This window comes from Oncorhynchus tshawytscha, linkage group LG06 (assembly GCF_018296145.1).
Source record: "Oncorhynchus tshawytscha isolate Ot180627B linkage group LG06, Otsh_v2.0, whole genome shotgun sequence".
NCBI lineage: Eukaryota > Metazoa > Chordata > Actinopteri > Salmoniformes > Salmonidae > Oncorhynchus > Oncorhynchus tshawytscha.
The window spans coordinates 650078-794256 of NC_056434.1; the positions used below are offsets into that span (position 1 = coordinate 650078).

General features: G+C 44.6%; 3 protein-coding genes across 3 annotated transcripts; all 3 read right to left on the reverse strand.

Moving 5' to 3' along the window:
- Positions 1-1524: 1524 nt before the first annotated feature.
- sft2d2a (SFT2 domain containing 2a) lies at positions 1525-10943 on the reverse strand. Its single transcript, XM_024416622.2, has 8 exons — positions 9577-10943; positions 9255-9344; positions 7660-7745; positions 7335-7416; positions 7144-7179; positions 2320-2378; positions 2174-2203; positions 1525-2029 (listed from the first exon to the last, which is right to left on the reverse strand). The coding sequence occupies exons 1-8, from the start codon at positions 9640-9642 to the stop codon at positions 1990-1992; spliced, it is 489 nt and encodes a 162-aa protein (XP_024272390.1). The 5' UTR covers positions 9643-10943; the 3' UTR covers positions 1525-1989.
- A 15015-nt stretch (positions 10944-25958) lies between these two features.
- tmem45a (transmembrane protein 45a) lies at positions 25959-70830 on the reverse strand. The gene is made up of 6 exons (XM_024416621.2): positions 70576-70830; positions 47870-48089; positions 41221-41433; positions 40834-41018; positions 35082-35224; positions 25959-26183 (listed from the first exon to the last, which is right to left on the reverse strand). The coding sequence occupies exons 2-6, from the start codon at positions 48069-48071 to the stop codon at positions 26087-26089; spliced, it is 840 nt and encodes a 279-aa protein (XP_024272389.1). The 5' UTR covers positions 48072-48089; positions 70576-70830; the 3' UTR covers positions 25959-26086.
- A 28130-nt stretch (positions 70831-98960) lies between these two features.
- Positions 98961-104164, reverse strand: lnp1 (leukemia NUP98 fusion partner 1). Its single transcript, XM_042323693.1, has 2 exons — positions 104086-104164; positions 98961-99448 (listed from the first exon to the last, which is right to left on the reverse strand). The coding sequence occupies exons 1-2, from the start codon at positions 104143-104145 to the stop codon at positions 99269-99271; spliced, it is 240 nt and encodes a 79-aa protein (XP_042179627.1). The 5' UTR covers positions 104146-104164; the 3' UTR covers positions 98961-99268.
- Positions 104165-144179: the final 40015 nt, after the last annotated feature.

Here is a 144179-nt window from a genome sequence, read left to right on the forward strand (position 1 = left end):
GAGCAGGTAGGGGTAAAGTGACTAGGCAACAGGATAGATAAACAGTAGCAGCAGCGTATGTGGTGAATGTTAAAGTGTGGCATCAGTAGGAATGTATGTGCACGTTGTGTGTGTGTGTAAGACGACAGTGGGGAAGGTTATCATTGCTCCTTAACACGGATCCAAGTTCAGTTTTGAGAACCACCAGTGTCATTGGCGTCATGGACATTCGTGACTGGTCTTGGAACTGTGCCAACGGGCAGCCTCTCCCAGCTTGGCTCCATGGGATAGTAGTGATTTTACAGACACAGCCAATGGGCATCCTCTCCCAGCTTGGCTCCATGGGATATGTAGTGATTTTACCAACACAGCCAGATATGTGTACAACAGGTTATGGGTGTCACCTTCCTTGGGGAGAATGGGCTCTTGGTAAAGGAAAGGCAGGAGCAGAATAGGTAGAATGGTATCAAATAGTGTACATCCAACACATGGTTCCCATGTGTTTGAAGCCATTCCATTAGCAAAGTTCTGGTCATTATTATGAGCCGTCCTCCCCTCAGCAGCCTCCTGTGATGTAGTCTTGTACACTTAACCTTTTTTTTATACTGACTATCATATTTGTTGGTTAAATTAGACTTGACTAATATCATGAGGAATCCAGAAACGAGTTAAATGACAACAAATGAGAAAATAGCAACTCTACAAAGCGCCATGACTACAATGAATTACTAAATTACTTTCGGACACGAAGGGTCCAGAGCTCCTTCTCCTCATTATTCCATCCGATAAGAGACTTCTTTGTTCTCTGGCCGTGTGCGAGAGGATCAAACCCGCAAAGTATCATGGGCAAAGTGATCTACACATAATAATGAGTCGTTATTTATGATGCAAGGTGATTTGTAGATCTGTCCGTTGGCAGCCGCCTGCAGTCGTGTTGATGCTCTCGAACACGGCCATAGATGGTTGTTTAGCAACAAAACCGACGCATGTGCAACGACGTGACAAAGCAGACGGGCTTGGCTTAGATTGTTGACATGTAAACTAGATTTTGTCTACAATGGTTATTGAAAACATACATTTGCACAATGAGCACTTGTCTTTCAAAAACATTGTTACCGTTGTTGGTTAGCTAGCTAGCGAATTATTGCCATATTAGCAATGACAGTCAAAACAACACAGTATCAAGAACAATATGAAACTATCTGGCCATCCAAAACCACAGCACACAACTTCCTTGTCATTGAAGCATGCGCATCGTTTGTGACATTCTCAGCTAGCCAGCCTATTCAAACAGAAACATTTGGGAGTGGGATGTCTCGCTTCCTCTTCCATCCCTAACGTGGTTTCCTCGCAGGTTTCATTCCATTAGGAAAACATCTTTCCTAGGTGTGGTGAATGTGTTTCTAACATCTTTCCTTGTAGACTTCCCTCTACTGTTTTTGGCTTGATATGGGAAAGCATTATGCTAAAGTATACCCACCTCTGGAGATACTAAGAATAAATCAAAACATCAAGGTTTCTGAATCACAACCATTTAGCAATGAATAAAGTCCTTCATTTATAAACCTTTATAATACATTCACATATTTACAGCATATGCAGAGACCTTATGAAAAACAATTCAACAATTGGATCAAATAATTACATGTTCTTACTTCTCATCACCAACAATTTCCCCCACAGTAGCAAACAGATATACATAGTAAAAAAGACAAATGTTTCCACTAGAAATGGTCAAAACATCTAAATAAACCCAAAGCACAATACTTCCCTAATAGTGGAAATACAAAGGATAAAAAAATACCATTAACATTTTTTAAATGGAAGGGTATAGAGGTAGTACAATTTTACTGTAAGGAGTTGGTTGGTCCGTTCTCAAGCAGCGTGTCAAAGTTATGGACAATACAACATTCAGTTTCAAACATATATCCATGAAGCTCAGACCAGAAATATATCCTTTGAAACCGAGGCACAGTTGTTCCTTCAAGCTGACAGGCCAGTCTGGGGTCTTCACTTTACACACATCGTAATAATCTTCAGGATGGCATCTCTGGGGTAAAAACAATAAGGGAACAACCAGGTGTACTGTATAATGTTAAAATACATATCTGTTCAGTTCTGATAAATTCCAACATAGACCCAACTGTAGTCTTTAAAACAGAAAATTATCTTCATGAATGAGAAGATAACAAACCTGATAAAAGGGATATATGACAAGCCATACCTGCAGAGAAGAGAAGACAGATCATTCCATTAAACACAATCCACATCCATCAAAGCCTGAAACTGTTATCATAGATATAAAACACATATTATAATAGGAACAAAAAACTAACTCACCAGGCAAATGCTAGGACTTGCAAAATGCAAAACAACAAAGCGAGACCAAAGTTCACCCACTAGAAAAAAACACAGTTAATAATCACTGAATATAAAACACAGTTAATAAATCAAATTTATCATCAAATTTATCATATGGGGTATTGTGTGTAGATTGAGGGGATTTTATTTTATTAATTTTAGAATAAGGCTGTAACACAAAATGTGGAAAAGGGGGTCTGAATACTTTCCAAATGCACTGCATGTTCAGTTTGCTCCTATCAGAACATACACTATATATACACACAAGTATGTGGACATCCCTTCAAATTAGTGGATGTGTCAATTTGTCAATAACAGCTGGTGATCTAATATAACAAATATAATATAACAAATATAATATAACAAATCTAATATTAAAGACTCAAGGTTTTGCTCGCCTGAGGTAGAGTATCTCATATGAAGCTGTAGACCACACTATTTACCAAGATAGTTTATCTTGGGGTGGCAGGGTAGCCTAGTGGTTAGAGCGTTGCACTAGTAACCGGAAGGTTGCAAGTTCAAATCCCTGAGCTGACAAGGTACAAATCTGTCATTCTGCCCCTGAACAGGCACTGTTCCTAGGCCATCATTGAAAATTTGAATTTGTTCTTAACTGATCTGCCTAGTTAAATAAAGGTAAAATCTATATTTTTCGTAGCTGTCTATTTTACCACCACAAACAGATGCTGGCACTAAGACTTCACTCAACGAGCTGCATAGTCCCTGTGCCCAAGAACACCAAGGCAACCTGCCTAAATGACTACCAACCCATAGCATTTACGCCAGTAGCCATGAAGTGCTTTGAAAGGCTGGTCATGGCTCACAAACACCATAATCCCAGAAACCCTAGACCCACTCAAACTCCAATTTGCATACTGCACCAACAGATCCACAGATGACGCAATCTATTGCACTCCACACTGCCCTTTCCCACCCCATAGTGCCCTCAAAGCTCATCACTAAGCTAAGGGCCCGGGGACTAAACACCTCCTTCTGCAACTGGATCCTGGACGTCCAGACGGGACGACCTCAGTTGGTATGGGGTAGGCAACAACATATCTGGCACACTGATCCTCAACACGGGGGCCCGTCAGGGGTGCTTCGTCTCCTGCTTTACTCTGTTCACCCGACTGCATGGCCAAACTACTCCAAAATTAAGTTTCCGACAACAACGGTGGTAGGCCTGATCACCAACAACGATGAGACAGCCTATAGGGAAGAGGTCAGAGACCTGACAGTGTGGTGCCAGAACAACAACCTCTCCCTCAACATGATCAAGACAAAGGAGCTGATCTTTGACTGCAGGTGCAACACTCACTACCGAGTTCCAAACTGCCTCTGGAAGTGTAACGGATGTGAAACGGCTAGCTTAGTTAGCGGTGCGCGCTAAATAGCGTTTCAATCGGTGACGTCACTTGCTCTGAGAACTTGAAGTAGTAGTTCCCCTTGCTCTGCAAGGGCCGCGATTTTGTGGAGCGATGGGTAACGATGCTTCGTGGGTGACTGTTGTTGATGTGTGCAGAGGGTCCCTGGTTCGCGCCCGGGTATGGGCAGGGGACGGTCTAAAGTTATACTGTTACAGAAGCAATGTCAGAACAATAACTGTTCCTCGGGAGCTTCATGAAATGGGTTTCCATGGCAGAGCAGCCGCACACAAGCCTAAGATCACCATGCGCAATGCTAAGCGTTGGCTGGAGTGGTGCAAAGCTCCCCACCATTGGACTCTGGAGCATTGGAAACATGTTCTCTGGAGTGATGAATCACATTTCACCATCAGGCAGTCCGACAGACAAATCTCGGTTTGGCGAATGCCAGGAGAACGCCACCTGCCCTAATGCATAGTGACAACTGTAAAGTTTGGTGTAGGAGGAATAATGGTCTGGGGCTATTTTTCATGGTTCGGGCTAGGCCCCTTAGTTCCAGTGAAGGGAAATCTTAACACTACAGCATACAATGACATTCTAGATGATTCTGTGTTTCCAACTTTATAGCAACCCCGCATGTTAGCTAGTGGGAAAACCCCCTTTTGGATTTTTACATGTTTAATTTTTGGGTTTAGTATAGTTCGAGTTCCACTCATTTTCAAATGACCAACTCCCTCAAACGCTGAGAGAAGCCAACATTTCACTTATTCCCAAAAAGGGAAAATGTCCAGAGTCTTGTTCCTCATACAGACCAATTTCCCTTCTGAATGTGGATAGAAAATTGCTTTCTAAAATTCTAGCAACAAGATTAGAGGACTCACTGCCACTAAATTGTGAAAGGAGACCAAACTGGCTTCATTAGGGGCCGTAAGTCATGCAACAACGAGAATATCCCTCTTGAAAATGAACGTTTTACCTAGACTACTTTACCCAATCCAAATTATCCCAGTATTACTCTCCAATAAGGTAATAAAGGATGTAAATGGATGGCTAAGTTCCTTTATATGGAGTAAACGCAAGCCAAGACTTAAGATGGCAATATTGCAGCTGCCAAGTTCTATGGGCGGCTTGGACCTGCCCAATATCAGGTTCTATCAATGGTGTGCCCACCTTTGTTATATTTCTGACTGGATCACAAATGATGACTCCTCTATTTGGTTAGACATTGAGACTTCTCTTTCAAAATACCCCTTACAGGATCTTTTATTTTTCAGAAGTTTCAAGTCTGTAGAAGATCACTGCAATAATCCCGTTACACTTAACACACTCAAAGTATGGAGGTCAGTTCAACGCTTCCTGGGAAGGTCCAAACTAACCTCTGCTCTTACCCCAATTCTTAACAACCCAGATTTCAGTCCAGGATTGCTGGATGCTGGCTTTAACTTATGGCTTAATAAGGGCATACGCAGGCTAAATGACTTATTTGCTGATAAGATTTTGTTGTCATTTGAGCAGATGTTCGAGAAATATCGACTCCCAAAGCAGGACTTTTTCCGCTTCCTACAAGTAAGACATTATATTCTGAAGAGCACCACCTTAATTGGTAACCCTGATGTGTCTGTCATTGAAAGAATGCTTTTTTCCCACAAAGGAAAATGTCTGTAAGTCTGTTTTATGATACTTTAAGGTCCTTTTCTGCTGTCAACACACAGAGGGTGAAACAAGTGGGGGAGAAAGAATTGTCTGTTACTATTGACAAAGAGATGTGGGAGGACATTTGGAGATATGCAAAAACAATATCTATATGTAACCGTACTAGAGCAATCCAATTAAGAATAATACACAGATTGCATATATCCCCAAATCGCAGACATGCTTTTAGCCCCACTTCCTCTTCCCCTCAGTGTCTTAAATGCAAAACTGATACAGGCACCCTAACACATTGTTTATGGTCATGTACCAAAATACAAAGATACTGGTCTGGTGTTCTGCAAGAAATTGAAAAGATCCCGGTGGTTGATCTAGAATTGGACCCAGTTTCTTTACTGTTAGGTCTCCCTAGTAGGCATGTTACTTCTGTCGGTAAAAGGAGGCTTTACAACATCCTTACCTTCGCAGCGAGGAAAAACATCCTTTTACAGTGGATTAGTGATAAGGTTCCTTCTATTAAAGATTGGCATAAGATACTATTTGAATGGGTGCCTCTGGAATATCTGACATGTACATTGCATTCTAAAACAGACCAGTTCTACAAAGTATGGGAACCTTATCTAAATTACCTAGAACCTGAGGTATCAGCTATTATGCTGCAAGGATTCTCTTAGAATGGCGGGGATCTATGTATTTCAGAACTACACTGTACGTTCCATGTGTGGAACCTAACCTCTTGGTTTAAACTGAGCTTTTTTGTTTAATTTCTGTTTGTAAGTTTGTTTAAAATGTATGTATTGAGAGACGCAATGATGGTGATGGGGTGAGAGAAGCACCGAGCGGGAAGAGGAAAATGGTGTACGTATGTATGGGTGTGTATATGTGTGTGTGTGCGTGCGTGTATGTATGCGTATGTGTGTGTATATGCATGTGTGTGTATGTATGTGTATATATATGCACGTAGATATGTGTAAGTGGGTGCTGTTTTTCTTGTTTTTGTTCTGTGTGCTTTGTCTCTGTTGTTGTATCTCTTAATATGGGTGAAAATTGTGAAATTCCAATAAAAATACTGTTACAAAAAAACTGACTTGCCTAGTTAAATAAAGGTCAAATAAATAAATAAATAACTTCACTAATGCTCTTGTGCCTGAATGGAAGCAAGTCCCTGCAGCAGAGTTTCAACGTCTATTGGAAAGCCTTCCCAGAAGAGTGGAGGCTGTTATAGCAGCAAAGGGGGGGGGGGAAATCAACACCATATTAATGCCCATGTTTTTTGGAATGAGATGTTCGACGAGCAGGTACTTTTGGCCATGTAGTGTATATGTTCAATTTGCTCCTAGCAGCACACGTTCAATTTGCTCTTAGCACAACTCAGCTAGGCGAAGCGAAGGTCTATGCTCACATACTCCCTAAAGACCTGGCAATATTACTGTTGTTTGTCCCTCGTGATCCACCGTAGCAACATAGCCATAACACTTCCTCAAAATAAATCAGAATTAATCTAAGATAAATCAAGAAATCATTCATTTAGACGTCTTGCTAAGATGTTTTGCGCAGTATTTCTGAAGTAAAAAAAAAGTGCATTAAAACTAGTCATCTCTCATTGAATGACAAACACTTAATTGAAGAAATCCTGTCCATAGTTCCTGCTCCTACTAGGAGTAGTACTGTTGACCAATCACTAACTAGCGGGTGTAGGCTTCAGCTACCGAATATTTTTTTGTATGCACGAACAGCCAAATAAAAACTTGCTGAAGACATCACAAAATTCATCAAAATATAGGCTTACCCAGAAGGCTGCACAGAGAGTCAACACAAGACATGTCTAGAAAAGAGAACAGAAAATAAGTTAATTCAAACTTGATGTACCTTTGATTTCTTTCTAGGATTCTCATTCTTTTCATATTCACATAGTGCTACAAAATGACATCAATTGGAATGCAGTCCTTTCTAAACCTAACATCAGTAGCTGGTACTCACCAACATGATAGTAGTGGCCAGAGCTCTGGTCTTGTCACACATCCTCTTCAGCTGTTTGACTGGTCCCATCAGGAACATGGTGCTGATAGGACAGAACTGTTATTATCTACGGTGCTGAGGACAGGTTAGGTTTAGTTAGAGACGGCTAAGGAAACACTCACATAGGACACAATCAACCTCTGTTATAAATTGTTGACATGTTTCTAAGGACAGAATCACATATCAGGGCATTGACAGTTAACTGAATCATATTTGTCATGAAGGAAATGCCATACTGAAAAGGTCCTGAGTCGTCAGGTGTTGAGGGCATTCTGCTGAATCTCACCTGCAGAGTGAACAGATGTTTCCAAAGGTATAAAATATGATGAAGAGGAGGATTCCTACTTTGGGGATGAAGAGCATACAGACTCCCTGTAGAGGCAAGACAGATCATTTATCAGTTTCAACCTCAAAACTGAAGATGTCATTAATATAACAATTTTTAAAGGGTCAGTGCAGTCAAAAATGTGATCTCCTGCTGTTTTTATGATATTTCCACACTATGATGTCGAAATAACACTCTGAAATTGTGAAAATTATGAGAATGCCCTTTTAAAATGTAAGAGCATTTTGAAAACAGTGCAAGGAATTTCAGCTTGTTCATGTGGAATGGAGTTTTTGTCCCAGAGCATGACATCACAATCTGATCAGATTATTCTGACCAATGACCAGTCATGTTTAATTTGCACATGCATCCTCCTACTATGAAGGGATAAGCAGAGTAAGCTCTAGAGAGTCTAGACCCTTCAAACTCAACGCTGGACCTCGAAGCCAGTTCCACTGCATTTTTCATTGTTCCCCTCTAATCAGGGACTGATTTAGACCTGGGACACCAGGTGTGTAGAACAGAAAACCAGCAGGCACCGGACCTCGTAGGGTAAGGGTTGAATACCTCTGGTCTAGATAATTCTGCCAAGCAGGGCTGTGTATGTAAATATATTTTAATTTGTATCAACACGCCCAGATTGAGAATTTCAATGGCAAAAGGAAGCTCAGGGAAATAAATGATAAAAAATATGTTTGGAGTTATTTTTATGAAATAAACTGTGATTTATTAGACGTACAGTGATGATGCATGGGGGCTGTAAGGTATCTAGACGTACAGTGATGATGCATGGGGGCTGTAAGGTATCTAGACGTACAGTGATGATGCATGGGGGCTGTAAGGTATCTACATGACAAGTTCCTACAGGACTCCTATAGAACCGTGCCAGATTTCATGCCAGACCATAAATTAGTGACTAATGCCAGTTTGTCAGGTGTACCCAGTAAAACAAGCTGCAAGTGAACCATTTCCTTTAAAGGGATTTTGGCAACGAAGCCCTTTACCTCCTTCCCTAGAGTCAGATGAACTTGTGGATACCATTTGTATGTCGCTGTGTCCAGTATGAAGAAAGTTAACTTTGGCTCAGGAAGCTACCTCTAACTGAAAGCACAATGACTGGAAGTTTACAGGAACAACTAGCATGCTAGCTGTTCCCATAGACTGCCAGTAATTGTGCTAACACTAGTTAGCAATTGCGCTAACATTAGTTAACAACTTCCTTCAAACTGCATGCAGAGACATACAAATGATATCCACGAGTTCATCTGACCCTGGGGGTGGGGGGGGGGGAGTAGAAAAAGGGCAAAAGTTTTGTCATGTGGGGCAGACACACGTAGGAGACCAGTTTCACCTGGAAAAAAAGAGCACACAATGCCTCTCAATTAAACAAAAGAGATGTTGCACATTCCTGAGCTCAGGATAAACCTGTAGCACCACATCTCTCTGGATCAGGTGTCTCCTGATCAGAAATGGGTGGTGCGCAAATAAGCACAAACACACATTGTAATACTGTAAATAATTGTATATAGGAAAGCAACATATTCAAATCCACTTACCAAGATTGAGCAGGTGACCCCAATCACAAAACAGATAATAAATCCCTTCACTCGTGTACCCCAACCCAAAGTAGATGCTTCATTCGCTGCCTGAACCAAGTAAAGTCATTCCGTGAGGATCCACAGGTTCACATGATGAGAGAGAAGATGCATTGATTTAGGAATATACCTTACATTAAATTAGATTTGTTTACTTTCACATATTTTACACTGGGTAAATCAAATTATTATTATGTTTATATAATAATGACAGTGGATTAAATGTTTAAGTATGAGTCTATAATATCAATTTATACTACATTTGATCAATTCGTTTTTTTACCTGCAAGATATTGCCGTTTTCATTGGGTCCATCCGTTCCGCTCAAAACTGATTTAAGTTTGTCCATGACTTTTAACGCGTTGGCTGAGCGCAGTCAGGAGTGACAGTCAGGAGTGATGATCGGATGTTTGATTTATGTTGCTTCCCGGTGTGATGATTATAATCACGAAGCAGAAACAATAAGTTTCGATAGCATATTTCAAAGAGCGAAAGCCACGCAAACAGTGAGTTGTCTTGGGGGTGTGGTTTGATGCGGGTGTTTATTTGGGTGTGTCTTTACCGTTCAATCACAGCAAACGAGGCCAGTAGTGAGTACAGCATAGAAACTAATCTAGTTTTGCTATGGAGAGAACAACGTTTTGAAGTTGAGGAATTCTTTCAAGGGTCCAGGGTTCCGGTTTTCACGCCATCCCATGTACAGAGAGGAGACTTGCAGTACTGCAGTTTAACTGATGCCGAGCCCAGAAAGACAATTCCAATAGTGTCTTTGTAGCACATTTGGAAAGTTGACTTCTCTATCGGGGTTAAGGCACAAATGCATTATTATAAGTGGAACAACAACAATAATAGTCATACAGTATTAACAATTATAATACACCTTTACTTTTTTGCTTTCAATTCAGACATGGACAGCTCTGACCTTCAATAGGTCCTGTGTGGGTGTTAGTATATATACCATGGAACAATTTAATGGGTTTGGAGCGTACTAAATATGGTGTCCTGACACTTCTGAATGGGCAAGATCTGGCTCTGTAGAGTTGTCCATATTCTTTGCTAAAAATACACCCTCGTTATCACCTTTGTGCCAAAACCATAGATTTTTTCCATGAATTGTCTTCGAGGCTGATTTTTTTCCCCCCAGCACTCACAGCCTAAGTGCTTAACGTTTTATATTCATGCTGTTACATGGACGAGCTTGTGTCACATGCACACGCAGAAGTAAAAACAATGGAAATCACTCACGCGCTCTCATCTGGGACCTGCGCATTTTTGCAAACCACTAAGCTTCTAGTCTGTCGGAACGCTGCAAGAAGATGTTTAGCTACTAGGGGAAGCTAAGGATCAACTGCTATTTTGTTAGGGTTCGTTGAAACAGGACAACTTGCATGGATCACTGCTATGAAGGTCTGGCTACATTTCACTTCAGGCAATGTGAATGTGTTGTCCAGCTAATCTGATAACTAGTTTGCTATCTGTTTTCCACAGTGTCTGAAGGCCTAGCTAAATTTAAAAGCTGTCTATTCTGTTAAAAGCTGTTTATGTCATCCAAAAAGCAGATTTTGTGCAACAGGAAAATAAATCTGATTGTGTAACATCTCTAGTTAGCTAGCCAGTATCTAACTAGCTAGCTATCGACTCTTAACTAGCTAATGTTAGCTAGCTAACTTGAATAGCTAATTCTGTGAGATTCCAAGAACACAGGATGATATGTTACTATCCTTTGTGCATATCCTTTGTGCAAGCACTTCCAAGAGTTCATGAACAGTGAGCCTGGTGAAATTTGGGGAGCGCATCGTCAGTAGTGTACCTTTGGTTCCTAGGGTGTTTCGGCCTTTCACACTATACACCCTCCCCAAAGGCAGCCGGCGACAGGGTGATCAATCCTACGCTTGCGTCCCATTCCCAATTAGTCATAGGAGTTGCCTTGTTGTTGATAGCCAACATCCCATGGGACTATGCATGGCAGGGGCGTCCTCCTCCCTGAGTCAAGCATTGTTGACCGCATACCTCCTGGCCCTCTAACTTCAGGGCCCAGCTGGGGTCTTTCCTCTTCATCCAGAGCCATTGACTGCTGCCTTCTGCCGCCTCCGATACAGCTTTGATTGCCGAACGCTGGCTCTGGCCCTTAATTCCCAGGTCTCTAAGCAGTCTGGTTGTAGATGTTGCCACAAAACCTCTGCAGCCCACCTCCACTGGTCGGACTTCTGTGTTCCAGCCATGATGCCGTGCTTCGGCAGCTAGATCGACATAGCGCAGATGTTTTAGCTCATAAGCCTCATCTACTGAGTCCTCCCAGGGTACTGTGAGCTCAATGATGAAGACCTTCTTGAGCGAACGGGACCAGAGCACCATGTTAGGTCTTAGGGTGGTGGTTGTGATCTCCGGAGGAAACACAAGTTGCCGGCCAATGTCAGCTAGCATTTTCCAGTCGCTGGTCTCGCTCTAATGGTGTAGAGCCGCTCTTCTATGGTTTAGCCCCTTCGCGGACAAAGGTCGTCCGTAAGGGGTGTGATGCTGCTGGGGGTGGTAGAGAGTTGGTGGCAGCTCGCTTGTCCTCCAGGGCGGACGCAAGGTTTTTAAGGACTTGGTTGTGACGCCAACTGTAGCGTCCTTGGGTGAGGCTTGTTTTACACCCTGTGAGAATGTGCCTGAGGTTGGCTGGCATTGAACAGAGGGCACAGTCCGGATCTTCACCATACCATTGGTGAAGATTAACTGGTGTTGGAAGGACGCCATATGTTGCTCTGATGGAAAAGCTCAACCGCCTCGCTTCCATGGCCCACAGATCCTTCCAGCTGATCTTCCTCTTCTCCACACTGTCCCATCGAGTCCACTTTCCCTGTTTGGCAAGAGAGACTGCCTTGGCCCACCTTGCAGCCTCCTCCTTATGGCGTACCTCCTGCACTACCATCTTCCGCCGCTCTGATGCAGTGGCCTTACTCCAAGCAGCACGGCTAGTTAGCCCAAGGCCTCCTCTCCCTTGCTGAACATGACCCACAATGTCAGCATGTCTGAGGGCTGCTGTTGCCTCCTGGACTGCTTTTCCTGGCCTCCATTTGCGCCCAGTTGCCAAGGTCGGCGCATTGTTGCTCACCACTGGGTCTCGAGATTCATTCAGTGTCATCTGGAGCCTGGTTTTTGCACACTTGAATTCCTCTGTTAGACTGGTGAGGGACAGCTTGAGGACACCATCTCCATAGAGGCCTATGGTGGTAAGGCATCGTGGAACTCCGAGCCACTTTTTTAAGTAGCCTGTGACTCCTCTTTCCATCTTCTCCACTGTTGAGATTGGAACCTCATGCACTGCTAGGGGCCACAACACCTGGGGTAGGAGACCAAACTGCAGACACCAGGCCTTTAACTTTCCAGGTAGCTGGGTGTTGTCGATGGACTGTAGGCTACTACTGATGTCTTTACGCAGCTGTTGCACCTGGTCTTTGTCCTTCAGGCTTGCATCATACCACCTTCCAAGGCTTTTACCGGCTGCTCAGATACTGTTGGGATTTGGTCATCTCCGATGAAGAACTTCAGCTCAGAGAGTACTCCCTTCACAATCGAGATGCTGCGTGACTTGGATGGTTTAATCTTCATACGGGCCCAGCTGATGTTCTCCTCGAGTTTTCTGAGCAGTCTCCTGGTGCATGGGACAGTGGTGGTCAATGTTGTAATATCATCCATTTAGGCTCTGAGTGGAGGGAGGCGGAAACCAGAGTCGACTCGCTGTCCACCAGCAACCCATTTTGAGGATCTGATGATAACCTCCATTGCCATTATGAATGCCAACGGAGAAATGGTACATCCCGCCATTATACCTGCAGTCAGCCTACTGCCATGAGGTGGTGAACTCTGAGGTGGTGAAGCAGAACTGCAGATCCTGGAAGTACGACTTCACCAGGGTTGTGATGGTGTCCGGTATGTGGAAAAATCTGAAGGCAGACCACAGGACTTCATGGGGCACAGATCCAAATGCATTGGCGAGGTCGAGGAAGACTACATGGAGGTCCCTTTTCTCCACCTTGGCCATTTGGATCTGATACCAGATCATGCTGGAATGTTCAAAGCAGCCAGAGAACCCTGATATTCCTGCCTTCTGTACAGATGTATCGACGTACGCATTCCTTTGCAGGTACTCGGCCATCCTCTGGGCAATGACCCTAAAGAAGATTTTACCCTCGACATTCAGTAAGGAGATTGGGCGGAATTGGCTGATGTTCACTGCATCCTTCTTAGGGATCAGGACCCCGCCTGCCCTACGCCACACTTTGGGTATTATCTTCTTTTGCCAAGCTGTTCTCATAAGCCTCCAGAGGAACCTCAGGATGTCTGGTGCGTTCTTATACACTTTGTACGGGACTCCATTTGGCCCCGGGGCTGATGCTGTTCTTGCCCGTCGAACTGTGTTTTCCACCTCTTTCCATGTCGGAGGGCTGGTCTCAATATGATGTTCCAGATGTTCATGTCGCTTTGAGTCAAAGTTTGTTGTTCTCAGGTGCTCCTCTAGGTCTTTCTTTGTTGTTTTTAGAGCTCCACTTTTAAGGAACTTGAAGGGATCTTTATAGAATCGAGTTTAGGTTGTTCTTTCTTCCTTCTGCGTTTCCGTAGGTTCTCTGCTCTACGGAGGGATGCCATCCGGGTTTTGATGTCAGCCTGAAGTGCCTCATTGCCCTCCTTTTCCACTTCCGAGGCCTTCTTCCACTGTTTCTTAAGCTGTCTCCTTTCTTGAACGAGGCGCTTGATTTCTTGTTGCCTCCTGGAAACTGGTGGGGTAGGAACCTTTCTCCCACCTTTTGCCTCTTGCACTCCAAAACTTTCTGCCGCGTACTCATAGATGATGTCCCCCATCCTCTCCAACTTCTTCTCCACTGTGCCTCAAAGTTTCTCAAGGGTCAAGGTAAGGTCAGTATTCACTGTTTCCCACAACTTCTTGTCACTGGCGCCAGGCCACTTCACATACGGTCTGTGCCCTGGTAGTCTCCTCTCGACTGCAGGTCTGGGAGGCTGGGTGAGTTCCACTCCTGTTGTTGGTTCCACCTCAGTTGTTACTTCGGTGCTTGAGTTTACGTCCTCCATGACAGTGGTACTGATGCACTGCAAACTATGGTTTGCGTCCAGTTGCTGTGCTTCATTCGACTGATTTGATCGCTTTCGCAAGTGTTTCAGCCTAGCTCAGTGCTTTCTCTGGTGGTGGGGCAGCCAGCGGAAAATATGGAGCGTAGGGGTTGGTATTGTTCTGTAGTTGCGCTGTGATTGGGTAATGTTCTCTTGTTGCGCCGTGATTGGGTCAGTGTTCTGTCACCAAATAAAATTTGTATTTGTCACATGCGCCGAATACTACGGGGTAGACCTTACCGTGGAATGCTTACATAAAAGTGGTGGGAAAAGTACTACATTTTCATACTCAAATTAAAGATAGTGTAATGACCCTGGGTTTATTAGCGCGGAAATCGGCTCTGCTGCACGAGCATTCTTTTGCCGATAGCGCGCCGGACCTCGGGCTCGAAAGTCGAGGGTTCGAGACCTGCTCCCTGCTATTACATACATCGACTGTGCCGCAAAAGCATGCTCGTGCGGCAGAGTTGATTTCCGCGCTTATAAACCCAGGGTCGTTACACAACCTTAAGTTAATAGAAAATGACTCAAGTAAAAGTGAAGTCACCTAGTAAAATACTACTTGAGTAAAAATCCCAAACTATTTTTCCTTTACAATATACTTAAGTATCAAAAGTCAATGGAATTGCTAAAATGTACTTAAGTATCAAAAGTATAAGCCATTTCAAATTCCTTATATTAAGCAAACTAGATGGGACAATTACATGTATTTTTTATGGATAGCCAGGGGCACACTCAGACAAAATTTAAAAACTAAGCATTTGTGTTTAGTGAGTCCGCCAGATCAGAGGCAGTAGGGATGACCAGGGAAGTTCTCCTGATAAGTGAATTGGACTATTTTCCTGTCAAAATGTAACGAGTACTTTTGGGTGTCAGGGAAAATGTATGGAGTAAAAAGTACATTATATTCTTTAGGAATGTAGTGAAGTGAAAGTAAAAGTTGGACAAATTATAAATTGTAAAGTAAAGTACAGACACCCACAGAAACTACTTAAGTAGTACTTTAAAGTATTTTTACTTTGGTACTTTACACCACTGTCTGTCACTCATGGGGAAACAACTTCACCACCAAATCTAAGCTTGAAAATTCAAGCTCCTTGGGTGCTGCCATAGAGTTACAGTGCTCATCTAAGAAGGTTCAAGGTCATTGGCCACAGATACAATTATGTCAAATCACATTATATCTACAGTAGCTTTGATTGGACTTACCATGTCAACATCATACTTTCAAAATCTTAGCTAGCAAGCTAGCAGTCATCATGAATCAAGTCGACAATCTACTGGGAAATGCTTTTTAATCCTTGTCATATGAAGAGAAATTGTAGATTAAATATATCGGCCATTGGATAGAAAAAAATCCAAATTCAACAATGAGTGGTTTGGAAGGAAATAGTGGCTAACTGCAAGCATTGCAAAGCAATCACTAGCCTGTTATTCAGTGGTGTGGCTGTGTGGTCCCAAGTCTGGGGTTAAGGGTCTCTTTCCAAGCTTAAAATGATAAACATTCAACAATCCATCATGCTTTCTGCCGCGCTCAAAACAACTGTTAACTCCGAACCGGGAAATCTGACTTCTGTGAGTTTTTAAAATGTTAAAATGTATTTTTTATTTCACCTTTTATTTAACCAGGTAGGCTAGTTGAGAACAAGTTCTCATTTACAACTGCGACCTGGCCAAGATAAAGCAAAGCAGTGCGACACAAACAACACAGAGTTGCACATGGAACAAACAAAACATACAGTCAATAATACAGTAGAACAAAAGAAAACAAAAAGTCTTCATACAGTGAGTGCAAATGAGGTAAGTTAAGGAAATAAATAGGCCATGGTGGCGAAGTAATTACAATATAGCAATTAAACACTGGAATGGTAGATCGGCAGAAGATGAATGTGCGAGAAGAGATACTGTGGTGCAAAGGAGCAAAATAAATAAATAAATACCAGTATGGGGATGAGGTAGGTAGGTAGATGGGCTATGTAAACCCGTACCAGTAAACCCGTGATAGAGCGTCAGCAACCACATTCGCCGAGCCCTTCACATAAGCTATCTGTACATTATATCTTTGCACAATCAGAGCCCACCGCATAAGGCGGCGGTTCTGGTTGTACATTTGTTTCAAGAACACCAACGGATTATGGTCTGTGAAGACCACTACAGGCAAGGCACTGGAGCCCACATATACCTCAAAGAACTGTAAGGCAAGCAATAAAGCCAGCGTCTCTTGTTCGATTGTAGAGTACCTTGACTGACACGAGTTGAACTTACGGTAGAAGAAACTGACGGGCCGATCCACTCCGTCTTCATCTTCCTGTAAGAGAACCGCACCCACCCCCATAATACTAGCATCTACCTCCAACTTAAAAGGTTTGTCAAAGTTGGGGGCGGCAAGCACTGGGGCACTACAAAGTAATGCTTTAGCGGACTCAAAAGCGTAGTTACAGTCCTTGGACCACTTGAATGGTACCTTGGGACTAAGCAGAGATGAAAGGGGAGCAACTACCGTCGAGAAATTCTTACAGAATGTACGATAGTACCCTACCATCTCTAGGAATCTGCGCAACTGGCTGTGAGTAGTGGGAGCAGGAAAAGCAACAATTGCTTCCACTTTGCCAGTTACTGGGCGCACAAAAATTAAAGCAGGAAGCACCAGTGACTCTGTCTTTAAAAAAGTGGTCAGACAAAGCAGATGCTAAACTACAGGGCTGTTTTGCCTATTGCATTGAGGAGTGCACCACATCAGTCACTGGCTTCATCAATAAGTGCATCGATGATGTCGATGATGTCATCCCCTCAGTGACCGTATGTACATACCCCAACCTGAAGCCATGGATTACAAGCCGCTTTCAAGGAGTGGGACTCTAACCCAGAAGCTTATAAGAAATCCCTCTATGCCCTCTGACGAACCATCAAACAGGCAAAGCATCAATAAAGGACTAAGATCGAATCGTTATACTCCGGCTCTGACGCTCGTCGGATGTGGCAGGGCTTGCAAACCATTAGACTGCAAAGGGAAGCACAGCCGAGAGCTGCCTAGTGACACGAGCCTACCAGACAAGCTAAATTACTTCTATGCTCGCTTCGAGGCAAGTAAAACTGAAACATGCATGAGAGCATCAGCTGTTCTGGACGACTGTTTGATGACGCTCTCCGTAGCCGATGTGAGTAAGACCTTTAAACAGGTAAACATTCACAAGGCCGCAGGGCCAGACGGATAAACAGGACGTGTACTGCAAGCATGCCCTGAAAAACTGGCAAGTGTCTTCAATGACATTTTGAAACTCTCCCTGTTTGAAAGTCTGTAATAGAGTCTGTAATACCAACATGTTTCAAGCAGACTACCATAGTCCCTCTTTCCAAGAACACTAAGGTATCCTGCCTCAATGACTACCGACCCATAGCACTCACGTCTGTAGCCATGAAGTGCTTTGAAAGGCTGGTCATGGCTCACATCAACACCATTATCCCAGAAACCCTAGACCCACTCCAATTTGCATACCACCCCAACAGATCCACAGATGATGCAATCTCCATTGCACTCCACGCTGCCCTTTCTCACCTGGACAAAATGAACACCTATGTGAGAATGCTATTCATTGACTACAGCTCAGCGTTCAACACCATACTGCCCTCAAAGCTCATCATAAGCTAAGGACCCTGTGACTAAACACCTCCCTCTGCAACTGGATCCTGGACTTCCTGACAGGCCACCCCCAGGTGGTCAGGGTAGGTAGCAACACATCTGCCACGCTGATCCTCAACACAGGGTCCCCTCATGGCTGCGTGCTCAGTCTCCTCCTGTACTCCATGTTCACTCATGACTGCACGCCCAGGCACGACTCCAACACCATCATTAAGTTTGCCGATGACACAACAGTGGTAGGCCTGATCACCGACAACGTTGAGACAGGCTATAGGGAGGAGGTCAGAGACCTGGCTGTGTGGTGCCAGGACAACAACCTCTTCCTCAACGTGATCAAGACAAAGGAGATGATTGTGGACTACAGGAAAAGGAGGACCAAGCACGTCCTCATTCTCATCGATGGGGCTGTAGTAGAACAGGTTGAGAGCTTCAAGTTCCTTGGTGTCCACATCACTAATTTTTTTTCCATCTACGTAACATTGCAAAAATCAGAAACTTTCTGTCCAAAAATGATGCAGAAAAATTAATCCATGCTTTTGTCACTTCTAGGTTAGACTACTGCAATGCTCTATTTTCCGGCTACCCGGATAAAGCACTAAATAAACTTCAGTTAGTGCTAAATACGGCTGCTAGAATCCTGACTAGAACCAAAAAATTTGATCATATTACTCCAGTGCTAGCCTCTCTACACTGGCTTCCTGTCAAAGCAAGGGCTGATTTCAAGGTTTTACTGCTAACCTACAAAGCATTACATGGGCTTGCTCCTACCTATCTCTCTGATTTGGTCCTGCCGTACATACCTACACGTACGCTACGGTCACAAGACGCAGGCCTCCTAATTGTCCCTAGAATTTCTAAGCAAACAGCTGGAGGCAGGGCTTTCTCCTACAGAGCTCCATTTTTATGGAACGGTCTGCCTACCCATGTCAGAGACGCAAACTCGGTCTCAACCTTTAAGTCTTTACTGAAGACTCATCTCTTCAGTGGGTCATATGATTGAGTGTAGTCTGGCCCAGGAGTGGGAGGGTGAACGGAAAGGCTCTGGAGCAACGAACCGCCCTTGCTGTCTCTGCCTGGCCGGTTCCCCTCTTTCCACTGGGATTCTCTGCCTCTAACCCTATTACAGGGGCTGAGTCACTGGCTTTCTGGGGCTCTCTCATGCCGTCCCTGGAGGGGGTGCGTCACCTGAGTGGGTTGATTCACTGTTGTGGTCATCCTGTCTGGGTTGGCGCCCCCCACCCCCTTGGGTTGTGCCGTGGCAGAGATCTTTGTGGGCTATACTCGGCCTTGTCTCAGGATGGTAAATTGGTGGTTGAAGATATCCCTCTAGTGGTGTGGGGGCTGTGCTTTGGCAAAGTGGGTGGGGTTATATCCTTCCTGTTTGGCCCTGTCCGGGGGTGTCCTCGGATGGGGCCACAGTGTCTCCTGACCCCTCCTGTCTCAGCCTCCAGTATTTATGCTGCAGTAGTTTGTGTCGGGGAGCTGGGGTCAGTTTGTTATATCTGGAGTACTTCTCCTGTCCTATTCGGTGTCCTGTGTGCGTTCTCTAATTCTCTCCTTCTCTCTTTCATTCTCTCTCTCGGAGGACCTGAGCCCTAGGACCATGCCCCAGGACTACCTGACATGATGACTCCTTGCTGTCCCCAGTCCACCTGGCCATGCTGCTGTTCCAGTTTCAACTGACCTGAGCCCTAGGACCATGCCCCAGGACTACCTGACATGATGACTCCTTGCTGTCCCCAGTCCACCTGGCCATGCTGCTGCTCCAGTTTCAACTTCCATCTGACTGTGCTGCTGCTCCAGTTTCAACTGTTCTGCCTTATTATTATTCGACCATGCTGGTCATTTATGAACATTTGAACATCTTGGCCATGTTCTGTTATAATCTCCACCCGGCACAGCCAGAAGAGGACTGGCCACCCCACATAGCCTGGTTCCTCTCTAGGTTTCTTCCTAGGTTTTGGCCTTTCTAGGGAGTTTTTCCTAGCCACCGTGCTTCTACACCTGCATTGCTTGCTGTTTGGGGTTTTAGGCTGGGTTTCTGTACAGCACTTTGAGATATCAGCTGATGTACGAAGGGCTATATATATAAATAAATTTGATTTGATTTGATTTAACAATCTAACATGGTCCAAGCACACCAAGACAGTCGTGAAGAGTTCACAACAAAACCCATTCCCCCTCAGGAGACTGAAAAGATTTGGCATGGGTCCTCAGATCCTCAAAAGGTTCTACAGTTGTCAAAGACTCCAGCCACCCTACTCACAGACTGTTCTCTCTGCTACCGCAAGGCAAGCGGCACTGGAGCACCAAGTCTAGGTCCAAGAGGCTTCTAAACAGCTTCTACCCCCAAGCCATAAGACTCCTGAATATCTAAATGGCTACCCAGACTATTTGAATTCCCCCCTTTAACACTGCTGCTACTCTGTTATTATCTACGCACAGTCACTCTAATAACTCAACCTAAATGTACATATTACCTCAACTAACCGGTGCCCTGCACAATGACTCTTTACCGTTACCCAAGGTATTTTATTGTAATTATATATATGTTTTTATACTGCATTGTTGGTTATGCCTTGTAAGTAAGCATTTCACTTTAAGGCACATGTGACAAATAACATTTGATTTGATGTTGTGTAGTAAGCTGTTATCAGCCCATGTGCCTCACCCTAATAATTTGGTATATTTTCCCCTCTTAATTTCACCTACTGTTCTGACTTGGTGGTGCACATGTAGCCTATAACCTGTTTTAGAGAAATGTAATCATTGAATATTGCTTTCATTTTCTGCTTACTGTATATGCCCCCTTTATTCATCCTACGGTTCTGACCTGGTTTACAGGGAGAACACTGTAAGAACAGCCCATGTTCTGAATTCTTTCGCTGTACATTTCAAAAGTGCTGAACAAATAGGTATATTGACCACGTCCGTCCTAGCTCGCTTATTCATGTCTTAATCGAAATTACAGATTGCCTCTTATCCTCTTGTCATCCCCTTACGCCATAGTTTGTACATCTCAATTGTCAGTGGAAACCACATTTGTTTAAGCAAGTCAGCCATATAAGCTATGTTTTTTCAAAGGAAGTAAACGAGGCTGAATGAACTGTTTCTCTGCCAGACAAGGCTCTGATGATAGCCAGGTGTAGCAGTGGTCAGGTGTTGGAACTACTGTTGGGCCTCTGCTGTTGGGACAGCTTTATGTAGGCTTTAACAGTTTGTGGGCACCGTTTGAGTGCAATTAATGTATTGTTCAGTGAATGCCACTGCTCTTGGCATTCTCTCAACCAGCTTCCTGAGGTCGTCACCTGGAATGCATTTCAATTAACAGGTGTGCCTTCTTCAAAGTTAATTTGTGGAATTTCTTTCCTTAATGCGTTTGTGCCAATCAGTTGTGTTGTGAAAAGGTAGGGGTGGTATACAGAAGATAGCCCTATTTGGTAAAAGACCATGTCCATATTATTGCAAGAACAGCTCAAATAAGAAAAGAGAAATGACAGTCCATCATTACTTTAAGACATGAAGGTCAGTCAATCCAGAACATTTCAAGAACTTTGAAAGTTTCTTCAAGTGCAGTCGCAAAAACAATCAAACGCTATAATGAAACTGGCTCTCATGAGGACCGCCACAGGAAAGGAAGACCTAGAGTTACCTGCACCAGATGGCAGCCCAAATAAATGCTTCCCAGAGTTAAAGTAACAGACACATCTCAACATCAACTGTTCAGAGGAGACTGCGTGAATCAGGCCTTCATGGTCGAATTGCTACAAAGAAAACACTACTGAAGGACATAAATAAGAAGAGACTTGCTTGAGCCAAGAAACACACAACACTATCTCACATTCAATTCGTGCATATAAAGTACCAGTCAAAAATTTGGACACACCTATTCAGTCAAGGATTTTGCTTTATTTTTCTTTATTTTCTACACTGTAGAATAATAGTAAAGGCATCACAAATATGAAATAACACATGGAATCATGTAGTAACCAAAAAAGGGTTAAACAAATTAAAATATATATTATTCAAAGTAGCTACCGTTTGCCTTGACAGCTTTGCACACTCTTGGCATTGCCTCAACCCGCTTCATTAGGAATGTTTTTCTAATGGTCTTGAAGGAGGTCCCACGAATGCTGAGCACTTGTTGGCTGATTTTCCTTCACTCTGCGGTCTAACTCATCCCAAACCATCTCAATTGGGTTGAGGTCGGGTGATTTTGGAGGCCATGTCATCTGATGCAGCACTCCATCATTCTCCTTCTTGGTCAAATAGCCCTTACACAGCCTGGGGGTGTGTTGGGTCATTGTCCTGTTGAAAAACAAATGATAGTCCCACTAAGCGCAAATCAGATGGGATGGCGTATCGCTGCAGAATGCTGTGGTACCCATGCTGGTTAAGTGTGCCTTGAATTCTAAATAAATCACTGACAGTGTCACCAGCAAAGCATTCCCACACCATCAGACCTCCTCCTCCATGCTTCACGGTGGGAACCACACATGCAGAGATCATCCGTTCACCTACTCTGCGTCTCACAAAGAGACAGTGGTTGGAACCAAACATCTCAAATTTGGACTCATCAGACAGATTTGCACCGGTCTAATGTCCATTGCTTGTGTTTCTTGTCCCAAGCAAGTCTCAAATCAAATTGTTCTGGTCACATACACATGGTTAGCAGATGTCATTGCGAGTGTTGCGAAATGCTTGTGCTTCTAGTTCCGACAGTGCAGCATTATTTTACAAGTAATCTAACAATCCCACAACAACTACCTAATATTCACAAATCTAAGAAAAGGAATGGAATAAGAATATATAAATATATGGATGAGCAATGACAGAGCGGCATAGGCAAGATGCAATAGATGGTATATAATACAGTATATACATATGAGATGAATAATGCAAGATATGTAAACATTATTAAAGTGGCATTATTAAAGTGAAGTCTCATCTTATTATGGGTGTCCTTTAGTAGTGGTTTCTTTGCAGCAATTCGACCATGAAGGAAAAACAGCCAACAAGTGCTCAGCATATGTGGGAACTCCTTCAAGACTGTTGGAAAAGCATTCCTGGTGAAGCTGTTTGAGAGAATGTCAAGAGTGTGCAAAGCTGTCATCAAAGCAAAGGGTGGCTGCTTTGAAGAATCTCAAATATAAAATATATTTTGTTTTATTTAACTTTTTTCGGTTACTACATGATTCCATGTGTGTTATTTCATATTTTTGACGTCTTCACTATGATTCTACAATGTCAAAAATAGTAAAAATAAAGAACAACCCTGGAATGAGGAGGTGTCCAAACTTTTGACTGGTACTGTATGTATATTAAGTATTTTATTTGTTGTGTTGTGTCCTGTTTGGACCACAGGAAGAGTAGCCTCGGCAGCAGCTAATTGGGGATCCTAAAAAATACTACTACTACCTAACGAATTTGGCAATTTCCGTCAATCTGTGAGGACGCGTATACACGTCACCAGGATTCCTATAGACGCACATGATCATTTGATTTAACTCACTCCGCATGCCAGGAGGGCAGAGGTGTATGTATGACCAATGGAGTGACACCTAAAGAGAAATCTCAGCCTAGCCCAAAGAGACAGGCAACCAAAACCGAGCACAATTAGGCTGATATGAAATGGGGTACACCTGTCAATTGGCTGTGGACAGGTATAGCCACGACGCTCACCATAGTGACGCCTACTGGAATCAAGTGTGTGACCATTGGAAATGAGACAGGCAATAAGACAGGTGTTTTAAAAATGCTTCTTTAATGTAAATTTTAATTTAAAAACATGCATATGCAACATTCTGTTTCACAAAACAGTATTCGATTCAACTGCAAACGGAAATCAAAAACTCTCAAAGTAATATACAGTATATTTCATAAATATATTGAATTTAATACTGCTAAAAATTCTAATTAAATCCCACAGAGCAGATGACAGACGATGATTCCACATTTGCTCCAGATTTCCTTTTCCTATTTTCTCAGTGACAATTTGGTTTATCGTGTTCACAATCCAGCCTAACTCTAGACTGAAGGTGAAGGTACAGAACGATCAGAGGAAACACTAAGGCAGTGGGATCATCTGATGGGATGTTGGCTTGTGCTGTCTGAGATTCATTACTATTAATATATTTAGGTCCTGACAGCTGAGGCTATGATCATCACCATGAAGTGTTATCAAGAGTACAAATTCTATTACACCTGATTCAAGGCAAAATATTGCCAAAACATTCCTTAACCTGAACTTTTGTTTCAGGTATGTTTCATAAACTAATCTATGTGAATTATGTATTCATGATTGCACAACAACATGCATTGTCCTGAATAATCTGACCACAGGATGGCGCTGCTACACAGAGATTTACAGACTGTTTGGCAAAAGCTCCTTGTTTGTCTGGTCCATATGGGTTGGTCATATAATTTAACTCTTCAGATAACATGGCATATTACACCCAAACCCTGTTCTTCTTATGTTATCATTCTTCATTTGATGTGTGTGCATTTGTCTGTTCCATTAAACAAATACAATATTTGAATGTTAAGATGTTCAGAGTTGATCCGTTAGGTGTAATGAATAGCGACATAAACAAAGCTAGCTACATCAAATCAAACTTTATTTGCCACATGTGCCGAATACAACAAGTGTAGACTTTACCGTGAAATGCTGACTGACAAGCCCTTAAACAACAGTGCAGTTCAAGAAGAAGAAAATATTTACCAAGTAGACTAAAATAAAAAGTAACACATTAAGAATAACGAGGCTATATACAGGGGGCACCGGTACCGAGTCAGTGTGTGGGGGTACAGGCTAGTTGAGGTAATCTGTACATGTCGGTGGGGGTGAAGTGACTCTGCACAGGTAACAAACAAACAGTGAGTAGCAGCAGTGTACAAGATAAAGATGGTAATAATGTCTTCATGCGGATATTGAGTTTTATTTTATCTTTATTTAACTAGGCAAGTCAGTTAAGAACAAATTGTTATTTTCAATGACGGCCTAGGAACAGTGGGTTAACTGCCTGTTCGGGGGCAGAATGACAGATTTGTACCTTGTCAGCTCAGGGATTTGAACATACAACCTTCCGGTTCCTAGTCCAACACTCTAACCACCAGGCTACCCTGCCGCCCCGTGATGACATCTTATAAAGTAAGGAGAGAAACTGTCCTATAGCTACTGCTGTGTGACTTCTTTATTATTAGAACAATGTCAGTATCTCTTCCTCTGCAGTGTCTGGGGAGGAGAGGCAGCTACTGTGGATAAGGAGAGAGACTGGGACCTTGCAGAACTGGGTTGATGGGCTTCCTGAAGTCAAACCCTGATCAGATAACCAATTGGTCTAGGGTCAGCATGGGACGTTAATAGGTGACGTAAGGATTGGGTGGGTTGCCTCAGTAGCCATGTTGCTATGGTTACTACCAGTAAAACGGTTGAAACTAGCTAGTAAGCTAACTGACAAATTTCAATTTCATAAATACTGGAGGCTCCTGTCTCAGCCTCCAGTATTTATGCTGAAATAGTTTGTGTCGAGGGGTTAGGGTCAGTCTTATATCTGGAGTACTTCTCCTGTCTTATCTGGTGTCCGTATGCTCCCTCTAATTCTCTCTTCTCTCGGAGGACCTGAGCCCTAGGACCATGCCTCAGGACTACCTGGCCTGATGACTCCTTGCTGTCCCCAGTCCACCTGGTCGTGCTGCTGCTCGAGTTTCAACTGTTCTGCCTGTGGCTATGGAAACCTGACCTGTACACTGGATGTGCTACCTGTCCCAGACCTGCTGTTTCGACTCTCTCTGCTGCACCTGCTGTCTCTTAACTCTGAATGATCGGCTATGAAAATCCAACTGACATTTATTCCTGAGGTGCCTGACCTGTTGCACCAGTTTTTCCTTGCCACCGTGCTTCTACATCTGCATTGCTTGCTGTTTGGGGTTTTAGGCTGGGTTTCTGTATTGCACTTTGTGACATCTGCTGATGTAAAAAGGGCTTTATAAATACATTTGATTGATTGATTGACTGCTAAACAGGAAGTTGTTGTTGTCCTTATAGGATCTCGTCCTCTGACTCCTGCTGTCTCTCTCTGGGTTTCAGCAGTCCCATCTCCATTGGGGGGGTTCTCTTCAATCTGGATCGTACCACACTGCAGAGTGGATAGGGGGTGAGGCATGATGAGCGTACTGTAGAATTAGATTTACCAGATTACAAACTCAATGGAGAATCTCTTTATTGAACGTGCTTTTTAGTCCATAACTAGGCTTAAAGGTCCTGAACAGTCTGATTCCCATGTAAAATAGCCTTTTGACTAAAATATCACCCATATCAAAATGCTCAAAAGCACTTTCTCTCTTACGGCTAACTTACTAGGAAATTTGAAAAGACAGAATGAGTGGGCAGTGAGCTTACTGTATATTCATGAGCTCACATTGACGGACAGCTTTTTGAAATTTGGATGCAGGGAGCAGTGTTGCAGTCAAATCATCTCAAGAAAATGTGGTGAAACACAAAGGAACTCAAACAACATTCAAATTGCATCAATTATATACAGTTGAAGTTGGATGTTTACACACACCTTAGCCAAATACATTTGAACTAATTTTTTCATAATTTCTGACATTTAATCCTAGTAAAAAATCCCTGTCTTAGGTCAGTTAGGATCACCACTTTATTGTAACAATGTGAAGCGTCAGAATAATAGTAGAGAGAATGATATATTTCAGCTTTTATTTATTTCATCACATTCCCAGTGGGTCAGAAGTTCACCTACACTTAATTAGTATTTGATAGCATTGCCTTTAAATGGTTTAACTTGGGTCAAACGTGTTGGGTAGCCTTCCACAAGCTTCCCACAATAAGTTGAGTGAATTTTGGCCCATTCCTCCTGACAGAGCTGGTGTAACTGAGTCAGGTTTGTAGGCCTCCTTGCTCGTACATGCTTTTTCAGCTCTGCCCTTGACTTTGTTGTCCTTAAGCCATTTTGCTACAACTTTGGAAGACCCATTTGCGACCTAGCTTTAACTTCCTGACTGACGTCTTGTGATTTTGTTTCAATATATCCACCTAATTTTCCTGCCTAATGATGCCATCTATTTTGTGAAGTGCACCAGTCCCTCCTGCAGCAAAGCACCCCCACAACATGATGCTGCCAGTCCCGTGCTTCACGGTTGGGATGGTGTTCTTCGGCTTGCAAGCCTCCCCCTTTTTCCTCAAAACATAACGATGGTCATTATGGCCAAACAGTTCTATATTTGTTTCATTAGACGAGAGGACATTTCTCCAAAAATTACAATTTTTGTCCCCATGTGCAGTTGCAAACCTTAGTCTGGCTCTTATGGTGGTTTTGGAGCAGTGGCTTCTTCCTTGCTGAGTGGCCGTTCAAGTACTCGTTTTACTGTGGATATACAGTGGGGAGAACAAGTATTTGATAACCTGCCGATTTTGCAGGTTTCCTACTTACAAAGCACGTAACGTTTAATCATAGGTACACTAACTGTGAGAGACGCAATCTAAAACAAAAATCCAGAAAATCACATAGTATGATTTTTAAGTAATTAATTTGCATTTTATTGCATGACATAAGTATTTGATCACCTACCAACCAGTAAGAATTCCGGCTCTCACAGACCTGTTAGAATTTATTTAAGAAGCCCTCCTGTTCTCCACTCATTACCTGTATTAACTGCACCTGTTTGAACTCGTTACCTGTATAAAAGACACCTGTCCACACACTCAATCAAACAGACTCCAACCTATCCACAATGGCCAAGACCAGAGAGCTGTGTAAGGACATCAGGGATACAATTGTAGACCTGCACAAGGTTGGGATGGGCTACAGGACAATAGGCAAGCAGCTTGGTGAGAAGGCAACAACTGTTGGCGCAATTATTAGAAATTGGAAGAAGTTCAAGATGACGGTCAATCACCCTCGGTCTGGGGCTCCATGCAAGATCTCACCTTGTGGGGCATCAATGATCATGAGGAAGGTAAGGGATCAGCCCAGAACTACACGGCAGGACCTGGTCAATGACCTGAAGAGAGCTGGGACCACAGTCTCAAAGAAAACCATTAGTAACTCACTACTCCGTCATGGATTAAAATCCTGCAGCGCACGCAAGGTCCCCCTGCTCAAGCCAGCGCATGTCCAGGCCCGTCTGAAGTTTGCCAATGACCATCTGGATGATCCAGAGGAGGAATGGGAGAAGGTCATGTGGTCTGATGAGACAAAAATAGAGCTTTTTGGTCTAAACTCCACTCGCCGTGTTTGGAGGAAGAAGAAGGATGAGTACAACCCCAAGAACACCATCCCAACCGTGAAGCATGGAGGTGGAAACATCATTCTTTGGGGATGCTTTTCTGCAAAGGGGACAGGACGACTGCACCGTATTGAGGGGAGGATGGATGGGGCCATGTATCGCGAGATCTTGGCCAAAAACCTCCTTCTCTCAGTAAGAGCATTGAAGATGGGTCGTGGCTGGGTCTTCCAGCATGACAATGACTCGAAACACACAGCCAGGGCAACTAAGCAGTGGCTCCGTAAGAAGCATCTCAAGGTCCTGGAGTGGCCTAGCCAGTCTCCAGACCTGAACCCAGTAGAAAATCTTTGGAGGGAGCTGAAAGTCCGTATTGCCCAGCGACAGCCCCGAAACCTGAAGGATCTGGAGAAGGTCTGTATGGAGGAGTGAGCCAAAATCAATGCTGCAGTGTGTGCAACCTGGTCAAGAACTACAGGAAACTTATGATCTCTGTAATTGCAAACAAAGGTTTCTGTACCAAATATTAAGTTCTGCTTTTCTGATGTATCAAATACTTATGTCATGCAACAAAATGCAAATTAATTACTTAAAAATCATACAATGTGATTTTCTGGATTTTTTTATTTTTAGATTCTGTCTCTCACAGTTGAAGTGTACCTATGATAAAAATTACAGACCTCTACATGCTTTGTAAGTAGGAAAACCTGCAAAATCGGCAGTGTATCAAATACTTGTTCTCCCCACTGTAGATAATTTTGTACCTGTTTCCTCCAGCATCTTCACAAGGTCCTTTGCTGTTGTTCTGGGATTGATTTGCACTTTTCGCACCAAAGTATGTTCATTTCTAGGAGACAGAAAGCATCTCCTTCCTGAGTGGCATGACGGCTGCGTGGTCCCATGGTGTTTATACTTGTGTACTATTGTTTGTACAGATGAACATGGTACCTTCAGGAGTTTGTAAATTGCTCCCAAGGATGAACCAGACTGTTACGGTTTTCTAGGTGTGAAGGAGAGTCGGACCAAAATGCAGCGTGTAGATTACGATTCATGTTTAATGACAAACACACTAAACACAAACACTACAAAACAATAAACGTAACGAAAACCGAAACAGCCTATACTTGTGTAAACTAACACAGAACAAGGACATCAGGACACTAAGGACAATCACCCACGACAAACTCAAAGAATATGGCTGCCTAAATATGGTTCCCAATCAGAGACAACGATAAGCACCTGCCTCTGATTGAGAACCACTCCAGACAGCCATAGACTTTGCTAGATAACCCACTAAGCTACAATCCCAATACCACCACCAAAACCCCAAGGCAAACACACCACAATTACAAAAACCCCATGCCACACCCTGGCCTAACCAAATACATAAAGATAAACACAAAATACTTTGACCAGGGCGTGACAGAACCCCCCCCTAAGGTGCGGACTCCCGAACGCACCTCAAAACAATAGGGAGGGTCCGGGTGGGCGTCTGTCCATGGTGGCGGCTCCGGCGCGGGACGTGGACCCCACTCAGTTAATGTCTTAGTCCCCTCTCCTTTCGTCCCTGGATAGTCCACCCTTGCCGCCGACCATGGCCTAGTAGTCCTCACCCAGAACCCCACTGGACTGAGGAGCAGATCGGGACTGAAGGACAGCTCGGGACTGAAGGACAGCTCGGGACTGAGGCAGCTCGGGACTGAGGGGAAGCTCGGGAGTGAGAGAAAGCTCAGGAGTGAGAGGAAGCTCAGGAGTGAGAGGAAGCTCAGGAGTGAGAGGAAGCTCAGGAGTGAGAGGAAGCTCAGGCAGGTAGATAGATCTACCAGATCCTGGCTGGCTGGTGGTTTCAGCAGATCCTGGCTGACTGGCAGATCCTGGCTGACTGGCAGATCTGGAAGAGTCTGGTTGACTGGCAGATCTGGAAGAGTCTGGTTGACTGGCAGATCTGGAAGAGTCTGGTTGACTGGCAGATCTGGAAGAGTCTGGTTGACTGGCAGATCTGGAAGAGTCTGGCTGACTGGCAGATCTGGCGGCGCTGGGCAGCCTGGCGGCGCTGGGCAGCCTGGCGGCGCTGGGCAGACTGGCGACGCTAGGCAGACTGGCGGTGCTGGGCAGACTGGCGGCGCTGGGCAGACTGGCGGCGCTGGGCAGACTGGCGACGCTGGGCAGACTGGCGACGCTAGGCAGACTGGCGGTGCTGGGCAGACTGGCGGCGCTGGGCAGACTGGCGACGCTGGGCAGACTGGCGACGCTAGGCAGACTGGCGGTGCTGGGCAGACTGGCGATGCTGGGCAGACTGGCGGCGCTGGGCAGACTGGCGACGCTGGGCAGACTGACGACGCTGGGCAGACTGGCGGTGCTGGGCAGACTGGCGGTGCTGGGCAGACTGGCGATGCTGGGCAGACTGACGGCGCTGGGCAGACTGGCGGCACTAGCTGCTCCATATAGGCTGACAGCTCTGGCGGCTTCTTACAGACTGACAGCTCTGGCGGCTCCGTGCTGACTGGCAGCTCCTTGCAGACTGGCAGCTCCTTACAGACTGACAGCTCCTTGCAGACTGACAGCTCCTTGCAGACTGACAGCTCCTTGCAGACTGACAGCTCCATGCAGACTGGCTGCTCTATGCAGACTGACAGCTCTGGCTGCTTCATGCAGACTGACAGCTCTGGCTGCTCCATGTAGACTGGCTGCTTCATGCAGACTGGCAGCTCAGGCTGCTTCATGTAGACTGACAGCTCTGGCTGCTCCATGCAGACTGACAGCTCTGGCTGCTCCATGTAGACTGGCTGCTTCATGCAGACTGGCAGCTCGGGCTGCTTCATGTAGACTGACAGCTCTGGCTGCTCCATGCAGACTGACATCTCTGGCTACGCTGAACAGGCGGGAGACTCCAGCAGTGCTGTAGAGGAGAAAGGCTCTGACAGCGCTGGAGAGGAGGGAGACTCCGGCAGCGCAGGAGAGGAGGAAGGCTCTGACTGCGCTAAACAGGCGGGAGAATCCAGCAGCGCTGTAGAGGAGAAAGACTCTGGCAGCGCTGGACAGGCGGGAGACTCCGGCAGCGCAGGAGAGGAGAAAGGCTCTGGCAGCGCTGGAGAAGAGGGAGCCCCCGTAAAGATGGTCCGGAGAGACAGCCTAGTGCGGGGGGCTGCCACCGGAGGACTGGTGCGTGGAGGTGGTGACGGATGGACCGGGCCGTGCAGGCGCACTGGAGCTCTTGAGCACCGAGCCTGCCCAACCTTACCTGGTTGAATGCTCTCGGTTGCCCTGCCAGTGCGGCGAGGTGGAATAGCCCGCACTGGGCTATGCAGGCGAACCGGAGACACCGAGCGCAAGGCTGGTGCCATGTAAGCCGGCCCAAGGAGACGCACTGGGGACCAGATGCGTAGAGCTGGCTTCATGGCATTTGGCTCGACGCTCAATCTAGCCCGGCCGATACGCGGAGCTGGAATATACCGGACCGGGCTGTGCACCCGCACTGGAGACACCGTGCGCTCCACAGCATAACACGGTGCCTGCCCGGTCTCTCCAGCCCCCCGGTAAGCACAGGGAGTTTGCGCAGGTCTCCTACCTGGCATAGCCATACTCCCTGTAAGCCCCCCAAGAAATTTTTGGGGCTGACTCTCGGGCTTCCATCCGCTCTGCCGTGCTAGCTCCTCATAATGCCGCCTCTCTGCTTTTGCTGCCTCCAGCTCGGCTTTGGGGCGACAATAATCTCCAGGCTGATCCCAGGGTCCTTTACCGTCCAGTTCGTCCTCCCATGTCCATTTCTCCAGGTAGTGCAGCCTCTCCCACTGCAGCTGCTGCTCCTGCTGCTGCTGCCTCTGTTGCCTCTGTTCCTGCTGCTCCTTTGGGCGGCTACACTCCCCTGGTTTAGCCCAGGGTCCTCTCCCGTCGAGGATTTCCTCCCATGTCCAGAAATCCTTATTTAGCATCTCCTTTTTCGGCTTCTCCTGCCTGTTGACACGCCGCTTGGTCCGTTGGTGGTGGGTGATTCTGTTACGGTTTTCTAGGTGTGAAGGAGAGTCGGACCAAAATGCAGCGTGTAGATTACGATTCATGTTTAATGACAAACACACTAAACACAAACACTACAAAACAATGAACGTAACGAAAACCGAAACAGCCTATACTTGTGTAAACTAACACAGAACAAGGACATCAGGACACTAAGGACAATCACCCACGACAAACTCAAAGAATATGGCTGCCTAAATATGGTCCCCAATCAGAGACAACGATAAGCACCTGGCTCTGATGGAGAACCACTCCAGACAGCCATAGACTTTGCTAGATAACCCACTAAACTACAATCCCAATCCCAATACCACCACCAAAACCCCAAGACAAACACACCACAATTACAAAAACCCCATGCCACACCCTGGCCTGACCAAATACATAAAGATAAACACAAAATACTTTGACCAGGGCGTGACACAGACTAGGTCTACAATGTTTTTTCTGAGGTCTTGGCTGATTTCTTGGCTGATTTCTGAGGTCTTGGCTGATTTTCTTTTGATTTTCCCATGATGTCAAGCAAAGAGGCAATGAGTTTGAAGGTAGGCCTTGAAATACATCCACAGGTACACCTCCAATGTACTCAAATGATGTCAATTGGCCTATCAGAAGCTTCTAAAGCCATGACATAATTTTCTGAAATTTTCCAAGCTGTTTAAAGGCACAGTCAACTTAGTGTATGTAAACTTCTGACCCACTGGAATTGTGATACAGTGATGTAATCTGTCTAACACCAGACACAGATAAGAGGGGACAAATAAAAGTATCTTTGCCATAGATGAATAGGGTCGACTTTAATGATATTTTCTGACACCCTACAGTCAACATTTGGCACCAGTAGAGTAGCTATCTATCTATATAAACCACGCCCCTCTGCAAATACGCCTTCTCCGATGTTGGTTTCAAGGAGGTACTTATTTAAATTCGGTAAGAGAATATCATGTTACCATTGGTGTATTAAAATGAGAGGAGGGCCTCCCAGGTGGCGCAGTGGATAACGGTGCTGTACTGCAGCGTCAGCTGTGCCATCAGAGACTCTGGGTTTGTGCCCAGGCTCTGTCGTAACCGGCCGTGACCGGGAGGTCCGTGGGGCGACGCACAATTGGCCTAGCGTCGTCCGGGTTAGGGAGGTGTGACGGCCCTGAATTTTTCTGAACCGTCTCAGTGCTTCTCCTTCCAATAGGGTGCTTTCCCTTTAATTCCCAATTAAATAGCCAGCATCAGCTGCGCAAAAGTGGGGTTGTGATGGAGACGTGAATGAGGATGTGGTCAAAACTCAGTTCCAAAGCTTCTCTATTCTGTTTGTTTTGTTGCCGTTAAACGTGTGTTTTGTAGCCTAATAGCGTTTACCCAGGATCGGATCCACTCTTTGCGTCCGTGGACTACACCTCTCCGTTCTTCGTGGCCTTTCTCCGCTGGAGATCTATTGGCGGATTGGATTGTCTGACTGACCGACTGACTACAACCTTTTTGTATACGGTATTTCATTTGTTTTGATGTGATGTATAATGTGATGATTTATGTAGGTAGTTGTAGTTGAGGACTTAGTAAGAGTTGATATGCTTTAAAGTTCTGTGGTAAAATAATTGTTATATTGATTGTATGATTAATACTGGGTTTACGCTACACTTGAATGAACGGACAAACTTTGCGTGACTAAGGTCACGGGAGTTCCCTGAACTCCTTTACCGGGCTGGACTCTTTTTAGGCCCGAGGTACAGGACATTTCTGGAGGACCCAGAACTCATTGTGATATTATTATATGTGTGTGTAATCATTGATGTTGCTAATACAACCCACGCAAAAGAATATAGTTGTTTTTGAAGTTCTTTCCAATGTTTTAAGGGTTTATGAAAAGTTTATTTCCATCCTGACTTTTACATATGTCCTTTGTATTGGTGTAGACTTGACGGACCAAATGGGACTCCTTCTCTCCCAAACTAAAAGGAGAAACCAATGTTTTCTCTGGTAGGCACAACCTACCTGGCACCTCTATAAATAATAACCTCAAGTCAAAACCGTTACAGAGGGCTTGGCCGATAGGGATATACTTGTCTCATCGCGCACCAGCGACTCCTGTGGCGGGCCGGGCGCAGTGCGTGCTAACCAAGATTTCCAGGTGCACGGTGTTTCCACCGGCTGGCTTCAGGGTTGGATGCGCGCTGTGTTAAGAAGCAGTGCGGCTTGGTTGGGTTGTGTATCGGAGGACGCATGACTTTCAACCTTCGTCTCTCCCGAGCCCACGGGAGTTGTAGCGATGAGACAAGATAGTTGCTACTAAAACAATTGGATACCACAAAATTGGGGAGAAAAATGGGTAAAATTCAAACAAAAAAACTAAAAATGAGAGGAGATTACTCCTTAATAATCCCGCCTCCTGAATCTAAGCATTGGACATGGGATCAAACTTGATCAATGTAGAAGCAACATGTTCATACTTTAGCCATCATACTCTGATCTGGTATAATCCAAATATAATTTCATTTTATGAAAAACATGATTTTGACTGTTCATGACCTTTAATGTGTCTGGGGAAACTGCCCCCAAATCAACTAGACTGGTGATGATGAAGGAATGGAATGCTGATGTACATCATTTTGACTGTAAATATGTAGGAGGTGTTAACCCATAAGACCTCAGGGGAAGTGTTGTCTCACTGGCTGATGGTTGCAGTACAGCACCAATACAGTGAGCAGGCTGAAGGCTAGATGCCAGCACAAACATGCTAAATTAACCATTAAGAACACAGGATAGGAGTGGAAAGGGTGTCTCACCAGATGATGGTGCAGTACAGCACTGACACAATAAGCAGGCTGAAGACCAGGTGCCAGCAGTAACACATAGTGATAAACATCATGTTGTTATGGTCCTTCTGGTCCCACTCTGCACCGCTGGGGGAATACAGGACAAACCCAATCTGGAGGGGGGCAGAGATAAGAGAGGGTTAGAGGATGGAGACTGTTCCAGGGTTTATTATGCTATAATAGGCTCAACTAGATGGACACAAGCCGCTGCTATGGACGAAAACTGGAAAATCAGGCTGGAAAATCAGGCTGGAAAATCAGGCTGGAAAGTCAGGCTGGAAAGTATGTATACAGTATGTATACAGTACACAGAAGCTAATGTGGTATGATGAATTTATTTCCTGAATTTGGCTCTAGCATTTGAACCGTTGTGGATGTAAACTATTATGACCCCATTCCTGAAAGCTAAGACTCTCTGGAATGTGGATGTGCCTTCTGTTCCCCTCTATGATGATCACAGGTTGCGTTAGAAGGGAGTGTCACAAAAAAAGGCAATTAGGCCCCTCTAAGGAATATAGTTGAAAAGCCTTGTCATAGCCCTTCTAAGGATAGCCATTACACTCCCTATTTAGTCTTGCTCTTGTGATTGACTGGGTTCAAACCAAGTCTCCTGCATGTCACAAGACTGTTAGCCCACTTAGCTAAAGCCCATAGGGATGAGTTCAGGAAGATAACACAAGTCTTCAAGTCTCCAGCAACGTTGCTCATCAAAAGAGTGTGGTTCATCAAATCACCTCAGTTACATTTCACCCCCCTTTGACCTCATACTCAGAGATCAGGGCACCAATATAACTGACTAGGCTTACTGCACAACAACAACACTTTCTGTGGCAACCAGAAGCAGAAGGATCCATGCACGTGATGAGCAATCTTGCCTGAGACCTGAAGACGTATTAAGACGTATTAGTTTGACTGATGGGGTTCTAACCAATGTTCCCTCTAAGCTCCCCCGGGACTACCGTGCAGGAGAAATATCAGCTCGCACAGAAAATCACGAGATTGAACTTCACTCAACTTTCTAGAGTTTTCCCCCTTAGTTAACACTATCAACGTTTCCCTTTACTGTGGGTATTGTGATCGAATCAACTCAATATCAGCCACTTTCAATAAAGCATACCGAAACAAAATGAACTATGCAAGAGATTTTGTTGCTGGCAGAGTGCATCGGAGTAGAATTCCATTGCATTGACAGTCACGACTCAGGCCCGTACTCTACACAGACCGGTGCAGCATAACTGATCAGAGCTGCAGTAGGTCTATATGCAAATCGACCATTGCCATATATGGCTCTGTGCCATTCATTGTGAACTGGACTGTGTTTACAGCATGAGTGGTCATGAGTAGATGTGCTTGTTTTGAGTTCAAAGCCAGAGCTGCATGTAGCCGTGTTTATACATTTGTTCATATCCTTTGCTAGTTAGTGAGTTATTAGCCCATTTATAGATCATTTGATGTCAGCAATGGGGGAGTGATTACTTCCTACTAGAGCACAAAACGTGTACATTTCTAGCCACCTTTGAAAAGCCAGTTATTGTTATTGACCAAATACTTATTTTCCACCATAATTTGCAAATAAATTCATAAAAAAATCCTACAATGTGATTTTCTGGATTTTTTTCTTCTTCTCATTTTGTCTGTCATAGTTGAAGTGTACCTATGATGAAAATTACATGCCTCTCTCATATTTTTAAGTGGGAGAACTTGCACAATTGGTGGCTGACTAAATACTTTTTTGCCCCACTGTAACTAAAAGCAGGTACAGCCTCAGTGTTCACAGTAAAACTGTAACTAAAAGCAGGTACAGCCTCAGTGTTCACAGTAAAACTGTAACTTAAAGTGGGTACAGCCTCAGTGTTCACAGTAAAACTAACTTTAAAACAGGTACAGCCTCAGTGTTCACAGTAAAACTGTAACTTAGTGGGTACAGCCTCAGTGTTCACAGTAAAACTAACTTTAAAACAGGTACAGCCTCAGTGTTCACAGTAAAACTGTAACTAAAAGTGGGTACAGCCTTGGTGTTCACAGTAAAACGTTGTCTACCTCAGACCAACCTACTGTCGGCTCCTGGAGAGGGAGAAATCTACAATTAAAACTGTCCACTGTATCACTTGTCTCCAGGGGTGTTTTGACTGTACTATGTGGGAGGTATTGGGTCTCCGGGGGTGTTTTGACTGTACTATGTGGGAGGTATTTGGTCTCCAGGGGTGTTTTGACTGTACTATGTGGGAGGTATTTGGTCTCCAGGGGTGTTTTGACTGTACTATGTGGGAGGTATTTGGTCTCCAGGGGTGTTTTGACGATACTATGTTGGAGATATAACACTTGTCTCCAGGGGTGTTTTGACTGTACTATGTGGGAGGTATTTGGTCTCCAGGGGTGTTTTGACTGTACTATGTGGGAGGTATTTGGTCTCCAGGGGTGTTTTGACTACTATGTGGGAGGTATTTGGTCTCCAGGGGTGTTTTGACTGTACTATGTGGGAGGTATTTGGTCTCCAGGGGTGTTTTGACTACTATGTGGGAGGTATTTGAGGACAGCAGCTCTGATCTTGATGAACTTAGATGTTGTTTCAGACTATGTAAACTTCTGTGTTGAGTCAGTTGTTCCTACTAAAACCTGTACAATCTTCCCTAACAATAAGCCTTGGGTATCAAAACATCTAAAATCACTACTTAATAGGAAGAAGGCAGTTTTTGCTGAGGGTGATGGACAGGATGTAAGAGATGTACAACGTGAGATCAGTTTATGCTGAGGGGGATAGACAGGCTTTAAGAGATGTACAACGTGAGATCAGTTTATGCTGAGGGGGATAGACAGGCTTTAAGAGATGTACAGCGTGAGATCAGTTTATGCTGAGGGGGATAGACAGGCTTTAAGAGATGTACAGCGTGAGATCAGTTTATGCTGAGGGGGACAGGCTTTAAGAGATGTACAGGCAGTTTATGCTGAGGGGGATAGACAGGCTTTAAGAGATGTACAACGTGAGATCAGTTTATGCTGAGGGGGATAGACAGGCTTTAAGAGATGTACAACGTGAGATCAGTTTATGCTGAGGGGGATAGACAGGATGTAAGAGATGTACAACGTGAGATCAGTTTATGCTGAGGGTGATAGACAGGCTTTAAGAGATGTACAGCGTGAGATCAGTTTATGCTGAGGGTGATAGACCGGCTGGACAAAGAGGCATACAAGCAAAGGGTGGAGAGGACCCTCTCTACCTGAAACGCAAGGGTGACCTGGCAAGGGATTAAATCCATGGCTAGTGCCCCCCACATAGGCAGGGGAAAAACCAGTGCTGACCTTGGGGGATATGAGGGCCAGAACATGGCTAATGAACTGAATGTTTTCTTCTCAAGATTTGAATCAGACAACTTTGTGTCGGAGGGGACTCACAGACCAGGCAAGGAGGGCATTAATCAGAGAGACAACAAAGAGACCAAAGATAACCCTGAAGGAGCTGCAAAGTGGAGCATGGTGGTGGCAGCATCATGCTGTGGGGATGTTTTCATAGGCAGGGACTGGGAAACTGGTCAGAATTGAAGGGATGATAGATGGCACTAAATGCAGGGAAATTCTTGAGGGGAAACCTGTTTCATTTTTCCAGAGATTTGAGACTGAGACGGAGGTTAATCTTCCAGCAGGACAATGACCCTAACCATACTGCTAAAGCAACACTCAAGTGGTTTAAGGGGAAACATTTAAATGTCTTGTAATGGCCTAGTCAAAGCCCAGACCTCAATCCAATTGAGAATCTGTGGTATGACTAAGATTGCTGTACACCAGCGGAACCCATCCAACAAGGACCTGGAGCAGTTTTACCTTGAAGAATGGGCAAACATCCCAGTGGCTAGATGTGCCAAGCCTATAGAGACGTACCCCAAGAGACTTGCAGCTGTAATTGCTGCAAAAGGTGGCTCTACAAAGTATTGACAAATATTTTGCCACTTCAAAGTGGTAGGCATGTTATGTAAATCAAATGATACAAACCCCCCCGAAAACACATTTTGATTCCAGGTTGTAAGGCAACAAATAGGAAAAATGCCAAGGGGATGAATACTTTCGCAAGCTACTGTAGGGTTAGTGGAAGTAGGCCTGTCTACCCAGGTTTAGTGGAAGTAGGCCTATCTACCCAGGTTTAGTGGAAGTAGGCCTATCTACCCAGGTTTAGTGGAAGTAGGCCTATCTACCCAGGTTTAGTGTTCAGGAGATCAATTTGTGCTCTACTAAATAGACATTGGAATCATGTGTCCCCACAACATATACAGTACAGTGTCCATAACCTGAAGGGGGGATGAGATGATGCTAGCTGTGACAAACACAATGAATTAGGGACTTTAACATCAGAATGCTGTTATAGAGTGTTTGATTAGAGCTTATGGTCCTTTATCAACTAGTCCTCTACTCTACAACTCTGTATCAAATACATACACGAACACACACACACGAGAGAGAAATAGTCTGTGCATCCCAATTGGCATCCTCTTCCTTATATATATATTTTTGTATATTTTCTTCAACCGATCGCTGCCTGCACCTGCCCGCCCATCCAGCATCACTACTCTGGACGGTTCTGACTTAGAATATGTGGACAACTACAAATACCTAGGTGTCAGGTTAGACTGTAAACTCTCCTTCCAGACTCACATCAAACATCTCCAATCCAAAGTTAAATCTAGAATCGGCGTCCTATTTCGCAACAAAGCATCCTTCACTCATGCTGCCAAACATACCCTTGTAAAACTGACCATCCTACCGATCCTCGACTTCGGCGATGTCATTTACAAAATAGCCTCCAATACCCTACTTAATAAATTGGATGCAGTCTATCACAACACCATCCGTTTTGTCACCAAAGCCCCATACACTACCCACCACTGCGACCTGTACGTTCTCGTTGGCTGGCCCTCGCTTCATACTCGTCGCCAAACCCACTGGCTCCAGGTCATCTACAACACCCTGCTAGGTAAAGTCCCCCCTTATCTCAGCTCGCTGGTCACCACAGCAGCACACACCTGAAGCACGCGTTCGAGCAGGTATATCTCTCTGGTCACCCCCAAAACCAATTCTTCCTTTGGCCGCCTCTCCTTCCAGTTCTCTGCTGCCAATGACTGGAACGAACTACACAAATCTCTGAAACTGGAAACACTTATCTCTCTCACTAGCTTTAAACACCAGCTGTCAGAGCAGCTCACAGATTACTGCACCTATACATAGCCCACTATAATTTAGCCCAAACAACTACCTCCTCCCCTACTGTATTTATTTATTTATTTTGCTCCTTTGCACCCCATTATGTTTATTTCTACTTTGCACATTCTTTCACTGCAAATCTACCATTCCAGTGTTTTACTTTCTATATTGTATTTACTTTGCCACCATGGCCTTTTTTTGCCTTTACCTCCCTTATCTCACCTCATTTGCTCACATTGTATATAGACTTATTTTCTACTGTATTATTGACTGTATGTTTGTTTTACTCCATGTGTAACTCTGTTGTTGTATGTGTCAAACTGCTTTGCGTTATCTTGAGCAGGTCGCAGTTGTAAATGAGAACTTGTTCTCAACTTAAAAAGGTGAAATCTATCAACAACAACAAAAAATATCTAGCTAGCTCCCTAACCCCCCCTCTCTAGAGAGACAGACAATGACTCAATGACTGACCTGCCAGAACCAGCTCCCTAACCCCCCCCCTAGAGAGACAGACAATGACTCAATGACTGACCTGCCAGAACCAGCTCCCCTGCAGGATGGTGAGTGATGCTCTCAGAAGCTCCAGCAGCATGTTTCCTCTGTGGAACACCTCCAGAAAGGACACCATGGCCTCTCCAAACACACAGAACAGCAGCAGCTGGTGAACATGGACATCTAGCATGGCTCTGCCGTGGAGGTGGTACAGGAAAAGGAACCCTGGGAAACACAGAATAAACATCAGTAGTGCGTTGGTGCGCCGGTCCACGCATTACAGCCCCATTAACTTGAATAGAGATGTCCATTTCTAATGGTGATTCGATTTCTATGGCTGTAACACTGCATGTGAGCTAGCTAACTAATTACCAAAGCCTATTACCTCAGGACATCTCCATATCCCCCGCCTGCCCAGACCTATTACCTTCTATGAAGAAGGCGATGGCCAGCATTAGTCTGTCGAGGGCCAGTGGAGCAGCGTCGGTGGTGTGTACAATCAGAGACATGGCTCCAGCCAAGCCAAAGAAGAGGTACATGGTGGAGTGCTGCCAGTTATGGAGTCTGTCCCAGTGATGCTCGCTGTAGTCATACAGGTGCAGCCGTGGTCCGTCTGCTACAAACTGCTCCGCCAGCATCCCTGAAAAACAGAACGTCAGGATTCTATTAAACGTCTCAGAGAAAAGATCCTTGGTCTTTTAGAAACGTCTCATTTATGGCAGAGGGAAACTTCTAATCATAGACTCCCTCTGCCATAAATTACCATCAACAGTCCAGCAACAATGTCTCATCCTAAAATGATAATTTCAAAACATCCTAACACTCCCAGTTTGTCTGCTCATCCTCAGTGTTGTTTAACTACAGACAGTACCAGCTAGTATATGGTGAATTTTCAAAACTCTTAGTACAAAGCTCCAAACTGGTAACACTCGTAAAGCAGCCAGACAGCACATTCAAAACCTTTCATTGTGCATTCATTTTGTTTTGTAGATATCTTTCACCACACAACCATTGATCCAAAATCTTTACTGTGAAACATTGGGTTTAATCACCAAAACACAACATAATGATATCTTCTCAATGTAGTTATTTTAACAACCAGTTAATCCAATAGCAAAAAATGTAAGATACTGTCACGCCGCTCCCCCTGTCACTGGTCACTGGTTTACTAACCACCGGTCCATCATTACACACACCTGGACTTCATCATCACCTTGATTACCTTCCCTTTATTAGCCTTCAGTAGCCTCAGTCATCAGGCATTATTGGTTTGTTTTCATTCACGTTCTGTACTTTTCTCATGTTTTTTAATCTGCATTCTTCATTATTAAACTCACCTTCTGCATCTGCTTCCTGACTCATGGCATATACGTGACAGAATACTGCCTCACGAATTATGGAAGCAGCAGAAGATAAAGACATCTCCCAGACGGTCGGTGAACAGGGACACCTACTCTGTCAACATCCCGATCAGCTGGCGCAACTGGGTGCGGCTATGGATGGTACTCTGCGTTCTCCACCGCCTTGACACCACCGAGAGGAGTCACCTACAACAAGTGGAGGGCCTTTTACCTCGAGTCGTCCCAGCAGAGTAGCAGGTCAGCGAATATTCCAACTCCGGCAGGGTGCCCAGACTGCTGCAGAGTACACCCTCACCTTCCGGACCGTGGCAGCCTCCAACAGATGGAACCAACCGGTGCTCTGCACCCTATTTCATAGGGGACTGCGTGTGGAGGTCCAGACAGAGTTGGCATACAGGGACAGCAACCTTTCCTTGGATGCACTCTTCGCAATGGCCACCCGTCAAGGCAACCTACTTTAGGAGCGCCGGCAACTCCTTCGTCCCTCGTCCTCCACCTTTGGCCGTCTCAAGGCGAGCCTGAACCCATGGAGATAGGGGTCATACACTTCTCTGCGGCAGAGCATCGTCACCAGAGACAGCTGGGGCTGTGTTCCTATTGCGGTCAGATGCGGCTCCAGCTGTGTCCTGTGTCGTCTGGGGCAATGGGATTGCCCCGTGATCATCCGTCTCCCAGGATAGTCGTGAGTATTCCTTCATCATCGTTTTCCGACAAACCCTTCCTGGTTCCCTTCACTGGCTGGCTGTCCCTCATGTGTTGTCTCTACAGCTCTAGTGGACTCCAGTGCCACAGGGAATTTCATTGACCCCGTCTCCTCCCTGAACATCACTTCATACCAGCTTTCCACTCCTTTTCCAGTCCAAGCCCTGGATAATCGACCAATGGGATCCAGCACTATCACACACATCACAGCCCAACTCACCCTCACTCTCACCATGGGGCCCTTGCACCAAGAAAGCCTTCCCTTCCTCATCATCACTACACCCGTTCACAAAGTCATCCTCTGCCTCCCATGGCTCCAACGTCATAACCCCACCAATACCCTGGTCGAGGATGAAAATCACAGCCTGGGCACCAGGATGATGGAAGACCTGCTTTCCCTTACCTTGTGGTTCCACATCGGCTGAGAGTCCTGTAGGTACCCTCCAGCCCATCATTCCGTCCTACAGTATCGTTGGCCCCATGTTTTGGGACGTAGATGAGGATGTTGGCCAGCCTCTGGAGCGGGAACCCGCACCTGCTACCTGCCCTCCTGAGCGCATCTACGTCCCCACGGGAGTGAGGGATCGGCTGTTGACCTGGGCACACACATCCCTCGCCGCTGGACACAGGTATCACCCGCACCATTCAGTTAATCTCTGCAAAGTACTGGTGGCCCACCTTGGCACAGGATGTCGCCTGCTATGTCAATTCATGCTCCGTATGTGCACAAAAAAAACATCCCCGGCATGCTCCAGCAGGAAAACACATCCTCTTCCTGTGCCTCAGCGGCCTTGGTCCCATCTGTCCATGGATTTTGGTACTGATCTCCCGCCGTCTGATGGTTTCACCACTATTATGCTTGTTGTGGACATATTCTTTAAATCCTCCCATTTTATCCCTCTCTCTGGTCTCCCTACCGCTTTCCAGATCACTGAGGCAATGTTCCAGCTGGTCTTCCGGCACTATGGCCTTCCAGAGGATATCGTCTCCGACGGTGGCCCTCAATTCACATCACATGTAGGCCATTTTGTTCTTTTTCTCAACTTTATTTAACCAGGTTGAGAACAAGTTCTCCTTTACAACTGTGACCTGGCCAAGATAAAGCAAAGTAGTGCGACACAAACAACAACACAGAGTTACACATGGAATAAACAAGCATACAGTCAATAACACAATAGAAAAAAATCTATATATAGTGTGTGCAGATGAGGTAAGATTAGGGAGGTAAGGCAATACATATGCCTTAGTGGTGAAGTAATTACAATTTAGCAATTAAACACTGGAGTGATAGATGTGCAGAAGATGAATGTGCAAGTAGAGATACTAGGGTGCAAAGGAGCAAAAAAATAACAATATGGGGATGAGGTAGTTGGATGGGCTATTTACAGATGGGCTATGTACAGGTGCATTGATCTGTGAGCTGCTCCGACAGTTGATGCTTAAAGTTAGTGATGGAGATATGAGTCTCCAACTTCAGTGATTTTTGCAATTCGTTCCAGTCATTGGCAGCAGAGAACTGGAAGGAGAGGCGGCCAATGAAGGAATAGGCTTTGGGGGTGACCAGTGAAATATACCTGCTGGAGCGCGTGCTACGGGTGGGTGCTGCTATGGTGACCAGTGAGCTGAGATAAGGCGGTGCTTTACCTAACAAAGACTTGTAGATGACCTGGAGCCAGTGGGTTTGGCGACGAATATGAAGTGAGGGCCAGCCAACGAGAGCATACAGGTCGCAGTGGTGGGTAGTATATGGGGCTTTGGTGACAAAACGGATGGCACTGTAATAGACTGCATCCAATTTGCTGAGTAGTGTTGGAGGCTATTTTATAAATGACATCGCCGAAGTCAAGGATCGGTAGGATAGTCAGTTTTACAAGGGTATGTTTGGCAGCATGAGTGAAGGATTCTTTTTTGCGAAATAGGAAGCCGATTCTAGATTTAATTTTGAATTGGAGATGCTTAATGTGAGGCTGGAAGGAGAGTTTACAGTCTAATCAGACACCTCGGTGTAACGCTCATTCCTTCGATGATAAATGTGAATCCGACCATCAACCCTGGAGTGAAGAGCACTTTTTGCCAGTCCTGTTTGGTCCACCGATGGTGGGTTTGTGCCCATAGGCGACGCTGTTGCCGGTGACCTTACAACAGGTCTACAAGCTCTCAGTCCAGCCTCTCTCAGCCTATTGCGTACAGTTTGAGCACAGATGGAGGGATTCCTGGTGTAACTCGGTAGTTGTTGTTGCCATCCTGTACCTGTCCCGCAGGTGTAATGTTCGGATGTATCGATCCTATGCAGATGTTGTTACACGTGGTCTGCCACTGCGAGGATGATCAGCTGTCCATCCTGTCTCCCTGTAGCGCTGTCTTAGGCGTCTCACAGTACGGACGTTGCAATTTATTGCCCTGGCTACATCTGCAGTCCTCATGCCTCCTTGCAGCCTAAGGCACGTTCACGCAGATGAGCAGGGATCCTGGGCATCTTTCTATTGGTGCTTTTCGGAGTCAGTAGAAATGCCTCTTTAGTGTCCCAGGTTTTCATAACTGTGACCTTAAATACCTACCTTCTGGAAGCTGATACGTGTCTTATCGACAGTTCCACAGGTGCATGTTCATTAATTGTTTATGGTTAATTGAACAAGCATGGGAAACAGTGTTTAAACCCTTTACAATGAAGATCTGTGAAGTTATTTGGATTTTTACAAATTATCTTTGAAAGACAGGGTCCTGAAAAGGGGACGTTTCTTTTTTTGCTGAGTTTATGTGTATGCGACCAATACAATTTGATTTGACGCCATATACAGTGGGGAGAACAAGTATTTGATACACTGCAGACTTTGCAGGTTTTCCTACTTACAAAGCATGTAGAGGCCTGTAATTGTTATCATAGGTACACTTCAACTGTGTGAGACAGAATCTAAGACAAAAATTATGATTTTTAACTAATTCATTTGCATTTTGTTGCATGACATAAGTATTTGATACATCAGAAAAGCAGAACTTAATATTTGGTACAGTAACCTTTGTTTGCAATTACAGAGATCATGTTTCCTGTAGTTCATGACCAGGTTTGCACATACTGCAGCAGGGATTTTGGCCCACTCCTCCATACAGACCTTCTCCAGATCCTTCAGGTTTCGGGGCTGTCGCTGGGCAATACGGACTTTCAGCTCCCTCCAAAGATGTTCTATTGGGTTCAGGTCTGGAGACTGGCTAGGCCACTCCAGGACCTTGAGATGCTTCTTACGGAGCCACTCCTTAGTTGCCCTGGCTGTGTGTTTCGGGTCGTTGTCATGCTGGAAGACCCAGCCACGACCCATCTTCAATGCTCTTACTGAAGGAAGGAGGTTTTTGGCCAAGATCTCGCGATACATGGCCCCATCCATCCTGCCCTCAATACGGTGCAGTCGTCCTGTCCCCTTTGCAGAAAAGCATCCCCAACGAATTATGTTTCCACCTCCATGCTTCACAGTTGGGATGATGTTCTTGGGGTGGTACTCATCCTTCTTCTTCCTCCAAACACGGCGAGTGGAGTTACATTACCTTCTCCCATTCCTCCTCTGGATCACCCAGATGTCTTTGGCAAACTTCAGACGGGCCTGGACATGCGCTGGCTTGAGCAGGGGGAACTTGCGTGCGCTGCAGGATTTTAATCCATGACGGAGTAGTGTGTTACTAATGGTTTTCTTTGAGACTGTGGTCCCAGCTCTCTTCAGGTCATTGACCAGGTCCTGCTGTGTAGTTCTGGGCTGATCCCTCACCTTCCTCATGATCATTGATGCCCCACGAGTTGTGATCTTGCATGGAGCCCCAGACCGAGGGTGATTGACCATCATCTTGAACTTCTTCCATTTTCTAATAATTGCGCCAACAGTTGTTGATAAACTTGGGAATTCATTTTTCCATCGATGAAAGCAAGCTATCCTGAGGCAGCAAATCAGACCCAAACCATGATGCCCCCTCCACCATACTTTACAGTTGGGATGAGGTTTCGAAATTGGTGTGCTCTCCACACATACTGTTGTGTGTCCACATACTATTTTATCAGTAGCGCTGTAGAATATCCAGGTGCACTTTTGCAAACTTCAGAGGTGCAGAAATTATTTTTTTGGGGACAGCCGTGGCTTCTTCCATGGTGTCCTCCCATGAACGCCATGCTTGTTTCGTGTTTTATGCATCGTAGACTTGTCAACAGAGATGTTACCATGTTCCAGAGATTTCTGTAAGTCTTTAGCTGGCACTCTAGGATTCTTCTTAACCTCATTGAGCATTCTGCGCTGTGCTCTTGCAGTCATCTTTGCAGGACGGCCACTCATAGAGTAGCAAGAGTAGCAACAGTGCTGAACTTTCTCCATTTATAGACAATTTGTCTTACCGTGGACTGATGAACATCAAAGCTTTTAGAGATACTTTTGTAACCCTTTCCAGCTTTATGCAAGTCAACAATTCTTAATCTTCGGGCTTCTGATATCTCTTTTGTTCAAGGCATGGTACACATCAGGCAATGCTTCTTGTGACTAGGAAACTCACATTTTGTGAGTGTTTTTTATAGGGCAAGGCCACTCTAACCAACATCTCCAATCTCATTGATTGGACTCCAGGTTAGCTGACTCCTGACTCCAATTAGCTTTTGGAGAAGTCATTAGCCTAGGGGTTCACACACTTTTTCCAACCTACACTGTGAATGTTTAAATTATGTATTCAATATAGAAAAGAAAAATATAATACATTGGTGTGGCTGGCTTCCGTGTTAAGCGAACAGTGTGTCAAGAAGCAGTGTGGCTAGGCAGGGTCGTGTTTCGGAGGATGCATGGCCCTCGACTTTCACCTCTCCTGAGTCCGCAGGGGAATTGCAGAGAAGAGACCAGATCAGAACTACCAATTGGAAATCCCGAAAAAAGGGGGAAAAAATGTGCCTTTTTGATGATCTGTTTTGAGTTTTGTACTAAGTGTTGTGAAAATTGCATCAAAGTGATTAAAAAAACATATAATGTGGATGCTCAGGGTGTTGATGCTCACCAACCACAGAGAAGAAGAGGGTGACTGATCCCTCGATGACTTCCAGGCGGCGCTGTGTGGATCGGCTGGCCAGGCGGGTGGAGGTGGAGCCCAGACTCTTGTTCCTGAGGGTGGCGTACCATAGAGAGTACTTTCCTGCCCACCACAGACCCGCAATCAGGAAGAAACTACCCGGCAATGCATGGCCCTTAAAACTACCCATAATCCTTCACTGGAATACCTGGAACACAGAGAGAGGGGACGGACAGTCATCTGGTGATGAGAAAAGTATCTTATTCTTAGATTGGGCAACAAGAAATGTGGTGATAGTGGTTCAAACTTTTTATAATCCCGTACCCCTTCAAACATTCAACCTCCAGCTGTGTACCCCCTCTAGCACCAGGGTCGCACTCTCAAATGTTGTTTTTTCACCATCATTGTAAGCCTGCCACACACACACTATACGATACATTTATTAAACATAAGAATGATTGTGAGTTTTTGTCACAACCCGGCTCGTAGGAACAAAGAGCTCTTATAGGACCAGGGCACAAATAATAATAATCAAGAATTGTAACAACTTTCATTAGAAGAAGGTGAAGACCAAGGTGCAGCGTGGTACATGTTCATATTATTTATTCTGACTGAACACTGAATACAAACTAACAAAAAGAATAGCCGAAACAGTTCTGAAAGGTGCAACAAACACTAAACAGAAAATAACCAGCCACAACTAACAGTGGGAAAACAGGCTACCTAAATATGGTTCTCAATCAGAGACAACGAAAGACAGCTGTTCCTGATTGACAACCATACCCGGCCAAAACATAGAAATACAAAACCTAGACATACAAACAGAATGCCCACCCACATCACACCCTGACCAAACAAAAAATAGAAACATACAAAGCAATCGGCAGGGTAGCCTAGTGGTTAGAGCGTTGGACTAGTAACCGAAAGGTTGCAAGTTCGAATCCCTGAGCTGACAAGGTACAAATCTGTCGTTCTGCCCCTGAACAGGCAGTTAACCCACTGTTCCTAGGCCGTCATTGAAAATAAGAATTTGTTCTTAACTTACTTGCCTAGTTAAATAAAATAAAAATCTACACTCAGGGCATGACAATAATGTTGCGGCAGGGTAAAGCCTAGTGGTTAGAGTGTTGGACTAATAACCGAAAGGTTTCAAGTTCAAATCCCCGAGCTGACAAGGGGATTGTGGGTTAACAGGCAGTTAACCCATTGTTTCTAGGCTGTCATTGAAAATAAGAATTTGTTCTTAACTGACTTGCCTAGTTCAATAAAGGTAAAAAAATAAAAACATCTTACATATAAAACATTAGTTGTTCATCAAAAAATGGTGAATAACTCACCACAGGTTAATGAGAAGGGTGTGCTTGAAAGGATGCACATAGCTCTGCAATGTTGGGTTGTATTGGAGAGAGTCTCAGTCTTAAATCATTTTCCACACACAGTCTGTGCCTGTATTTAGTTTTCATGCCAGTGAGGGCTGAGAATCCACTCTCACATAGGTACATGGTTGCAAATGTATTCAGTGTCTTAACATCGCGATTTGCCAAGAGGATACTCTGAGCACAGTCCAATCCAGAAATCTGGCAGTGGCTTCTGAATAAATTCAATTTTCACAGAACTGCTTGTTGCAATTTCGATGAGGCTCTCTTGTTCAGATATCGGTAAGTGGACTGGAGGCAGGGCATGAAAGAGATAACGAATACAGTTGTTTGTGTCTTCCGTTTCGGGAAAGCACCTGCGTAATTGCGCACCCAACTTGCTTAGGTGCTTCGCTTTATCACATTTGACATTGTCCGTAAGCTTGAGTTTATTTGCACACAAAAATCATACAATGATGGAAAGAACTGTGTGTTGTCCTTGTTAATGCAGACAAAGAAGAACTCCAACTTCTTAATCATATCATTGCATAGTGCAGAAAATACACAAGAGTTCAGGGGCCTTGCTTTAACAAAGTTAACCATTTTCACTGTAGTGTCCAAAACGTCTTTCAAGCTGTCAGGCATCCCCTTGGCAGCAAGAGCCTCTTGGTGGATGCTGCAGTGTACCCAAGTGGCGTCGGGAGCAACTGCTTGCACGCGTGTTACCACTATGTCTCCCTGTCGCTTTTGCGCCATCAGTACATATACTAACACATCTTGACCACCAAAGTCCATTTGATGTCACAAAACTGTCTAGTACTTTAAAAAATATCCTCTCCTGTTGTCCTGGTTTCCAGTGGTTTGCAGAAGAGGATGCCTTCCTTAATTGACCCCCCGTAAACGTAACGAACATATACCAGGAGCTGTGCCAAGCCCGCCACGTCTGTTGACTCATCCAGCTGTAACGTATAGAATTCACTGGCTTGTATGTGAAGCAGTAATTGTTTCAAAACATTTCCTGCCATTTCACTGATGCGTCGTGAAACAGTGTTGTTTGAAGAAGGCATTGTCTGTATAGTCTTTTTGGTCTTTTCCCCCAGCATTGTCCCAGCTATATCCGTGGCAGCAGGATGAATGAAGTCCTCCACAATAGTATGGGGCTTGCCTGTCCTAGCCATTCGGTAGCTCACCATATAAGACACTTCTAGCCCCTTCTTATTAATGGTATCTGTTGCTTTTATACATGTCTTACTACTCGAAAGTCGAATAGTAATTTGTGGCTAGCATTGGATGTGCTCGTGGAAGCAGAACAACTTGTTATCGACAGGTGCAGGTGTAGGACTGCTGGTAGTAGAAGTACTACCAGTAGAGCTGGTATGTGTCTCGATGGATGCGGGCCTTACTTTTTTTAACCATTTATCCATTTTCGAGCAAAAGGAATGAGCAACAGCTACGTTCGGCTACATACGGACCATTAGTGGAATTCCCGCAAGAGAGCAATGGTTAATGTGATTGGATGTTCATTATTTGACAAGGCTACCTGTATTTGACATTGTGTTGTTATTTCGCTGAACACTAGATGGTTTAATTTTTATTTTTGCCAGTGAAACGAGGCTACTCGGGCGAGAAAAAAACCTCTCCCAAATGTATTGCCCCGTTGGAAAATCTAAACGGACTGTTTGAAAATGGGATTTAATCACATTTTTATTTGGTGTACCCCCAAAGGCATTGTGTGTACCCCAGTTTGAGAATAGCTGCTATAGATAGACATTGGTATTACCAGTACGGCCACTCATTCAGTAACTGTTGAGAATTGTTTGTGTTTTAGAAGAAAGACATTCAAGCATGCTTCTCCTGAGCATCTAAGCATGTCGATAATGGGAAATACCAAATAGTCAGGAGACCAGAACCAAACAGTTCTCTGTCAAAGGAGACCAGAACCAAACAGTTCTCTGTCAAAGGAGACCAGAACCAAACAGCTCTGTTAAAGGAGACCAGAAACCATCAGCTCTGTTAAAGGAGACCAGAAACCATCAGCTCTGTTAAAGGAGACCAGAAACCATCAGCTCTGTTAAAGGAGACCAGAAACCATCAGCTCTATTAAAGGAGACCAGAACCAAACAGCTCTGTTAAAGGAGACCAGAACCAAACAGCTCTGTTAAAGGAGACCATAAACCATCAGCTCTGTTAAAGGAGACCAGAACCAAACTGCTCTGTTAAAGGAGACCAGAACCAAACAGCTCTGTTAAAGGAGACCAGAACCAAACAGCTCTGTTAAAGGAGACCAGAACCAAACATCTCTGTTAAAGGAGACCAGAACCAAACAGCTCTGTTAAAGGAGACCAGAAACCATCAGCTCTGTTAAAGGAGCCCCGAACCAAACAGCTCTGTTAAAGGAGACCAGAAACCATCAGCTCTGTTAAAGGAGACCAGAACCAAACAGCTCTGTTAAAGGAGACCAGAACCAAACAGCTCTGTTAAAGGAGACCAGAAACCATCAGCTCTGTTAAAGGAGACCAGAAACCATCAGCTCTGTTAAAGGAGACCAGAACCAAACAGTTCTCTGTCAAAGGAGACCAGAACCAAACAGCTCTGTTAAAGGAGACCAGAAACCATCAGCTCTGTTAAAGGAGACCAGAAACCATCAGCTCTGTTAAAGGAGACCAGAACCAAACAGCTCTGTGAAAGGAGACCAGAACCAAACAGCACTGTTAAAGGAGACCAGAACCAAACAGCTCTGTTCATTTCTGGCTCAGAGGTTTGACAATGGTCCCTCTCCCTCATGGTTGAACATTGAAAAGCTTGAGGTAAATGATGACACTGGGGCAGATTTGTTTTACAAATGGGACAGAAAATCTATAAAAACCATCACAGACAACCCTTTAATCATACATTCTGTCCTACATTCTGATCAATAGATTGATCCCTATGCTTTTCCAGAATAGTAACTTTAGACCATGGTCTGATAAGGGGGGATCACTCTTCTGGAACATTGTTACGAGGAGGGAGTTCTTATGTCTTTTGATCAGCTGAAACAGAAATACCACTTGCCTAACAGGGACTTCTTTAGCTACCAACAACTACGAAACTTTATTAGGGTGACTCTCAAGGGACAATGGAACCTACCTAAGATGTCACCTATTGAACAACTCTGCCACGCAGACCAACCACTGTTCAAGACCATTTCCCGTGTATACGATGCTCTTATGTCAGGACTAACAGTGCCTGGGCTAGATAAACCCCGACTTAGATGGGAAAAAGATCTGGGTATTGATCTTGATGAGGATCTATGGAGTGAGCTATGCAGGGATGGTGTTACATCCACATACATCCACTCCAGATACAGACTGATCCAGTTTAATTTCCTCCATCAGCTCTATATCACCCCATCTAGACTGCACAAGTTCAACCCTGATATCTCCTCCCTATGTTTTAGATGTGGCTCAGATGAAGGAACATTCCTCCATTCCACTTGGCAGTGTTCAAAACTACACGGTTTCTGGCACGGGGTATGCGATACCATATCCTCAATTCACAGGGTTGCATTCCCTTTAGACCCGGAGGTCTGTCTACTGGGTAACTTTACTAACACCAATCTTAGGCAAAGCCATACTATAAAGCTAACATAAATATTGCTAGCGATTGCCAAGAAATGTATTGCCTTGAAATGGAAATTGGATTCCTCCCTGCCAGTTGCAATGTGGCTATCGGAAGTTAATAGTTGTTTCCCTTTGGAGAAAATCACTTACTGCTTGAGGAATAAGTTAAAGACATTTTACAGAATTTGGCAACCTTTTATTGACTATATGGAGAATCTCCCCCCACATCTCATTGATTGAATCTATATATTATCCTCACATAATGTTTCACACGTAATGTATAATATGTAGCCTACGGCAGGTGATCCAATGTCTTGTTATTTTATTTATTTTTCTTATTGTATGTTTGTTTATATAATTATTATTATTATTTATTTTTGTTACGCTCGTCTGTTACTGTCACTTTGTCCTATCGTTGTCTAATATCTTTTCACTTTTGTTTTGAATGTTTTTAATTGGAAAATGCAAAAATATTTTTTTTAAACTAAAAAAAACAGCTCTATTAAGCCCCCAAATCACTCATCAATACCTGGGCAGGTGAAAAAACAGAGGAACTTCGAAGCTGGCTCACTTCTGGTTGGGTGGAGGTTACTGGGTGGCTCCACCCACCCAAGAAGACTCCAGGCTATAATCGCTGCCAAAGGTGCTTCAACAAAGTACTGAGTAAAGGGTCCAAAATGTTTTTTTTACATAAATTTACAAAAATGTCTAAAATCTGTTTTTGCATAGTCATTATATGGAGTATTGTTTGTAGATTAATGAGGGGGAAAACAATTTAATACATTTAAGAATAAGTGTAATGTAACAAAATGTGGAATAACTAAAGGGGTCTGAATACTTTCCGAATGCACTGTATGTCTCTGGATAAAGAGATCCCAGTCATTCAACCGCAGCATATCTATTAATTGGTCGATTTACATCTCAAGTCCTGAGTCTTTCATCCTTTGTTCCCTTTAATGAATATAATTAGTTGAGAGACAGACAGACTTAGCAGAAGCTGATAAACAAGAGGAAAAACAAACTCATGGACTAGACTCTCTACACAGTAAAACTACTGATGGACTAGACTCTCTACACAGTAAAACTACTGATGGACTAGACTCTCTACACAGTAAAACTACTGATGGACTAGACTCTCTACACAGTAAAACTACAAATGGACAAGTCACTAGACTCTACACAGTAAAACTACTGATGGACTAGTCTCAACACAGTAAAACAACAGATGGACTTAGTCACTAGACTCTCTGCACAGCAAAACTACTGATGGACTAGACTCTCTACACAGTAAAACTACTGAAGAACTAGACTCTCTGCACAGTAAAACTACTGATGGACTAGACTCTCTACACAGTAAAACTACAGATGGACAAGTCACTAGACTCTCTATACAGTAAAACTACTGATGGACTAGACTCTGTACACAGAAACTACTGACGGACTAGACACTGCACAGTAAAACTACTGATGGACAAGTCACTAGACTCTCTATACAGTAAAACTACTGATGGACAAGTCACTAGACTCTCTGCACAGTAAAACTACTGAAGAACTAGACTCTACACAGTAAAACAACTCATGGACAAGTCACTAGACTCTCTACACAGTAAAACAACAAATGGACAAGTCACTAGACTCTCTGCACAGCAAAACCACTGATGGAATAGACTCCCTACACAGTAAAACTACTGAAGGACTAGACTCTACACAGTAAAACAACTCATGGACAAGTCACTAGACTCTCTACACAGTAAAACTACAGATGGACTAGTCACAAGACTCTCTACACAGTAAAAGTACTGATGGACTAGACTCTCTACACAGTAAAACTACAGATGGACTAGTCACGAGACACTCTACACAGTAAAACTACTGATGGACTAGTCACGAGACTCTCTACACAGTAAAACTACTGATGGACTAGTCACGAGACTCTCTACACAGTAAAAGTACTGATGGACTAGACTCTCTACACAGTGAAACTACAGATGGACTAGACTCTCTGCACAGTAAAACTACTGATGGACTAGACTCTCTACACAGTAAAACTACAGATGGACTAGACTCTCTACACAGTAAAACTACAGATGGACAAGTCACGAGACTCTCTATACAGTAAAACTACTGATGGACAAGTCACTAGACTCTCTGCACAGTAAAACTACTGAAGAACTAGTCTCTACACAGTAAAACAACTCATGGACAAGTCACTAGACTCTCTGCACAGTAAAACTACTGAAGGACTAGACTCTACACAGTAAAACTACTGATGGACTAGTCACTAGACTCTCTACACAGTAAAACTACTGAAGGACTAGACTCTACACAGTAAAACTACTGATGGACTAGTCACTAGACTCTCTACACAGTAAAACTACTGAAGGACTAGACTCTACACAGTAAAACTACTGATGGACTAGTCACTAGACTCTCTACACAGTAAAACTACTGAAGAACTAGACTCTCTGCACAGCAAAACTACTGATGGAATAGACTCTCTACACAGTAAAACTACAGATGGACAAGTCACTAGACTCTCTATACAGTAAAACTACTGATGGACTAGACTCTGTACACAGAAACTACTGACGGACTAGACACTGCACAGTAAAACTACTGAAGAACTAGACTCTGAACAGTAAAACAACTGATGGACTAGTCACGAGACTCTACACAGTAAAACTACTGAAGGACGAGACTCTCTACACAGTAAAACTACTGATGGACTAGACTCTCTACACAGTAAAACTTCTGATGAACTTGACTCTACACAGTAATTACTGACAGACTTGTCACTAGAATCTCTACACAGTAAAACTACTGATGGACTAGACTCTACACATTAAAACTACTGATGGACTAGACTCTCTACACAGTAAAAATACTGATGGACAAGTCACTAGACTCTCTACACAGTAAAACTACTGATGGAATAGAATCTCTACAAAGTAAAACTACAGATGGACAAAACTCTCTACACAGTAAAACTACTGATGGAATATCTACACAGTAAAACTACTGATGGACAAGTCACTAGACTCTCTACACAGTAAAACTACTGATGGACTAGAATCTACACAGTAAAACTACTGATGGACTAGACTCTACACAGTAAAACAACTGATGGACAAGTCACTAGACTCTCTGCACAGCAAAACCACTGATGGAATAGACTCCCTACACAGTAAAAGTACTGAAGGACTAGACTCTACACAGTAAAACAACTAATGGACTAGTCACTAGACTCTCTACACAGTAAAACTACAGGTGGACTAGTCACGAGACTCTCTACACAGTAAAACTACTGAAGGACTAGACTCTACACAGTAAAACAACTAATGGACTAGTCACTAGACTCTCTACACAGTAAAACTACAGGTGGACTAGTCACGAGACTCTCTACACAGTAAAACTACTGAAGGACGAGACTCTCCACACAGTAAAACTACTGATGGACTAGACTCTTTGCACAGTAAAACTACTGATGGACTAGACTCTCTACACAATAAAACTACTGATGGACTAGACTCTCTACACAGTAAAACTACTGATGGACAAGTCACTAGACTCTCTACACAGTAAAACTACTGATGGACTAGACTCTGCACATTAAAACTACTGATGGACTAGACTCTACACAGTAAAACAACTCATGGACCAGTCACTAGACTCTCTATACAGTAAAACTACTGATGGACTAGACTCTGCACATTAAAACTACTGATGGACTAGACTCTACACAGTAAAACAACTCATGGACCAGTCACTAGACTCTCTATACAGTAAAACTACTGACAGACTAGAATCTACACAGTAAAACTACTGATGGACAAGTCACTAGACTCACTACACTGTAAAACTACAGATGGACTAGAATCTACACAGTAAAATTACTGATGGACAAGTCACTAGACTCTCTACACAGAAACTACTGACAGACTAGACTCTCTACACAGTAAAACTACTGATGGAATAGACTCTACACAGTGAAACTACAGATGGACTAGACTCTCGACACAGTAAAAGTACTGATGGACAAGTCACTAGACTCTCTACACAGTAAAACTCCTCATGGAGTATATATACAGTGGGGCAAAAAAGTATTTAGTCAGCCACCAATTGTGCAAGTTTTCCCACTTAAAAAGATGAGAGAGGCCTGTAATTTTCATCATAGGTACACTTCAACTATGACAGACAAAATGAGAAAACAAATCCAGAAAATCACATTGTAGTCACCTACAAACAAGCAAGATTTCTGGCTCTCACAGACCTGTAACTTCTTCTTTAAGAGGCTCCTCTGTCCTCCACTCGTTACCTGTATTAATGGCACCTGTTTGAACTTGTTATCAGTATAAAAAACACCTGTCCACAACCTCAAACAGTCACACTCCAACCTCCACTATGGCCAAGACCAAAGAGCTGTCAAAGGACACCAGAAACAAAATTGTAGACCTGCACCAGGCTGGGAAGACTGAATCTGCAATAGGTAAGCAGCTTGGTTTGAAGAAATCAACTGTGGGAGCAATTATTAGGAAATGGAAGACATACAAGACCACTGATAATCTCCTTTGATCTGGGGCTCCACGCAAGATCTCACCCCGTGGGGTCAAAATGATCACAAGAACGGTGAGCAAAAATCCCAGAACCTCACAGGGGGACCTAGTGAATGACCTGCAGAGAGCTGGGACCAAAGTAACAAAGCCTACCATCAGTAACACACTACGCCGCCAGGGACTCAAATCCTGCAGTGCCAGACGTGTCCCCCTGCTTAAGCCAGTACATGTCCAGGCCCATCTGAAGTTTGCTAGAGAGCATTTGGATGATCCAGAAGAAGATTGGGAGAATGTCATATGGTCAGATGAAACCAAAATATAACTTTTTGGTAAAAACTCAACTTGTCGTGTTTGGAGAACAAAGAATGCTGAGTTGCATCCAAAGAACACCATACCTACTGTGAAGCATGGGGTGGAAACATCATGCTTTGGGGCTGTTTTTCTGCAAAGGGACCAAGATGACTGATCCGTGTAAAGGAAAGAATGAATGGGGCCATGTATCGTGAGATTTTGAGTGAAAACCTCCTTCCATCAGCAACGGCATTGAAGATGAAACGTGGCTGGGTCTTTCAGCATGACAATGATCCCAAACACACCGCCCGGGCAACGAAGGAGTGGCTTCGTAAGAAGCATTTCAAGGTCCTGGAGTGGCCTAGCCAGTCTCCAGATCTCAACCCCATAGAAAATCTTTGGAGGGAGTTGAAAGTCTGTGTTGCCCAGCAACAGCCCAAAAACATCACTGCTCTAGAGGAGATCTGCATGGAGGAATGGGCCAAAATACCAGCAACAGTGTGTGAAAACCTTGTGAAGACTTACAGAAAACGTTTGACCTCTGTCATTGCCAACAAAGGGTATATAACAAAGTATTGAGAAACTTTTGTTATTGACCAAATACTTATTTTCCACCATAATTTGCAAATAAATTCATTAAAAATCCTACAATGTGATTTTCTGGATTTGTTTTTCTAATTTTGTCTGTCATAGTTGAAGTGTACCTATGATGAAAATTACAGGACTCTCTCATCTTTTTAAGTGGGAAAACTTGCACAATTGGTGGCTGACTAAATACTTTTGTGCCCCACTGTACATGTTATATATACATTTGCAAAAATGTCTAAAAATCAGTTTTTGCTTCATCATTATGGGGTATTGTGTGTCGATTTAATGAAGGGGAAAAAACAAATGTGGAATAACTAATAACTTCCCGAATGCACTGTATGTCTCTGGATAAAGAGATCCCAGTCATTCAACCGCAGCATATCTATTAATTGGTCTATTTACATCTCAAACAGCCTGAGTCTTTCATCCTTTGTTCCGTTGAATGAATATAATTAGTTGAGAGACAGACAGACTTAGCAGAAGCTGATAAACAAGAGGAAAAACAAACTCATGGACTAGACTCTCTACACAGTAAAACAACTCATGGACTAGACTCCAAACTCTAAAACTATTCCATTAATTATGTTCAACATAGGAGGGCCAAGCACAGGAAGTAGCTCTTTCAGTTTATTATTAGTAGGATGTTGGAGGAGCAGCGAGAGTTCTTCGATATTGGTACTGTCTTTCCAAGCTAGTCAGATGCCATTTCCATTCCAAATTTCTGGAAGCGTGCTTCATAGCTCTGGTATTTTCTGTATACCATGGAGCAAATTTAATTACATTTTTAGGGGGTGTGACTGCATCTAGGGTATTACGCATGGTTAAATTTAGATCCCCAAATGGGTGGTAAACTAATTTTTGTACTCAGACGTCCTTGGGTAGGTGGAGGGAGTCAGGAAGGGCATCTAGGAATCTTTGGGTTGTCTGAGAATATATAGCATGGCTTTTGATAATTCTTGGTTGGTGTCTGAGAAGATTATTTATTGCGATTGCAAACTTAATAAAATGGTGGTCTGATAGTCCAGGATTATGAGGAAAAACATTTAGATCCACAATATTTATTCCACGAGACAAAACTAGATACAGGGTATGACTGATCCAGGATATGACTGTGGCCACGCGTAGGTCCGGAACCATGTTGAACAAAACCCACTGAGTTGATGATGGCTCCGAAAGCCTTTTGGAGTGGGTCTGTGGACTTTTCCATGTGAATATTGAAGTCCCCAAACATTATAAATGCTATCTGCTATGACTACAAGGTCCAATAGGAATTCAGGGAACTCCGTGAGGAGCCCCGTAAACAGTAGCTATAAAAAGTGATTGAATAGGCTGCATAGATTTCATGACTACAAAACTAAGACGTTGGTAAATTCTGTTAAATGCAGAGTTTTGATTTACATTTTTATTAAAAGTAAAAAACCTTATCTTATTGATTTAGGCTAACCCCTGACTTAGTCAGCCAGATGTGGTGATAAACAGCTGTTATTTTCAGCTGTTCATGTGCTGGCTACCTAGCATTAGGCTTTGATCTCTTTAGTGGCGTGGAGCTTTTGCTTATGGACAGTTTATTGGAGCCTGTTCCTGATGGAGCCTGTGATATATGTTCCTGATGGAGCCTGTGATATCTGTTCCTTTTAGAGCCTGTGATATCTGTTCCTGTTGGAGCCTGTGATATCTGTTCCTGTTGGAGCCTGTGATATCTGTTCTTGTTGGAGCCTGCGATATCTGTTCCTGTTGGAGCCTGTGATATCTGTTCCTGTTAGAGCCTGTGATTTCTGTTCCTGTTGGAGCCTGTGATATCTGTTCCTGATGGAGCCTGTGAAAACTGTTCCTGATACAGCCTGTGATATCTGTTCCTGATGCAGCCTGTGATATCTGTTCCTGATGCAGCCTGTGATATCTGTTCTTGTTGGAGCCTGTGATATCTGTTCCTGATGGAGCCTGTGATATATGTTCCTGATGGAGCCTGTGATATCGGTCCCTGATGGAGCCTGTGATACAGTGCCTTGCGAAATTATTCGGCCCCCTTGAACTTTGCGACCTTTTGCCACATTTCAGGCTTCAAACATAAAGATATAAAACTGTATTTTTTGTGAAGAATCAACAACAAGTGGGACACAATCATGAAGTGGAACGACATTTATTGGATATTTCAAACTTTTTTAACAAATCAAAAACTGAAAAATTGGGCGTGCAAAATTATTCAGCCCCTTTACTTTCAGTGCAGCAAACTCTCTCCAGAAGTTCAGTGAGGATCTCTGAATGATCCAATGTTGACCTAAATGACTAATGATGATAAATACAATCCACCTGTGTGTAATCAAGTCTCCGTATAAATGCACCTGCACTGTGATAGTCTCAGAGGTCCGTTAAAAGCGCAGAGAGCATCATGAAGAACAAGGAACACACCAGGCAGGTACGAGATACTGTTGTGAAGAAGTTTAAAGCCGGATTTGGATACAAAAAGATTTCCCAAGCTTTAAACATCCCAAGGAGCACTGTGCAAGCGATAATATTGAAATGGAAGGAGTATCAGACCACTGCAAATCTACCAAGACCTGGCCGTCCCTCTAAACTTTCAGCTCATACAAGGAGAAGACTGATCAGAGATGCAGCCAAGAGGCCCATGATCACTCTGGATGAACTGCAGAGATCTACAGCTGAGGTGGGAGACTCTGTCCATAGGACAACAATCAGTCGTATATTGCACAAATCTGGCCTTTATGGAAGAGTGGCAAGAAGAAAGCCATTTCTTAAAGATATCCATAAAAAGTGTTGTTTAAAGTTTGCCACAAGCCACCTGGGAGACACACCAAACATGTGGAAGAAGGTGCTCTGGTCAGATGAAACCAAAATTGAACTTTTTGGCAACAATGCAAAACGTTATGTTTGGCGTAAAAGCAACACAGCTCATCACCCTGAACACACCATCCCCACTGTCAAACATGGTGGTGGCAGCATCATGGTTTGGGCCTGCTTTTCTTCAGCAGGGACAGGGAAGATGGTTAAAATTGATGGGAAGATGGATGGAGCCAAATACAGGACCATTCTGGAAGAAAACCTGATGGAGTCTGCAAAAGACCTGAGACTGGGATGGAGATGTGTCTTCCAACAAGACAATGATCCAAAACATAAAGCAAAATCTACAATGGAATGGTTCAAAAATAAACATATCCAGGTGTTAGAATGGCCAAGTCAAAGTCCAGACCTGAATCCAATCGAGAATCTGTGGAAAGAACTGAAAACTGCTGTTCACAAATGCTCTCCATCCAACCTCACTGAGCTCGAGCTGTTTTGCAAGGAGGAATGCGAAAAAATGTCAGTCTCTCGATGTGCAAAACTGATAGAGACATACCCCAAGCGATTTACAGCTGTAATCGCAGCAAAAGGTGGCGCTACAAAGTATTAACTTAAGGGAGCTGAATAATTTTGCACGCCCAATTTTTCAGTTTTTGATTTGTTAAAAAAGTTTGAAATATCCAATAAATGTCGTTCCACTTCATGATTGTGTCCCACTTGTTGTTGATTCTTCCCAAAAAAATACAGTTTTATATCTTTATGTTTGAAGCCTGAAATGTGGCAAAAGGTTGCAAAGTTCAAGGGGGCCGAATACTTTCGCAAGGCACTGTATATGTTCCTGATGGAGCCTGTGATATCTGTTCCTGATGGAGCCTGTGATATCTTTTCCTGATGCAGCCTGTGATATCTGTTCCTGTTGGAGCCTGTGATATATGTTCCTGATGGAGCCTGTGATATCTGTTCCTAATGGCCCAAAGAGGAAACTTTCTAAACAAGCGAGTGAAAAAGAGAGAGCCAATATCCAGCACCACTCAGGAGAAGAGAGCCAAGATCAGCACCACTCAGGTGAAGAGAGCCAAGATCCAGCACCACTCAGGTGAAGAGAGCCAAGATCCAGCACCACTCGGTGAAGAGAGCTAATATCCAGCACCACTCGGGTGAAGGGAAACAAGATCCAGCACCACTCAGGTGAAGAGAGCCAAGATCCAGCACCACTCAGGTGAAGAGAGCTAAGATCCAGCACCACTCGGGTGAAGGGAAACAAGATCCAGCACCACTCAGGTGAAGAGAGCCAAGATCCAGCACCACTCAGGTGAAGAGAGCTAAGATCCAGCACCACTCGGGTGAAGGGAAACAAGATCCAGCACCACTCAGGTGAAGAGAGCCAAGATCCAGCACCACTCAGGTGAAGAGAGCTAAGATCCAGCACCACTCGGGTGAAGGGAAACAAGATCCAGCACCACTCAGGTGAAGAGAGCCAAGATCCAGCACCACTCAGGTGAAGAGAGCTAAGATCCAGCACCACTCGGGTGAAGGGAAACAAGATCCAGCACCACTCGGGTGAAGGGAAACAAGAAACTTTAAAAGCTGCCCTTGATTTGTCACCAAAGCCCCATACACTACCCACCATTGCAACCTGTACGCTCTTGTTAGTTGGCCCTCGCTTCATACTCGTCGCCAAACCCACTGGCTACAGGTTATCTACAAGTCTCTGCTAAGTAAAGCGCCACCTTATCTCAGCTTACTAGTCACCATAGCAGCACCCACTCGTAGCACCCGTTCCAGCAGGTTTATCTCACTGGTCACCCCCAAAGCCAATTCCTCCTTTGGTCGTCTTTCCTTCCAGTTCTCTGCTGCCCATGACTGGAACGAATTGCAAAAATCTCTGAAGCTGGAGACTCACATCTCCCTCACTAGCTTTAAGCACCAGCCGTCAAAGCAGCTTACAGATCACTGCACCTGTACATAGCCCATCTGTAAACAGACCATCTATCTACCTACCTCATCCCCATACTGGTATTTATTTATTTATTTTGCTCCTTTGCACCCCAGTATCTCTACCTGCACATTCATCTTCTGCCGATCTACCATTCCAGTGTTTAATTGCTATATTGTAATTACTTCGCCACCATGGCCTATTTATTTCCTTAACTTACCTCATTTGCACTGACTGTATATAGACTTTTCTATTGTTCTACTGTATTATTGACTGTATGTTTTGTTTATTCCATGTGTAACTCTGTGTTATTGTGTGTCGAATTGCTACGCTTTATCTTGGCCAGGTCGCAGTTGCAAATGAGAACTTGTTCTCAACTAGCCTACCAAGTTAAATAAAGGTGAAATTTAAAATAAAAAAAATGTGAACCGCATTTTTTTTTTTTTTAAAGATTTTTAAAATCCAAACGTTGTACACTACACAAGCCTCAGATCACCATGTTCAATGCCGACCTTTGGCTGGAGTGCTGTAAATCTCGTCTCCATTGGACTCTGGAGCAGTGGGAATGCGGTCTCTGGAGTGATGAATCACACTTCACCATCTGGCAGTCTGACGGACCAATCTGGGTTTGGCAGATGCAAGGAGAGCACTACCTGCCCACATGCATAGTGCCAACAGTTTGGTGGAGTAGGAATAATGGTCTGGGGCTGTTTTTCATGGTTCGGGCCTCTTAGATCCAGTGAAGCGAAATGGTAACGCTACAGCATACAATGGCATTCTAGACGATTCTGTGCCTCCAATTTTGTGGAAACAAAACAGATTGGGGAAGGCCCTTTCCTATTTCAGTATGACAAAGCCCCTGTGCACAAAGTAAGGTATTATTACATGTAGCCTAACTGTTTAACCCAACCAGGATACCGTTTCTATTGAGTTCTGTTGATTATTACCCAACCAGGATACCGTTTGAGTTCTGTTGGTTAAAACCCAACCAGGATACTGTTTCCATTGAGTTCTGTTGGTTATAACCCAACCAGGATACCGTTTCTATTGAGCTCTGTTGGTTATAACCCAACCAGGATACCGTTTGAGTTCTGTTGGTTAAAACCCAACCAGGATACCGTTTCTATTGAGTTCTGTTGGTTATAACCCAACCAGGATACCGTTTCTATTGAGTTCTGTTGGTTAAAACCCAACCAGGATACCATTTGAGTTCTGTTGGTTATAACCCAACCAGGATACCGTTTCTATTGAGTTCTGTTGGTTAAAACCCAACCAGGATACCGTTTCTATTGAGTTCTGTTGGTTATAACCCAACCAGGATACCATTTGAGTTCTGTTGGTTAAAACCCAACCAGGATACCGTTTCTATTGAGTTCTGTTGGTTAAAACCCAACCAGGATACCGTTTCTATTGAGTTCTTAATCATGGTCAGATTAATCCTGTCAGTCTTTTCACTAGCCCATATCATGGTCAGATTAATCCTGTCAGTCTTTTCACTAGCCCATATCATGGTCAGATTAATCCTGTCAGTCTTTTCACTAGCCCATATCATGGTCAGATTAATCCTGGCAGTCTTTTCACTAGCCCATATCATGGTCAGATTAATCCTGGCAGTCTTTTCACTAGCCCATATCATGGTCAGATTAATCCTGGCAGTCTTTTCACTAGCCCATATCATGGTCAGATTAATCCTGGCAGTCTTTTCACTAGCCCATATCATGGTTAGATGAAACAAAAATAGCTTTCTTTCACAAGATGTGTTTTTAATTAATGTCAATTTACCAACATTTCTGAAAATGTTATATATATATATATATATATATATATATATATATATATATATATATATATATATGTGGCGTTTTGGAATGAAAGTCTTCTGTCCACCATTATCCTTGTTGTTCCTCCCCTGTTCAGATGATTAACCTGTAGTCTGTCAGGTGCTTGGTACCACAGTTGTTCAGCTCTGCTGTCGCAACGTTCTCCAGCATTCAAACATCCATCATTGCTCTCTGTACAGATAAATAAAGTCCTACTGTAACAACATCATAAATATTAGCATGGTTTTAAAGATCGACTGTGAGTATGACATGTCAGGGTGAGTTATAAGGATTTATGAACCTGATGAATTACTACATGAGCTGCTCTTGCAGGAGCAGCTTGGTTTAGTCTGTTTTCAATATGTTTTCAATACATTCAAATACGCTTTGTTTAGTCTGTTTCCGAAATGTTTTCAATACATTCAATACGGGGCGGCAGGGTAGCCTAGTGGTTAGAGCGTTGGACTAGTAACCGAAAGGTTGCAAGTTCAATTACCTGAGCTGACAAGGTACAAATCTGTCGTTCTGCCCCTGAACAGGCAGTTAACCCACTGTTCCTAGGCCATCATTGAAAATAAGAATTTGTTCTTAACTGACTTGCCTAGTAAAAAAAAAAAAAATACAATACAGTATTTATGCTGCTGTAGTTTATGTGTCGGGGGGCTAGGGTCAGTCTGTTATACCTGGAGTACTTCTCCTGTCTTATCAGGTGTCCTGTGTGAATTTAGGTATATCTCTTTCTCACTCTCGGAGGACCTGAGACCTAGGACCATGCCTCAGGACTACCTGGCCTGATGACTCCTTGCTGTCCCCAGTCCACCTGGCCGTGCTGCTGCTCCAGTTCCAACTTTCTGCCTGCGGCAATGGAACCCTGACCTGTTCACCGGACGTGCTACCTGTCCCAGACCTGCTGCTTTCAACTCTCTGGAGACAGCAGGAGTGGTAGAGATACTCTTAATGATCGGCTATGAAAAGCCAACTGACATTTACTCCTGAGGTGCTGACTTGTTGCACCCTCGACAACTACTGTGATTATTATTAGTTGACCATGCTGGTCATTTATGAACATTTGAACTGGTCGACCGATTAATCGGAATGGCCGATTTTTGGACACCGATTTAGCCGATTATTTCTTACACCAAATTTACACCGTTATTTAATCTTTATTTATCTAGGCAAGTCAGTTAAGAACACATTCTTATTTTCAATGATGGCCTAGGAACAGTGGGTTAACTGCCTCGTTCAGAGGCAAAACGACAGATTTTCACCTTGTCAGCTCGGGGGATCCAATCTTGCAACCTTACAGTTAACTAGTTCAACGCAATAACGACCATTGCACTCCACAAGGAGACTGACAGCCTGTTACGCGAATGCAGTAAAACAAGGTAAGTTGCTAGCTAGCATTAAACTTATCTTATAAAAAACAATCAATCATAATCACTAGTTAACTACACATGGTTGATAATATTACTAGATATTATCTAGCGTGTCCTGCGTTGCGTATAATCTGACTGAGCATACAAGCATACAAGTATCTAAGTATCTGACGGAGCGGTGGTAGGCAGAAGCAGGCGCGTAAACATTCATTCAAACAGCACTTTCGTGCGTTTTGCCAGCAGCTCTTCGTTGTGCATCAAGCATTGCACTGTTTGACTTCAAGCCTATCAACTCCCGAGATGAGGCTGGTGTAACCGAAGTGAAATGGCTGGCTAGTTAGCGCGCGCTAATAGTGTTTCAAACGTCACTCGCTCTGAGCCTTGGGGTGGTTGTTTCCCTTGCTCTGCATGGGTAACGCTGCTTTGATGGTGGTTGTTGTCGTTGTGTTGCTGGTTCGAGCCCAGGGAGGAGCGAGGAGAGGGACGGAAGCTATACTGTTACACTGGCAATACTAATGTGCATATAAGAACATCCAATAGTCAAAGGTAAATGAAATACAAATGGTACAGAGGGAAATAGTCATATAATTCCTATAATAACTACAACCTAAAACTTCTTACCTGGGAATATTGAAGATTCATGTTAAAAGGAACCACCAGCTTTCATATGTTCTCATGTTCTGAGCAAGGAACTGAAACGTTAGCTTTCTTACATTGCACTTTTACTTTCTTCTCCAACACTTTATTTTTGCATTATTTAAACCAAATTGAACATGTTTCATTATTTATTTGAGGCTAAATTGATTTTATTGATGTATTATATTAAGTTAAAATAAGTGTTCATTCAGTACTGTTGTAATTGTCATTATTACAAATTTTAAAAAATGAAATTGTCCGATTAATCGGTATAGGCTTTTTTGGTCCTCCAATAATGGGGATCGGTATAGGAGTTGAAAAATCATAATCGGTCGACCTCTAATTTGAACATCTTGGCCATGTTTTGTTATAATCTCCACCCGGCACAGCCAGAAGAGGACTGGCCACTGATGTAAGAAGGGCTATATAAATACATTTGATTTGATTCAAATATAATTTGTTTAGTCTGTTTTCAATACATTCAGACAGGCTTTGTTTAGTCTGTTTTCAATACATTCAGACAGGCTTAGTTTAGTCTGTTTTCAATATGTTCAGACAGGCTTTGTTTAGTCTGTTTTCAATACGTTCAGACAGGCTTTCCTCCAAACACGTCAGTATATGAGCTGAGTATCTGTGAGGCACAGCTGTGTTATCCCTGATCCTCTGCTAATCATCCTCTAACACACCGTCTCCATGGTGATGATGAGCCCAATCACTCCTCCACACCACTTTAGAGGAGTGACTGTGATTGGTTGACAAGGTATTTGGTGTTTGTGTCACACCCACACAACAACAACAGGATGCTCATTCTGACAAGGGTGTGTCTACAGTATATCATGAGGATAATGAAGTCGTAAACCGGGTTAGAATAAATAACCTCAGGACCATACCAGAATCCTGAACTAGGCTGATACAACATCACCTATGATTTATATAATGAATGATTGGTTGATTGACCTACCAATTGTTTAGAGTGAGCGAGATCCCCACCAATAGAGCCTGTACCAGAGTCTGAGTCTGTTTAAAGCAGGAGTCATACAGAGCAACATGACCATAAAGACACACAGCAACACTGTTGCTACCCAGACAGTCTGCCAGACTACTGGGTATCAAGGTTGATCCAATATACACTGTTGCTACCCAGCCAGTCTGCCAGGCTACTGGGTATCAAGGTTGATCCACTATATTGTGTGGTAGTAACCTAAATACCATTCATATTGTGTGGTAGTAACCTAAATACCATTCATATTGTGTGGTAGTAACATACAGTGCATTCAGAAAGTATTCAGACCCAATGACTTTTTCCACATTTTCCATGTTAGCACATTTAAACAAAATAAAAGATTGAAATATCACATTTACAGAAGTTCAGGGTTCAAGTCCGGGCTCCGGCTGGGCCACTCAAGGACATTCAGAGACTTGTCCCAAAGCCACTCCTGCGTTGTCTTGGCTGTGTGCTTAGGATCGTTGTCCTGTTGGAAGGTGAACCTTCACCCCAGTCTGAGGTCCTGAGCGCTCTGGAGCAGGTTTTCATCAAGGATCTCTCTGTACTTTGCTCCGTTCATCTTTCCCTCGATCCTGACTAGTCTCCCAGTCCCTGCCCTGGAAAAATATCCCCACAGCATGATGCTGCCACCACCATGCTTCATCGTAGGGATGGTGCGAGGTTTCCTCCAGACGTGAAGCTTGGCTTTCACGCCAAAGAGTTCAATCTTGGCTTCATCAGACCAGAGAATCTTGCTTGTCATAGTCTGAGAGTCCTTTAGGTGGCTTTTGGCAAACTCCAAGCGGGCTGTCATGTGCCTTTTACTGAGGAGTGGCTTCCGTCTGGCCACTCTACCATAAAGGCCTGATTGGTGCAGTGCTGCAGAGATGGGAGAAACTTCCATAAAGAAAGATGAACCTTGGAGCTCTGTTAGTGGGTTAACTGCCTGTTGAGGGACAGAATGACAGATTTGTACCTTGTCAGCACGGGGGTTTGAACTTGCAACCTTCCAGTTACTAGTCCAACACTCTAACCACTAGGCCACCCTGCTGCTATGAGTCTCATAGCAAAGGGTCTGAATTCTTATTTAAATAAGGTATTTCTGTTTTGCACCAATTTCTAAAAACCTGTTTTCGCTTTATCATTATTGGGTATTGTGTGTAGATTGATAAGGATTTTTAGAATGAGGCTGTAGCGTAACAAAATGTGGAAAAGGTGAAGGGGTCTGAATACTTTCTGAATGCACTGTAAATACCATTCATATTGTGTGGTAGTAGCCTCAAATGGTCACATACGTGTTTAACAGATGTTATTGTGGTTGTAGCGAAATGCTTGTAACCTAAATACCATTCTTTGACTCGGGCATTGGAATTTCACACTATCTTAAGCATACATTATCGACCCTTCCTTATTCCCCATAGAATCCCCTCTTCAGGGTAAACCTCTGCTTTCAAAAAGCATATCATTTTACTCTTCTGGGTAAACCTCTGCTATCACTGGCCACGTTTACATGCGCACACATATCTCATTTACAATAGTATTGGGATATTGTTGTATTCTGTTTTTGAGTTTACACATATCCCATTTACAATAACCCAAAAAGGTTTGTATTCCGGTTATGAGAAACCCTGATAAGATACCTGGGATATGGTGATCTTAGACAGGTTACTGTGGCATGTCAACATCTTATGTTATATACTTATACTGTCTGCGCATGCTCAGTTTCGCATAAATTTCGTGTGATGAAGTCATCTGATTGTCCAACAAATCACTTCCAAAAGTAGGCTACCTACACATTTCAATACACCATAATCATTCCATAATCATTTATTTGGATGATACTCCATACTGGACGGGATAGCCTACTGGCTACTTTCACCCCTAATTTAGACACGTTTCTGTTTAGAATTTCGGGACATTTGGTAGGCCATTTGTTCGTCAACTATATAGTTAGATACATGCAGCTTCTCTTCTGTCATAAATTGTTGCCCTATGAGACTAAATAACGTATAGTGCTCACCAGAATAATGTCTTACATCGATAGAATTAATGTATTAGTAATCTAGTTAACACCGGTAAAGTTGTCTGTTTCGTTTAGGGACCGGGTAGAAAACGTATTAACTCCAAAACAGTGGAAAGATTGGTCCTGTTCAAAACGTCCAATGTCATCAGTTTGACTGGTTTTAAGGAAAAGAAAAGCTGAGAAAATGATGAAACACCTTTCTGATAGGACAGTTGGTCTTGTGTGCATATTTGATGTGGTTGAAATACTGTTGGCTTGCATAACAGTGTCAAAGACAACACATTACAGCGCATTCCCATTTTCTCAAGAGATGCTGAAAGAAAGAAATATTTCTCCACTCCTGTTCCCGAGACAGAACAAATGTTATTTTATCATTTTTACTGCAAGAAATGCATAATTCTGCAGGAGTTAATATTATATAACGCTACATTTGAGAGGTTATAGACCTACAGCCAGTGTCCATATTTCAGTTACTACTCAATTTAATCCGTATGAATTTAAATGAGGAATATTATGTTTATTCATGAATACAGGGATACTCGTGAGCAGGATATCAAAGGTCCATGTAAAGAGTTTATCCCGAATAAGACCGTAAGCAGAATAGGAGCTACTATACACCAAAGATGTATTGATAATAAACTAAAATGATAAATGTCGATTAACTAATATAGCCTGTAGACAGCTGTTTCTTAAATGTCAGTTAAAGACCATTAAGTCACTGAACTTTTCTTACCGTAGTTAGATTGTTTCCACACAAAATAAATATCCGTTCGCCAAAGTTCCTAAAACGGTTCCGTATGTCGAAACATTCACATTTTATATTAATCCAATGTGCACAGTTTAACCATCTTCCAAAAAGAAAATTAGCCTACATACAGCATCTTCCAAAGAGTTGAGTCGGTTATTATTATACCAGTCGTCCCATCTCCCAACTAGCTACATTCACAACCACTTTTCTGATGATTGTAAATGATGTTTTATGCATTTTTGGGAAACATTCTCAACTGTATACCATTGGCTGAGCGTGGTCAAATGACGTCACTCTTGCTGACATTGATTGGCTGAACACCTTGTCAGTATGTAGTGAGCGAGATTCCACGTGTGCACTTTTACCCCGGCTGCTTGGAGTCCCACTCCAGAGAGACAAATCAAATCCGCTACTTGTTGATTGAGTCAATTGATGGACGTATGTAGTGCGCCATACATATTCTATCCACAATGATACAGTAGCCTACTAGGATTTTTCGTTTGTCTCCAGTTTTTAATGTGGCTTTATGGTGTATTCGACTATTATATTCCTCACATTTTCATTTTTTTTAAATTAATTAATTCACTACTTTGTGAAAGATTATCCCCAAATTAAAGAACCTTTTGATTTTAGACTATAGTGTGAAAATTAACAGAAAGGGCTTTAATATAAAACTTTAGTTCACATGATGATAGTCGTGTCTGCGCTTCACTCTGGATGCGGTTAGGAGACGAACGCTGACAGGCAGGACACAAGAGTTCTCTGAAGGCTACGTGCAGAAAGTCACGCTGCGCTTATTCGTCTTTGCATTTATCTTTATACCATATTTTTTATATGACTGGAGGAAAAACGAACTATCTAAAATAACTCCTGACCTGCTGTCACACACTCAATTCCACATGTTTTCTTCAAATGCACACACAATTCAAATGACATTTAACATTATATTCCCAGCGATTACAAAGGTAATTTTCATTGAAAACAATTAAACAATAGAAACTTGTCAAAAACAATATTAACATGCTCACCTGTCATAATGGTGCCTAAATCTTCAATGATAGAAAACTGTCATAATGTAAATCTTTCTTTTTACAATAATAAATAACAAATAATTTAATATCATTTCACATTATGCACAATGTAATGTTTGACAGCTGGTTAAATAAAGAGAAGAATGGAGGTGAACAGAATAAATAAAGGTGTAGCTGGGATCACTTGGTGGGTAAGGCAAGGTGAGAGGAGGGAGGGAGGGAGCAAGGGGCATGTGGCTCTGCTGTTTAGTTTTGCTAAATGATTGAGAGATATGTATTCAAAAGGACTAGCACAGCAGCAGCTCTGCACAAGTCTGGATACTACTAATTGGACTAGTAGAACATAGTGATATACAGTATGGAATTCTAGAACTATAATTGGACTAGTAGAACATAGTGATATACAGTATGGAATTGTACAACTAATTGGACAAGTAGAACATAGTGATACTAGTGTGACTATTAAAACCTACCCAAACCAGAAACCGTGGATAGATGGCAGCATTCAGGCAAAACTGAAAGCACAAACCACAGCATTGAACTGAAAAAAAATAATAATAATTGAACTGGCCCAGGAGAAGATGGCTGACAATTTACATGCTCCTTAAAAAAATAGATTTTTGTTCGTTTTTTTGCATTGTTTGTGTGCAACCAGAGGGGGAAAGCTATAGACCACCTTTACTCTACACACAGAGACACTTACAAAGCCCTCCCTCGCCCTCCATTTGGCAAATCTGACCATAATTCTATCCTCCTGATTCCTGCTTAAAAGCAAAAATTAAAGCAGGAAGCACCAATGACTCGGTCATTAAAAAAGTGGTCAGATGAAGCGGATGCTAAGCTACAGAACTGTTTTGCTACCACAGACTGGAATATGTTCCGGGATTCTTCCACACTGAGCTAAAGGCTAGAGCTGCCGCTTCAAGGAGCAGGACTCTAACCCAGAAGCTTATAAGAAATCGCACTATGCCCTCCGATGACCCATCAAATAGGCAAAGCATCAATACAGGACTAAGATCGAATCGTACTACACCGGCTCCGACGCTTGTTGGATATGGCAGGGCTTGCAAACCATTACAGACTACAAAGGGAAGCACAGCCGAGAGCTGCCCAGTAACACGAGACTACCAGATGAGCTAAACTACTTCTATGCTCTCTTCAAGGCAAATAACACTGAAACATGCATGAGAGCACCAGCTGTTCCAGACGACTGTGTGATCACGCTCTCCGCAGCCATTGTGAGTAAGACCTTTAATTAACAGGTCAACATTCACCAGGCCACAGGGCCAGACGGATTACCATGACGTGTACTGCAAGCATGCGCTGACCAACTGGCAAGGGTCTTCACTGGCATTTTCAACCTCTCCCTGATTGAGTCTGTAAAACCAACATGTTTTAAGCAAACCACCATAGTCCCTGTGCCCAAGAACACTAAGGTAACCTGCCTAAATGAATACCGACCCATAGCACTCACGTCTGTAGCCATGAAGTGCTTTGAAAGGCTGGTCATGGCTCACATCAAAAGCATTATCCCGGAAACCTTAGACCGACTCCAACTTGCATACCGCACCAACAGATCCACAGATGATGCAATCTCTATTGCACTACACACTGCCCTTTCCCACCTGGACAAAAGGAACACCTATGGGAGAATGCTATTCATTGACTACAGCTCAACACCATAGTGCTCTCAAAGATCATCAATAAGCTAAGGACCCCAGGAGTAAACACCTCCCTCTGCTACTTCCTGACGGGCCTACCCCAGGTGCTAAGGGTATGTAACAACACATAAGCCATGCTGATCCTCAACACACGGGCCCCTCAGGGGTGTGTGGTCAGCCCCCTCCTGTACTCTCTGTCCATGACTGCGTGGCCACGCACACCTCCATCTCAATCATAAAGTTTGCAGACGACACAACAGTAGTAGACCTGATTACCAAAAATGACGAGACAGCCTACAGGGAGGACGTCAAGACCATGGGAGAGTGCTGCCAGGAAAATAGCCTCCCACTCAACGCCAACAAATCAAAGGAGCTGATCGTGGACTTCAGGAAACAGCAGAGGGAGCACGCCCCTATCCACATAGATGGGAGAAGGTGGAAAGCTTCAAGTTCCTCGGCGTACACACTACTGACGATCTGAAATGGTCCACCCACACAGACAGTGTGGTGAAGAAAGCGCAACAGCACCCCTTCAACCTCAGGAGGCAGAAGAAATTTGGCTTTGCTCCTAAAACCCTCACAAACTTTTATAGATGAGAGTATCCTGTCGAGCTGTATAACCGGCTAGTACGGCAACTGCACCACCCGCATACCCCTAGACCTACAAATCTCTAGACATACAAAAACCCTAGACAATACAAAACTAGTGTACCCACCCTAGTCATGCCCTGACCTAACCAAAATATAAAGAAAACAGATATCTTAGGTCAGGGCGTGACAGTACCCCCCCCAAAGGTGCGGACTCCCGGCCGCAAACCTGAACCTATAGGGGAGGGTCCGGGTGGGCATCTACCCTCGGTGGCTGCTCCGGTTCTGGACACAACTCCCCCTCTTTAAGCTGATCCCTCCACCTTTGTAGAACCGGACCGTGGATCATCGCGGTAGGCCCCGGACTGGGGACCGTCGCTGGAGGTTCCGGACTGTGGCCTGTCGTTGGAGGTTCCAGACTGTGGCCCGTCGTTGGAGAGGGAACTGTCGCCGGAAGCTCTGGACTGTGGAGGCGCACTGGAGGCCTGATGTGTGGGACCAGCACTGGTGGTACCGGGCTAATGGCACGCACCTCAGGGCGAGTGCAGAGAGGAGGCACAGGACGTACTGGACTGTGGATGAGCACTGGAGGCCTGATGCGTGGGACCCGTACAGGTGGCACCGGGCTGATGACACGCACCTCAGGGTGAGTGCGGAGAGGAGGCACAGGACTTACTGGACTGTGGATTCACACTGGAGATCTGGAGCGTAGAGCTGGCACAATGTGTCCTGGCTGGATGCTCACTTGAGCCTGGCAAGTGCGGGGCGCTAGCACAGGACGCACTGGGCTGTGCAGACGCACCGGAGACACAGTGCGCAGAGCCGGCGCAGGATATCCTGGTCCAAGGAGGTGTACTGGAGACCAGGAGCGCTGAGCCGGCACCATCCGTCCTGGCTGGATGCCCATTCTAGCACATCACTTCGTAACACGGTATCTGACCAGTCCCACGCTCCCCACGGTAAGCACGAGGAGTTGGCTCAGGTCTCCAACCTGACTCAGCCAATATCCCCGTGTGACCCCCCAAAAAATTTCACATTTATTTATATAGCCCTTCGTACATCAGCTGATATCTCAAAGTGCTGTACAGAAACCCAGCCTAAAACCCCAAACAGCAAGCAATGCAGGTGTAGAAGCACGCAGTTGTAGAAGCACCACGTTTTTAATAAAACCTAAACTCAACAAAACAAACAAGCACAAACTAAACACTCCCAAATCTTAGAGACTTAACCAAAAACACTCACAACTCTTAGAGACTTAACCAGAAACACTCACAGCTCTTAGAGACTTAACCAGAAACACTCACAGCTCTTAGAGACTTAACCAGAAACACTCACAGCTCTTAGAGACTTAACCAGAAACACTCACAACTCTTAGAGACTTAACCAGAAACACTCACAGCTCTTAGAGACTTAACCAGAAACACTCACAACTTAGAGACTTAACCAGAAACACTCACAGCTCTTAAAGACTTAACCAGAAACACTCACAGCTCTTAGAGACTTAACCAGAAACACTCACAGCTCTTAGAGACTTAACCAGAAACACTCACAACTTAGAGACTTAACCAGAAACACTCACAGCTCTTAAAGACTTAACCAGAAACACTCACAGCTCTTAGAGACTTAACCAGAAACACTCACAACTCTTAGAGACTTAACCAGAAACACTCACAGCTCTTAGAGACTTAACCAGAAACACTCACAACTTAGAGACTTAACCAGAAACACTCACAGCTCTTAAAGACTTAACCAGAAACACTCACAGCTCTTAGAGACTTAACCAGAAACACTCACAGCTCTTAGAGACTTAACCAGAAACACTCACAACTCTTATAGACTTAACCAGAAACACTCACAACTCTTATAGACTTAACCAGAAACACTCACAACTCTTAGAGACTTAACCAGAAACACTCACAGCTGTAAATCTCTGCCAAAGGTGCTTTTAAAAAGTATTGACTCAGGGCTGATAGATTTGAATACAATTCAAAAAAGGAGTTTTACTTTGTCATTATGTGGTATTGTGTACAGTCAAGGGCTGTGAACATTTTCTGAAGGCTCTGGATATAGTGCACTACTTTTGACCAGAGCCCTATGGGCCCATTTAAAATGTAGTGTGACGACCCTCCCACTCTGTCTGCCGTATTCTCTCTCTGTTATTTCCTTATTAGGATGCTGGTGGGCGGAGTTGGGAGGGTCGTCAGCTACATGGGAAACACCTGGGCCTGGTGTCTCCCAGGATAAATACACCACTTCCCCATTCATGGAGGAGACTCTCTCCATGCAGACACCTTTATGGATTTTGTTGTGTTTCTTGGTGGTTTTTGGGTTGTTTGCGACAACATCTTTCAACACCCTGCATTATCACATTCATGCATGCAAAACACTCACTTACACTACTGATTACTAATTACACACACCATTGTATATTTTCCTTAGTTGCTTTAGTTAATAAATATATGTTTTGTTACGCCTTATCTCCACGTTGTCTCCCTTTTGTTACGGGCTTTGAGCCGGTTCGTGACATTACTAAATATGGAAAAGGGTGCCTTTTGAGATGCAGACTAATGACACATGGCCCTAGAGAGCAGTATGTAGTCCAGTAACAGTAACTGGGTGTAGAGCCCTGCCCAACCAGTGTTTTGGGTCACTATATCCCTGCCTGCGCTATTACCATTGATTTCCATTATCAAGCTGGTAGCTAGTTCCATTATCAATCTGGTAGCTAGTTCCATTATCAATCTGGTAGCTAGTTCCATTATCAATCTGGTAGGTAGTTCCATTATCAATCTGGTAGCTAGTTCCATTATCAATCTGGTAGCTAGTTCCATTATCAATCTGGTAGCTAGTTCCATTATCAATCTGGTAGCTAGTTCCATTATCAATCTGGTAGCTAGTTCCATTATCAATCTGGTAGCTAGTTCCATTATCAATCTGGTAGCTAGTTTCATTATCAAGCCGGTAGATAGATTCCAGCCTGCGTTGTCACTGACCACAGAATAGAGCTACAACGGCCCTGACCTCTTACCCCTGACCTTCAGTCTCAGGTCATTGGTCTCACCGACAGTAGCCTGAGACTATAGTCAACACAATCCTATATATTGAGACAAGTGAGTATTTTAAAACGATTCAAGATTCTGAGCCTGTCTGGCAGGCTTGGTCCAACAAAGCCAAAGCCCCGGATGGGACAGCATAATATACAAGGAAATCCTCAAAGCTGCTAATGAGAACCTTGAAGACCTAGTACCTAGCTGGTGTGGATTCTGGTGGGGTGTCCCCACCCAGGCACACTAACTGCACACTCGGACATTCAGAGAGGGGGCATACTATTGTGGCCCTGGTGGAACAAAATAATCAAAAGGTCTGATTGCTCAGAGATGCTTTGGGAAAATGGTCACAACTGGGGACCAGTGTGTGTGTGTTTCAAGGTAAGGTGGTGCATCTGAGTGCCATCAGCTAGGACTTGACATTGGTTAAGCAAATCTCCCCATTCTTGCTCAATGTTGCATGCCTTCTCAAACAGCTACGATTGTATCTGTATTCACACATCTTCTCTTGAGTTGGGCTCGGGGATGGAACAACTGTTGAACATTTGAGCTTGTGGTTGTTTGTTGGGGGAAGGGTGGAGAGTGTGTTTGAGTGTATATATGTATCCCACATCTGTTGCTATAGGGTAATGATTTTAGGGATGAATCACAATCATTTTTTGCCAAAATAATAATTGCTTGCCAAAAATGTAATTTTTGTTGCCAATCCTGGTTCTAGGTACCAATCCTGGATATAGGTAACAATCCTGGTTATAGGTAACAATCCTGGATATAGGTAACAATCCTGGTTATACAGTAGGTACCAATCCTGGTTATAGGTACCAAGGTTATAGGTACCAATCCTGGTTATAGGTAACAATCCTTCATAGGAACATTATTACTCATATTATTTGAATTAATTGTGGAAATAAATTAAGATATACAAGATTTTTAAATATTTATTTATTTATTTATTTTACCTTTATTTAACCAGGTAGGCAAGTTGAGAACAAGTTCTCATTTACAATTGCGACCTGGCCAAGATAAAGCATAGCAGTTTGACAGATACAACGACACAGAGTTACACATGGAGTAAAACAAACATACAGTCAATAATACAGTACAGTACCAGTCATAAGTTTGGACACACCTACTCCTTCAAGGGGTTTTCTTTATTTTTACTAATTCATCAAAATTATGAAATAACAAAACAGTTTTAACAAATCAAAATATATTTAATATTGTAGATTCTTCAAAGTAGCCACCCTTTGCCTTGATGACAGCTCACTCATGGCTCACTCATCTCAACCAGCTTCACCTGGAAAGCTTTCCAACAATCTTGAAGGAGTTCCCACATATGCTTGAGCACTTGTTGGCTGCTTTTCCATCACTCTGCGGTCCAACTCATCACAAACCATCTCAATTGGGTTGAGGTTGGGTGATTGTGGAGGCCAGGTCATCTGATGCAGCACTCCATAACTGTCCTTCTTTGTCAAATAGCCCTTACACAGCCTAGAGGTGTGTTTGGTCATTTTCCTGTTGAAAAACAAATGATAATCCCACTTAAGCGCAAACCAGATGGGATGGTGTATGGCTGTAGAATGCTGTGGTAGCCATGCAGGTTAAATGTGACTTGAATTCTAAATAAATAACTGACAGTGTCACCAGCAAAGCACCCCCACACATCACACCTCCTCCTCCATGCTTCATGGTGGGAACCACACATGCGGAGATCATCCGTTCACCTACTCTGCGTCTTACAAAAACACAACAGTTGGAACCAAACATCTCAAATTTGGACTCATCAGACCAAAGGACAGATTTCCACCGGTCTAATGTCCATTGCTCATGTTTCTTGGCCCAAGTAAGTCTCTTCTTCTTATTGGTGTCCTTTAGGAATTTGACCATGAAGACCTGATTCACACAGTCTCCTCTAAACAGTTGATGTTGAGATGTGTCTGTTACTTGAACTCTGTGAAGCCTTTATTTGGGCTGCAGTTCCTGAGGCTGGTAACTCTAATGAACTTATCCTCTGCAGCAGAGGTAACTCTGGGTCTTCCTTTCCTGTGGCGGTCCTCATGAGAGTCAGTTTCATCATAGCACTTGATGATTTTTGCGACTGCACTTGAAGAAACTTTAAAAGTTCTTGAAATGTTCTGAATTGGCTGACCTTCATGTCTTAAAGTAATGATGGACTGTCAGTTCTCTTTGCTAATTTGAGCTGTTCTTGCCATAATATGGACTTGGTGTTTTACCAAATAGGGCTATCTTCTGTATACCACCCCTATCTTGTCACAACACAACTGATTGGCTCAAACTCACAAATTAACTTTTAACAAGGCACACCAGTTAATTGAAATGCATTCCAGGTGACTACCTCATGAAGCTGGTTGAGAGAATGTCAAGAGTGTGCAATGCAGTCATCAAGGCAAAGGGTGGCTACTTTGAAGAATCTCAAATATAAAATACATTTTGACGTGTTTAAAACTTTTTTGGTTACTACATGATTCCATATGTGTTATTTCATAGTTTTGGTGTCTTCACTATTATTCCACAACATAGAAAATAGTAAAAAATAAAGACAAATAAATAAAATAAGTGTGTCCAAACTTTTGACTGGTAATGTAATATATACTGTAGATACTGTATGTATTTTTAATAACTCTATACAGTACAATCGAGGTGAGGGCGTTGGAAATGCTGTTGGCAGTTAATCTGCTTCTGTTCTGTAGGTGGCATTGTGGGCACTTTTTAAAAAACTTTTTAAAGGATCCAATCTCTCAGAGGCCCTGGGATACAGGTGGACAGGGGTGGTCTGCCAGTCACTGGGACGACAATCCAATTTTGGATGGAGGAGATGTTATAGCGGGTGGAATAGTGGGGAACAATTGGAGGTTTACTCAGTAGCTGTGCAAATACCATGGTATACTATATGGACATTTCATCATCAAATCAAATGTTATTGGTCACATACACATATTTAGCAGATGTTATTGCAGGTGTAGCGAAATGCTTGTCAAACCAGCCTCATCATGGTACTTGCTAATGGCAAGTTTACAAACATATATTATGATAAATTGATGGTTAAATAAGTATAGCCAGTTATAATTGTAATGGCTTAACAGAAAATAAGAAATGACAATCAGTATTTACCTGGCTAAAAGAGAAGGAATATAATATCTATTGTTTACAGAAAACATTCAGCAATTTTAGATGAAGTTGTGTGGCAAAAGGACTGGGGGGCAACACTAGACTATACTACGGTTTTAAATACCTCTATGGACCGTGAAGGAAATCACACTACAAACTATCACTCTCCGGCACTTAAGGAGATCACAAATATCATGGATATATTAGAACTAGTGGATATATGGAGGCTTAAATATAGTGACCTAGTGAGATATACATGGCGGAGGCTTCATTAAGTTAGTCGTCTTGACTACTTTCTTATGTCATTCTCGCTGGCACCAAAGGTTTAAAAAGTGTTGATTGGGGACAGAATGTGGTCAGACCATCACATAATTGACATATACATTACTCTTACAGAATATCCACATGATAGAAGTGTTGGTCAATTTCTTCAACAGATGATCAGGTCTATATAATTATCAAACGTATACATTGGTAGTAGAAAGGAAACACTCTTTGTTTAAGTATTGGGATTCTCCTTTAGTAATACAATTGTATGGCAGAAGTTGGTACAGAGTACAGTATAACAGTACATAACAGCTCTCCCCAAGTTCTGCAAAGTGTATGAGACATCCTGTAACTCATATAGCCTCCCCAGTCCTCCTTGCGTGACTTTCCCTGGCAACAACATTTTAATAAATCTAACCTCCCTCTGACAGCAGCAACCATCTTGTCAGCAATTAAAAGCTCCGTTGTGGGTTTGACCGAAACTTGATCTGTCATCACAAGTATAGGGTCATAACAAGGTGAACAAGTCTAAGCATCGTCTGACAGGTGGCTGTTGTCATCAGGCCTGCAGCAGCCTTGTGTTGTCAGAAGACCAGTCATATTGTCAGAACCTCAGATAGCCACGGTGGGGCCCAGACAGGAGGAGTCTGAGCGTAGGCGGTTTCCGCCTTCTGATGGTGTCCGAAGGGCACAACACTCAAAACATGTGTTAAAACACACACAGAGGTCTCCTAAAGAGGAGACCTTACAGTTTATCATAACACAATTTATTAAATTCAACTGATTGGACATGATTTGTCTATACAAGGTCCCACACTTGACAGTGCATGTCAGAGAAAAAACCAAGCCATGAGATCGAAGGAATTGTCCGTAGAGCTCCGAGGCAGCATTGTGTCGAGTCACCGATCTTGAGAAGAGTAACAAATTATTTATGCCGCATTGAAGGTCCCCAAGAACAACGTGGCCTATATCATTCTTAAATGGAAGAAGTTTGGAACCACCAAGACTTTTACCAGAGCTGGTCGCCCAGCCAAACTGAGCAATCGGGGGAGAAGGGCCTTGGTCAGGCAGGTGACCAAGAACCCGATGGTCACTCTGACAGAGCTCCAGAGTTCCTCTGTGACGATGGGAGAACCTTCCAGAAGGACAACCATCTTTGCAGCACTCCACCAATCAGGCCTTTATGGTAGAGTGGTCAGACGGAAGTCACTCCTCAGTAAAAGGCACATGACAGCTTGCTTGGAGTTTGTCAAAAGGCACCTAAAAGACTCAGACCATGAGAAACAAGACTCTCTGGTCTGATGAAACCAAGATAGAGCTCTTTTGCCTGAATGCCAAGCATCACGTCTGGAGGAAACCTGGCAACATCCCTACAGTGAAGCATGGTGGTGGCAGCGTCACGCTGTGGGGATGTTTTGCAGCGGAAGGGACTGGGAGTCAGGATCGAGGCAAAGATGAATGGAGCAAAGAAAAATAAGATAAGAGATCCTTGATGAAAACCTGCTCCAGCACTCAGGACCTCAGACTGGGGTGAAGGTTCACCTTCCACCAGGACAGCAACCCTAAGCATACAGCCAAGACAACGAAGGTGTGGCTTTGGCACAAGTCTCTGATGTCCTTGAGTTGCCCAGCCAAAGCCCGGACTTGAACCCGATCTCTGGAGAGACATGAATATACCTGTGCAGCGACGCTCCCTATCCAATCTGACAGAGTTTGAGAGGATCGGCGGAGGAGAAAGGGAGAAACTCCCCAAATACAGGTGTGCCAAGCTGGTAGCGTCATACCCCAGAAGACTTAAGGACGTAATCGCTGCCAAAGTGCTTCAACAAAGTACTGAGTAAAGGGTCTGAATACATATGTAAATGTGATATCTGTTTTTTATTTCTAATAAATTTGGACAATTTTCAAAAAAATTCTAAAAACCTGTTTTTGTTTGTCATTATGGGGTATTGTGTATAGATTTATGAGGAGGAAATATGATTGAATCCATTTTAGGACAAGCCTGTAATGTAACAAAATATGGGATAAGTCAAATCAAATCAAAATCAAATCAAATTTATTTATATAGCCCTTCGTACATCAGCTGATATCTCAAAGTGCTGTACAGAAACCCAGCCTAAAACCCCAAACAGCAAGCAATGCAGGTGTAGAAGCACGGTGGCTAGGAAAAACTCCCTAGAAAGGCCAAAACCTAGGAAGAAACCTAGAGAGGAACCAGGCTATGTGGGGTGGCCAGTCCTCTTCTGGCTGTGCCGGGTGGAGATTATAACAGAACATGGCCAAGATGTTCAAATGTTCATAAATGACCAGCATGGTCGTATAATAATAAGGCAGAACAGTTTAAACTGGAGCAGCAGCACGGTCAGATGGACTGGGGACAGCAAGGAGTCATCATGTCAGGTAGTCCTGGGGCATGGTCCTAGGGCTCAGGTCCTCCTCCGAGAGAGAAAAAGAGAGAATTAGAGAGAGCATATGTGGGGTGGCCAGTCCTCTTCTGGCTGTGCCGGGTGGAGATTATAACAGAACATGGCCAAGATGTTCAAATGTTCATAAATTATCAGCATGTTCGAATAATAAGAAGGCAGATCAGTTGAAACTGGAGCAGCAGCACGGCCAGGTGGACTGGGGACAGCAAGGAGTCATCATGTCAGGTAATCCTGGGGCATGGTCCTAGGGCTCAGGTCCTCCGAGAGAGAGAAGGAGAGAATTAGAGAATGCACACTTAGATTCACACAGGACACCGAATAGGACAGGAGAAGTACTCCAGATATAACAAACTGACCCTAGCCCCCCGACACATAAACTACTGCAGCATAAATACTGGAGGCTGAGACAGGAGGGGTCAGGAGACACTGTGGACCCATCCGAGGACACCCCCGGACAGGGCCAAACAGGAAGGATATAACCCCACCCACTTTGCCAAAGCACAGCCCCCACACCACTAGAGGGATATCTTCAACCACCAACTTACCATCCTGAGACAGGGCCGAGTATAGCCCACAAAGATCTCCGCCATGGCACAACCCAAGGGGGGGGCCTGAATACTTCCCGAATGCACTGTAAGTATAACTTCTGAAGCCTTTAGTGTAATATTTTCCTCAAATAGACAAGTATTTTAATTTCTATGGTAGCATGATCTTATCTATTTTTGCTAACTTTCTTTTCAACTTTCTATTCATGAGATAATATCTTTATTTCGGGATATGAATACCGAGTATGTCCACTTCAACGTCAGACCATTTTAATGGTAAACTACATGGTAATGTAGTATTTTTTTTGTGATCCAATACATAATATAGAACACTTATCACCATTTTGTCATGGTTCCACCTGGCACCAGGAGACCTCATGACACGTAGGTGTTTTTTATGACTAATTATTATTCACTGTAAGAGAGGTGTGTTTCTGTTACCCCTTGCAGAAGTGTGATTTGTTTGCCGTGTGCATTTGTCTCCTGAGTAGATTTTGAGTCCTAGTGTCATCATGTCACAAATTTGGTTGTAATCCAGAGAGGTTAGAAGACTTATCTAGATCCTCTATGAGGCCGTGGAGGGATCCAAATTGTGGATTTAAAAGAAAACATGAATCATTAGCGTACAATAGCAGCCCTGGATTTTTAGCCCCTTGATATTATTGTTGGATCTGGCTAACATTTCGATGGCCTTTATAAATAGATATGCCGATAGTGGACAACCTTGTTTTACTCCTCTTGACAGCTTAAAACGTTGTGAGAAGTAGTCATTATTTACTATTTTACACATGGGTTACTATACACAACTTTAACCCATTGTATAAGAGCTTCGCCAAATTTGAAAATGGAAATATTCCAGGCATTTATATTTACATTCCAGTTGTACTTTACATGGTTTATCAAAAGCCTTTTCAAAGTCAGCTATGAATACCAGGCCTGGTGTCCCCGATATTTCATAGTGTTCTATTGTTTCCAGTACTTGTCTTATATTATCTCCAATGTATCATCCATGTAAAAAAAACTGTCTGATTGAAATTCATAATATCTGACAATACCTTTGTAATTGTAAGCGATATGCATTTAGCTAGAATCTTTTTCATCACACCACTGGAGTGTAAGGGGCCTCCAATTTTTTCAATGGACTGGTTCTTTATGTTTACCACTTGGGTCCTGTTTCAGTAATTATGAAATCAGACATTGTTGAGTATCTGATCATCTAAAATTTATATAGGAGTGTTTAAAACATGCTAATAACGGTCCTCTCAGTACATCAACAAAGGTTTGGTATACTTCCACTGGTATGCCATCAAGCCCTGGAGTTTTCCCAGGGCCTTAATTGCATCAAGAAGTCCCTCCTCTGTAATTTGGCCTTCACATGAGTCTTTCTGTACAGCTGTTCATTTTACATAATTAATGTAAAAAAACAAATCTTTACAATTAACTTCAGTTAGTGGAGATGGAGGAGACTGAAATGTAAACATATGCTTAAAGTACTTTGCTTCCTCTTTCAAAATATTGTTTGGTGAATCATGGGCGACTGTCATTTGTAACAAGTTTCAGTAAATTATTTTTGGTAGCATTTTCATGTATATGTTGAAGATTAAAAAATAATTTGGTGCATTCTTCCCCATATTCCATCCAGTTTGCTTTATTTTTTATAATATATTACTCTGAACAAGTTCCTCCATTTATTTTTGTTTTTCCTCCAACTTTTTCTGTGCCTCTTTGGTATTGTTTGTATTGCTATCTATCTATACTGTTCGTCCCTCTATTTCCTTTCTTAATATATTTGTTTTAGAGCTGAGTAGTGAATTGCATGGTCTCTAAGTGCACATGTAAAAGTGTTCCATACCTTTTAAACCTCTACAGGATCGGTGTCCCTAATCCGGGACAGTTGTTGCTAACGTGCACTAATGTGACTAGAATGACAATGTAAGTAACAGCCAACTTTCCATGGAGATGTCTTATATGGGTAGAAAGCTTAAATTCTTGTTAATCTAACTGCGGTGTCCAATTTACAGTGAATAAATATCATGCTATAGTTTGAGGAGAGTGCACAACAACAAAATACTTTTATCACAGCAACTGGTTTGATACATTCACCTCTGAAGGTAAATAATGTACTTACATTCAGTAATCTTGCTCTGATTTGTCATCCTGAGGGTCCCAGAGATAAAATGTAGCATAGTTTTGTTTGATAAAATCAATTTTTATATTCAAATGTAGAAACTGGATTCTGCAGATTAGTAAGAACATCTCACCCTATGTTCAAGAATGGCCTTTGTCCCTTTATTCAGATTGTAACGTTTCACTTTCAATTATTTGAAAATTAAATCATCTCCAAAATATCGTTATTTTGAAAACAAGCCATAAAAAGTTGTTTGCAATTTCAGGTTAATCTGCCAGAAAATACAGAACACACAATACAACAAATATTATCGTTAAACTCAAATATACAAATGTATTAAATAAAAGTACATAAAAAATGGTGTAATCTTTGTAAATTATATCTCACATTGGACTGGTGGAGTTATGTCACACATGCAGCTAACACTATTATATGGAAATGACTGCTCTACTCAAAAATACAACCAACTAATTGCATCATTACCGTAAAAATGGAAGATGCAAGTGGAAGGGGGATAAAGTAAGGAACTCGCATTAAAGACCAAAATTGACCTCTACTTTCCGGAAACCCAGATAAAGCACTAAATAAACTTCTGTTGGTGCTAAACACGGCTGCTAGAATCTTGACTAGAATCAAAAAAATGGATCATATTACTCCAGTGCTAGCCTCCCTACACTGGCTTCCTGCTAAGGCCAGGGCTGATTTCAAGGTTTTACTGCTAACCTACAAAGCATTACATGGGCTTGCTCCTACCTATCGTTCCGATTTGGTCCTGCCGTACATACCTACACATATGCTACGGTCACAAGACGCAGGCCTCCTAACTGTCCCTAGAATTTCGAAGCAAACAGCTGGAGGCAGGGCTTTTTCCTATAGAGCTCCAATTTTATGGAATGGTCTGCCTATCCATGTGAGAGACGCAGACTCGGTCTAGACCTTTAAGTCATTATTGAAAACTCATATCTTCAGTAGGTACTATGATTGAATGACATTTTAATGGCATCGGACCGAGGCTCTGCATCTGTCCTCGTGCTCCTAGACCTTAGTGCTGCTTTTGATACCATCGATCACCACATTCTTTTGGAGAGATTGGAAACCCAAATTGGTCTACACGGACAAGTTCTGGCCTGGTTTAGATCTTATCTGTCGGAAAGATATCAGTTTGTCTCTGTGAATGGTTTGTCCTCTGACAAATCAACTGTAAATTTCGGTGTTCCTCAAGGTTCCGTTTTAGGACCACTATTGTTTTCGCTATATATTTTACCTCTTGGGAATGTCATTCGAAAACATAATGTTAACTTTCACTGCTATGCGGATGACACACAGCTGTACATTTCAATTAAACATGGTGAAGCCCCAAAATTGCCCTTGCTAGAAGCATGTGTTTCAGACATAAGGAAGTGGATGGCTGCAAACGTTCTACTTTTAAATTCGGACAAAACAGAGTTGCTTGTTCTAGGTCCCAAGAAACAAAGAGATCTTCTGTTGAATCTGACAATTAATCTTAATGGTTGTACAGTCGTCTCAAATAAAACTGTGAAGGACATTGGCGTTACTCTGGACCCTGATCTCTCTTTTGAAGAACATATCAAGACCATTTCAAGGACAGCTTTTTTCCATCTACGTATCATTGCAAAAATCAGAAACTTTCTGTCCAAAAACGATGCAGAAAAATTAATCCATGCTTTTGTCACTTCTAGGTTAGACTACTGACAATGCTCTACTTTCCGGCTACCCGGATAAAGCACTAAATAAACTTCAGTTAGTGCTAAATACGGCTGCTAGAATCCTGACCTCCCTACACTGTCTTCCTGTCAAAGCAAGGGCTGATTTCAAGGTTTTACTGCTAACCTACAAAGCATTACATGGGCTTGCTCCTACCTATCTCTCTGATTTGGTCCTGCCGTACATACCTACACGTACGCTATGGTCACAAGACGCAGGCCTCCTAATTGTCCCTAGAATTTCTTAGCAAACAGCTGGAGGCAGGGCTTTCTCCTATATAGCTCCATTTTTATGGAACGGTCTGCCTACCCATGTCAGAGACGCAAACTCGGTCTCAACCTTTAAGTCTTTACTGAAGACTCATCTCTTCAGTGGGTCATATGATTGAGTGTAGTCTGGCCCAGGAGTGGAAAGGTGAACGGAAAGGCTCTGGAGCAACGAACCGCCCTTGCTGTCTCTGCCTGGCCGGTTCCCCTCTTTCCACTGAGATTCTCTGCCTCTAACCCTATTACAGGGGCTGAGTCACTGGCTTACTGGGGCTCTCTCATGCCGTCCCTGGAAGGGGTGGGTCACCTGAGTGGGTTGATTCACTGATGTGGTCATCCTGTCTGGGTTGGCGCCCCCCCTTGGGTTGTGCCATGGCGGAGATCTTTGTGGGCTATACTTAGCCTTGTCTCAGGATGGTAAGTTGGTGGTTGAAGTTATCTCTCTAGTGGTGTGGGGGCTGTGCTTTGGCAAAGTGGGTGGGGTTATATCCTTCCTGTTTGGCCCTGTCCGGGGGTGTCCTCGGATGGGGCCACAGTGTCTCCTGACCCCTCCTGTCTCAGCCTCCAGTATTTATGCTGCAGTAGTTTATGTGTCGGGGGGCTAGGGTCAGTTTGTTATATCTGGAGTACTTCTCCTGTCCTATTCGGTGTCCTGTGTGAATTTAAGTGTGCTTTCTCTAATTCTCTCTTTCTCTCTTTCTTTCTCTCTCTCGGAGGACCTGTTCTGACTTATTATTATTCGACCATGCTGGTCATTTATGAACATTTGAACATCTTGGCCATGTTCTGTTATAATCTCCACCCGGCACAGCCAGAAGAGGACTGGCCACCACCATAGCCTGGTTCCTCTCTAGGTTTCTTCCTAGGTTTTGGCCTTTCTAGGGAGTTTTTCCTAGCCACCGTGCTTCTACACCTGGATTGCTTGCTGTTTGAGGGTTTAGGCTGGGTTTCTGTACAGCACTTTGTGATATCAGCTGATGTACGAAGGGCTATATAAATTTGATTTGATTTGATTTTGATTTAGTCTGGCCCAGGACTGTGAAGGTGAATGGAAAGGCACTGGAGCTTGCTGTGTCTGCCTGGCCGGTTCCCCTCTCTCCACTGGGATTCTCTGCCTCTAACCCTATTACGGGGACTGAGTCACTGGCTTACTGCTGCTCTTCCATGCCGTCCTTAGGAGGGGTGAGTCACTTGAGAAGGTTGAGTCACTGACACAGTCCTGTAGTCCTGTACTCCCTGTTCACCCACGACTGCGTGCCCACGCACGCCTCCAACTCAATCATCAAGTTTGCGGACGACACAAGAGTGGTAGGCTTGATTACCAACAACGACGAGACGGCCTACAGGGAGGAGGTGAGGGCCCTCGGAGTGTGGTGTCAGGAAAATAACCTCACACTCAACGTCAACAAAACTAAGGAGATGATTGTGGACTTCAGGAAACAGCAGAGGGAACACCCCCCCATCCACATCGATGGAACAGTAGTGGAGAGGGTAGCAAGTTTTAAGTTCCTCGGCATACACATCACAGACAAACTGAATTGGTCCACTCACATAGACAGCATCGTGAAGAAGGCGCAGCGGCACCTCTTCAACCTCAGGAGGCTGAAGAAATTCGGCTTGTCACCAAAAGCACTCACCAACTTCTACAGATGCACAATCGAGAGCATCCTGGCGGGCTGTATCACCGCCTGGTATGGCAACTGCACCGCCCTCAACCGTAAGGCTCTCCAGAGGGTAGTGAGGTCTGCACAACGCATCACCGTGGGCAAACTACCTGCCCTCCAGGACACCTACACCACCCGATGCTACAGGAAGGCCATAAAGATCATCAAGGACATCAACCACCCGAGCCACTGCCTGTTCACCCCGCTGTCATCCAGAAGGCGAGGTCAGTACAGGTGCATCAAAGCTGGGACCGAGAGACTGAAAAACAGCTTCTATCTCAAGGCCATCAGACTGTTAAACAGCCACCACTAACATTGAGTGGCTGCTGCCAACACACTGTCAATGACACTGACTCAACTCCAGCCACTTTAATAATGGGAATTGATGGGAAATGATGTAAATATATCACTAGCCACTTTAAACAATGCTACCTTATATAATGTTACTTACCCTACATTATTCATCTCATATGCATACGTATATACTGTACTCTATATCATCGACTGCATCCTTATGTAATACATGTATCACTAGCCACTTTAACTATGCCACTTGGTTTACATACTCATCTCATATGTATATACTGTACTCGATATCATCTACTGTATCTTGCCTATGCTGCTCTGTACCATCACTCATTCATATATCCTTATGTACATATTCTTTATCCCCTTACACTGTGTATAAGACAGTAGTTTTTTGGAATTGTTAGTTTGATTACTTGTTCGTTATTACTGCATTGTCGGAACTAGAAGCACAAGCATTTCGCTACACTCGCATTAACATCTGCTAACCATGTGTATGTGACAAATAAAATTTGATTTGATTTGATTTGATCTTCCTGTCCGGGTTGGTGCCTCCCTCCGGTACAATTTTTGTCAAGTGTTAGTCAAATCAAATCAAATTATTCACATGCCCCGAACACCACAGGTGTAGTAGACCTTTCCGTTAAATGCTTACTTACAAGCCCCTAACAACAATGCACTACAAATAAGAAAAATAAATAAAAGTAACAAGTCATTAAAGAGCAGCAGTAAAATAACAATAGCGAGACTATATACAAGAGGGTACCGGTACAGAGTCAATGTGTGGGGGCACCGGTTAGTCGAGGTACTTGAGGTAATATGTACATGTAGGTAGAGTTATTAAAGTGACTATGCATAGATGATAACAACAGAGAGTAGCAGAGGAGTAAAGGGGGGTGCAAATTGTCTGGGTAGCCATTTGATTAGATGTTCAGGAGTCTTATGACTTGGGTGTAGAAGCTGAATAGAAGCCTCTTGGACCTAGACTTGGTGCTCCGGTACCGCTTGCCGTGCGGTAGCAGAGAGAACAGTCTATGACTAGGGTGAAAATTTGGCCATTTTTAGGGGCTTCCTCTGACACCGCCTGGTATAAAGGTCCTGTATGGTAGGAAGCTTGGCCCCGGTGATGTACTGGGCCGAAAGCACTACCCTCTGTAGTGCCTTGAAGTCGGTGGCCAAGCAGTTAACACACCAGGCAGTGATGCAACCTGTCAGGATGCTCTCGATGGTACAGCTGTAGAACCTTTTCAGGATCTGAGGACCCGTGATAAATCTTTTCAGTCTCATGAGGGGGAATAGGTTTTGTCGTGCCCTCTTCATGACTGTCTTGGTGTGCTTGGACCATGTCAGTTTGCTGGTGATGTGAACATCAAGGAACTTGAAGCTCTCAACCTGCTCCACTACAGCCCCGTCGATGAGAATGGGGTCATGCTCAGTCCTCTTTTTTCTGTAGTCCACAATCATCTCCTTTGTCTTGATCACGTTGAGGGAGAGATTGTTGTCCTGGCACCACACGACCAGGTCTCTGACCTCCTCCCTATAGGCTGTCTCGTTGTTGTCTGTGATCAGGCCTACCACTGTTGTGTCATCGGCAAACTTAATGATGGTGTTGGAGTCGTGCCTGGCCGTGCAGTTATGAGTGAACAGGGAGTACAGGAGGGGACTGAGCACGCACCCCTGAGGGGCCCCTGTGTTGAGGATCAGCGTGGCGGATGTGTTGTTACCTACCCTTAGCACCTGAGGGTGGCCCGTCAGGAAGTCCAGGGTCCAGTTGCAGAGGGAGGTGTTTCGTCCCAGGGTCCTTAGCTTGATGATGAGCTTTATGGGCAATATGGTGTTGAACACTGAGCTGTAGTCAATGAATAGCCTTCTCACATAGGTGTTCCTTTTGTCCAGGTGGGAAAGGGCAGTGTGGAGTGCAATAGAGATTGCATCATCTGTGGATCTGTTACGGCGGTATGCAAATTGGAGTGGGTCTAGGGTTTCTTGGATAATGGTTTTGATGTGAGCCATGACCAGCCTTTCAAAGCACTTCATGGCTACAGACGTAAGTGCTACGGGTCGGTAGTCATTTAGGCAGGTTACCTTAGAGGTCTTTGGCACAGGGACTATGGTGGTCTGCTTAAAACATGTTGGTATTACAGACTTGGTCAGGGAGAGGTTGAAAATGTTAGTGAAGACACTTGCCAGTTGGGCAGCGCATGTTCGCAGTACACGTCCTGTTAATCAGTCTGGCCCTGCTGCGTTACGAATGTTGAGCTGTTTAAAGGTCTTTCTCCCATCGGCTGCGGAGAGCGTGATCATACAGTCTTCAGGAACAGCTGGTGCTCTCTGCATGTTTCAGTGTTACTTGCCTCGAATCGAGCATAGAAGTAGTTTAGCTCGTCTGGTAGGCTTGTGTCACTGGGTAGCTCTCGGCTGTGCTTCCCTTTGTAGTCTGTAATGGTTTGCAAGCCCGGCCACATCCTACGTGCGTCAGAGCCGGTGTAGTACGATTCGATCTTAGTCCTGTATTGACGCTTTGCCTGTTTGATTTTTCGTCGGAGGGCATTGCGGTATTTCTTAAAAGCTTCAGAGTTAGAGTCCTGCTCCTTGAAAGCGGCAGCTCTAGCCTTTAGCTCAGTGGGAATGTTGCCTGTAATAAATGTTTTCTCGTTGAGGTATGTACGTACGGTCACTGTGGGGCCGAAGTCATCGATGCACTTAGTGATGAAGCCAATGACTGATGTGGTGTACTCCTCAATGCCATCGGAGGATTCCCGGAACATATTCCAGTCTGTGCTGCAAAACAGTCATGTAGTTTAGCATCTGCTTCATCTGATCACTTTTTTATTGATCGAGTCACTGGTGCTTCCTTCTTTAATTTTTGTTTGTAAGGAGGAATCAGGAGCATAGCATTATGGTCAGATTTGCCAAATGGAGGGCGAGGGAGAGCTTTGTATGAGTCTGTGTGTGGAGTAAAGGTTTTACAGAGTTTTTTCTCCTCTGGTTGCACATTTAACATGCTGATAGAAATTTGGTAAAACGGATTTAAGCTTCCCCTGCATTAAAGTTCCCGACTACAAGGAGCACCAGGGTGAACGTTTTCCTATTTTTTTTTATGACGGAATACAGCTCATTGAGTGCGGCCTTAGTGCCAGCCTCAGTCTGTGGTGGTATGTAGACAGCTACGAAAACTCTCTAGGTATATAGTGTGGTCTACAGCTTATCATGGGACACTCTACCTCAGGCGAGCAAAGCCTTGAGGCTTCCTTAGATATCGTGCAAATAACAAAATAACTAATGTAAAATATACCCGTAAAATGTATGTAGGTTCAAAACTTTTGTGAAACAGCACAGTTGAGAAATATATGGCAAATGGAAATCAAAATGATATGGGCTTCAGAGATAGATGAAGGATGGGACTAAAAACAAACAAAAGATAACTATTGTAATTGTAAAATATACTGTGTCCATAAAATGTATATAGTGTGGAAGTAGAAGCCTAAGTGTTGTCCATTAGTTTACTCCAATTAAGGAGGGGTGGTAAGGATATGGGAAAAAATAAAGGAACATATAAGAAACAAATATATGTATAATATATATTTACTAAAAAAGGTATATGGGGGAGTGGAAATAATGCAGAAAATTACATTGGTAAAGCCAAAATCTATCTTAAATATTACAGCTGATCTACCCCTATAAATATTATAAATGAAAGCAGATACTTTACATCCCTTGTAGACTATTTATTAATTTCCAACCATTCATAACACGTTACTGAAAACACAAATAAAAAATTGCATTCACAATTCAAGTGTTCCTGGCTCGTACGGCTAAATTGAAATGGGAACTATTAACCAACAAAACAATGGGTATTTATGAGAGCCGCATCATAAACATCTATGGCATGCAATATAGTGAATAGGCTGTAAAACACAAGGTTGGAGTTTACTGGGAAATAACAAAGTATTCAACAAACAATCTCTAAACATATATTACACTACAGTAAATATACTATTATTATAATATGGTATAAACAACCTATATACAACCTGTGAGAATGTCAAAAGTAAAATGACACAATGGCAAACTCGTAGTAATATTCTGTAGTAAAGCACATTGAATTACACTACAACAGGACTGATACAACATGACTGATACAACATCTTCTCTGTTGTACCAGTCCTGTTGTATCAGTCCTGTTGTACCAGTCCTGTTGTATCAGTCCTGTTGTATCAGTCCTGTTGTATCGGTCCTGTTGTATCGGTCCTGTTGTATAGGTCCTGTTGTATAGGTCCTGCTCTGACCTTAGATATCTCTGTTTTATTTGTATTTTGGTTAGGTCAGGGTGTGACGAGGGTGGGTATGCAAGTTTTTGTATTGTCTAGGTTTTTTTTTTATGTCTAGGGATTTTGTAGTTCTAGAATCATAAAACACGGGACGAGATGTTAAAAACTGTCCATTGTGCCAATAGATGGAATGCACTCGCATGAGATTTGCCGTGATGTTGACAGAGTGGCATGGGAGGTTTATTTCTTAGACTGGGTTAAGATGTCAATTTTGGGACACATCCTCAGTAGTGTGCTTTCGAATCAGTGGGTGTTTCGGCCTTTAATCACTAAACACCCCATCAAAGGTGGCCAGCTAAAGGGTGATCAAGCCTTAGCTAGCTTAGCTAGCTTAGCTAGATTGTGCCTCCAGGTGTAGCAGCTTTGTGAGAGGCTGGTCTTGCAACCTGTCATTATATGCCTGGGAGTCGCTGGAGCTGGGCAGAGGGGGCAGGTCGAGTCCTCGCCATACCATTGATGTAGATTTTTTGGTGATGGAAGCACATCATAAACAGCTCTTATGATGAAGCTGATGTTGCTTGCCTCCATTTGCCAAAGCTCACTCCAGTTGATCTTTCTCCTCTCCAGGCCTTCCCACCGCGTCCATTGCCCTTGTTTAGCAAGAGAGACAGCCTTTGCACTTCTTGCAGTCTCCTCCTGTCTGCGCACCTCCTCAACCACCAGCTTCCTGCGTTCAGATGTTGTTGCCTTATGGAACGTTGGTTTGCTTGCTGCCAGGCCAAAGCCTCCTCTTCCATGCTGGATATTCCCCACAATGTCTTGGTGTCTCAGGGCTGATGTTGCTTGCTGCACAGCCTTGGATGATGTCCATTTCCGTCCAGTTTGTAGGGGAGGTGCAGCCTTGCTAATGGTCTGGTCTTTGGAGTCCTTCAATGTAATCTTAAGTCTTACTTTAGAGCACTTGTACTCCTCCGTTAGACTTGTAAGAGGTAGTTCATGGACCCCTTTGCCATAGAGGCCGATGTTACTCAGGCATCGTGGGACACCCAGCCATTTCTTCACGTATGAGGTAATGGTTCGCTCCATCTTCTCCACTGTTGTTATTGGGACCTCATAGACGGTGAGTGGCCACATTACCCGGGGGAGAAGTCCAAACTGTAGGCACCAAAGCTTGAGCCTCCCAGGCAGTAGGGTCTTGTTGATGTTCTCAAGACCGTCGGCGATGTCCTGCCTTACTTGCTGCACTTGATCTTTACCCGGAGGCTTTCGTTGTACCATCTACCCAGGCTCTTGATGGGTTGCTCAGACACCGTTGGTATCGGGTCATCTCCAATGCAGAACCTCACATCTTTAAGCTGTCCCTTGACTATGGAGATGCTTCGAGATTTGCTTGGCTTGATTTTCATCCGGGCCCACTTGATGTTATCCTGCAGTTTTGCAAGTAACCGCCTGGTGCATGCTGCAGTGGTGGTCAGTGTAGTCATGTCATCCATGTATGCTCGGATAGGTGGGAGACGTAGCCCTTCCTTAGTTCTCTCCCCGCCGACCACCCATCTCGATGCCCTGATGATGACTTCCATGGCCAGAGTGAAGGCCAGAGGAGAAATTGTACAGCCTGCCATTATGCCTACTTCCAAGCGCTGCCATGTTGTTGTGAAGTCAGGTGTTGTGAAACACAATTGCAGGTCTTGGAAATAGGCCTTTACCAGTGTATTGATGGGTTCTGGTATGTGGAAAATGTTGAAGGATTCCCAGAGGAGTTCATGGAGAACTGAGCCAAAGGCATTGGCCAGGTCGAGGAAGATGACATAGAGGTCTCTCTTGTCCTTCTTAGCTGTTTGGATCTGGTGCCAAATCATACTAGTATGTTCCAGGCAACCAGAGGAACCAGGAATGCCTGCTTTTTGTACAGATGTATCAATGTACTTGTTCCTTTCCAGATAAGTGGACAGCCTCTGTGCTATTATACTGAAAAAGGTAATGTGTATGTCTATGGTGGCCTGATACGGTTCCCAATCAGAGACAGCTGTTTATCGTGGTATTTGTTCACATATTTGGGTAGCCATTTTCCCTTTTGCGTTTGTGGGTTCTTATTCTATGTTTAGTTGCCTGTCTGCACTATTCGTATTAGCTTCACGTTTCATTAATTTTGTTGTTTTGTTAGTTTGTTCAGTGTTCTTTCTTTATTGAAAGAAAAATGTACGTATACAACGCTGCACCTTGGTCTCCTTCGTATAACGAACGTGACAGAAGATCCCACGCCAAAAGGACCAAGCATTGTGGTAAGGAGGAGCAGCGTTTAATGAGAGAAATGGACATGGGAGGAGGTCCTGGATGGAGCAGGACCCTGGACGCAGGCTGGGGAGTATCGCCATCCGAAGGAAGACATAGAGGCGGCGAAAGCAGAATGGCGATATTACAAGGAGTTGTACCAACGAGACAAGTACGAGAGGCAGCCCCATAAAAATGTTTGGGGGGAGCACAAGGGGATATTGGCTGAGTCAGGTTGAAGACCTGAGCCAACTCCTCGTGCTTGCCGTGAGCGGCGTATGACTGGCCAGACACCGTGTTATGCCATGATGTGCATGGTGTCTTCAGTTCGCATTCATAGCCCGGTAGCTCCATTCCAGCTCCTCGCATTTGCAGGGCTAGAATAGGCATCCAGCCAGGACGGATGGTGCCGGCTCAACGCTCCTGGTCTCCAGTACACCTCATTGGACCAGGATATCCTGCGCCGGCTTTGCGTACTGTGTCTCCGGTGCGTCTGCACAGCCCAGTGCGTCCTGTGCTAGCGCCCCGCACTTGCCGGGCTCAAGTGAGCATCCAGCCAGGATGCATTGTGCCAGCTCTATGCTCCAGATCTCCAGTGCGCCTCCACAGTCTAGTACGTCCTGTGCATGTTTCCCGCACTCGCCCTGAGGTGCGTGTCACCAGCCCGGTGCCACCTGGTCCCACGCACCTGCCCTCCAGTGCGCCTCCACAGTCCAGAGCTTCCGGCGACAGTTCCCAGTCCAGAGCTTCCGACGACAGTACCCAGTCCGGAGCTTCCGGCGACAGCACCCAGTCCAGAGCTTCTGGCAACAGTTCTCAGTCCAGAGCTTCCGGCGACATTTCACAGTCCGGAACCTCCAACGATGGGCCACAGTCCGGAACCTCCAACGACGGGCCACATTCCAGAACCTCCACAGATGGTCCACAGTCCGGAACCTCCACAGATGGTTCCCAGTCCAGGGTCTCCAGCGACAGTCCCCAGTCCGGGGTTTCTAGCTACGGTCCCCAGTCCGGTGTTTCCAGCGATGGTCCCCAGTCCGGGGTCTCCAGCGACGGTCTCCAGTTTTGGGTCTCCAGTGACGGCCCCCAGTCCGGAGTCTCCGCGATGGTCAACTGTCCGGTTCTCCAGCGACGGGCCACAGTCCGGAACCTCCACATACGGTCCACAGTCCAGGGTTTCGAGTGACGGTTCCCAGTTCGGGGTCTCCAGCGACGTTCCCCAGTCCGGGGTCTCCAGTGACAGTTCCCAGTCCGGGGCCTCCGGCGATGATCCGCAGTCCAGAGCCTCCAGCGATGATCCACGGTCCGGTTTTACAAAGGCGGAGGGATCAGCGTAAGGAGGGGGGGCTGCATCCAGAACTGGAGCCTCCACCGAGTCCTCCCCTATAGATTCAGGTTTGGGGCAGTCCTGTTGTATCAGTCCTGTTGTATCAGTCCTGTTGTATCAGTCCTGTTGTACCAGTCCTGTTGTATCAGTCCTGTTGTATCAGTCCTGTTGTATCTTCTCTGTTGTATCAGTGCTGTTGTATCAGTTCTGTTGTATCAGTCCTGTTGTATCATCTCTGTTGTATCAGTGCTGTTGTATCAGTTCTGTTGTATCAGTACTGTTGTATCAGTTCTGTTGTATCAGTCCTGTTGTATCATCTCTGTTGTATCAGTCCTGTTGTATCAGTTATGTTGTATCAGTCCTGTTGTATCAGTGCTGTTGTATCAGTTCTGTTGTATCAGTCCTGTTGTATCATCTCTGTTGTATCAGTGCTGTTGTATCAGTCCTGTTGTATCATCTCTGTTGTATCATCTCTGTTGTATCAGTGCTGTTATATCATCTCTGTTGTATCATCTCTGTTCTATCAGTCCTGTTGTATCAGTTATGTTGTATCAGTCCTGTTGTATCAGTGCTGTTGTATCAGTTCTGTTGTATCAGTCCTGTTGTATCATCTCTGTTGTATCAGTGCTGTTGTATCAGTCCTGTTGTATCATCTCTGCTGTATCATCTCTGTTGTTTCAGTGCTGTTATATCATCTCTGTTGTATCATCTCTGTTGTATCAGTGCTGTTGTATCAGTCCTGTTGTATCATCTCTGTTGTATCAGTGCTGTTGTATCAGTCCTGTTGTATTATCTCTGTTGTAGCAGTGCTGTTGTATCAGTTCTGTTGTATCAGTCCTGTTGTATCATCTCTGTTGTATCAGTGCTGTTGTATCAGTTCTGTATCTTCTTTTTAAACATTAGGGATCCATTGTAAGTCTAGTGAAGAGAGTTATGTTGAAAGGGACACATCAACCATTTTAAAAAGATGAAGTCTAAGACTGGGATCAGACCAGGCCTAGGTTATATAGACAGAGGGGATCTGAGTACACTCCTAATCTGAGACACTGTGTGAATACGGGCCCATACCTTTTGGAAAGTGAGTTCCTCTGGTTCACTGTCTGTTAGGTTGGAAAGGTCAAATAGTAGCCTGCCGTTTGGTCCAAGGAGAGTTGAATGTGTGTTTGGCTTACATGCTGACCACATCACCGCGTGCGTCGTTTGCGCAAGCATTGCAAAATAAATGTACACATGCATGTTATTCAATAATTGCACCCACATGGCATGCGCGCGTCAGCAAGCATCTGCATAGCCAGGCGCTAAAATAGAACCTAGTTCTATTTGTGGCGCTTCATGCGTTGCAAGTTCCGCCTCTCCCATCTCTTCATTGGTTTTTAGGAGCATATACCCACGTGGGTGATTGAAAGATTAACTGAGGTCCACACTCCAGTCCAGTTGGTGGTGGTAATGCACCTTAAAGTTGTTTGCCAACCGCCACATAAAGTCCAAAGAAGAAGAAGAAGCCTGAAGGAAGAGAGATTACTAGACACTAACTAGGTTTACCCTTTTATCTGTGGATTAATTGTCAGAGTAGAGGATCTTGTGCATTTCAGGTAAAATAACAACCCAATGTTTATATCCCAAGATATAGCTAGCTATCTAAATGTCCATGAATGTGTCATGTGTTTCGACCTGTCCCCAAATTAATGTAGTTAATATAGTTAGAGTTCATTTTGATATTTCAACCTGTGTGTCCTGATCACGTCTGGTGTGGGTGGACAAAATCAACATGCCCGCGATGACGCACGCGGACGCACATGCGCGAGCAGTGTGATCAGCATGTTAGACGTTGCTGTGTTAGTTATTTCAGCGTTGTCTCAGCATTAGTGTTTCCAAAATGAAGGTAACTTTATCAAAATTCCCAGGTTTTCCAGAAATCCTGGTTAGAGGATCCCCGGAATTCGGAGAACAACAGAAGGAAATCCGTAAACCTCCAACCACGATTTCTGGGAAACCTGGGAATTTTGGGAACTTTTTTTGTCCCTTCTCAGCGTTGTCTCCTGAGGGAGAGCTGGCGTCGGGGGATACAGTAGTCCTCCTGCACCTTGCTGAACGGCTCCTCGCCTGAGCTCCGCCTCTCCTCTCCTCCAGTCACAGACTTCCTCCTATCACACACTCCGGCTGTGCTCCCGCTCCGGGGACGCCCCGCATCCAGTCTGCTGGCCACCTTCCAAACAGCCAATCAAAAACAGCATTAGTTTAATGCTTTATGATGACAACAAGGAAGCTGGGAGACTGGGGTCAGGTATCATGCTTCTGGTGTTGTGGACAGGTATCATGCTTCTGGTGTTGTGGACAGGTATCATGCTTCTGGTGTTGGGGTCAGGTATCATGCTTCTGGTGTTGGGGTCAGGTATCATGCTTTCATGGTTTTGGTGGAGCAGGTAATGCCCACGTGGTGGACAGGTATCATGCTTCTGGTGTTGGGGTCAGGTATAATGTTCTGGTGTTGAAAGGTATCATGCTTCTGGTGTTGGTCATGCTTCTGGTGTTAGGGTCAGGTATCATGCTTCTGGTGTGGGGTCAGGTATCATGCTTCTGGTGTGGGGTCAGGTATCATGCTTCTGGTGTTGTGGACAGGTATCAGTCCATGCTTGGTGGTGGGGTTGTGGACAGGTATCATGCTTCTGGTGTTGTGGGTCATGTTTGCCAACTGGTGTTGTGGTCAGGTATCATGCTTCTGGTGTTGTGGACAGGTATCATGCTTCTGCAGGTATCATGCTCTGGTGTTGGGGGTATCAGCTTCTGGTAATGCTTCTGGTGTTGTGGACAGGTAGGGTCAGGTATCATGCTTCTGGTGTGGTGTTGGGGTGGACAGGTCAGGTATCATGCTTCTGGTGTTGGGGTCAGGTATAATGCTTCTGGTGTTGTGGAGGTATCATGCTTCTGGACACTAACTAGGTTTAGGTATCATGCTTCTGGTGTTGGGTCAGGTGGATTAATTGCTTCTGGTGTTGGGGTCAGGTAGGGTGTTGGGGTCATCATGCTTCTGGTGTTGGGGTCAGGTATTTCATGTTTCAAATCAGGAGAACAAGTCAGTGAGTCAGCGTGGTGGGGATATCATCAAGTGTGGTAGTGGGGATTAGCATCACCAGTGTGGTAAATGTCCATCATCATTGTGGTAGTGGGGATTAGCATCATCAGCATGGTCCCCAAATTAAGAGTGTAGTCACCAGTGTGTTGGGGATTAGCATCATCAGTGGTAGTGGGGAGTTCATTAGCATCATCATTGTGGTAGTGGGGATTAGCACTATCAGTGTGTAGTGGGGATTAGCATCATCATTGTGGTGGTGGGGATGAGCATCATCAGCCTGTGGTGGTGGGGATTAGCATCATCAGCGTGGTGGTGGGGATTAGCATCATCAGAGTGGTAGTGGGGATTAGCATCATCAGTGGTAGTGGGGATTAGCATCACCAGTGTGGTAGTGGGGATTAGCATCATCCGGCTGTTGTCTTAGCATCATCAGAGTGGTAGTGGGGATTAGCAAAATGTGTGGTAGTGGGGATTAGCATCAAAATTGTGGTAGTGGGGATTAGCATCATCAGTGTGGTAGTGGGGATTAGCATCAGCGTGGTGGTCCATTAGCATCATCAGAGTGGTAGTGGGGATTAGCATCATCAGGTGGTAGTGGGGATTAGCATCATCCGTGTGGTAGTGGGGATTAGCATCATCATTGTGGTAAGGGGATTAGCACTCATCAGTGTGGTAGTGGGGATTAGCATCATCAGCGTGGTGGTGGGGATTAGCATCATCAGCGTGGTGGTGGGGATTAGCATCATCAGAGTGGTAGTGGGGATTAGCATCATCAGAGTGGTAGTGGGGATTAGCATCACCAGTGTGGTGGGGATTAGCATCATCATTGTGGTAGTGGGGATTAGCACTATCAGTGTGGTAGTGGGATTAGCATCATCAGCGTGGTGGTGGGGATGAGCATCATCAGAGTGGTAGTGGGATTAGCATCATCAGCGTGGTGGTGGGGATTAGCATCATCAGAGTGGTGGGGATTAGCATCATCAGAGTGGTAGTGGGGATTAGCATCATCATTGTGGTAGTGGGGATTAGCACTCCAGTGTGGTAGTGGGGATTAGCATCATCAGCGTGGTGGTGGGGATGAGCATCATCAGAGTGGTAGTGGGGATTAGCATCATCAGCGTGGTGGTGGGGATGAGCATCATCAGAAAGTGGGGATTAGCATCATCAGAGTGGTAGTGGGGTTAGCATCACCAGTGTGTTGGGGATTAGCATCATCATTGTGGTAGTGGGGATTAGCACTATCAGTGTGGTAGTGGGGATTAGCATCATCATTGTGGTAGTGGGGATTAGCACTATCAGTGTGGTAGTGGGGATTAGCATCATCAGCGTGGTAGTGGGGATTAGCATCATCAGCTGGTGGTGGGGATTAGCATCATCAGAGGGTAGGTTAGCATCATCAGTGTGGTAGTGGGGATTAGCATCACCAGTGTGGTAGTGGGGATTAGCATCATGTGTTAGTGGGGATTAGCATCATCAGGCTGTTGGTCATTAGCATCATGAGTGGTAGTGGGGATTAGCATCATCAGAGTGGTTCTGGTGGTGGGGATTAGCATCATCATTGGTAGTGGGGATTAGCACTATCAGTGTGGTAGTGGGGATTAGCATCATCAGCGTGGTGGTGGGGATGAGCATCATCAGGTATCATGCATCATCAGCGTGGTGGTGGGGATTAGCATCATCAGAGTGGTGTGGGGGGTTAGCATCATCCTGTGGTAGTGGGGATTAGCATCATCATTGTGGTGGTGGGGATTAGCATCATCAGCGTGGTCATCATCGGTGTGGTGGGGATTAGCATCATCAGGTATCATGCATCACCTGGTGTTGGGGATTAGCAGGTATCATGCACTCTGGTGTGGTGGGGTTAGCATCATCATTGTGGTAGTGGGGATTAGCACTATCAGTGTGGTAGGGGGATTAGCATCAGGTATCATGCATCATCAGCGGTGTGGGGATTAGCATCATCAGAGTGGTAGTTTAGCATCATCAGTGTGGTGGGGTTAGCAGGTAGTCATGCATCACCAGTGTAGTAGTGGGGATTAGCATCATCCGGCTGTTGGTCAAATCAGTGGTAGTGGGGATTAGCATCATCAGTGGTGAGGATTAGCATCACCAGTGTGGTGGGGATTAGCATCATCAGTGTGGTAGTGGGGATTAGCATCACCAGTGTGGTAGTGGGGATTAGCATCATCATTGTGGTAGTGGGGATTAGCATCATCAGCATGGTAGTGGGGATTAGCACTATCAGTGTGGTAGTGGGGATTAGCATCATCAGCGTGGTGGTCGGGATTAGCATCATCAGAGTGGTAGTGGGGATTAGCATCATCAGAGTAGTAGTGGGGATTAGCATCATCATTGTGGTGGTGGGGATTAGCATCATCAGTGTGGTGGTGGGGATTAGCATCATCAGCGTGGTGGGGATTAGCATCATCCGAGTGGTGTGGGGATTAGCATCATCAGTGTGGTAGTGGGGATTAGCATCATCAGTGTGGTAGTGGGGATTAGCATCATCAGAGTGGTAGTGGGGATTAGCATCATCCGTGGGTAGTTAGCATCATCATTGTGGTGGTGGGGATTAGCATCATCAGCGTGGTGGGGATTAGCATCATCGGCGTGGTGGGGATTAGCATCATCATTGTGGTAGTGGGGATTAGCACTATCAGTGTGGTAGTGGGGATTAGCATCATCATTGTGGTAGTGGGGATTAGCACTATCAGTGTGGTAGTGGGGATTAGCATCATCAGCGTGGTGGTGGGGATGAGCATCATCAGAGTGGTAGTGGGGATTAGCATCATCATTGTGGTAGTGGGGATTAGCACTATCAGTGTGGTAGTGGGGATTAGCATCATCAGCGTGGTGGTGGGGATGAGCATCATCAGAGTGGTAGTGGGGATTAGCATCATCAGCGTGGTGGTGGGGATTAGCATCATCAGAGTGGAAGTGGGGATTAGCATCATCAGAGTGGTAGTGGGGATTAGCATCACCAGTGTGGTGGGGATTAGCATCATCATTGTGGTAGTGGGGATTAGCACTATCAGTGTGGTAGTGGAGATTAGCATCATCAGCGTGGTGGTGGGGATGAGCATCATCAGAGTGGTAGTGGGGATTAGCATCATCAGAGTGGTGGTGGGGATTAGCATCATCAGAGTGGTAGTGGGGATTAGCATCATCAGAGTGGTAGTGGGGATTAGCATCATCAGAGTGGTGGGGATTAGCATCATCAGAGTGGTAGTGGGGATTAGCATCATCAGAGTGGTAGTGGGGATTAGCATCATCAGAGTGGTGGGGATTAGCATCATCAGAGTGGTAGTGGGGATTAGCATCATCAGTGTGGTAGTGAGGATTAGCACCATCAGTGTGGTAGTGGGAATTAGCATCATCAGCGTGGTAGTGGGGATTAGCACTATCAGTGTGGCGGGGATTAGCATCATCAGAGTGGTGGTGGGGATTAGCATCATCAGAGTGGTAGTGGGGATTAGCATCATCAGTGGTGGGGATTAGGGGTGGTGGGGATAGCATCATCAGAGTGGTAGTGGGGATTAGCACTATCAGTGTGGCGGGGATTAGCATCATCAGAGTGGTAGTGGGGATTAGCATCATCAGAGTGGTAGTGGGGATTAGCATCCTCAGTGTGGTAGTGGGGATTAGCATCATCAGAGTGGTAGTGGTTACAGGTTAACTGTAAACAGGTTAACTACCTTATTACTACAGTACAGAGGGGATATAGGGGACATGCAGGTTGCTGGGGTTATAGGAGTGTGTTGTGACCTCACCTCTTTGTGGAAGCGGTGTGAGCATTGCAACTCCTGGACTCCTCCTCCTCCATTGCACATGTCTTCATGGCTGTCCGCTTCCCTCTGGAATGGATTACAGTTACATTAGTAATTATGTAACTGTAATTATTGCAAATTAGTATGAAAGTATCACTGGGCTTGATATGAGTTATCAAACAATCTCACATGTTTTTTATTGATCATCACTGATAAAACAACAGCAGCAGCATCATTGATGGAACAGTGCCCAGTCAATGATGGAACAGTGCCCAGTCATTGATGGAACAGTGTCCAGTCATTGATGGAACAGTGCCCAGTCATTAATGAACAGTGCCCAGTCAATGATGGAACTGTGCCCAGTCATTGATGGAACAGGCCATTTGCCACCCGTCCATCTATATTAATCCATATACATTATAGTTATATCCCTCTACTGTCTCTGTACCTACCGTGGACATGACCTTCTTGTTGTGGAGCCTCAGTCTCCTTTTGAAGGACTCGGCCAGCTCTGGGATGGTGGTGATGCGCTTCTCTTGGAGGGCTGATTTGACCCTGTTGTTTCCGTCGGAGGACGCACGGCGAGCTCGGGGGTGGTTCCTTACCTCTGACCCCTTCTCCTCCAGGGGTTTCATGTGGACGGGCGTAGGCGCCATAGTGTCGGCGGCTGCTGCATGGAGACAACTCAGCTGCATGACGTTTAGTTGGGACTGAGGAGAGCAGAGAAGGGTCAGGGTTGGCTGCTTATGTCAGAGAGTTGGTTCAATGTCACTTTGCTTCCTGGGTCAGTCATTGTGCACAGGGATACGGTTAGGGTTAGTTCTTGTACACAGTTTGTTTATACCCATGGTGAATATAAAACACGTGTCAATATTAATATTGACTCTTCATTCTCTAATACTATTGTTAATCTAGTCCACTGTCTAAAAAAAGACCTTCCAATAAAACAACCTCCCATTGCATTTCACAATGGATTCATGTTCAGTAATATTGATTTCCCATCAACCAGTTGATTACCTCAGGGTGTTGACAACATGTGTGAGTAACGTACAGTTAGGAATATATCTACAGTTCCCTGAAGGAGGGAACGTGGTATAACATACTATGGGGAGTCAACAACCAATCCTATTCAACTGGTTATTTAATTACATTTTTTATTTTACCTTTATTTAACTAGGCAAGTCAGTTAAGAACAAATTCTTATTTTCAATGACGGCCTAGGAACAGTGGGTTAACTGCCTGTTCAGGGGCAGAACAACAGATTTGTACCTTGTCAGCTCGGGGGTTTGAACTTGCAACCTTCCGGTTACTAGGCCAACGCTCTAACCAATAGGCTACCCTGTAATATTTAATATTTCCTCAATTCAGTACCGCCCTTCAGCCTAAACCACCTGAGGACGTGGTGGCGGCAAAATAAGTTATACCTCATTCCCTCCTTCGGGAAACAGTAGTTATATTCATAACTGTACGTTCCCTTTCACTCGGTCACTCAGTATAACATACCTTGGGGACATACAATTACACTCCTAGGAGGCCCACAGCACCCAAGCACACACAGGTTCCACCGGCTCCAAACTGTCAGAGACCCATATCCAGAACCTGCTGCAACTTGGCTATGCGCACTGACTGCCCAAGTCCTTAGACCCCACGGTTCTAAGAATAATACTTGCCTTGCTAGCCTGAAATGTCAGAACTCGTACAAGGAACTGTAAGTCCAAAACAACAAAACACCAAGGTGACTTGATGAAGCGCACACGTTGCACTGCATAGCATCGACCAGAGTTATGAACCACAGCAACCCGAGGCGCAAACTCACAGGGAAACTGTGGTAACCAGGGCAAAACGCTTCCAAATCAAACTTTATTTGGTGCCATTTATACAGGTAACGAGTGGAGGACAGAGGAGCCTCTTAAAGAAGAAGTTACAGGTCTGTGAGAGCCAGAAATCTTGCTTGTTTGTAGATGACCAAATACTTATTTTCCACCATAATTTGCAAATAAATTCATTAAAAATCCTACAATGTGATTTTCTGGATTTTATTTTCTCATTTTGTCTGTCATAGTTGAAGTGTACCTATGATGAAAATTACAGGCCTCTCTCATCTTTTTAAGTGGGAGAACTTGCACAATTAGTGGCTGACTAAATACTTTTTTGCCCCACTGTAAGTCTCTCACTGTTGCAGCCTGTTATAGACCCCCCTCAGCTCCCAGTTGTGCCCTGGACACTATATGTGAATTGATTGCCCCTCATCTATCTTCAGAGTTCGTTCTGTTAGGTGACCTAAACTGGAATATGCTTAACACCCCGGCAGTCCTACAATCCTACAATCTCAGCTAGATGCCCTCAATCTCACACAAATCACCAAGGAACCCACCAGGTACAACCCTAAATCCGTATACGTGGGCACCCTTATAGATATTATCCTGACCAACTTGCCCTCCAAATACACCTCTGCAGTTTTCAATCAGGATCTCAGCGATCACTGCCTCATTGCATGCATCCGCTATGGGACCGCGGTCAAACAATCATCCCTCATCACTTTCAAACGCTCCCTGAAACACTTCTGCGAGCAGGCCTTTCGAATCGACCTGGCCCGGGTATCCTGGAAGGATATCGACCTCATCCCGTCAGTCGAGGATGCCTGGTCTTCATTTAAAAGTAATTTCCTCACCATCTTAAATAAGCATTCCCCTTTCAAAAAATGTAGACCTAAGAACAGATATAGCCCGTCGTTCATCCCAGACCTGACTGCCCTTGACCAGCACAAAAACATCCTTGGCGGACTGCAATAGCATCGAATAGTTCCTGCGAAATGCAACTGTTCAGTTAAGTCAGGAACCAACACACGCAGTCAGTCAGGAAAGCAAAGGCTAGCTTTTTCAAACAGAAATTTTCATCCTGTAGCTCTAACTCCAAAAAGTTTAGGGACACTGTTATTGGCGGAAATCCAAGATGGCGTAGCAGTCAGACGTATTTGTCCTTTGTCTTGTCGTGTCCCATGTATATATATTTTTATACTGTATATTTTTCTTTGCATATCTTTTTATACTTTTCTAAACCCTTACTTCAAAATACTCTCCTGCAACCCGCCTCACCCAATGTGGTGTGGACCTGCTTTTTCTCTAACGTATTTTCTTTGCCTCTTACTGGAATCTCTCCAACATAAACTAGCCAGCTAACTAGCCAGCTAACGGTCATCAGCTAACCTCTAACTCGGAAAGCTCTCGCCAGTTTGTACCACACGATTCAACCAGAGCATACGGACCTATTTTTCTCTCCATATCCCCGGATTCCTATCGCAAGCTCTGAACCTTATCACCTTCCGACCTTCGCAGCTAACGTCCCCTGAATGCTAGCTGTCTAGAGCACAACGGACTGTTGGCTTACGAGGCCCATCGAATACATTCCGAAGCCACTAGCTAGCAGTCAGCTATCCTTTGCTAGCGGTCATCAGCTACCTTTATCCCAGACTCTCACCAGTCTGTACAGCGTGACTCAAACCAGAGCTAGTCGGACTTATTCTTACCATAAGCTCTGAACCTATTTTTATTTTTTTTATAAAAAAATGTATTATGATTTTTAAAATATTTTTAAATTCCACCTGGAATTATAGCAGCTAACGACCCCTGAACGCACAGCCGCTAATCTGCGGCCTGCTAGCCATCTAAAGCACATTGGACTGCTGGCTTAAGAGGCCCTTAAGAGGCACCTATACATATTTTGCCAATTGGCCTGGTTTACCACACGAAGCCCTGCTGATCCGTCCTCTGATGTAACTGCACGAGGGGGCCACAACAGACTTCCCTCCGTCGTATCATCCCTCTAAAGACTTTCTGTTAGCCTGCTAGCCCCATGCCGCTAGCTGCCTGAAGCCACGCACTGGACTTGTATGATCACATGGCTACGCATGCCTTTCCCTAACGTCACCATGCCGTGTCGATTGCTGTTCTGGTTTGTAACTATTGTTTTATTTCACTGTAGAGCCTCTAGCACTGCTCAACACGCCTCGGCTAACAATTTAGGTCCACCCCCCCCCCCCACACACGCAGTGACATCACCTGGTTTAAATGCTATTTCTAGAGACAATATCTCTTTCATTATCACTATATGCACAGCTTTACCCTCACTGTATTCACAACCTACTATACCTTTGTCTGTACATTATGCCTTGAATATATTCTACCGTGCCCAGAAATCTGCTCCTTTTATTCTCTGTTCTGAACGTACTAGGCGTCCAGCTCTGTTAGTCTTTAGCCGTACCCTTATCCTACTCCTCCTCTGTTCCTCTGGTGATGTAGAGGTTAATCCAGGCCCTGCAGTGTCTACCTCCACTCCCATCCCCCAGGCTCTCTCATTTGTTGACTTCTGCAACCGTAAAAGCCTTGGTTTCATGCATGTTAACATTAGATGCCTCCTCCCTAAGTTTGTTTTATTCACTGCCCTAGCACACTCCACCAATTCAGATGGCCTAGCCGTGTCTGAATCCTGGCTTAGGAAGACCACTAAAAACCTTGAAATTTCCATTCCTAACTATAACATTTTCCGACAAGATTGAGCTGCCAAAGGGGGCGGTGTTGCAATTTACTGCAAAGATAACCTGCAGAGTTCTGTCTTACTATCCAGGTCTGTACCCAAACAATTTGAGCTTCTACTTCTAAAAACAAACAAGTCTCTCACCGTTGCCGCTTGCTATAGACCACCCTCTGCCCCCAGCTGTGCCCTCAACACCATATGTGATTTGATTGCCCCCCATCTATCTTCTGAGCTCGTGCTGCTAGGTGACCTAAACTGGGACATGCTTAACACCACGGCCATCCTACAATCTAAGCTTGATGCCCTCAATCTCACACAATTTATTAATGAACCTACCAGATATAACCCCAAATCCGTAAACACTGGCACCCTCATAGATATCATCCTAACTAACTCACCCTCCAAATACACCTCTGCTGTTTTCAACCAAGATCTCAGCGATCACTGCCTCATTGCCTGCATCCGTAATGTGTCTGCGAGCAAACGACCAGCCCTCATCACTGTCAAACGCTCCCTAAAACACTTCTGCGAGCAGGCCTTTCTAATCGACCTGGCCGGTGTATCATGGAACGACATTGACCTCATCCCGACAGTAGAGGATGCCTGGTTATTCTTTAAAAGTGCCTTCATCACCATCTTAAATAGGCATGCCCCGTTCAAAAAATGTAGAACCAGGAATAGATATAACCCTTGGTTCACTCCAGACCTGTCTGCCCTTGACCAGCACAAAAACATCCTGTGGCGTTCTGCATTAGCATCGAATGGCCCCCGTGATATGCAACTTTTCAGGGAAGTTCGGAACCAATATACACAGGCAGTTAGGAAAGCTAAGGCTAGCTTTTTTAAACAGAAATTTGCATCCTGCAGTACAAAGTCTAAAAAGTTCTGGGACACTGTAAAGTCCATGGAGATTAAGAGCACCTCATCCCAGCTACCCACTGCTCTGAGGCTAGGAAACACTGTTACAACCAACAAATCCACTATAATAGAGAATTTCAATAAGCATTTCTCTACGGCTGGCCATGCTTTCCACCTGGCTACCCCTACCCTGGTCAACTGCCCGGCACCCTCCACAGCTACCCGCTCAAGCCCCCACCATTTCTCCTTCACCCATATCCAGATAGCTGATGTTCTGAAAGAGCTACAAAATCTGGACCCCTACAAATCAGCCGGGCTAGACAATCTGGACCCTCTCTTTCTAAAACTTTCTGCCACCATTGTTGCAACCCCTATTACCAGTCTGTTCAACCTCTCTTTCGTATCATCCAAGATCCCTTGAGATTGGAAAGCTGCCACGGTCATCCCCCTCTTCAAAGGGGGTGACACTCTAGACCCAAACTGTTATAGACTTATATCCATCCTGCCCTGCCTTTCTAAAGTCCTCGAAAGCCAAGTTAATAAACAGATCACCGACCATTTTGAATCCCACCGTACCTTCTCCGCTGTGCAATCCGGTTACCGAGCTGGTCACGGGTGCACCTCAGCCAAGCTCAAGGTACTAAATGATATCATAACCGCCATCAATAAAAGACAGTACTGTGCAGTTGTCTTCATCGACCTGGCCAAGTCTTTTGAATCTGTCAATCACCGTATTCTTATCGGCAGACTCCACAGCCTTGGTTTCTCTAACGACTGCCTCGCCTGGTTCACCAACTACTTTGCAGACCGAGTTCAGTGTGTCAAATCGGAGGGCCTGTTGTCTGGGCCTCTGGCAGTCTCTAAGGGGGTAACACAGGGTTCAATTCTTGGGCCGACTCTTTTTTCTGTATATATCAATGATGTCGCTCTTGCTACGGGTGATTCCCTGATCCACTTCTACGCAGACAACACCATTCTGTATACATCTGGCCCAATTTGGACATTTGGACACTGTGTTAACTAACCTCCAAACGAGCTTCAATGCCATACAACACTCCTTCCGTGGCCTCCAACTGCTATTAATAGCTAGTAAAAACCAAATGCATGCTCTTCAACTGTTCGCTGCCAGCCCAACTAGCATCACTACCCTGGACGGTTCTGACCTAGAATATGTGGACAACTACAAATACCTAGGTGTCTGGCTCGACAGTAAACTCTCCTTCCAGACTCATATTAAACATCACCAATCCAAAATCAAATCTAGAATTGGCTTCCTATTTCGCAACAAAGTGTCACGCCCTGACCTTAGAGATCCTGTTTATGTCTCTTTTTAGGTTTGGTCAGGGTGTGAGTTGGGGTGGGTATTCTATATTCTATTATTTGTATTTCTATGTCTTCGTCGGGTAGGGTTCTCAATCAGGGACAGCTCTCTATCGTTATCTCTGAGAACCATACTTAGGTAGCCCTTTTTTCCACCTGTCTTTGTGGGAAGTTGACTTTGTTTAGGGCACATAGCCTTTAGCTTCACGGTTTGTTTTGTAGTATTTATTGTTTTGTCGGCGTATTCATTTAAATAAAGGAATATGTATGCTCACAACGCTGCACCTTGGTCCTCTTCTTACAACGGCCGTGACACAAAGCCTCCTTCACTCACGCCGCCAAACTTACCCTAGTAAAACTGACTATCCTACCGATCCTTGACTTCGGCAATGTCATCTACAAAATAGCTTCCAATATTCTACTCAGCAAACTGGATGCAGTCTATCACAGTGCCATCCGTTTTGTTAACAAAGCCCCTTATACCACCCACCACTGCGACCTGTATGCTCTAGTCGGCTGGCCCCCGCTACATATTCATTGCCAGACCCACTGGCTCCAGGTCATCTATAAATCTATGCTAGGTAAAGCTCTGCCTTATCTCAGCTCCCTGGTCACGATAACAACACCCACCTGTAGCACCCACCTGTAGCACGCACTCTAGCAGGCATATCTCACTGGTCATCCCCAAAGCCAACACCTCGTTTGGCCGCCTTTCCTTCCAGTTCTCTGCTGCCAATGACTGGAACAAATTGCAAAAAAGCTGGAGACTTATAGTTCCCTCACTAGCTTTAAACATCAGCTATCGAAGCAGCTAACCAATCGCTGCAGCTGTACATAGTCCATCTGTAAATAGCCCACCCAATCTACCTACCTCATCCCCATATTGTTTTTATTTACTTTTCTGCTCTTTTTCACACCAGTATTTCTACTTGCACATCACCATCTGCTCATCTATCACTCCAGTGTTAATCTGATAAATTGTAATGACTTTGCTACTATGGACTATTTATTGCCTTACCTCCTCACACCATTTGTACACACTTTCTTTTTTCTCTATTGTGTTATTGACTGTACGCTTGTTTATTCCATGTGTAACTCTGTGTTGTTGTTTGTGTCGCACTACTTTGCTTTATCTTGGCCAGGTCGCAGTTGTAAATGGAAACTTGATCTCAACTGGCCTACCTGGTTAAATAAAGGTGAAATATATATATATATTTTAAATAAGCGCAAACCAGATAGGATGGCGTATCACTGCAGAATGCTGTGGTAGCCATGCTGGTTGTGTGCCTTGAATGTCTCTTCTTATTATTGGTGTCCTTTGGTAGTGGTTTCTTTGCAGCAATTCGACCATGAAGACCTGATTCACACAGTCTCCTCTGAACAGTCGATGTTGAGATGTGTCTGTTACTTGAACTCTGTGAAGCATTTATTTGAGCTGCAATTTCTGAGGCTGGTAACTCTAATGAAATAATCCTCTCCAGCAGAGGTAACTCTGGGTCTTCCTTTCTTGTGGCCGTCGTTATGAGAGCCAGTTTCATCATAGCGCTTGATGGTTTTTGCGACTGCACTTGAAGAAACTTTCAAAGTTCTTGAAATTTCCCGAATTGACTGACCTTCATATCTTAAAGTAACAATGGACTATCGTTTCTCTTTGCTTATTTGAGCTGTTCTTGCCATAATATGGACTTGGTCTTTTACCAAATAGGGCTGTCTTCTGTATACCACCCCTGCCTTGTCACAACACAACTGATTGGCTCAAACAAATTAAGAAGGAAAGAAATTCCACAAATTAACTTTTAACAAGGCACACCTGTTAATTGAAATGCATACCTGGTGACTACCTGATGAAGCTGGTTGAGAGAATGTCAAGAGTGTGCAAAGCTGTCATCAAGGGAAAGGGTGGCTACTTTGAAGAATCTCAAATATTGACTATATTTTGATTTGTTTAACAATTTTTTGGTTACTTACTGATTTCATGTGTTATTTGATAGTTTTGATGTCTTCACTATTATTCTACAATGTAGATAAGAGTAAAAATGCAGAAAAATCTTTGAACGGGCAGCCATCAACATCATAGAGCCTTGCACATCTAATGTACGGTCTCCTATTCTTTGTCAGAATAAACTACAAATCAACTGGGACCATTGGCTGACTTTCTTTAATAAACAACACAAGAGAGAGTAACGATCACATCCGTTACATATGTGTGCCGTGCTTGGGTGATATCAAGCGTGCATGTTTGCGTGCATGTATGTGTTTTTGTGATGCAGAGTTGAAGTAGGGCACTAATTGATAAACGGTCATAACCTCTAATCAAACACTCTATAACAGCATTCTAATGTCAGTCATTCTGCTTGTCACGTGATCTACTTTCCCCTTCAGTTTATACACTGCATAGATTTTAGGACACGTACACACTATCCAGTAACCATTTTCTGGAGCACAAACTGACACATATTCATAATGTGGTAGATACACTACTTCCATTAAGCTTGGGGTTATGGTGTAACGATAAAGATATACTGTACATCTTCCATTTTTCAGTCATCGTCCATAGCAGGGGCTTTTATCCATGAGATGAAACCTACAGTACAATCAACCCAATAATCACTTCATCCTCAGAACATTATAGTTGCACCAATCCTGTACCATTTAGAAATGGAGCCCGGAAAAACGTCAGGGAAACACTGTCTCCTTTCAATCCCTTCAAACAGTGTATCTCTCCTAGTCAACCTCATCAGTCCACATAGTTCCAACCTACAGTCAGCTAGTCACCCCCAGCCCTCCACACAGTTCCCACCTACAGCCAGCTAGTCACCCCCAGCCCTCCACACAGCCCCTCCAGCCACACACCCCCAGTTCCCACCAACCTACAGTCAGCTCATCACCCCAACACAGTTCCCACCTACAGTCAGCTCATCACCCCCAGCCCTCAACACAGTTCCCACCTACAGTCAGCTAGTCACCCCCAGCCCTCCCTCCACAGGCAGCCAAATAGTGCCGACCCAGGTCCTTACCATACAGGGGAGCGAGGCTCGGCGGTCAGTCTGCGGCCGTGCTGGTCTCCTGAAGCTGCGTTTTCTCTCTGAAGTTCTATTTCCTCCCTCTCTAGCTCCATGGCCCCAGTAGCTGCTCATCCAGTTGGTGAAGTTCCCATCATCATCCTCGTCTTCGTTGGAGAAGGCCGGGAGCAGCCTCAGAGCCATGGTGGCAGGCAGCGGGCAGGTGGTGAGCAAAATAAGAAAAGAGAGAGAGGTTATCCTTCTCTTAGTTGCTCCTGGTCTGGCCGGATGGTTCTGGGCTCTGGGCTCTGTGCTGTGTCAGGCTCCTGGTCTGGTTGGACGGTGCTGGGCTCTGGGCCGTGACAGGCTCCTGGTCTGTCCGGATGATTCTGGGTTCTGGGCTCTGGGCTCTGGGCCGTGACAGGCTCCTGGTCTGGCCGGATGGTTCTGAGTTCTGAGTTCTGGGCTCTGGGCTCTGGGCTCTGGGCTCTGGGCCGTGTCAGGCTCCTGGTCTGGTTGGACGGTGCTGGGCTCTGGGCTCTGGGCTGTGTCAGGCTCCTGGTCTGGTTGGACGGTTCTGGGCTCTGGGCTGTGTCAGGCTCCTGGTCTGGTCGGACGGTGCTGGGCTCTGGACCGTGTCAAGCTCCTGGTCTGGTCGGATAGTGCTGGGCTCTGAGCCGTGTTAGCTCCTGGTCTGATTGGACAGTGCTGGGCTCTGGTCAGGCTCCTGGTCTGGACAGGTGCTGGGCTCTGGGCTGTGTCAGGCTCCTGGTCTGGTCGGACGGTGGGGTGCTCTGGGCCGTGTCAGGCTCTGGTCTGGATGGTGCTGGGCTCTGGGCTCTGGGCTGTGTCAGGCTCCTGGTCTGGTCGGACGGTGGTGTGCTCTGGGCTGTGTCAGGCTCCTGGTCTGGTGCTGGGCTCTGGGCCGTGTCAGGCTCCTGGTCTGCTGGGCTCTGGGCTGTGTCAGGCTCCTGGTCTGGTCGGACGGTGCTGGGCTCTGGGCTCTGGGCTGTGTCAGGCTCCTGGTCTGGTCGGACGGTGGTGTGCTCTGGGCCGTGTCAGGCTCCTGGTCTGGTTGGACGGTGCTGGCCTCTGGGCAGTGTCAGGCTCCTGGTTGAGGCTGCTCTCTGCTGTGTGCTTTGTGCTCCCAAGCTGAAAGTCTACTGATCTGGGCTGTCTCTCAGTTCAGACTGCACTGCGCCGTGCGATGTGCTCCCAAACTGCCCGTCTATCGACTACCACACTGATGAGACCTCAGACCTCCCAACACATTGTCCCAGAAACCAGAGGTAAAGTTACTCAACTTCCATCCCAACAGTCCTCTAACCCTCGTCAGTGTAGTTCGGTATTCTCAGCTAAGGCAAAAATTAACCACACAGCTTTCACCCCGTGTCTTTAAACCAGTGAATCCTCTGTAAGCTTTTTAGCATCGCTGTGGGAGAGTGAGAGGGAGGGAGGAGGGAGAGTTTGAATCTTTCCATTACAGACCCAGGCCCTGAGGGGTGGACTGCCCAGAAACTCCAATTTTCCCATACTTTCCACTGGCTGGGCTCATCAAACCAAACCTGTCAATAGTTATGGAGCACAGGCTACTCTGTCTCCCCTGTGCTGTTGTTGTGCTGGTGGCCTGGGGCGGGTAGAATACAGGTCAGGGTGGGAGCGGCAGTCGAAGGGCAGTAGGGGGACTTTTGCTAGGGTAATGACTAAATTTTTCTTAATTACAAAACTTAAGGTTGCTTGCATTTATTTTTATTTAAATGAACCTTTATTTAACTTGGAAATTCAGTTAAGAACAAATTGATATTTACAATTATGGCCTTACCCCGGACTACACTGGGCCAATTGTGCACCATGGGACTCCCAATCATGGCCAGATGTGATACAGCCTGGATTTGAACCAGGGAATGTAGTGATGCCTCTTCCACTGAAATGCAGTGCCTTAGAACGCTGCGCCACTCGGGAGCCCTAACCCCAGTTCTCTGGTAATATGAGTGAGATATATCACATGTGCGAACAGCTAGGACCGCCTACTCTCATAAGAACCAATCAAAAGCATCTGTTGGAGACAGATAAGTAGAGTAGCGAATGAGGTGAGGACCTCACTTCCATAAATGGATCTACTCTCCTCCCTTCTGTTTATTCTCACACTCTCGTGAGTAGGGGAATGCGGTGATACATCTCACTCATAATATCAGAGAACCGGGGTTACGCAAGTAACCTGAAGTTCTCTTTCCAATACTTACTTCAATGTATCACGTGTGGGGATATGGCTGACTCCTGTATCGCAGGAAACATGCTCTCTGAAGCCAGGGCAGGCCAGGCCAGGGCAGGGCATCCTAGCAGGCCAGGGCAGGACAGAACAGGGTCAACATCAGCCTCAGAGGTATGCACCATCAAGGTGTAGAGACACCAGGCCCAGTTTAATGAGACATGTCCCAAAAACAGTACCCAAGAGGTAAAGTCTGTAGGAGAGGGCCCGTCCAGACCCAGTTTAATGAGACATGTCCCAATGAGCGAAGAATGTGACGCCCTTGCCCCAGCTCTCCTACAGTCCAAGTAGATGCAAACCGCAGATACTGGATGCCCTTCTAGAGAAGGCAAAAATATAGACATGATGATTTACAGCTAATTACGGTTAGTCCTAGACCCATTGTATTATGGGATTGCGCTGACTTTTCGGGTGAATTCCTTTACACTGAAGCAGCCATCATGCGGGTTAAATCATATTTTACATTTGTCAGCCATACAATGAGAAGAAGATTTCTCACTAATTTAAGGCTCCCAGGGTAAAATAGCCTACAGAATCACACAGCCTATTGTAACAAATTGGCAACTTGGATACATCAAGCATTCCACATGCCCAGGGAGTCTCGTGGTGGAAGCGAACATCTGCAATTGCGGTCAGTAGGATACATGAAATTTGTTGAATTTTGAGAGAAAATGTTGCATCGGGAGCCCGTGAATCAGTTCGAAAACGTCAAGTGACTCCGTGAGCCTTCAATCTAAAACTGTTATAATTAATAGCCTATTCCATGTTCTGTTTTCCCCAAATATTTTTGTATGTAAGCTAATAGTTAGCTGTGCCCTCCCTAGATGTATTTTCCTTATGTCCGTTATGGCTTGATGGTTCGAATGTGTAATCAATCTTTCTGTCCGTTGGCGAGCTAGCTGCATTATAGCGGTCATTTGTGGTGAATTTAGGTGAACTATTCTCAACCACAAACGTTAGCTTACTATTCTGAATTTAATTGTTTTATATAACTTCTATTTTTGGGATTTTGATTTGGATTCACTTGAGTGGGTTGAGTCACTGACGTGATCTTCCTGTCTGGGTTGGCGCCCCTCCCCCTTGGGTTGTGCCGTGGCGGAGATCTTTGTGGGCTATATTCGGTCTTGTCTCAGGATGGTAAGTTGGTGGTTTAAGATATCCCTCTGGTGTGGGGGCTGTGCTTTGGCAAAGTGGGTGGGGTTATATCCTGCCTGTTTGGCCCTGTCCGGGGGTATCTTCGGATGGGGCCACAGTGTCTCCTGATCCCTCCTGTCTCAGCCTCCAGTATTTATGCTGCAGTAGTTTATGTGTCGGGGGCTAGGGTCAGTCTGTTATATCTGGAGTACTTCTGCTGTCTTATCCGGTGTCCTGTGTGAATTTAAGTATGCTCTCTCTAATTCTCTCTTTCTCTCTTTCTTTCTCTCTCTCGGAGGACCTGAGCCCTAGGACCATGCCTCAGGACTACCTGGCATGATGACTCCTTGCTGTCCCCAGTCCACCTGGCTGTGCTGCTGCTCCAGTTTCAACTGTTCTGCCTGCGGCTATGGAACCCTGACCTGTTCACCAGACGTGCTACCTGTCCCAGACCTGCTGTTTTCAACTCTCTGGAGACAGCAGGAGCGGTAGAGATAATCTTAATTTTTTATTTTATTTTATTTTACCTTTATTTAACCAGGTAGGCAAGTTGAGAACAAGTTCTCATTTACAATTGCCACCTGGCCAAGATAAAGCGAAGCAGTTCGACAGATACAACGACACAGAGTTACACATGGAGTAAAACAAACATACAGTCAATAATACAGTATAAACAAGTCTATATACAATGTGAGCAAATGAGGTGAGAAGGGAGGTAAAGGCAAAAAAGGCCATGGTGGCAAAGTAAATACAATATAGCAAGTAAAACACTGGAATGGTAGTTTTGCAATGGAAGAATGTGCAAAGTAGAAATAAAAATAATGGGGTGCAAAGGAGCAAAACAAATAAATAAATAAAAATTAAATACAGTTGGGAAAGAGGTAGTTGTTTGGGCTAAATTATAGGTGGGCTATGTACAGGTGCAGTAATCTGTGAGCTGCTCTGACAGTTGGTGCTTAAAGCTAGTGAGGGAGATAAGTGTTTCCAGTTTCAGAGATTTTGTGTGTCGGCTATGAAAAGCCAACTAACATTTACTCCTGAGGTGCTGACTTGTTGCACCTTCGACAACTACTGTGATTATTATTATTTGACCATGCTGGTCATTTATGAACATTTGAACATCTTGGCCATGTTCTGTTATAATCTCCACCTGGCACAGCCAGAAGAGGACTGGCCACCCTTCATAGCCTGGTTCCTCTCTAGGTTTCTTCCTAGGTTTTGGCCTGTCTTGGGAGTTTTTCCTAGCCACCGTGCTTCTACACCTGCATTGCTTGCTGTTTGGGGTTTTAGGCTGGGTTTCTGTACAGCAGTTTGAGATATCAGCTGAAGTAAGAAGGGCTATATAAATACAGTTGATTTAATTCTGAAAGAAGTACAGGCAACTGCAGCTTGAACTGAGATTGCTGATTTATTTTTTATAATTTTTATTATCCAGAATCAACATTACACAATTCAAATGTTTCAGTGCAAATCGTGTATACAGTAACTTCATAGAAATGCACCCAACTTCTCTTAATTGTGGCCAAATGTTACCTTGCATTCAGGCAATTTACTGCTTTTAAGTCTCACTTACAGTGACCACAAGGGATATCAAATATCTATGAAAAGTGCTAAATTTCAACCAGCAGACAACATTTAGATTTGCCCAATACTCAGTTCTGTAACGATTGTCGTTGAAGGAGAATAGGACCAAAGTGCAGCGTGGTATGTATTCATAATACTTTCAATTAAAAAATGAAAACTGAACAAAAACAACACACCGACAAATGAACAGTTCTGCAAGGTGCAACAAAACCACTAAACAGAAAATAACTACCCACACCCATAGTGGGAAAACAGGCTGATGATTGCCAGCTGCCTCTGATTGGGAACCATACCAGGCCAAACACCTTTGGGGGTACTGTCACACCCTGACCATAGTAAGCTGTTTATTATCTATGTTGGTTGGGGTGTGATAGTGACTAGGGTGGGTCATCTAGGTTTTTGTATGTCTATGTTGGCCTGATATGGTTCCCAATCAGAGACAGCTGTTTATCGTTGTCTCTGATTGGGGATCATATTTATCATTTCCTCATTTGTGTTCGTGGGATCTTGTCTACATTGAGTTGCCTGAGTGCATACCAGTAGCTTCACGTTTAGTTTGTTCTTTATTGTTTTGTTAGGTGAGTTTCGCTTGATTAAAATATGTAGAACTCTATGCACGGTGCGCCTTGGTCTACTCATTGTGACACCTGGTGACACCTGGTGTGTCTACAGACAATGTCTTTTCCCAGGACCTAGAGGCAGGCGGCCCATTGGACAGTGTTGATATTACACTGTTTCATTTAAAGCTTCAGGCAAAGTTCAGGCAAAGTTATTCAGGCAAAGTTATTGTTACCTGTCCCTGTCATTCAGTCTATTATTGAAGAATTTCAAGATATTCATGACCTTGGTCAATCACATCTTCTTTCAAAGCTCAATGAGAAGTTGGGTGTACTTGGCATTCCTGAGAATTATATAAAATTTGGAATTGAAGAGCTCCAAAAGGAGGATCTTCTCAAAGCGTGTAATGTTTCTTTACGAACAGATCAGTGTCCGAAGACTATCTTTAAAAACATCTTCAATTATGTTTAACCTGTGCCCTTGTATTTAGGCACTAATGAATCTGGGAAAGAGTGCTTTGCCCAGTGTCGTGGTAATTTCCTGTATTACTAAACATTGAGAGAGCAAACCACACACAAGTCAGAGTTATATTATAAAGTCCATCTTTAATTATATATGACCTTCACCATAGCCCTTTGACTCTCAGATCAATTCAGTGTCTATAAATGAATTCTCTGAGAGTGCTTACAAAACAATTCTTTGTATCATTTATAGCCAAGACACACCCCTCTCAACTCACATGACGAATAACAGATCTTAGGAACATTACAAAGGGCATTTTACTTGAAAGAGGAGTATCCCATAGCTAGATAGCATTAGCTATAAGTTATCATTCAGTTTGCTCTCTTACACGAGGTTCTACTTCTCGTTCTTGGTACTTCATATTACCAAACCATTACCTCATCCAATGGCATATATCAATTGTCAATTCTACATACTCACATCTCAAATACCATCCCTCCTGGACAAGCTCACGGAGAAAGTGAGCCTCTTAGGTCATATACTAGGTCAAGATAAGGGCAACCTCAGAGGGGACATACAATAGTTACAGACACATTCCCATAAGAAGAGGAGCCTCCATTCTGTCCTCCTCAACTTCTGATATTCTTCATAGCATCACATGGTGTAACCTCTTGAAGCTAGGGGGCACTATTTTTATGTTTGGAAAAATAACGTTCCCAAAGTAAACGGCCTATTTCTCAGGACAACATGCCAGAATATGCATATAATTGATTAGGATAGAAAACACTCTAACGTTTCCAAAACTGTCAAAATATTGTCTGAGTATAACAGAACTGATATTGCAGGTGAAACCCTGAGAAAAATCAAACCAGGAAGTGGCTTCTATTTTGAAAACTCCATGTTCCATAGCTTCCCATTGCTCCATTTAAAGGGATATCAACCAGATTCCTTTTCCTATCGCTTCCTCAAGGTGTCAACAGTCTTCAGACATAGTTTCAGGCTTTTATTTTGAAGAATGAGCGTGAACGACCACATTGCGTAAGTGGATAGGTTGGGGCTCTCAGAGTGAATTGTGCGCAAAAGAGAAAGGCGGCCATTGTCACTCCCGGTCCTAATGAAAAGTCAACTGTCCCGGTTGATATATTATTAAATAGATATTTGAAAAACACCCTGAGGATTGATTATAAAAAATGTCTGACATGTTTCTGTGGACATTATGGATATAATTTGGAATTTTTGTCTGCGTTGTCATGACCGCTGTTTCCGGTGGATTCCTGGGCATAACGCACCAAACTAACAGAGGTATTTGGATATAAAAAATATCTTTATGGAACAAAAGGAACATTTGTTGTCTAACTGGGAGTCTCGTGAGTGAAAACATCCGAAGATCATCAAAAGTAAACGATTAATTTGATTGCTTTTCTGATTTTCGTGACCAAGTTACATGATGCTAAGTGTACTTATTGTTTTGTCGAGCGATCGATAAACTTACACAAACGCTTGTATTGCTTTCGCTTTAAAGCATCATTTCAAAATCTGAGACGACAGGTGGATTAACAAAAGGCTAAGCTGTGTTTTGCAATATTGCACTTGTGATTTCATGAATATGAATATTTTCTAGTAATATTATTTGACTGTGGCGCTATGCTATTCAGCGTTGCTCATGACAATTATCCCGGTATCTGTTAACCTCAGAGAGGTTTGAAGACAAGCCTCACCTGTCCCCTCTCTGGGCCCCAAGTGACTTTACCCACATAAGCATACTTATGAAAATTGATAAAACATCTTATTTATACTAATTCTGATTCAGCCAAGACACCAGTATGTCCCTATAAATAAAATACGTGGTGCCCTTTTTGAGTCAGAGACATTCAAGACACAAACCATTACAGACTACAAAGGGAAGCACAGACGATAGCTGCCCAGTGACACAAGCCTACCAGAAGAGCTAAATAACTTCTATGCTCGATATGAGGCAAGTAACACTGAAACATGCATGAGAGCATCAGCTATTCCGGACGACTGTGTGATCACGCCGTCGGCAGCCGATGTGAGTAAGACGTATAAACAGGTCAACATTCACAAGGCCGCTGGGATAGACGGATTACCAGACGTGTACTCCAAGCATGTGCTGACCAACTGGCAAGTGTCTTCACTGACATTTTCAACCTCTCCCTGTCTGAGTCTGTAATACCAACATGTTTCAAGCAGACCAGCATAGTCCCTGTGCTCAAGAACACTAAGGTACCCTGCCTAAATGACTACTGACCCATAGCACTCACGTCTTTAGCCATGAAATGCTTTGAAAGGCTGGTCATGGCTCACATCAACACCATTAACCCAGACACACTCCAAGTTGCATACCACACCAACAGATCCACAGATGATGCAATCTCTATTGCACTCCACACTGCCCTTCCCCACCTAGACAAAAGGAACACCTATGTGAGAATGCTATTCATTGACTACAGCTCCGTGTTCAACACCATATTGCCCTCAAAGCTCATCAACAAGCCAAGGACCCTGGGACTAAACACCTCCCTCTGCAACTGGATCCTGGACTTCCTGACGGGCCACCCTCAAGTGTGCCCAGTAACTGGCAAAGTGGAAGCAATTGTTGCTTTTCCTGCTCCCACGACTCGCCGCCAGTTGCGCAGATTCCTGGGGATGGTAGGGTACTATCGTACCTTCTGTAAGAATTTCTCAACGGTAGTAGCTCCCCTTTCATCTCTGCTTTGTCCCAAGGTACCATTCAAGTGATCCAAGGACTGTAACTACGCTTTTGAGTCCGCTAAAGCGCTACTTTGTAGTGCCCCAGTGCTTGCCGCCCCCAACTTTGACAAACCTTTTAAGTTGGAGGTAGATGCTAGTATAGTGGGGGTGGGTGCGGTTCTCTTACAGGAAGATGAAGACGGAGTGGATCGGGCCGTCAGTTTCTTCTCCCGTAAGTTCAACTCGTGCTAGTCAAGATACTCTACAATTGAACAAGAGACGCTGGCTTTATTGCTTGCCTTACAGTTCTTTGAGGTATATGTGGGCTCTAGTGCCTTGCCTGTTATGGTCTTCTCGGACCATAATCCATTGGTGTTCTTGAAGCAAATGTACAACCGGAACCGCCGCCTTATGCGGTTGGCTCTGATTGTACAAGGATATAATGTACAGATCGCTTATGTGAAGGGCTCGGCGAATGTGGTTGCTGACGTTCTATCACGGGTTTACTAACTGGGGATGCGTTGGCTTTTGTTATTGCAAAAACTAGGTTTGCAATTTTTGTGGCTGGCATGTTACGTTCTCCAGTTTGTGTTGTAGTTTGTGTATTTGCATGTATTTATTTCAGGAAATGGCTTCCTGAAATCCCACAAGCAGCTGATTGGTCGACTCCATGGCTAATTGGAGAGCTGACCCCGCCCCCTCGTCAAGACACAGCTGTCTCCAATTACCCATTCCTTCAGAAGCTATATAAAAGCCAGTGTTCTGTTCAGGAGGGAGAGATTTGCTGGGAGGTCATTGCAGAGAGATTGCTAGAGGTTGATTTTGCTGGGAGTTCATTGCTGGGAAGTGGTATGTTCTGTGAGTTTGTTGCTCAGGTAGAGCTTATTTGATGTCCTTTGTTTCTTAGTTTGTTTGTGAAAATTGTTTAATATTCTGTTTCATTTGTTCCCAGGGGGGAAGGGGAAGGCACCTAGGGAGTGCTTAGGCAAGAGGCCCGCGGGCATACATATACCCGTAGTATATTCATTGTCTATGCACAATAGGTAAGACCTGGGCGGACCACCCCCTGTATTTTGGTTAGTGCACCAGGTGGTGCTAAATTAGGTAAAAGTGGTTAGGCAGGTAAGATAGGAGAGGGGGGGCTTTGAGATTTACTTTCTTTGCTTTGGTTCCGTCCAGCCCCTTTTCCCCATATTACCGTGTAAAGGAATAAAGTCCTTGTAAACGGTACCACATTCTGCCTGTTGTCATTCTTACTCGCACCTACAGTCCATACCTTTTTCACTTCACGGAGAGCTTAGTTGTAGCAGGGTGTTGCGTTCCCTCTTTATAGAGGCGGGCGTAACAGTAGGTAACAACACATCCGCCACTCTGATCCTCAACACAGGGCCCCTCAGGGGTGCTTGCTCAGTCCCCTCCTGTACTCCGTGTTCACTCATAACTGCACGGCCAGGCACGACTCCAACACCATCATTAAGGTTGCCGATGACACAACAGTGGTAGGCCTGATCACTGACAACGATGAGACAGCCTATAGGGAGGAGGTCAGAGACCTGACCGTGTGGTGCAAGGACAACAACCTCTCCCTCAACGTGATCAAGACAAAAGAGATTGTGGACTACAGGAAAAGGAGGAGTGAGCACGCCCCAATTCTCATCGACGGGGCTGTAATGGAGCAGGTTGAGAGCTTCAAGTTCCTTGAAGTCCACATCAACAACAAACTAACATAGTCCAAGCACACCAAGACAGTCATGAAGAGGGCATGACAAAACCTATTCTCCCTCAAGAAACTGAAAAGATTTGGCATGTGTCCTCAGATCCTCAAAAGATTTTACAGCTGCACAATCGAGAGCATCCTGACCTGTTGCATCACTGCCTGGTACGGGGAACTGCTCGGCCTCCGACCGCAAGCACTACAGAAGGTAATGCGAACGGGACTAGTACATCACTGTGGCAAAGCTTCCTGCCTACGGGCGGCAGTCTCAAAGGGAATCGCCCGGGAGCTGTTCCACCTCTTCAGCCGGGTGGGCAGCCTGAACGAGATCCTAACCGACCAAGTTACCGAGTTCATGTGAAATGAAAGATTTGTGTGTTCTCCTATAAATAAAGCAGATCCAGATCTTCATCCGCAGATGGTTGGGCTTGTCGAACGGCTCAATAAGACACTCAAACAAATGCTGCAGAAGTTCATTGAGTGGGACGGGAAGAACTGGGACCAGCTACTACCCCACCTAATGTTCTTGATCCGATAAGTGTCCCAGGCCTCCACTGGGTTTTCTGCTTTTGAAGTCCTCTACAGGAGGAGACCATGTGGCCTACTGGATCTCGCCAAGGAGGTGTGGGAAGCCCAGCTGACCCCCTTACGCAGTGTGTCCCAGTGCGCCCAAGCCAAGGTCTACAATAGGGGTACCCAGCCTTCGAGAGTTCCATGTGGGTGACAAGGTGCTAGTTTTAATCCCCACCGCAGAAAGTAAGTTCCTGGCAACATGGTTTTTGCTGTACGAGGTGACAGAGAGGCTGGGACCTGTAAATTACCACGTACGGCAGCCGGGGAGACGGAAACCCCAACAGATTTACCACGTGAACCTATTGAAGAGGTGACACGTGAGGACAGCCTTGGCCTTGTTGTGGTCAAAACCCGGGATGCCAATGGGACCAGTGGTGGTTCAGAGCAATGAGGACCTCGGACTGGCCCAGAAGCAAGTGCTCCGGGAGCTCATCGATTGGTACACCGCCGTGTTCTCTGAGAACGACCCTCATTGAACACCAAGTCCTCACCCGGCCTGTAGAAACATCCAAACCGAATGGTCGTCTACATTTCTGCAATGACTTCCAGGGTGTGAACGGCATAAGATTGTTCGACGCCTACCCCATGCCAAGGATGGACAAGCTTTTCGACCGGTTGGGAAAGGCCCGGTAGATCCCCACCCTGGACCTGACCAAGGGATATTGGTAGGTACCCTTGGTAGCCTCCTCCCGGGAGAAGATGGCATTCTCGACCCCAGGCGGCTTATACCAATACAAGGTCCTCCCGTTCGGTCTCCATGGAGCACCACCCACGTTCCAGCGCCTGATGGACCAAGTTCTCCAACACACAGTGGACTATTAGGATGACATCCACAGCTAAGGTTGGGAAGAGCACCTGACGTGCCTCCAGGCAGTATTGGACGCACTCAGGCAAGCCAGGTTGACAGTGAATCCCAAGAAATGCAGGCTGGGGTTCGTGGAGGTGGAGAACCTGGGGCATTTGATCAGACGGGGGAACGTCAAGCCCCAGGAGAGAGAGGTCCAGGCGTTTTGTGATTGCCACGTTCCCCGCACCAAGACACAGGCCAAGTCCTTCCTGGGGCTGGCGGGATACTATAGCCAGGATACTATAGCCCGAAGGCTAATTTTACCGGCAATGCCCCGAGGGCTAATCTCACCGACTATGCCCCTAGGGCTAATCTCACCGGCTATGCCCCTAGGGCTAATCTCACCAGCTATGCCCCTAGAGCTAATCTCACAGGCAATGCCCGGAGGGATAATCTCACTGGCTATGCCCCGGGGTTTTATCTCACCAGCAATGCCCCGAGGGCTAATCTCACCGGCTATGGCCCTAGGGCTAATCTCACCGGCTATGCCCCAAGGGTAAATCTCACAGGCAATGCCAGGAGGGCTAATCTCACCAGCTATGCCCCTAGGGCTAATCTCACATGCAATGCCCGGAGGGATAATCTCACCGGCTATGCCCCGGGGTATAATCACATAGGCAATGCCTGGAGGGCTAATCTCACCAGCTATGCCCCGAGGGATAATCTCATAGGCAATGCCGAAGGGCCTAATCATCCTGGTGAAAATGTAGAATTGCTTCGTTCACTAGGGCCCTGCATGACAATAGCTGTCAGGACTGGTGGAAAGCAGGGTTGTAACTGCAGACTGGAAAATCCCTTGGCATCACCCACTTCTCCTGGGTGTGTCAGCTCTTCCACCCCAAACAGCGTGGTCACTGTGTAATGGGATGGGGTCTACCCTGGCCCCATCAGATCATTCCTTCTGCCAGGCTGCAGTAAGTCAGTCTGGATAGATAAAGTGCTCTCCATAACAGAAACCAGTCATATTTGCCAAGTGGAGGGAAGTGCTCTCCACAACAGAACCAAGGCATCTTTGCCAAGTGGAAAAAAGTGCTCTCCATAACAGAACCAAGTCATCTTTGCCAAGTGGAAGGAAGTGCTCTCCATAACAGAACCAAGTCATCTTTGCCAAGTGGAGGGAAGTGCTCTCCATAACAGAACCAAGTCATCTTTGCCAAGTGGAGGGAAAAAAAACCCACTCAGAATCATAAAAAGGGCTAAGGAGTTTCCAAGGGAACCTTGTCCTCACATGGAACGGTGGATGGAACGGTGGAGCAAAATACATTTACATTTTACGTTCTTATCCAGAGGGATTTAGCTAAGCAACCACGTATATCAGTCATAGTAAGTACATTTTTCCTCAATAAAGAAGCTATCCTCCAGAAGCTAACCAGCTAACTAGCTACAAGCTATTTAGTCATTGTTAGCCACTGCTAGCGGCTTTTACCTTTTACCTTCTGCACAGCCAGCCAGTTTTAAAAAAAAGAGTTTTTAACCTGGATAATACTCGCCAGTCCAGCTTCCCTGCCCCATCCACCGCTGCCCCCTGATCACTTGGCTACATAGCTGATGCATGCTGGACTGTCCATTAATCACGGTACTCGATTCTGCTTGTTTATGTTTTATCTGTTGGCCCCAGCCGCACTCAGGCTCTGTGTGTAGTTAATCCGACCCTCCCTGCCTAGTCAACGCCATTTTACCTGCTGTTGTTGTGCTAGCTGATTAGCTGTTGTTGTCTCACCTACTGTTTTAGCTACTGTTTTAGCTAGCTCTCCCAATTCAACACCTGTGATTACTGTATGCCTCGCTGTATGTCTCTCTCAAATGTCAATATGCCTTGTATACTGTTGTTCAGGTTAGTTATCATTGTTTTAGTTTACAATGGAGCCCCTAGTTCCACTCTTCATACCCCTGATACCTTTTGTCCCACCTCCCACACATGCGGTGACCTCACCCATTACAACCAGCATGTCCAGTGATACAACCTCTCTCATCATCACCCAGTGCCTGGGCTTACCTCCGCTGTACCCGCACCCCACCATACCCCTGTCTGCGCATTATGCCCTGAATATATTCTACCATGCCCAGAAATCTGCTCCTTTTATTCTCTGTCCCCAACGCTCTAGGTGACCAGTTTTGATAGCCTTTAGCCGCACCCTCATTCTACTCCTCCTCTGTTCCACGGGTGATGTGGAGGTAAACCCAGGCCCTGCATGTCCCCAGGCACCCTCATTTGTTGACTTCTGTGATCAAAAAAGCCTTGGTTTCATGCACGTCAACATCAGAAGCCTCCTCCCTAAGTTTGTTTTACTCACTGCTTTAGCACACTCTGCTAACCCTGATGTCCTTGCCGTGTCTGAATCCTGGCTCAGGAAGGCCACCAAAAATTCTGAGATTTCCATACCCAACTATAACATTTTCCGTCAAGATAGAACTGCCAAAGGGGGAGGAGTTGCAGTTTACTGCAGAAATAGCCTGCAAAGTAATGTCATACTTTCCAGGTCCATACCCAAACAGTTCGAACTACTAATTTTGAAAATTACTCTCTCCAGAAATAAGTCTCTCACTGTTGCCGCCTGCTACCGACCCCCCTCAGCTCCCAGCTGTGCCCTGGACACCATTTGTGAATTGATCGCCCCCCATCTAGCTTCAGAGTTTGTTGTGTTAGGTGACCTAAACTGGGATATGCTTAACACCCCGGCAGTCCTACAATCTAAGCTAGATGCCCTCAATCTCACACAAATCATCAAGGAACACACCAGGTACAACCCTAAATCTGTAAACAAGGGCACCCTCATAGACGTCATCCTGACCAACTGGCCCTCCAAATACACCTCCGCTGTCTTCAACCAGGATCTCAGCGATCACTGCCTCATTGCCTGTATCCGCTACGGAGCCGCAGTCAAACGACCACCCCTCATCACTGTCAAACGCTCCCTAAAACACTTCTGTGAGCAGGCCTTTCTAATCGACCTGGCCCGGGTATCCTGGAAGGACATTGACCTCATCCCGTCAGTTGAGGATGCCTGGTCATTCTTTAAAAGTAACTTCCTCACCATTTTAGATAAGCATGCTCCGTTCAAAAATGCAGAACTAAGAACAGATATAGCCCTTGGTTCACTCCAGACCTGACTGCCCTCGACCAGCACAAAAATATCCTGTGGCGGACTGCAATAGCATCGAATAGTCCCCGCGATATGCAACTGTTCAGGGAAGTCAGGAACCAATACACGCAGTCAGTCAGGAAAGCTAAGGCCAGCTTCTTCAGGCAGAAGTTTGCATCCTGTAGCTCCAACTCCAAAAAGTTCTGGGACACTGTGAAGTCCATGGAGAACAAGAGCACCTCCTCCCAGCTGCCCACTGCACTGAGGCTAGGTAACACGGTCACCACCGATAAATCCATGATTATCGAAAACTTCAACAAGCATTTCTCAACAGCTGGCCATGCCTTCCGCCAGCTCAACAGCTGGCCATGCCTTCCGCTACTCCAACCTCGGCCAACAGCTCTGCCCACCCTGCAGCTACTCGCCCAAGCCTCTCCAGGTTCTCCTTTACCCAAATCCAGATAGCAGATGTTCTGAAAGAGCTGCAAAACCTGGACCCGTACAAATCAGCTGGGCTTGACAATCTGGACCCTCTATTTCTGAAACTATCCGCCGCCATAGTCGCAACCCCTATTACTAGCCTGTTCAACCTCTCTTTCATATCATCTGAGATCCCCAAGGATTGGAAAGCTGCCGCAGTCATCCTCCTCTTCAAAGGGGGAGCCACCCTGGACCCAAACTGTTACAGACCTATATCCATCCTGCCCTGCCTATCTAAGGTCTTCGAAAGCCAAGTCAACAAACAGGTCACTGACCATCTCGAATCCCACCGTACCTTCTCCGCTGTGCAATTTGGTTTCCGTGCCGGTCACGGGTGCACCTCAGCCACGCTCAAGGTACTAAACGATATCATAATCGCCATCGATAAAAGACAGTACTGTGCAGCCGTCTTCATCGACCTTGCCAAGGCTTTCGACTCTGTCAATCACCATATTCTTATCGGCGGACTCAGTAGCCTCGGTTTTTCGGATGACTGCCTTGCCTGGTTCACCAATTACTTTGCAGACAGAGTTCAGTGTGTCAAATCGGAGGGCATGCTGTCCGGTCCTCTGGCAGTCTCTATGGGGGTGCCACAGGGTTCAACCCTCGGGCCGACTCTTTTCTCTGTATATATCAATGATGTTGATCTTGCTGCGGGCGATTCCCTGATCCACCTCTACGCAGACAACACCATTCTATATACTTCCGGCCCGTCCTTGGACACTGTGATATCTAACCTCCAAACGAGCTTCAATGCCATACAACACTCCTTCCGTGGCCTCCAACTGCTCTTAAACGCTAGTAAAACCAAATGCATGCTTTTCAACCGTTCGCTCCCTGCACCCGCACGCCTGACCAGCATCACCACCCTGGATGGTTCCGACCTTGAATATGTGGACATCTATAAGTACCTAGGTGTCTGGCTAGACTGTAAACTCTCCTTCCAGACTCATATCAAACATCTCCAATCGAAAATCAAATCAAGAGTCGGCTTTCTATTCCGCAACAAAGCCTCCTTCACTCACGCCGCCAAACTTACCCTTGTAAAACTGACTATTCTACCGATCCTCGACTTCGGCGATGTCATCTACAAAATTGCTTCCAACACTCTACTCAGCAAACTGGATGCAGTTTATCACAGTGCCATCCGTTTTGTCACTAAAGCACCTTATACCACCCACCACTGCGACCTGTATGCTCTAGTCGGCTGGCCCTCGCTACATATTCGTCGCCAGACCCACTGGCTCCAGGTCATCTACAAGTCCATGCTAGGTAAAGCTCCGCCTTGTCTCAGTTCACTGGTCACGATGGCAACACCCATCCGTAGCACGCGATCCAGCAGGTGTATCTCACTGATCATCCCTAAAGCCAACACCTCATTTGGCCGCCTTTCGTTCCAGTTCTCTGCTGCCTGTGACTGGAACGAATTGCAAAAATCGCTGAAGTTGGAGACTTTTATCTCCCTCACCAACTTCAAACATCTGCTATCTGAGCAGCTAACCGATCGCTGCAGCTGTACATAGTCTATCGGTAAATAGCCCACCCATTTTTACCTACCTCATCCCCATACTGTTTTTATTTATTTACTTTTCTGCTCTTTTGCACACCAATATCTCTACCTGTACATGACCATCTGATCATTTATCACTCCAGTGTTAATCTGCAAAATTGTAATTATTCTCCTACCTCCTCATGCCTTTTGCACACAATGTATATAGACTCCCCTTTTTTTCTACTGTGTTATTGACTTGTTAATTGTTTACTCCATGTGTAACTCTGTGTTGTCTGTTCACACTGCTATGCTTTATCTTGGCCAGGTCGCAGTTGCAAATGAGAACTTGTTCTCAACTAGCCTACCTGGTTAAATAAAGGTAAAATAAAATAAAATAAAAAATCAGCAAAGTCAAAGCTAGTAAGGCGGGAAAAGTGTGAATGTTTGTTCTCAAAAGCCTTTTTGGATGGGGATGGGGGGGTCGGAATAGAGTGCGAGGAGGGGCTGCAAGGGGGGGAGGGTACTGTGGGATTATCAGATTTCAGAAGATGGGCAGGGACTGAGCTGTTCTAGCTTCAGGGGGGAAGCTGGTTCCACCATTGTGATACCAGGACAGAGAAGAGCTATGATTGGACTAAGCAGGAGTGTCATGCCCTGACCATAGAGAGCTTTTTATTCTCTATGTTGGTTAGGTCGGGGTGTGACTAGAGGTGGGTCATCTAGGGGATTATGTTTCTATGTTGGCCAGGTATGGTTCCCAATCAGAGGCAGCTGTTTGTCGTTGTCTCTGATTGGGGATCATATTTAGGCAGCCATTTCCCCTTTGTACTTTGGGGGATCTTGACTATGGATAGTTGCCTGTTAGCACTATTGTTAGCTTCACGTTTCGTTTTGAGATTTATTGTTCTTGTTTTGCTGTGAGTTTCACCTAGAAATAAAAAGATGTGGAACCCAGATCTCGCTGCGCTTTGTTCCACTCATTGTAATGAACGTGACAAGGAGCTGACCTCCTGTAGGGGTGGCAGCTGAGTACAGCTATCTGAAGGGTACGATGATTGACACTCCCTCCAGGAACTATTCTGGTGGCTGAGTACAGCTATCAGAAGGGTACAATGATTGACACTCCCTCCAGGAACAATAGTAGCAGCTGAGTACAGTTATCAGAAGGGTACAATGATTGACACCCCCCCAGGAACTATTGTGGCAGCTGAGTACAGCTATCTGGGGAAGGGTACGATGATTGACACTCCCTCCAGGAACTATAGTAGCAGCTGAGTACAGTTATCAGAAGGGTACAATGATTGACACCCCCCCAGAAACTATTGTGGCAGCTGAGTACAGCTATCTGGGGAAGGGTACGATGATTGACACTCCCTCCAGGAACTATTCTGGTGGCTGAGTACAGCTATCAGAAGGGTACAATGATTGACACTCCCTCCAGGAACTATTCTGGTGGCTGAGTACAGCTATCAGAAGGGTACGATGATTGACACCCCTTCCCCGGAACTATTGTGGCAGCTGAGTACAGCTATCTGGGGAAGGGTACGATGATTGACACTCCCTCAAGGAACTATAGTGGCAGCTGAGTACAGTTATCAGAAGGGTACGATGATTGACAATCCGTAAAGAGTTTTGACTGGCATCATGAATAGATTTACTATGTCGATGATAGTGACTGCAGTCGTGGTGGGGGGAAGTGTGAAGGTAACCACCAAAAATGTTTGAGGTGCAGTATTGACCTTGTGGTCATGGACTAAGGGACAAATTATGTGGATAATTGAGTATGCCACTGGCCATAATTGGGATCTTGATGGTAGGGGCTTTGTTCTACCATGCCATCAGAACCCTAATACTTAAAAGCACTAATACCTATGGCTGGCCGGACGATACAGTCAAACTATTGACTTACAGGGCTCGTAGTCTCTGTCTTGTTATGACACCTAAGCATGTAGGAGAGAGTGAGAGTGAGCTGTCTCTGATGATCTGAAGCCAATGGAGGAATTCTGGGTGAACGTGTGAGGGAAACCAATAGGGTCTAACATCCCATTGGCATAGAACAGATCGGATGGATGGTCCATGCCCTAATCTCATTCACATCAAGGGTGGTGTGAAATGATGAACATGTATATTCTCTCTATTCTCTGCTAATGTTTTCCAGGTGATGTGGAATATGTGAATGATCACTGTTCCAGAATAGGGACCGTTGGAGACTATCTGGCTTTACCCCGTTTTAATCCGTTTATAATGGCATAATTAGCTTAGAAGTAATAATGATCAGGTTATGAGTTAGATGGAATGATCTATGTGCATTGTATTTGAGCAGAGGGAAAGGGGGCCTGGAGTTAGAGCTGATAGATCGTAATTACTGTTCTATAACACTGTCTTATATCTTTACTGTTATATATCATTATAAACTCTTAAGATGAACATACAGTTTTTATATATTATTGTGGTCCATGTACACTAGGGAGTGGTAAAAATAATTAAACAGCAGCAGTAAAATAACAAGTGAGGCTATATATAGGAGTACTGGTACAGAGTCAATGTGCGAGATCACAGGTTAGTTGAGGTAATTGAGGTAATATGTATATGTAGGTAGAGTTAAAGTGACTATGCATAGATAATAAACAGAGAGTAGCAGCAGCATAAAAGAGTGGTCTGGGTAGCCCTTTGATTAGCTGTTCAGGAGTCTTATGGCTTGGGGGTAGAAGCTGTTAAGAAGCCTTTTGGACCTAGACTTGGCGCGCCGGTACCGCTTGCCATGCGGTAAGCAGAGAGAACAGTCTATGACTAGGGTGGCTGGAGTTATTGACAATTTTTTGGGCCTTTCTCTGACACCGCCTGGTCCTGGTTGGCAGGAAGCTTGGCCCCAGAGATGTACTGGGCCGTACGCACCAACCTCTGTAGTGCCTTGCGGTCGGAAGCCGAGCAGTTGCCATACCAGGCAATGATGCAACCCGTCAGGATGCTCTCGATGGTGCAGCTGTAGAACCTTTTGAGGATCAGAGGACCCATGCCAAATCTTTTCAGTCTCCTAAGGGGGGATAGGCTTTGTTGTGCCCTCTTCACGACTGTCTTGGTGTGCTTGGACCATGTTAGTTTGTTGGTGATGTGGACACCAAGGAACTTGAAGCTCTCAACCTGTTCTACTACAGCCCCATCGATGAGAATGAGGACGTGCTTGGTCCTCCTTTTCATGTAGTCCACAATCATCTCCTTGTCTTGATCACGTTGAGGGAGAGATTGTTGTCCTGGCACCACACGGCCAGGTCTCTGACCTCCTCCTTATAGGCTGTCTCATCATTGTCGGTGATCAGGCCTACCACTGTTGTGTCATCTGAAAACTTGATGACGGTGTTGGACCGTGCCTGGCCATGCAGCCATGCGTGAACAGGGAGTACAGGAGGGCACTGAGCATGCACCCCTGAGTGGCGGATCAGCATGGAGGATGTGTTGTTACCTACCCTTACCACCTGGGGGCAGCCCATCAGGAAGTCCAGGATCCAGTTGCAGAGGGAGATGTTTAGTCCCAGGATCCTTAGCTTAGTGATGAGCTTTGAGGGCAATATGGTGTTGAACTCTGAGCTGTAGTCAATGAATAGCATTCTCACATAAGTGTTCTTTTTGTCCAGGTGGGAAAGGACAGTGTGGAGTGTAATAGAGATTGCTTTATCTGTGGATCTGTTTGGGCGATATGCAAATTGGAGTGGGTCTAGGGTTTCTGGGTTAATGGTGTTGATGTGAGCCATGACCAATCTTTCAAAGCACTTCATGGCTACAGACCTGAGCGCTAAGGGTCGGTAGTTATTTAGGCAGGTTACCTTAATGGTCTTGGGCACAGGGACTATGGTGGTCTGCTTGAAACATTTTGGTATTACTTGAAACATGTTGGTATTACAGACTCAGTCAGGGACTGGTTGAAAATGTCAGTGAAGACATTTGCCATTTGGTCAGCACATGCTCGCAGTACACGTCCTGGTAATCCGTCTGGCCCTGTGGCCTTGTGAATGTTTGTTGACCTGTTTAAAGGTCTTTCTCTCATCAGTTACGGAGAGCGTGATTACACAGTCGGTGCTCTCATGTATGTTTTGTGGGAGAGATTATATACATGATCTTGGTAACACAAGAGAGAAAGATACAATTATGGGTTCATTTCCTGTTCTGGTAAAATACATTGTCTATTGTATAGGACAGGAAGCCAGAGTGGGAACATGGGAGAGGGCAACACATAGACGCCTAGGGCAGCTGGACATACAAAGGTCAGAGGTTGTCTAAGGAGGGGGTCAGCCAAAGGACCAACTGATGGATTACAGACATCAATCACATCACAGGAGACAAGTCTGTTTGATCTTAGACAACCATATGAAGAGAAGGCGACCAGAACAGCTGGGCACCCTAAAGCTAAAGGAGATGAAAGACACATACAAAAGACACACAGAGTTAATTACAGAGATAAAGCAAGCCTATAGCATAGAGGAATGTATAGTATTTTTAGTATAGCTGAGCATGCTAAAAACGGAATAGACACATAGTCTGCTGACCCTAGATAACACACAAACAGGAAAACGCATTAAGCTGAGTGAAGGGTCAAAGCAAGGGTCTTGTCACCATTAGGATCTAATGGAAAGCAGATGGGGGCGTTATTGGGCTGAACAAGCAGGAAGCACGGATTGGGATGTAACTTAATTTGCATATGGGAGGGACTTATATGGTAGGTGTATAACTCAGAGCGAGGGCTCTGAAAAAGTGTGTGTGTTCCGCGGACCGCTCCGGCTTAAGATACTGTTGTATTAAAAGTCTACATTGATTTTCACAAAGTTCCTGGTTGTGTCATATTTGAACCGATTTGCCACTACAGTTTCAGTGTTCCTGCCTCAAAGTGAGCATAGAAGTAATTTAGCTTGGCTGGTAGTTTCGTGTCACTGGGCAGCTCACGGCTGTGCTTCCCTTTGTAGTCTCTAATAGTTTGCAAACCCTGCCACATCCGATGAGCGTCGGAGCTGGTGTATTACCATTCAATCGTGGTCTTGTATTGATGCTTTTCCTGTTTGATGGTTCGTCGGAGGGTATAGAGGAATTTCTTAGAAGCTTCCGGGTTAGAGTCCTGCTCCTTGAAAGCGGCACCTCTACCCTTTACCTCAGTGCGGATGTTGCCCGTAAACCATTGCTTCTGGTTGGGGTATGTATGTACGGTCACTGTGGGGATGACGTCATCGATGCACTTATTGCTGAAGCCAGTGACAGATGCGGTATACTCCTCAATCGGAAGAATCCCAGAACATATTCCAGTCTGTGCTAGCAGTCGTGTAGCTTAGCATTTGACCAGTTTCGTATTGAGTGAGTCACTGGTGCTTCCTGCTTTCATTTTTGCTTGTAAGCAGGAATCAGGAGGATAGAATTATGGTCAGATTTGTGTGTGGAGAGCTTTGTGTGTGGACTAAAAGGTGGTCTAGAGTTTGTTTTACCTCTGGTTGCACATTTAACATGCTGGTAGAGATTAGGTAAAACTGATTTAAGTTTCCCTGCATTAAAGTCCCCAGCCACTAGGAGCGCTGCCTCTGGATGAGCTTTTTCCTGTTTGCTTATCGAGTGCGGTCTTAGTGCCAGCATCGGTCTGCGGTGGTATATAGACACCTATAAAAAATAGAGAATATAGTTCAATTCCCAGTTTCTCTCCCTTTGATTTTTACTTCTCAGGTGAGGGTGATGTTTAGGTAAGGGTGAAGTCTGTGCAAAAACAAAACACACATATTGAAAAAATGTGAACAATTAGACACCCTACAACCCACACCTACATCCACGTGTATAAATCTGATTGATGGATTGTGCAGTAAACAGGCTCAGGTGTATAACTTCGGCTCCTTCCACCTTCAAATAATAGGCAAGAGGACCAACCACGGAGAATAGTAAGACACTATTAAAGAGAGTGATGAACACTCTCTTTAAAACCTCTTTGGGCTAGGGGGCAGTATTTTCATGTCCGGATGAAAAGCACGCCCAAGGTAAACTGCCTGCTACTCAGGCCCAGAAGCTAGGATATGCATAGGCTTTGTACATTTGGATAGAAAACACTCTGAAGTTTCTAAAACTGTTTGAATAATGTCCGTGAGTATAACAGAACTGATTTGGCAGGCGAAACCCAGAGCATAATCCATCCAGGGGAAAAACCTGGAACGTGCTTCACTTTGTTTTCGTCCGTTATTGAGCACACTATTTCCCGTCTTAAATGTTATCGATTATTTACGTTTTAGGATACATACATTTGGATTAGCAACGTTGTTTGAAATGGTTGGACCAAGTTTACAGGTAATTTATTAGATATTTTGAAGGCATGTTGGGCGAGTTGGAACCGGTGTTCTTCTGAATCAAACGCGCCAAATAAATGGACATTTTGGGGATATAAAGAAGCAATTTATCAAACAAAAAGACCATTTGTGATGTTTATGGGACATTTTGGAGTGCCAACAGAAGAAGATCTTCAAAGGTAAGGCATGAATTATATCGTTATTTCTGACTTTTGTGTAGCACCTGCCTGTTTGAAATCTGATTTTCATGTGTTGGTATGCTGGGCTCTGTCCTCAGATAATCGCATGGTCTGCTTTCGCCATAAAGCCTTTTTGAAATCTGATACTGCGGCTGGATTAACAAGAGGTTAATCTTTAAACCGATGTATAACACTTGTATGCTTTATGAATTCTTATTATGAGTATTTCTGTTTTTGAATTTGGCGTGCTGCAATTTCACTGGGTGTTGTCAAATCGATCCCGCTAAAGGGATTGGCGTGCGAAGGGATCCATAAGAAGTTTTAACTACCTTATTTTCTCAATAACATCCTCTCTCCTTCACTTATTATTTGAATAATTGTGGAAATAAATACAGTACCACTCATAAGTTTGGACACACCTACTCATTCCAGGATTTTTCTTTCCAACAAGTGCTCAGCATATCTGGGAACTACTTCAAGACTGTTGGGAAAGTATTCCAGGTGAAGCTGGTTGTGAGAATACCAAGAGTATGCTAAGCTGTTATCGAGCGAAAGGGTGGCTCCTTTGAAGACTCAAAATTCTGAAATATATTTTCAAATCAAATCAAATCAAAGTTTATTTGTCACGTGCGCCGAATACAACAGGTAGACCTTACAGTGAAATGCTTATTTACAGGCTCTAACCAATAGTGCAAAAAAAAGTATTAGGTGAACAATATGTAGGTGAAGAAGTAAAACAACAGTAAAAAGACAGGCTATATACAGTAGCGAGGCTATAACAGTAGCGAGGCTATAGAAGTAGCAAGGCTACATACAGATATTGGTTTGTCAGGCTGATTGAGGTAGTATGTACATGTAGATATGGTTAAAGTGACTATGCATATATGATGAACAGAGAGTAGCAGTAGCGTAAAAAAGGGGTTGGCGGGTGGTGGGTGGGACACAATGCAGATAGCCCGGATAGCATTGTGCGGGAGCACTGGTTGGTCGACCCAATTGAGGTAGTATGTACATGAATGTATAATTAAAGTGACTATGCATATATGATAAACAGAGAGTAGCAGCAGTGTAAAAAGAGGGGTTGGGGTGCACACAATGCAAATAGTCTGGGTATCCATTTAATTAGCTGTTCAGGAGTCTTATGGCTTGGGGGTAAAAACGGTTGAGAAGCCATTTTGTCCGAGACTTGGCACTTGGTACTGCTTGATATGCGGTAGTAGAGGGAACAGTCTAAGACTGGGGTGGCTGGGGTCTTTGACAATTTTCAGGGCTTTCCTCTGACACTGCCTGGTATATAGGTCCTGGATGGCAGGCAGCTTAGCCCCGGTGCTGTACTGGGCCGTACGCACTACCCTCTGTAGTGCCTTGCGGTCGGAAGGTGAGCACTTGACATACCAGGCAGTGATGCAATCAGTCAGGATGCTCTCAATGTTGCAGCTGTAGAACCTTTTGAGGATCTCAGGACCCATGCCAAATCATTTTAGTTTCCTGTGAGGGAATAGGCTTTGTCGTGCCCCCTTCACGACTGTCTTGGTATGTTTGGACCATTCTAGTTTGTTGTTGATGTGGACACCAAGGAACTTGAAGCTCTTAACCTGCTCCACTACAGCCCCGTCGATGAGAATGGGACATGCTCGGTCCTCCTTTTCCTGTAGTCCACAAGATTTGTTGTTTAACACTTTTTTGGTTACCACATGATTCCATATGTGTTATTTCCTAGTTTTGATATCTTCACTATTATTATACCATGTAGAAAATAGTCAAAATAAAGGAAAACCACTGGAATGAGGATGTGAATGAGAATGTGTCAAAACATGACAGGTAAGATGGCGCAGACAGATATGGTCGCCTTGCTTCGAGTTCGTAGGAAACTTTGCATTATCTTGTTTTTTTAATGTATTATTTCTTACATTGTTACCCCAGGAAATCTTAAGTCTTATTACATACAGCCGGGAAGAACTATTAGATATAAGAGCAACGTCAACTTACCAACATTACGACCAGGAATACGACTTTCCCGAAGCGGATCCTCTGTTCGGACCACTACCCAGGACAATGGATCTGATCCCAGTAGGCGACCCAAAACAACGGCACCGCAGAAGGGGCAGACGGAGCAGTCTTCTGGTCAGGTTCCGTAGATGGGCACATTGCTCACCGCTCCCGAGTATACTACTCGCCAATGTCCAGTCTCTTGACAACTAGGTATACGAAATTTGAGCAAGGGTTGTCATCCAGAGAGACATCAGAGATTGTAACATTCTATGTTTCACGGAAACATGGCTCACTCGGGATACGTTATCGGAGTCAGTACTTCACACATCGCGCCGACAGAAACAAACATCTCTCTGGTAAGAAGAAGGGCAGGGGTGTATGCCTTATGATTAATGAGTCATGGTGTAATCCTAACAACATACAGGAACTCCAGTCCTTTTGTTCACCTGACCTAGAATTCCTTACAATTAAATGCCGGCCGCATTATCAACCAAGAGAATTCTCTTCGATTATAATCACAGCCGTGCATGGACTTTCTGACGGGCTGCCCCCAGGTGGTGAGGGTAGGAAACAACATCTCCATCCCGCTGATCCTCAACAATTGGGCCCCACAAAAGTGCGTTCTAAGCCCTCTCCTGTACTACCTGTTCACCCATGACTGTGTGGCCATGCACGCCTCCAACTCACTCTTCAAGTTTGCACACGACACAACAGTAGTAGGCATGATTACCAACAACGACGAGACGACCTACAGGGAGGAGGTGAGGGCCCTCAGGGTGTGGTGTCAGGAAAAAAACCTCACACTCAACATCAACAAAACAAAGGAGAAGATCGTGGACTTCAGGAAACAGCAGAGGGAGAACCCCCCTATCCACATCGATGGGACAGTAGTGGAGAAGGTGGAAAGTTTTAAGTTCCTTGGCATACACATCACGGACAAACTGAAATGGTCCACCCACACAGACAGCGTGGTGAAGAAGGCGCAGCAGCGTCTCTTCAACCTCAGGAGGCTGAAGAAATTTGGCTTGTCACCGAAAAAACTCACAAACTTTTACAGATGCACAATCAAGAGCATCCTGTCGGGCTGTATTACCGCCTGGTACGGCAACTGCTCCGACCACAACAGTAAGGTTCTCTAGAGGGTAGTGATGTCTGCACAACGCTTCAACTACCTGCCCTCGAGGACACCTGCAGCACCTGATGTTACAGGAAGGCCAAAAAGATCATCAATGACAACAACCACCCGAGCCACTGCCTGTTCACCCCACTATCATCCAGAAGGCAAGGTCAGTACAGGTGCATAAAAGCAGGGACCGAGAGACTGAAAAACAGCTTCTATCTCAAGGCCATCAGACTGTTAAACATCTATCACTAACATTGAGTGGCTGCTGCCAACATACAGACTCATCTCCAGCCACTTTAATAATTAATAATTGAATATAATAAATGTATCACTAGTCACTTTAAACAATTACACTTTATATAATGTTTACATACCCTACATTACTCATCTCATATGTATATACTGTACTCTATACCATCTACTGCATCTTGCCTATGACGTTCGGCCATCACTCATCCATATATTTATATATTCCTATTCATCCCTTTACACTTGTGTGTATAAGGTAGTTGTGAAATTGTTAGAGGTAGTTGAGATTACTTGTAAGATATTATATCAGTCCAACCCTAACTACTACTACTACTACATATATCAGTCCAACCCTATCTACTACTACTACTACTACTACAACTTTAACAACTACTACTACTACTACTACTACATATATTATCCCAACCCTAACTACTACATATATATTTTTACTTTATATTTTTAACCCTTATTTTACCAGGTAAGTTGACTGAGAACACATTCTCAGTTACAGCAACGACCTGGGGAATAGTTACAGGGGAGAGGAGGGGGATGAATGAGCCAATTGTAAACTGGGGATGATTAGGTGACCATGATGGTTTTGAGGGCCAGATTGGGAATTTAGCCAGGACACCAGGGTTAACATCCCTACTCTAATTGTTACGGATACAGTTATCCTGTGTGTGTGTTTCTTTTCTCTCCTTCTCCCCTCACAGGTGAAAATCATCACTCCCCAATCAATCATCAATCAGAAGACACACCTCCTCCTATTTCCTACCCTATCACAGTTCCTTCCCCATGGTTTAAAAACCCCATCAGTTGTTTGCTCTAGAGCTCAATCTCTCTGTAAATGCCATGTCTGTAGATCTCTGTGTTTCACTCTCGCTTTGTGTCTTAACCTCTCTTTTGTTTGAGCACCTCCATAGCACTTTGTCATCACCTGTGAGTATTGTTTTTGGTTATGGTGTTTGTTTGTTGCTGGTGGGAAAAGGGGGAAACCAAGACAAGTCGCCCATGGGCATACACTACCCGTAGGTGAACTTTGTTAAATACACTAGTTAGAACTGGGCGGACCACCCACTGTATTTTTGGTTAGTTAGTTAGCTGTTGTTAAAGTAGGCTAGTCTAGCTTAGGGGTGTGTTTGTATATTTATTGTTTCTTTCCTTGGGTCCAGCTCAGCCCCTTTTCCTGCTTCCCCCATTACCGTGTGTTTATAAATAAACCTGGAGTTTGACGGTAGATTTCTGTTGTCGTGGTTATTTCGTTCACACTTTTACTTTGTCACCATAATAATTTGCATGAGTTATGTTACGGGTCTCATTACCATCCCCCCTAGACTGTCGGGCCAAAAGGGATTCGTAACACTAATGATAAGGGCCATGGGATCTTTAATGACCAGAGAGAGTCAGGACACCCGTTTAACATCCCATCCATGAGACAGCACCCTACACAGGGCAGTGTTCCCAATCACTGCTCTGCGGTATTGGAATATTTTTTAGACCAGAGGAAAGGGTGCCTCCTACTGGCCATCCAAAACCACTTCCAGCAGCATCTGGTCTCCCATCTAGGGACCAACCAGGACCAACTCTGCTTAGCTTCAGAAGCAAGCCAGCAGTGGAATGCTGGGTGGTATGCTGCTGACAAGGACCAACCCTGCTTAGCTTCAGAAGTAAGCCAGCAGTGGGATGCAAACAATTACTGCTTACTTTGGTCCTCATAATGAAAAGCCCAACACATTGTATTCCTCATACATAATGCCTTTTTTGAAATGTTTCATCAAGTGCCATCTACACCATTTACATTACACGCTGTGAAACATCGGAAGCCATTCACTTTCAATGGAAGGGAAGCGAGAGAAACGGAGTGGGCGGGGGACCGTTGAGCGACGCGAGCATGGTCGAGGGAGCTGAACAGGGCGGGATGCAATATCACGACGTGAGAGACTATTTGAAGTTCATCATAGCTTCCAACCCCTACTGGATTGACTGACGATGGCTGTTAATACGTAGCGCTTGTTAGTACTCACATGAGGGTGAAGCTAGCGTGGTTAGGTGAGTGCCGCTTTTATAGTGTAATGACACAGCAGGGAGCAGGTCTCGAACCCTCGACATTCTAGGCCGATTTCCGCGCTTATAAACCCAGGGTTGTTACACTACTCCCTCCTTTCAAAGACCGCGTCCTCGCGCTAGCTTGTGACTCTACGTCTTACAGGAACGCGCTCACCGACCAAGCACACGCACTGTCGTGGATGGGAGGTCCAATCACTTCAGACACCAATGTAATGACCTGACTAGATCATAAGGCCAAGCACACACACTGTCGTGGATGGGAGGTCCAATCACTTCAGACACCAATGTAATGACCTGACTAGATCATAAGGCCAAGCACACACACTGTCGTGGATGGGAGGTCCAATCACTTCTGACACCAATGTAATGACCTGACTAGATCATAAAGGAACAATTGTCCAGACATAGGATTGAGTTTACGAATTGACGGTTTATTAACCCAACTTTACACAGGCTACTGTTTGGCCGTTGCCCACGCCAAATAAATTAAAGATACCCTACAAACCAACCGTGACCTTCTCTTGTGAAGCCCAGACATAAGAGAGAGAACAAAGGCTAAACCTGGTCTTAACTTCCAATGCTCCATCCCCCTGCCCAACCCCCCTCCACGCCACTCCGCCAACCGCCAGGATGCCCAGCATCAGAACATTCCAGGCATTCCCGTGATTGGCAGATAGCAGGTTGATTGGCATGTCGGACCCCGCGAACACTGGTAAGTGTAACACAACCCACTAATAGCCTAACACATAACACCCCGCTGTCTGTGCGGGTCACTACAATCGTATAAACTGACGGTCTCTATATACACTACCGTTCAAAAGTTTGGGGTCACTTAGAAAAGTCCTTGTTTTTGAAAGAAAAGCTCATTTTTTGTCCACTAAAATAACATAAAATTGATAAGAAATACAGTGTAGATATTGTTAATGTTGTAAATTACTATTGTAGCTGGAAACGGCTGATTTTTATGGAATATCTACATAGGAGTACAGAGGCCCATTATCAGCAACCATCACTCCTGTGTTCCAATGGCACGTTGTGTTAGCTAATCCACGTTTATAATATATATTGTTATAGTATTATATATATTTTTTAGCCCTTTTTCCCCCCAATTTCGCAAGAGGACAAGTACGTTAGAGTGTCTAGTTTGAGAAACAGACGCTTCAAAAGTCCTCAACTGGCAGCTTCATGAAATAGTACCCACAAAACACCAGTCTCAACGTCAACAGTGAAGAGGCGACTCTGGGATGCTGGCCTTCTAGGCAGAGTTGTAAAGAAAAAGCCATATCTCAGACTGGCCAATAAAAATAACATATTAAGATGAGCAAAAGAACACAGACACCGGGGAGAAAGTCTGCCTAGAAGGCCAGCATCCCGGAGTCGCCTCTTCACTGTTGAAGTTGAAACGGGTGTTTTGATGTTATTTTAATGGACAAAAAAGTTGCTTTTCTTTAAAAAACAAGGACATTTCTAAGTGACCCAAAACTATTGAATGGTAGTGTAGCTCTATAGACCCTGGGTGTGTCTGAAGAAACACCCTGTCTATTCCCTATATAGCTCT

Coding starts and splice junctions, on each gene's coding strand:
- sft2d2a (XM_024416622.2), bottom strand. CDS start 9,642: ATGGACAAACTTAAATCAGTTTTGAGCGGAACGGATGGACCCAATGAA. Junction 7,746..9,254: donor GGGTCACCTGCTCAATCTTG/GTAAGTGGATTT, acceptor TTGCCTCTACAG/GGAGTCTGTATGCTCTTCAT. Junction 7,180..7,334: donor TGGCCACTACTATCATGTTG/GTGAGTACCAGC, acceptor TCTCTTTTCTAG/ACATGTCTTGTGTTGACTCT.
- lnp1 (XM_042323693.1), bottom strand. CDS start 104,145: ATGTGCAATGGAGGAGGAGGAGTCCAGGAGTTGCAATGCTCACACCGC. Junction 99,449..104,085: donor CACACCGCTTCCACAAAGAG/GTGAGGTCACAA, acceptor GCTGTTTGGAAG/GTGGCCAGCAGACTGGATGC.
- tmem45a (XM_024416621.2), bottom strand. CDS start 48,071: ATGGGTAGTTTTAAGGGCCATGCATTGCCGGGTAGTTTCTTCCTGATT. Junction 35,225..40,833: donor AGGGGAGCTGGTTCTGGCAG/GTCAGTCATTGA, acceptor GCCCCCCTCCAG/ATTGGGTTTGTCCTGTATTC. Junction 26,184..35,081: donor CTGTACTGCACCATCATCTG/GTGAGACACCCT, acceptor TCCACTCTGCAG/TGTGGTACGATCCAGATTGA.